Genomic DNA, 144179 nt, shown 5'->3' with positions numbered 1-144179 from the left:
GCATACGCTATCCCTAAAGTGTTGTCGTACCCTAACCCGGACCCTCAACAGTCCCCGTGCCCTCGCCCTCGCCCTCGCCCTCGCCCACACACTTACCCGAAGCCTTACCCTAAGCCGTCCATTTATCCGAACACGTACGCTAACGACACTGACCCGTACTGGTTTTCTCAGGGTCTTGATACTACTTGCCAAATGGCAAAGCCACCATTTCTCACCAACTATTCTAATATCCATTTAGGCAGGTAGTAGAAGAAGTAGAGTTTGTTTGGGTGCGTGTGTTTGAATGCATGAAAAGTAGACCGAGAAGTCCCTTCGTGGGGTTCAGCTGGACTCCATTGAAGTCTGGTGTCCTGCTCTGGCGGCATGCATTGTGTCCAGGAGCCAAGGTCCCATGGTACCAAACGGCTGCTTCAGTGTGCGCGTTCAGGCCTGTGGTTCTTAGCAAAGGGATAGTGGGCAGAGAGTCCCTCAGGTGGCTCGAATAGGCTTGAATTCTCCTGTAAGTAAGTTACTAGTGTGGAGCAATGTATCAAGTCAATGCTTCATTCCTACAGAGAATTCTGTAGTTCTCTTCCTCGACGACCAGAAAAGCAAACAACCCTTTCTGTTTCCAAGCAGATTGTGTGTGCAAAGTGCTCTGGGATCCAGCCTAGGACCTACCTGTACATAGAGATTCACCTCTGCACTGCTGCACAGGTAAGGGAAATTGCCTCCTGTTTTCAGGTGAGCCCTCCGGGCATTAGGATACAGTTTGTACATGTCTTCTTGAGCTTCCGTTGAAAGTGCACTCTGGTCCAACAGCTGTAAGAGAACACGAGGCCCAAAGTGTTATTTCCATGTGTTCTTTGCATGTTCAGCAAGGGGCCGCCCCCCCCGCCCAAACCTTACGCTAACCCCTACTCTCATCCTAACCCGTACCCTAACTATAACCCTTCCCCTTCCCCGAACCATACCCTACTCCTAAGCCGTACCCTAAGAAGTACCCTCATCTGTACCTGAAACCGGACCCATTCCCTGACCGGAACCCTTACCTTAACCCTAACCCACACACTAACACTGAGCCGTAGCCTAAATCGTACCCTAATCCTAACCCATTGTCGTACCCTACACCGTGCCCGTTCCCTAACCCTCATCCTAACCCTTACCCTGACATGTGACATGCTCCTAACCCGTACCCTAAGACTAATTCGTACACCAACAGTAACCCGTAGTCTAACAGTACCCTAACCCACATCCTAACCCGTCCCCTACCCGTAATCCGTTTTCGTACCCTAAACCGTACTCGTTCCCTAATCTTATACCTAATCCTAACTCTAACCCGTCCCCTAATCCTGATCCGTCCACTGACACGTAAGTGAACACGCACCCTAACCTGTACAATACCACTAACCCATACCCTAATATCTACCCTAACCCTTACTCGTACCCGAAATCGAACCCATACCCTAACACTAACACTAACCTGGACCTAACACATACCCCAACACGAACCCGGTGTCGAACCCTCCACTGGACCATAAACCATACCCGTTCCCTAACCTGTACCCTAACCCATACCCTAATCCTAACCAATATACGAATACTACCCCATCCCCTAACAGCTACCCTAGCCCAAATCCCTTGTTGTACCCTAATCCTAAGCAGAACCCTACGCCTTACGCTAACCCATAGACTGACACTAATCTGTACCCTGACACGCACCCATTCCCGAACCCGAACTCTAACCCTTACCCTAAGTGGTCCCCGAATCCTTACACTCACACTAACCCGTCCCCTAACAAGTACTCGAAGCCTAACTCGTCGTCGTCCCCTAACCTGTACCCGAAACCGTACCTGTTCCTTAACCCTAAACCGAACCAAAAACCCTTACCCAAACCATACCCTAATCCTAATCTGTCCCCTAACCTGTACCCTGATCCATAGCCGTTCCCTAACTGTAACCCTTACCCTGATCCCTAAACTCATCCTAACCTGTACACTAACCCTCACCCGTACCCTTACCTGTACTCTAAAGCATACCCGTTCCCTAACTCTAACCCTAAACTTATCCTAACCCGTACACGAACACTAACCTGTACCCTAATCCATTGTCATACCCTAACCTGTACCGTAAACCCTACCCGTTCCCTAACCCTTAGCCTAACCCGTACACGAATACTAATCCGTACCCTGACTCTAAACCGTTGTCATACTCTCAACTGTACCCTAAACGGTACCCGCTCCCTGACCCGTTGTCATACACTAACTGGTATCCTAAACCGTACCCATACCCTAATTATAACCCTTACCCTAAATGTCCCCTAATCCTAACCCGTTGCTGTACTCGAAACTGTGATCTAAACCGTACCCGTGCCCTAATCTTAACCCATACGCTAACACTAACTCATACCCTGACACGTAGCCTAATCCATACCCTTTCCCTAACACGAAACCTAACCGTGCCCCTAACCCTAAGCCTTCCACTAACTCTTATCCTAACGTATACCCTAACCCTAAGCCATACACTAACCCGTACATTAACACCAAGCCTAACCCGTACCCTAAACCGTCCCCGTTCCCTAAGCCTAACCCGAACACTATCCCTAACCCGAAGCCTTACCCTAAGATGTCCCCTAATCCTAACCCGTCCACTAACACTCACCCGTACCGTAGCACCTACGCTAAAGCTAAACTCTTGTCGTACCCTAACCTGTACCCTAAACCATCCCCATTCCCTACCCCTCACCTGAAGCCTTACCCTAAACCGTTCCCTAAACCTAACCCGTCCACTAACACTCACCCGTACCCTAACACTAAACGGTTGAAGTACGCACGCTAAACTGTACCTACACCAGCCCAGATCCTTAACCCTAAACTTAACCCTTACCCGAAGCCTGACCGTAACAAGTCCCCTAATCTTAACCCGTACACTAACCCCTACCCTAACCCGTACGCTCACCCCAAACCATCCCCATTTCCGTACCCTAACCAGTTCCCTACTCCTAACCCGTACACTAACCCGGACCCTAACGCATACGCTATCCCTAAAGTGTTGTCGTACCCTAACCCGGACCCTCAACAGTCCCCGTGCCCTCGCCCTCGCCCTCGCCCTCGCCCACACACTTACCCGAAGCCTTACCCTAAGCCGTCCATTTATCCGAACACGTACGCTAACGACACTGACCCGTACTGGTTTTCTCAGGGTCTTGATACTACTTGCCAAATGGCAAAGCCACCATTTCTCACCAACTATTCTAATATCCATTTAGGCAGGTAGTAGAAGAAGTAGAGTTTGTTTGGGTGCGTGTGTTTGAATGCATGAAAAGTAGACCGAGAAGTCCCTTCGTGGGGTTCAGCTGGACTCCATTGAAGTCTGGTGTCCTGCTCTGGCGGCATGCATTGTGTCCAGGAGCCAAGGTCCCATGGTACCAAACGGCTGCTTCAGTGTGCGCGTTCAGGCCTGTGGTTCTTAGCAAAGGGATAGTGGGCAGAGAGTCCCTCAGGTGGCTCGAATAGGCTTGAATTCTCCTGTAAGTAAGTTACTAGTGTGGAGCAATGTATCAAGTCAATGCTTCATTCCTACAGAGAATTCTGTAGTTCTCTTCCTCGACGACCAGAAAAGCAAACAACCCTTTCTGTTTCCAAGCAGATTGTGTGTGCAAAGTGCTCTGGGATCCAGCCTAGGACCTACCTGTACATAGAGATTCACCTCTGCACTGCTGCACAGGTAAGGGAAATTGCCTCCTGTTTTCAGGTGAGCCCTCCGGGCATTAGGATACAGTTTGTACATGTCTTCTTGAGCTTCCGTTGAAAGTGCACTCTGGTCCAACAGCTGTAAGAGAACACGAGGCCCAAAGTGTTATTTCCATGTGTTCTTTGCATGTTCAGCAAGGGGCCGCCCCCCCCGCCCAAACCTTACGCTAACCCCTACTCTCATCCTAACCCGTACCCTAACTATAACCCTTCCCCTTCCCCGAACCATACCCTACTCCTAAGCCGTACCCTAAGAAGTACCCTCATCTGTACCTGAAACCGGACCCATTCCCTGACCGGAACCCTTACCTTAACCCTAACCCACACACTAACACTGAGCCGTAGCCTAAATCGTACCCTAATCCTAACCCATTGTCGTACCCTACACCGTGCCCGTTCCCTAACCCTCATCCTAACCCTTACCCTGACATGTGACATGCTCCTAACCCGTACCCTAAGACTAATTCGTACACCAACAGTAACCCGTAGTCTAACAGTACCCTAACCCACATCCTAACCCGTCCCCTACCCGTAATCCGTTTTCGTACCCTAAACCGTACTCGTTCCCTAATCTTATACCTAATCCTAACTCTAACCCGTCCCCTAATCCTGATCCGTCCACTGACACGTAAGTGAACACGCACCCTAACCTGTACAATACCACTAACCCATACCCTAATATCTACCCTAACCCTTACTCGTACCCGAAATCGAACCCATACCCTAACACTAACACTAACCTGGACCTAACACATACCCCAACACGAACCCGGTGTCGAACCCTCCACTGGACCATAAACCATACCCGTTCCCTAACCTGTACCCTAACCCATACCCTAATCCTAACCAATATACGAATACTACCCCATCCCCTAACAGCTACCCTAGCCCAAATCCCTTGTTGTACCCTAATCCTAAGCAGAACCCTACGCCTTACGCTAACCCATAGACTGACACTAATCTGTACCCTGACACGCACCCATTCCCGAACCCGAACTCTAACCCTTACCCTAAGTGGTCCCCGAATCCTTACACTCACACTAACCCGTCCCCTAACAAGTACTCGAAGCCTAACTCGTCGTCGTCCCCTAACCTGTACCCGAAACCGTACCTGTTCCTTAACCTTAAACCGAACCAAAAACCCTTACCCAAACCATACCCTAATCCTAATCTGTCCCCTAACCTGTACCCTGATCCATAGCCGTTCCCTAACTGTAACCCTTACCCTGATCCCTAAACTCATCCTAACCTGTACACTAACCCTCACCCGTACCCTTACCTGTACTCTAAAGCATACCCGTTCCCTAACTCTAACCCTAAACTTATCCTAACCCGTACACGAACACTAACCTGTACCCTAATCCATTGTCATACCCTAACCTGTACCGTAAACCCTACCCGTTCCCTAACCCTTAGCCTAACCCGTACACGAATACTAATCCGTACCCTGACTCTAAACCGTTGTCATACTCTCAACTGTACCCTAAACGGTACCCGCTCCCTGACCCGTTGTCATACACTAACTGGTATCCTAAACCGTACCCATACCCTAATTATAACCCTTACCCTAAATGTCCCCTAATCCTAACCCGTTGCTGTACTCGAAACTGTGATCTAAACCGTACCCGTGCCCTAATCTTAACCCATACGCTAACACTAACTCATACCCTGACACGTAGCCTAATCCATACCCTTTCCCTAACACGAAACCTAACCGTGCCCCTAACCCTAAGCCTTACACTAACTCTTATCCTAACGTATACCCTAACCCTAAGCCATACACTAACCCGTACATTAACACCAAGCCTAACCCGTACCCTAAACCGTCCCCGTTCCCTAAGCCTAACCCGAACACTATCCCTAACCCGAAGCCTTACCCTAAGATGTCCCCTAATCCTAACCCGTCCACTAACACTCACCCGTACCGTAGCACCTACGCTAAAGCTAAACTCTTGTCGTACCCTAACCTGTACCCTAAACCATCCCCATTCCCTACCCCTCACCTGAAGCCTTACCCTAAACCGTTCCCTAAACCTAACCCGTCCACTAACACTCACCCGTACCCTAACACTAAACGGTTGAAGTACGCACGCTAAACTGTACCTACACCAGCCCAGATCCTTAACCCTAAACTTAACCCTTACCCGAAGCCTGACCGTAACAAGTCCCCTAATCTTAACCCGTACACTAACCCCTACCCTAACCCGTACGCTCACCCCAAACCATCCCCATTTCCGTACCCTAACCAGTTCCCTACTCCTAACCCGTACACTAACCCGGACCCTAACGCATACGCTATCCCTAAAGTGTTGTCGTACCCTAACCCGGACCCTCAACAGTCCCCGTGCCCTCGCCCTCGCCCTCGCCCTCGCCCACACACTTACCCGAAGCCTTACCCTAAGCCGTCCATTTATCCGAACACGTACGCTAACGACACTGACCCGTACTGGTTTTCTCAGGGTCTTGATACTACTTGCCAAATGGCAAAGCCACCATTTCTCACCAACTATTCTAATATCCATTTAGGCAGGTAGTAGAAGAAGTAGAGTTTGTTTGGGTGCGTGTGTTTGAATGCATGAAAAGTAGACCGAGAAGTCCCTTCGTGGGGTTCAGCTGGACTCCATTGAAGTCTGGTGTCCTGCTCTGGCGGCATGCATTGTGTCCAGGAGCCAAGGTCCCATGGTACCAAACGGCTGCTTCAGTGTGCGCGTTCAGGCCTGTGGTTCTTAGCAAAGGGATAGTGGGCAGAGAGTCCCTCAGGTGGCTCGAATAGGCTTGAATTCTCCTGTAAGTAAGTTACTAGTGTGGAGCAATGTATCAAGTCAATGCTTCATTCCTACAGAGAATTCTGTAGTTCTCTTCCTCGACGACCAGAAAAGCAAACAACCCTTTCTGTTTCCAAGCAGATTGTGTGTGCAAAGTGCTCTGGGATCCAGCCTAGGACCTACCTGTACATAGAGATTCACCTCTGCACTGCTGCACAGGTAAGGGAAATTGCCTCCTGTTTTCAGGTGAGCCCTCCGGGCATTAGGATACAGTTTGTACATGTCTTCTTGAGCTTCCGTTGAAAGTGCACTCTGGTCCAACAGCTGTAAGAGAACACGAGGCCCAAAGTGTTATTTCCATGTGTTCTTTGCATGTTCAGCAAGGGGCCGCCCCCCCCGCCCAAACCTTACGCTAACCCCTACTCTCATCCTAACCCGTACCCTAACTATAACCCTTCCCCTTCCCCGAACCATACCCTACTCCTAAGCCGTACCCTAAGAAGTACCCTCATCTGTACCTGAAACCGGACCCATTCCCTGACCGGAACCCTTACCTTAACCCTAACCCACACACTAACACTGAGCCGTAGCCTAAATCGTACCCTAATCCTAACCCATTGTCGTACCCTACACCGTGCCCGTTCCCTAACCCTCATCCTAACCCTTACCCTGACATGTGACATGCTCCTAACCCGTACCCTAAGACTAATTCGTACACCAACAGTAACCCGTAGTCTAACAGTACCCTAACCCACATCCTAACCCGTCCCCTACCCGTAATCCGTTTTCGTACCCTAAACCGTACTCGTTCCCTAATCTTATACCTAATCCTAACTCTAACCCGTCCCCTAATCCTGATCCGTCCACTGACACGTAAGTGAACACGCACCCTAACCTGTACAATACCACTAACCCATACCCTAATATCTACCCTAACCCTTACTCGTACCCGAAATCGAACCCATACCCTAACACTAACACTAACCTGGACCTAACACATACCCCAACACGAACCCGGTGTCGAACCCTCCACTGGACCATAAACCATACCCGTTCCCTAACCTGTACCCTAACCCATACCCTAATCCTAACCAATATACGAATACTACCCCATCCCCTAACAGCTACCCTAGCCCAAATCCCTTGTTGTACCCTAATCCTAAGCAGAACCCTACGCCTTACGCTAACCCATAGACTGACACTAATCTGTACCCTGACACGCACCCATTCCCGAACCCGAACTCTAACCCTTACCCTAAGTGGTCCCCGAATCCTTACACTCACACTAACCCGTCCCCTAACAAGTACTCGAAGCCTAACTCGTCGTCGTCCCCTAACCTGTACCCGAAACCGTACCTGTTCCTTAACCCTAAACCGAACCAAAAACCCTTACCCAAACCATACCCTAATCCTAATCTGTCCCCTAACCTGTACCCTGATCCATAGCCGTTCCCTAACTGTAACCCTTACCCTGATCCCTAAACTCATCCTAACCTGTACACTAACCCTCACCCGTACCCTTACCTGTACTCTAAAGCATACCCGTTCCCTAACTCTAACCCTAAACTTATCCTAACCCGTACACGAACACTAACCTGTACCCTAATCCATTGTCATACCCTAACCTGTACCGTAAACCCTACCCGTTCCCTAACCCTTAGCCTAACCCGTACACGAATACTAATCCGTACCCTGACTCTAAACCGTTGTCATACTCTCAACTGTACCCTAAACGGTACCCGCTCCCTGACCCGTTGTCATACACTAACTGGTATCCTAAACCGTACCCATACCCTAATTATAACCCTTACCCTAAATGTCCCCTAATCCTAACCCGTTGCTGTACTCGAAACTGTGATCTAAACCGTACCCGTGCCCTAATCTTAACCCATACGCTAACACTAACTCATACCCTGACACGTAGCCTAATCCATACCCTTTCCCTAACACGAAACCTAACCGTGCCCCTAACCCTAAGCCTTCCACTAACTCTTATCCTAACGTATACCCTAACCCTAAGCCATACACTAACCCGTACATTAACACCAAGCCTAACCCGTACCCTAAACCGTCCCCGTTCCCTAAGCCTAACCCGAACACTATCCCTAACCCGAAGCCTTACCCTAAGATGTCCCCTAATCCTAACCCGTCCACTAACACTCACCCGTACCGTAGCACCTACGCTAAAGCTAAACTCTTGTCGTACCCTAACCTGTACCCTAAACCATCCCCATTCCCTACCCCTCACCTGAAGCCTTACCCTAAACCGTTCCCTAAACCTAACCCGTCCACTAACACTCACCCGTACCCTAACACTAAACGGTTGAAGTACGCACGCTAAACTGTACCTACACCAGCCCAGATCCTTAACCCTAAACTTAACCCTTACCCGAAGCCTGACCGTAACAAGTCCCCTAATCTTAACCCGTACACTAACCCCTACCCTAACCCGTACGCTCACCCCAAACCATCCCCATTTCCGTACCCTAACCAGTTCCCTACTCCTAACCCGTACACTAACCCGGACCCTAACGCATACGCTATCCCTAAAGTGTTGTCGTACCCTAACCCGGACCCTCAACAGTCCCCGTGCCCTCGCCCTCGCCCTCGCCCTCGCCCACACACTTACCCGAAGCCTTACCCTAAGCCGTCCATTTATCCGAACACGTACGCTAACGACACTGACCCGTACTGGTTTTCTCAGGGTCTTGATACTACTTGCCAAATGGCAAAGCCACCATTTCTCACCAACTATTCTAATATCCATTTAGGCAGGTAGTAGAAGAAGTAGAGTTTGTTTGGGTGCGTGTGTTTGAATGCATGAAAAGTAGACCGAGAAGTCCCTTCGTGGGGTTCAGCTGGACTCCATTGAAGTCTGGTGTCCTGCTCTGGCGGCATGCATTGTGTCCAGGAGCCAAGGTCCCATGGTACCAAACGGCTGCTTCAGTGTGCGCGTTCAGGCCTGTGGTTCTTAGCAAAGGGATAGTGGGCAGAGAGTCCCTCAGGTGGCTCGAATAGGCTTGAATTCTCCTGTAAGTAAGTTACTAGTGTGGAGCAATGTATCAAGTCAATGCTTCATTCCTACAGAGAATTCTGTAGTTCTCTTCCTCGACGACCAGAAAAGCAAACAACCCTTTCTGTTTCCAAGCAGATTGTGTGTGCAAAGTGCTCTGGGATCCAGCCTAGGACCTACCTGTACATAGAGATTCACCTCTGCACTGCTGCACAGGTAAGGGAAATTGCCTCCTGTTTTCAGGTGAGCCCTCCGGGCATTAGGATACAGTTTGTACATGTCTTCTTGAGCTTCCGTTGAAAGTGCACTCTGGTCCAACAGCTGTAAGAGAACACGAGGCCCAAAGTGTTATTTCCATGTGTTCTTTGCATGTTCAGCAAGGGGCCGCCCCCCCCGCCCAAACCTTACGCTAACCCCTACTCTCATCCTAACCCGTACCCTAACTATAACCCTTCCCCTTCCCCGAACCATACCCTACTCCTAAGCCGTACCCTAAGAAGTACCCTCATCTGTACCTGAAACCGGACCCATTCCCTGACCGGAACCCTTACCTTAACCCTAACCCACACACTAACACTGAGCCGTAGCCTAAATCGTACCCTAATCCTAACCCATTGTCGTACCCTACACCGTGCCCGTTCCCTAACCCTCATCCTAACCCTTACCCTGACATGTGACATGCTCCTAACCCGTACCCTAAGACTAATTCGTACACCAACAGTAACCCGTAGTCTAACAGTACCCTAACCCACATCCTAACCCGTCCCCTACCCGTAATCCGTTTTCGTACCCTAAACCGTACTCGTTCCCTAATCTTATACCTAATCCTAACTCTAACCCGTCCCCTAATCCTGATCCGTCCACTGACACGTAAGTGAACACGCACCCTAACCTGTACAATACCACTAACCCATACCCTAATATCTACCCTAACCCTTACTCGTACCCGAAATCGAACCCATACCCTAACACTAACACTAACCTGGACCTAACACATACCCCAACACGAACCCGGTGTCGAACCCTCCACTGGACCATAAACCATACCCGTTCCCTAACCTGTACCCTAACCCATACCCTAATCCTAACCAATATACGAATACTACCCCATCCCCTAACAGCTACCCTAGCCCAAATCCCTTGTTGTACCCTAATCCTAAGCAGAACCCTACGCCTTACGCTAACCCATAGACTGACACTAATCTGTACCCTGACACGCACCCATTCCCGAACCCGAACTCTAACCCTTACCCTAAGTGGTCCCCGAATCCTTACACTCACACTAACCCGTCCCCTAACAAGTACTCGAAGCCTAACTCGTCGTCGTCCCCTAACCTGTACCCGAAACCGTACCTGTTCCTTAACCCTAAACCGAACCAAAAACCCTTACCCAAACCATACCCTAATCCTAATCTGTCCCCTAACCTGTACCCTGATCCATAGCCGTTCCCTAACTGTAACCCTTACCCTGATCCCTAAACTCATCCTAACCTGTACACTAACCCTCACCCGTACCCTTACCTGTACTCTAAAGCATACCCGTTCCCTAACTCTAACCCTAAACTTATCCTAACCCGTACACGAACACTAACCTGTACCCTAATCCATTGTCATACCCTAACCTGTACCGTAAACCCTACCCGTTCCCTAACCCTTAGCCTAACCCGTACACGAATACTAATCCGTACCCTGACTCTAAACCGTTGTCATACTCTCAACTGTACCCTAAACGGTACCCGCTCCCTGACCCGTTGTCATACACTAACTGGTATCCTAAACCGTACCCATACCCTAATTATAACCCTTACCCTAAATGTCCCCTAATCCTAACCCGTTGCTGTACTCGAAACTGTGATCTAAACCGTACCCGTGCCCTAATCTTAACCCATACGCTAACACTAACTCATACCCTGACACGTAGCCTAATCCATACCCTTTCCCTAACACGAAACCTAACCGTGCCCCTAACCCTAAGCCTTACACTAACTCTTATCCTAACGTATACCCTAACCCTAAGCCATACACTAACCCGTACATTAACACCAAGCCTAACCCGTACCCTAAACCGTCCCCGTTCCCTAAGCCTAACCCGAACACTATCCCTAACCCGAAGCCTTACCCTAAGATGTCCCCTAATCCTAACCCGTCCACTAACACTCACCCGTACCGTAGCACCTACGCTAAAGCTAAACTCTTGTCGTACCCTAACCTGTACCCTAAACCATCCCCATTCCCTACCCCTCACCTGAAGCCTTACCCTAAACCGTTCCCTAAACCTAACCCTAAACCTTACCCTAAACCATACCTTAATCCTAACCCGTACACTAACACTAAACTTTACCCTAACACGTACCCTAACACTAACCCTTTGTTGTTCCCTATCCTCTACCCTAAACTGTACCCGTTCCTTAACACTAAACCTAACCCTAACCCGTACCCTAACCCATACCTAACACTAACCCATACACTAAACCTAACCATAACCCTGAACGTAAACCGTACCCTAATCCTAAGCTGTACCCTAAAACTAACCCATACCCTAACCCGTACCCTAACACTAAACCATAGCCATACCCTAAACTGTACCCTAACACTAACCCATACCATAACCCTAACCCTAAACCATACTCTAAGTCGTACAATAATCCTAACCCGTATCCTAACCCTAAACCTTACCCTAAACCCTAATTCTTACCCCTAGATTTTGTTTTTCTGTATTTAAAAAAATATTTTCTTGGGTTAAAACAAACTAGCAGAACAACAAAATAGGGGGCTTCCCTGGTGGTGTAGTGGTCGAGAATCTGCCTGCTAATGCAGGGGACACAGGTTCGAGCCCTGGTCTGGGAGGATCCCACATGCCGTGGAGCAACTAGGCCCATAAGCCACAACCAGTGAGCCCTCGCATCTGGAGCCTGTGCTCTGCAACAAGAGAGGCCGCGATAGTGAGAGGCCCACGCACCGAGATGAAGAGTGGCCCCCCACTCGCCACAACTAGAGAAAGCCCTCACATGGAAACTCAGACCCAACACAACAAAAATAAATAATAAACTCCTACCACCCCCCAAAAAAGGAACAACAAAATAAAACAGAAAGTAACCTGAGTGTCCCTCGAAAAGCTAAGTCTGAAATAGTTGGTACTTTTGTTCTATGGACTGTTACGTAGCCTATAAAAAGTGTGAGAGCTAAATCTGTTTTTCTACAGTGAGAAGCATGATGTTCCAGATGTATAGAACACCTGGATAAAATGAGAAATCTACACATTATGCTGGTCGTTTCAGTAAATGGGAAAGGATGGCAAGTGGTAAAATATTAGCTTTTCCTTTAAATTTTAAATTTCACTTGTTACAAAGAACTTCAATTATAATTGTAATTTAAAAAAGTAACAATGGAAATTTAAAAGAAAAAGTATGTATTGTGTGTTCAGTTACATTTCATAGAATTATGAAATGCTCCACCCTCTGGCCATTACCTGCAAAAGCAGCTTTAAAACCTATGCTAATTGTCACTTCATATGAACAAGTCCTGTAGGGCTGTAAAGGAAACCTGCCCTCATCATGTCTTGAGGGAGGTAAAGGCCAAAGTATTTCAAAATGTGGCACATATTTCAAGAGAACCATTTGAAGAACTAAGCTGTAATAACCGTTTGAAAAATAAAAGGACATGCCTGAAAGCTCAATTTCAAAGGATTATGAGACACATGCAAATCCAACCACACAGAGGTATCAGCTCACACCATTCAGAATAACCATCAGGAAAGAAACTACAAACGATCAATGCTGAAGAGGTTGTGGAGAAATGCATACCCTTAATTTGAAGTGGGACGTAACCTGGTAAGAGCCACTAATGGGAACAGAGTGGAGGTGCCTTTAAAAGGTAAACATTGAGCTACTATATGATCCAGCAGGCCCACTCCTGGGCCTATAACATAAGAAGACATAATTGGAAAGGCACAGGCAGGCAAATCTGTACTGCAGCAGTATTACAATAGCCAAGACATGGAAGCAACCGAAAGTCCATCAACAGATGGGTGGACAAAGAAGAACTGGTACATGTAGAGATGGAATATTAGCTCGGGAAAAAAATGAAACAATGCCATCTGCAGCACCATAGATGAGTCTAGAGGTAATCATGCAACTTGTAGTAAGTGAGAAAGTGAAAGACACCTAACGTATATCACCTATAGGTGTTACCTACAAATTGATACCAATGAAGATATTTCTAGAGAGAAAGGCAATCACAGATTCATTGAACAAACTTATGGTTCCCCAAATCGAAAGGTGTGAGGATTGGATACATTACGATATTGGGGTTAACAGAGATATACAAACACATGTGAACTATATAATCACCAAAGACCTACGGAATACCAAGAGAAGACTACTCAACATTGTGTCATAACCTACCTGGGACAAGGTTCCAAAGAAGAATAGATATATGTATATGTGTGAAAGAACCACATCTTGCACACCTAGAACAAAAAAAACATTGTAATCAAATTTGCTGCGATAAAAAATAAAAATTAAATTAAAAATATGAACAAGAAATAATGAGACATAAACTTAAAGGAATTTTTCCTGGCACATTCCATTCTAACTTTCAACCTAGAACAGGACTTCCATTAAGCCTCTGTTGCCCTGCTAACCAGATTTGGTAAAGGAGAAATGCTGCCGCCTTGTGGCTGTTTCACACAACAGCAGCTTTAAACCAAGAGGTAATGGTCACTTAATATTCAAAATATGTGCAGCACTGTAAAGGACACCGGGCCTCAAAAAATTCCTGGGGTCGTAAATCGACCAGAAAATTCAAAAGACGTCAACATTTCAAAAAGACAATGTCAAGAGGCATATTTTGCACACACTTTCCCTTTTCTTTTTCTTTTTGTTTAAAAAAGTGCATGGAATAATGCTCAATATCAGGAACTAATAAAGCCATGCAAATGCAATCTACAAAAACGTTCACCTTACCACCGTCAGAATGATAATCAGCAAAATAGTCTACAAAACATGAATGTTGAAAGGGTTTTAGAGAACTCTGTACCCTCTAGCTGCTGCTGGGATGTAAACTGGTAACAGCCAGTAGTGAGAACAGAATGGCAGTGCGTTTAAAGTTAAAAATTGAGCTCATCACTCCGTAATAACTTACACGGGAAAGGAACCAAAGATGAATAGATAGATACATAGATACAATGAACCAGATTCTGTACACCTAGAACAAACACAACATTTTTATCAAATTTGCTCTGATAATAAATAAAAATTAAATTTAAAAAACAAACAAGAGGTAAGGAGATATAAGCTCTTGGGGGTGTGCCCTGGCACATTCCACTCTAATTTGCAGCCTACTAACACGATTTCCAGGAAGGCTCTGTTGCCCAAAAACCCAGAGTTGGAAATGTAGAAATGCTGCCGCCTTGTGGCCGTTTCCCGCAAGAGCGGCTTTAAACCCACAGCTAATGGCCACTTAACATTCACAAGGACTCAGGGCTGTAAAGGACACCTGCCCTCAAAAAATGTACTGAAGTGAGGGATGGCCAAAAAAATTCAAAAAAGGCAAAATTTTCAAAAAGGTAGTATGAAGCGGTAAGTTTGACTTACTTACTCTCTTGTTAAAAAAAGGAAAATGGATAGAAGCTCAACCTCAGGAATTACTAGACTCATGCAAATGTAACCTACAAAAAGGTTTCAACTCACACCAGTTGACTGACCATCAGCAAAAAGTCTACAAAGAATAAATGCTGATGTGGTTTGAGAGAACTGTGTACCCTCTAGTTGCTGGGGGGATGTAAACTGGTACCAGTCAGTAGTGAGAAAATAATGGAGGTACGTTTAAAGGTAAAAATTAAGCTACCATGTGATGTGGTAGGTCCTTTGATGCACCTATCACCTGAGCAGACCCGAATGTAAAAGACACAGGCTGTCAAAACTGCACTACAGGAACATTTAACATAGCCAAGACCTGGAAGAAACCAAAATGTCCATGAACAGAAAAATGCACAAAGAGGAAGTGGTCCATGTACACAATGGAATATTAGCCATGGAAAACAATGAAACAGTGCCGTTGGCACCACCATATAAAGACCTAGAGATAATCACCCAACTTGAAATAAGAAAGAAACTGAAAGACAGATATCCTATGACATCACTTCTAGGTGTTACCTAAAAATTGATACCCATGAACTTATTTCCAAGAGAAGGAAGTGCATGGACTAAGAAAATAAAATTACGTTTAACCAATTGGAAAGGTGTAAGGAATGAATGAATTACTATATGGGGGTTAACAGACATGTACTAAGACATATGAAATATATAATCACTAAATACGTATGGAATACCAAGAGAGGTCTACTCAACACTCTGGAATAACCTACACAGGAAAGGACCCAAAGATGAATAGACAGATACATTGATATGATGAACCAGATTCTGTACACCTAGGAGAAACAACATTTTTATCAAATTTGCTCTGACACCTAATAAAAATTAAATTAAAGAAACAAACAACAAGTAAGGAGATATAAACTCTTGGGGGTTTGCGCTGGCACATTCCACTCTAATTTGCAGCCTATTAACACCATTTCCAGGAAGGCTCTGTTGCCCAAAAACCCAGAGTTGGAAATGAAGAAATGCTGCCGCCTTGTGGCCGTTTCCCGCAAGAGTGGCTTTAAACCCACAGCTAATGGTCACTTAACATTCACAAGGACTCAGGCTGGTAAAGGACACCTGCCCTCAAAAACTGTCCTGAGGTAAGGAATGGCCAACAAAATTCAAAACAGGCAAAATTTTCAAGAAGATAGTATGAAGACGTAAGTTTTACTCACTGCCTTCTAAAAAAGAGGAAAATGGATAAAAGGTCAACCACAGGAATTATTACACTCATGCAAATGTAATCTGCAAAAAGGTTTCAACTCACACAGGTCGACTGACCATCAACAAAAAGTCTACAAATAGTAAATGCTGAAGTGTTTTTTGAGAACTCTGTACCCTCTAGCTGCTGGTGAGATGTAAAGTGATAAGAGCCAATAATGAGAACAGAAAAGAGCTGTGTTTAAACGTAAAAGGTGAGATACCATTCGATGCAGCAGGCCCACCGCTGGGCCTCTCACCTGAGAAGACCAGAATCCGGAAGACAGAGGCTGCAAAAGCTGCACTGCAGCCTTATTCACAATAGCCAAGACATGGAAGCAACCTAAATGTCCATCAACAGATGAAAGGATAAAGAAGTGGTCCATGTACACAATGGAATATTAGCCATGGAAAACAATGAAACACTGCTCTTTGAGGTACCATAGATGAGCCTAGAGATAATCCCAGAACATGAGGTATGTTGGAAAGCAAAAGACATATATCCTATGATATCACTTATAGGTGTTACCTAACAACTGACAAAAATGGACATATTTCCACAGAGAAACACACACACAGACTTAGCAAACAAACTACGCTTATCTGAAAGCAAAGGTGGTGGCAATGGATAAATTAAGATTAGGTTCACCATACCTATACAAATACAGATTAAGTACATATATCAAAAAGCCCGAGCACATAGCAAGGGAGGTGTACAGAACACTCTGTAATCCTTTACATGGGAAAAGGATCTGTACATGAATAGATATACATGATGTACGAATGAACCAGATTGTGTACACCTAGGACAAACTGTATTCTAATCATTACCCGGATTAAAACAATTAAAACAACGAACAAGAAGTAATGAGACATAAACTTCAGGGGCTTTTTCCTGGCACATTCCATTCTAATTTACAGCCTAGCAACAGGACTTCCAGAAAGGCTGTGCCGCCCTAGTAAACAGATTTGGGAATGGAGAAACACTGCCGCCTTGTGGCCGTTTCCCACAACACCAGCTTTAAACCCAGTGCTAATGGTCACTAAATATTCACAATCATTGCAGGCCTATAAATGACACCTGCTGTCCAAAAAAATACTGGGGTCGAAAATCGACCACAAAATTCAAAAGAGGGCAACCTTCCAAGAAGACAATTTCAAGAGGTATATTGTACTCACGCTTTTATTTCTAAATAAAAGAGAAAGGTGTGGGAAAATGCTGAATATGAGGAATTATTAAAGACATGCAAATCCAAATTACACAAACCTATCAGCTCACACCAGTCAGAATGGCCATGAGCAAACATTCTAAAAACAATAAATGCTGAATGCGTTGTGGAAAAATGCGTACCCTCGGGGTTAATTGGGACGTGGCAAGATCTACTAACGAAAACACAATGCAGGTACTTTGAAAAGGTAAACACTGAGCTACCAGTCAATGAATCATACCCACAGTTGGGTCTATCACCTGAGAAAATGAGAATCAAAAGTCACAGGCTGGCAATACTGCACTCCAGCAATATTTACCATAGTCAACACTTGGAAGCAACGAAAATGTCCATCAACAGAGGAATGCACAAAGAAGAAGTGGTCCATGTACAGAATGGAATATTACTCCACTAAAAAATATAAATTAAATTTCAAAAACAAACAAAATAAGGAGACATCAGCTTTGGTGGGTTTATCCGGACATATTCCACTCTAATTTATAACTGAGGAACACCACCGGCAGGAGGGTCTGTTTCCCTCGGTACCAGAGTGGGGAACGCAGAAATGCTGCCATCCTCTGGCCGATACCTGCAACAGCAGCTTTGAAATCTGTACAAAGGGGCACTTCATATGCACAAGTACTGCAGGGATGCAAATGAAACCGGCCCTTAAAATGTCTTGAGGCAGGTAAAGGCCAAAAATTTTTCAAAATGTGGCACATACTTCAAGAAAACCATTTGAAGAAGTCACCTGTAATAACAGTTTGAAAAATAAAAGGACATGTCTGAAAGCTCCATTTCAAGGGAGTATGAGACACATGCAAATCCAACCACAAAGAGGTATCAGCTCACACCACTCAGAATAACCATCAGCAAAAAAATTACAAACGCTCAATGCTGAAGAGGTTTTGGAGAAATGCATACCCTCAATTTGAAGTGGGACGTAACCTGGTAAGAGCCACTAATGGGAACAGAATGGAAGGGCCTTTAAAAGGTAAACCTTGAGCTACTATATGATCCACGAGGCCCACTTCTCGGGGGTGGGCCTGGTGGATCAATCCTAAGAAGACAGAATTGGAAAGACACAGGCAGGCAAATCTGCACTGTAGAAGTATCACAATAGCCAAGACATGGAAGCAACCAAAACGTCCATCAAGAGATGAGTGGACAAAGAAGAAGTGGTACATGTACAGATGGAATATTAACCAAGGAAAAACACGAAACGATGCCATTTGCAGGACCATAGAGGAATCTAGGGGTAACCATGCAACTGGTAGTAAGTGAGAAAGTGAAAGACACATATCCTGTCATATCACTTATGGGTGTTACCTAAAAATTGATACCAATGAAGATATTTCCAGAGAGAAAGGCAATCGCAGATTCATTAAACCAACTTATGTTTCACCAAATGGAAAGGTGTGAGGATTGGATACATTATGATATTGGGGTTAACAGAGCTATACAAACACATGTGAAATATATAATCACCAAAGACCTACGGAATACCAAGAGAAGACTACTCAACATTGTGTCATAACCTACATGGGAAAAAGATCTGAAGAAGAATAGATATACGTATATGTGTAAAAGAACCACATCTTGCACACCTAGAACAAACAAAACTTTGTAATCTAATTTGCTGTGATAAAGAATAAAAATTAAATTAAAGAAACGAACAAGAAGTAATGAGACGTAATCTTAAGGGGCTTTTCCTGGCACATTGCGTTCTCATTAACAACCTACAACACAACTTCCCTTATGGCTCTGTTGCCCTAGTAAACAGATTTGGTAAGGAGAAGTGCTGCCGCCTTCTGGTCGTTTCACGCAACAGCGGTAATGGTCACTTAATATTCAAAATAATTGCAGGCCTGTAAATGACACCTGCTATCAAAAAATGTCCTGGGGTCGTAAATCGACCAGAAAATTCAAAAGACGTCAACATTTCAAGAAGACAATTTCAAGAGGCATATTTTACGCACATTTTGTCTTTTCTTTTTTTTCTCTTTAAAATAAAAGGGAATTGAAAAATGCGCAACATCAGCAATGAATAAAGCCATGCAAATCCAATTACAGAAATGTTCACCTCACATCCGTCAGAATGTTCTTCAGCAAAAAGTCTACAAAGAATAAATGCTGAAGGGGTTTCAGAGAACTGTGTACCTTCTAGCTGCTGGGGGGATGTAAACTGGTAACAGCCAGTAGTGAGAACATAATGGAGGTGCGTTTAAGGGTAAAAACTGAGCTACCATGTGATCTGGTAGGTCCTTTGATGCGCCTATCACCTGAGCAGAGCAGAATGGAAGAGACACAGGCTGGCAATCCTGCACTGCAGGAACATTTAACATAGCCAAGACTTGGAAGAAACCGAAAGGTCCATGAACAGAAAAATGCACAAAGAGGAAGTGGTCCATGTACACAATGGAATATTAGCCATGGAAAACAATGAAACAGTGCCGTTGGCACCACCATATAAAGACCTAGAGATAATCACCCAACTTGAAGTAAGAAAGAAACTGAAAGACAGATATCCTATGACATCACTTCTAGGTGTTACCTAAAAGTTGATGCTCATGAACTTATTTCCAAGAGAAGGAAAAGCATGGATTAAGAAAAAAAATTATGTTTAACCAAATGGAAAAGTGTAAGGAATGTGTGAGGTAGGATATGGGGGTTAACAGACATGTACTAAGACATATGAAATATATAATCACAAAATACCTATGGAATACCAAGAGAGGTCTATGCAACACTCTGTAATAACCTACACAGGAAAGGACCCAAAGATGAATAGACAGATACATTGATATGATGAACCAGATTCTGTACACCTAGGAGAAACAAAATATTTTTATCAAGTTTGATCTGATAATTAATAAAATTTATAAAACAAACAAGAAGTAAGGAGATATAAGCTCTTGGGGATGTGCCCTGGCACATTCCACTCTAACTTGCAGCCTACTAACACGATTTCCAGGAAGGCTCTGCTGCCCAAAATCCCAGAGTTGGAAATGTAGAAATTGTGCTGCCTTGTGGCCGTTTCCCACAAGAGCGGCTGTAAGCCCACAGCTAATGGTCTCTTAACATTCACAAGGACTCAGGGTTGCAAAGGACACCTGCCCTAAACTGTGCTGAGGTAGGGAATGGACAATAAAATTCAAAACTGGCAAATTTTTCAAGACGATAGTATGAAGAGGTAAGTTTGACTCACTCTCTTTTTTAAAAAAAGGAAAATGGGTGAAAGCTCAACCTCAGGAATTATTAGACTCATGCAAATCTAATCAACAAAAAGGTTTCAACTCACACCAGTCAACTGACCATCAGCAAAAGGTCTACAAACAATAAATTCTGAAGGGGTTTTAGAGAACTGTGTACCCTCTAGCTGCTGGTGAGATGTAAAGTGTTAACAGCCAATAACGAGAACAGAAAGGAGCTACGATTAAAAGTAAACATTGAGGTACCATTCAATCCAGCAGTCACACCACTGGGCCTCTCACCTGAGAAGACCAGAGTCGAGAAGACCTGGGCTGCAAAAGCTGCACTGCAGCCTTATTCACAATAGCCAAGACAGTGAAGCAACCAAAATGTCCATCAACAGATGTATGGATGAAGAAGAAGTGGTCCACGTTCACAATAGAATATTAGCCATGGAAAACAATGAAACACTGCTATCTGAGGCGCCATAGATGAGCTTGGAGATAATCACAGAATATGAGGTAAGTCAGAAAGCAAAAGACCTATATCCTATGATATCACTTATAGGCGTTATCTAATAACTAACACAAATGAACATATTTCCACAGAGAAAGACACTCACAGACTTAGAAATTAAGTATGCTTATCTAAAAGGAAAGGTGGGCAGAATGGATAAATTAAGATTAGCGTTACCATACGTATACAAACACATATTATAAACATATATCAAAAAGACGGACCATATAGCAAGGGAGGTCTACGGAACACTCTGTAACATTTTATGTGGGAAGAGGATCTGAACATGAATAGACACATATATTGTACAAATGAACTAGATTGTGTACATCTGGACAAACAATATCTAATCATTACCCCGATTAAATAAATTTTAAAAACCAAGAAGAAGTAATGAGTCATAAACTTATGGGCATTCCTCCTGGCACATTCCATTCTAACTTACAACCGAGGACCACGACTTCCAGAAAGGCTCTGCTGCCCTAGTACCCAGATTTGGGAAAGGACAAATGCTGCATCCTTGTGGCCGTTTCCCACAACAGCAGCTTTAAACCCACTGCTAATGGTCACTAAATATTCACCGAACTTGCAGTTCTGTAATGACATCTGCCCTCCAAAAAAATCCTGGGGTCGAATATCGACCAAAAATTCAAAAGAGGGCAACCTTCCAAGAAGACAGCTTCAAGAGATATATTGTACTCACACTTTATTTTTAACAGAAAGGAAAAAGGCATGGAAAATGATGAATTTTAGGAATTTTTAAAGGCATGCAAACCCAAATTACAAAAACCTATCAGGTCACAGCAGTCTGAATGGACATTAGCAAAAATGCTGCAAACTATAGATGCTGAAGGGATTGTGGAGAAGTTCGTACCCTCGGTTCTAAGGGAGACACGGTAAGAGCCACTAATGAAAACACAATGGAGGTGCTTTGAAAAGGTAAACATTGAGCTACTAGTCAATCAGTCACACCCACTGCTGGGCCTATCACCTGAGAAAATGAGAATCGAAATGTCACAGGCTGGCAATCTTGCACTCCAGCAATATTTAATATAGCCAACACTTGGAAGCATCGAAAATGTCCATCAACAGAGGAATGCACCAAGAAGTGGTCCATATACACAATGGAATATTACTCTAATAAAAACATAAATTAAACTAAAAAAACAAACAAAAGTAAGGAGACATCAGCTTTTGGGGGTTTATCCGGGCACATTCCACTCTAATTTACAACCGAGGAAGACCACTGGCCGGAAGGTCTGTTTCCCTAGTACCAGCATGGGGAACAAAGAAAGGCTGCCGCAATCTGGCCGTTACCTGCAAAAGCAGCTTTAAAGCCTGTGCTAATGGTCACTTCATGTGAACAAGTACTGCAGGGCTGTAAATGAAACCTGCCCTCAAAATGTTTTGAGGGAGGTAATGGCCAATAAATTTCAAAATGTAACACATACTTTAAGAAAACACTTTGAAGAGCTAAGCTGTAATCACAGTTTGAAAAATAAAAAGGACATGTCTTAAAGCTCAATTTCAAAGGATTATGAGTCATATGCAATTTCAACCACAAAGAGGTATCAGCTCACACCAGTCAGAATATCCATCAGCAAGAAAACTACAAACAAGAAATGCTGAAGCCATAAAAAGGAACGAAATTGAGCTGTTTGTAATGAGGTGGATTGACCTAGAGTCTGTCATACAGAGAGAAGTAAGTCAGAAAGAGAGCGACAAATACCGTATGCTAACACATATACATGGAATTTAAGAAAAAGAAAATGTCATGAAGAACGTAGGGGTAAAACAGGAATAAAGACACAGACCTACTAGAGAATGGACTTGAGGATATGGGGAGGGGGAAGGGTAAGCTGTGACAAAGGGAGAGAGAGGCATGGACATATATACACTACCAAACATAAGGTAGATAGCTATTGGGAAGCAGCAGCATAGCACAGGCAGATCAGCTCGGTGATTTGTGACCGCCTGCAGGGGTGGGATAGGGAGGGTGGGAGGGAGGGAGACGCAAGAGGGAAGTGATATGGGAACATATGTATATGTATAATTGATTCCTTTTGTTGTAAAGCACAAGCTAGCACACCATTGTAAAGCAATTATACTCCAATAAAGATGTTAAAAATAAATAAATAAATGCTGAAGGTGTTGTGGAGAAATGCATACCCTCAACTTTAAGTGGGATGTAACCTGGAAAGAGCCACTAATGAGCACAGAATCGTGGTGCATTTAAACGGTAAACCCTGAGATACCATATGATACAGGAGGCCCACTCCTGGGCCTATAACATAAGAAGACAGAATTGGAAAGACACAGGCAGGCAAATGTGCAGTGCAGCAGTATTACAATAGCCAAGACATGGAGGCAACCAAAAAGTCCATCAAGAGGTGAGTGGACAAAGAAGAACTGGTACATGTACAGATGGAATATTAGCTAGGGAAGAAAATGAAACAATGCCATTTGCAGCACCGTAGATGATTCTAGAGGTAATCAGGCAAATTGTACTAAGTCAGACAGCAAAAGACACATATCCTATAATATCACTTATAGGTGTTAGCTAAAAATTGATACCAATGAAGATATTTCCACAGAGAAAGGCAATCACAGATTCATTCAACAAAGTTATGGTTCACCAAATGGAAAGGTGTGAGGACTGGATACATTAGGATATTGGGGTTAACATAGATATAGAAACACGTGTGAAATATATAATCATCAAAGACCTACGGAATACCAAGAGAAGACTACTCAACATTGTGTCATAACCTACATGAGAAAACGATCTGAAGAATTATAGATACATATATATGTGTAAAAGAACTACATCTTACACACCTAGAACAAACAAAACATTTTAATCAAATTTGCTCTGATAAAAAATAAAAATTAAAAAAGAACAAGAAGAAAAAAGAGAGGAAAAAAAAAGAACAAGAAGTAATGAGACATACACTTAAGGGGCTTTTTGTTGGCACATTGCATTCTAATTTACAACCAGAACACGACTTCCATTAAAGCTCTGTCATCACTAATATAGCAGTTTTATAAGCAATGTTGAATGTAGCTTAAAAGAAGTCTCACTAATTATTGACCGTAACAAGAAAACAAACAAAAGTAAAAATCTCACGGCAAAAAGTATACATAGAGTAAGGGTAGTAGATCAAACACTTATTAAACTTCTGTAAAGAATAAAAGACAACAGTAGTATTTTTTTTTTCAAAAAAAGAGAGGGCCCAAATAAATCAGAAATGAAAGAGATGATGTTACAAGAGCCACCACAGAAATACAAAGTATCCTAAGATACACACAGGGTAACTCAGGGCTCAGACTGGACAGAGCCCACTCTCCATTCCCCTGTACATGACTTACAGGAGCCTCAGGAACTGAGGAGGGGGTCCCTGAGGAGAGGCACAAGATAGAAGATGCTAGGCATTAACATGACTGCATTCATCTTAAACGTGCCTGAACTACATTCACACGAGATGATTTTGTCCTGTATGTACATCAGCACCTCTAGTCGGAACTGCAGATCTTTGGCTTCACCACCTCTATGACAGCATTAGCTTCACCTGCTGTGGACCATCTCCTATAGGATTTCTAGAACCACAAAGCATCGAAGCTTCACAGGACCCAGAGTCTGTGCGACTCCACTCCGAGTCTCAGAGTCTCAACTGCACTCAGAGTCTCAACAGAGACTCCACTCTTGGAGGACACACACAAAGTAGTGGGCACATCAGGACCCAGGGGAAGGAGCAGTCACCCCGTAGGTGAATGATCATACCTAGCTGCTAGTTTTAGAGGGTCTCCTGCAGAGGCGGGGTGTGGCTGCGGCTCACCATGGGGACAACGACACTGGCAGCAGAAGTTCTGGGAAATACTCCTTGGTGTGAACTCTCCCAGAGTCCACCATTAGCCCCACCAAGAGCAAGGTAGGCTCCAGTGCTGGGTCGCCTCAGGCCAAACAACCAACAGGGAGGGAACCCAGCCCCATGCATCAGCAGACAAGTGGATTAAACTTTTTATTAAACTTTTATTTAATCCACAGACAAGCAGATTAAAGCTCTGCCCACCAGAGCAACACCCAGCTCTATCCACCACCAGTCCCTCCCATAAGGAAGCTTGCACAAGCCTCTAAGATAGACTCAATCACTGGAGAGCAGACAGCAGAAGCAAGAAGAACTACAATTCTGCAGCCTGTGGAAGGAAAACCACATTCACAGAAAGATAGAGAAAATGAAAAGGCAGAGGATTTTATACCAGATCAAGGAACAAGATAAATCCTCAGAAAAACAACGAAATGAGGTGGGGATAGGCAACCTTCCAGCAAAACAATTTGGAATAATGATAGTGAAGATGATCCAAGACCTTAGAAAAAGAATGGAGGCAAAGATCGAGAAGATGCAAGAAATGCTTAACAAAGACCTAGAAGAATTAAGGAACAAACACCTAGAAGAATTAAAGAACAAACAAACAGAGATGAACAATACAATAACTGAAAATGAAAAATACACTAGAAGGAGTCAGTAGCAGAATGAATGTGGCAGAAGAACGGATAAGTGACCTGGAAGACAGAAAGGTGGAAATCACTGCCATGGAACAGAATAAAGGAAAAGAATGAAAATAAATGAAGACATTCTAAGAGACTTCTGGGACAACATTAAACGCAAGAACATTCACATTATAGGGGTCCCAGATGGAGAACAGAGAGAGAAAGGACTCGAGAAAATATTTGAAGAGATTATAGTTGAAAACTTCCCTAACATGGGAAAAGAAATAGCCACCGAAGTCCACGAAGCGCAGAGAGTCCCAGGCAGGATAAACCAAAGGAGAAAAATGCCGAGACACACAGTAATCAAATTGAAAAAATTAAAGACAAAGAAAAATTATTGAAAGCAACAAGGGAAAAGTGACAAATAACATACAACGGAACTCCCATAAGGTTAACAGCTGATTTCTCAGCAGAAAATCTACAAGCCAGAAGGCAGTGGCATGATAAATTTAAAGTGATGAAAGGGAAGAACCTACCACCAAGAGTACTCCACCCAGCAAGTATCTCATTCAGATTGGATGGAGAAATCAAAAGCTTTACAGACCAGCAAAAGCTAAGAGAATTCAGCACCACGAAACCAGCTCTACAACAAATGCTAAAGGAACTTCTCTAAGTGGGAAACACAAGAGAAGAAAAGGACCCACCAAGACAAACCCATAACAATTAAGAAAATAATAATAGGAACATACATATCGATAATTACCTTAAACGTGAATGGATTAAATGCTCCAACCAAATGACACAGGCTCCCTGAATGGATACAAAAACAAGACCCATATATATGCTGTCTACAAGAGACCCATTTCAGACCTAGGGACACATACAGCCTGAAAGTGAGGGGATGGAAAAAGATATTCCATGCAAATGAAAATCAAAAGAAAGCTGGAGTAGCAATACTCATATCAGATTAAATAGATTTTAAAATAAAGAATGTTACAAGAGACAAGGAAGGACACTACATAATGATCAAGGGATCGATCCAAGAAGATAGAACAATTATAAATATATATGTACCCAACATAGGAACACCTCAATATATAAGGCAACTGCTAACAGCTATAAAAGAGGAAATCAACAGTAACACAATAATAGCAGGGGACATTAACACCTCACTTACACCAATGGAGATCATCCAGACAGAAAATTAATAAGGAAACACAAGCTTTAAATGACACAATAGACCAGATAGATTTAATGGATATTTATAGGACATTCCATCCAAAAACAGCAGATTACACGTTCTTCTCAATGGCACATGGAACATTCTCTGGGATAGATCACATCTTGGGTCACAAATAAAGCCTCAGTAAATATAAGAAAAATGAAATCACATCAAGCAGCTGTTCCGACCACAACGCTATGAGATTAGAAATCAATTACAGGGAAAATAACGTAAAAAACACAAACACATGGAGGCTAAACAATACGTTTCTAAATAACCAAGAGATCACTGAAGAAATAAAAGAGGAAATCAAAAACTACCTAGAGACAAATGACAACAAGACCACGATGATCCAAAACCTATGGGATGCAGCAAAAACAGTTCTAAGAGGGAAGTTTATAGCAATAAAAGCCTACCTCAAGAAACCAGAAAAATATCAAATAAACAATCTAACCTTACACCTAAAGGAACTAGAGAAAGAAGAATAAAACCCAAAGTTAATAGAAGGAAAGAAAACATAAAGATCAGAGCAGAAATAAATGAAATAAAAACAATAGCAAAGATCAATAAAACTAAAAGCTGGTTCTTTGAGAAGATAAAAATGATAAACCTTTAGCCAGACTCAAGTAAAAGAGGGAGAGGACTCAAATCAATAAAATTAGAAATGAAAAAGGAGAAGTTGTAACAGACACCACAGAAATACAAAGCATCCTAAGAGACCTCTACAAGCAACTCCATGCCAATAAAATGGACAACCTGGAAGAAATGGACAAATTCTTAGAAAGGTAAAACCTTCCAAGACTGAACCGGGAAGAAATAGAAAATATGAACAGACCAATCACAAGTAACAAAATTGAAACTGTGATTTAAAATCTTCCAACAAACAAAAGTCCAGAACCAGATGGCATCAGACGTGAATTCTATCAAACATTTAGACAAGAGCTAACACCCAATCTTCTCAAACTCTTCAGAAATTTTCAGGGGAAGGAACACTCCCAAACTCATTATATGAGGCCACCATCACCCTGATACCAAAACCAGACAAAGATACTACAGAAAAAGGAAATTAGAGACGAATATCACTGATTAGTATAGATGTAAAAATCCTCAACAAAATACTAGGAAACAGAATTGAACAACACATTAAAAGGATCATGCACCATGATCAGGTGGGGTTTATCCCAGGGATGCAAGAATTCTTCAATATACACAAAGCAATCAATGTGATACACCATATTAACAAGTTGTAGAATAAAAATATGATCATCCCAATAGATGCAGGAGAAGCTTTTGACAAAATTCAACACCCATTTATGATTAAAAGTCTCCAAAAAGTGGGCATAGAGGGAACCTACCTCAACGTAATAAAGGCAGTATATGACAAACCCACAGCAAACGTCATTCTCAATAGTGAAAAACTAAAAGCATTTCCTCTAAGATCAGGAACAAGACAAGGATGTCCACTCTCACCACTATTACTCAACATAGATTTGGAAGTCCTAGACACAGCAATCAGAGAAGAAAAAGAAATAAAAGGAATACAAATTGGAAAAGAAGAAGTAAAATTGTCACTGTTTGCAAATGACACGATACTACACATAGTGAATCCTAAAGATGCCACCAGAAAACTACTAGAGCTAATCAATGAATTTGGTAAAGTTGCAGGATACAAAATTAATGCACAGAAATCTCTTGCATTCCTCTACACTAACAATGAAAGATCAGAAAGAGAAATTAAGGAAACAATCCCATTCGCCATTGCAACAAAAAGAATAAAATACGTAGGAATGAACCTACCTAAGGAGGTAAAAGACCTGTACTCAGAAAACTATAAGACACTGCTGAAAGAAATCAAAGATGATATAAACAGAGGGAGGTATAAACCATGTCCTTGGATTAGAAGAATCAATATTGTGAAAATGACTATACTACCCAAAGCAAGCTACAGATTCAGTGCAATCCCTATCAAATTACCAGTGGCTTTTTCTACAGAACTAGAACAAAAAAATCTTAAAATTTGTTTGGAGACACAAAAGACCCCGAATAGCCAAAGCAGTCTTGAGGGAAATTAAAAGAGCTGGAGGAATCAGACTTCCTGACTTCAGACTATACTACAAAGCTACAGTAATCAAGACTATATGGTACTGGCACAAAAACAGAAATATAGATCAATTGAACAGATAGAAAGCCCAGAGATAAACCTACGTACCTATGGCTAACTCATCTATGACAAAGGAGGCAAAGATATACAATGGAGAAAAGACAGCCTCTTCAGTAAGTGGTGTTGGGAAAACTGGACAACTACACGTAAAAGAATGAAATCAGAACACTCCATAACACCATACACAAAAATAAACTCAAAATGGATTAGAGATCTAAATGTTAGACCAGACACTATAAAACTCTTAGAGGAAAACATAGGCAGAACACTCTATGACATACATCACAGCAAGATCCTTTTTGACCCACCTCCTAGAGAAGTGGAAATAAAAACAAAAATAAACAAATGGGACCTAATGAAACTTCAAAGCTTTTGCACAACAAAGGAAAACATAAACAAGACGAAAAGACAACCCTCAGAATGGGAGAAACTGTTTTCAAATGAAGCAAATGACAAAGGATTAATCTCCAAAATTTACAAGCAGCTCGTGTAGCTCAATATCACAAACACAAACAACCCAACCCAAAAATGGGCAGAAGACCTAAATAGACATTTCTCCAAAGAAGATATACAGATTGCCAACAAACACATGAAAGGATGCTGAACATCACTAATCATTAGAGAAATGCAAATCAAAACTACCTTGAGGTATCACCTCCCAGCAGTCAGAATGGCAATCATCAAAAAATCTACAAACAATAAATGCTGGAGAGGCATTTACTGGAGAAAAGGGAACGCTCTTGCACTGTTGCTTGGTATAGCCACTAGGGAAAACAGTATAGAGGTTCCTTAAAAAACTAAAAATAGAAGTACCATACGACTCAGCAATCCAACTACTGGGCATTTGCCCTGAGAAAACCATAATTCAAAAAGAGTTATATACAACAATGTTCATTGCAGCTCTACTTACAATAGCCAGGACATGGAAGCAACCTAAGTGTCCATCGACAGATGAATGGATAAAGAAGATCTGGCACATTTATACAATGAAATATTACTCAGCCATAAAAAGAAACAAAACTGAGTTATTTGTAGTGAGGTGGATAGATTTAGAGTCTGTCCTCCACAGTGAAGTAAGTCAGAAAGAGAAAAATAAATACCGTATGCTAACAGAGATATATGGAATCTAAAGAAAACAAAGTTTAAGAAGAACCTAGGGGCAGGACAGGATTAAGGACACAGACGTAGAGAAAGGAATTGAGGACACGGGGAGGGGGAAGGGTAAGCTGGGACGAAGTGAGAGAATGCCATGGACATATATACATCACCAAATGTAACATCGATAGCTACTGGGAAGCAGCCACATAGCACAGGGAGATCAGCTCGGTGCTTTGTGACCACCTAAAGGGGTGGGATATGGAGGGTGGGAGGGAGATGCAAGAGGGAGGGGATATGGTGATATATGTATATGTATAATTGATTCACTTTGTTATACAGCAGAAACTAACACTCCATTGTAAAGCAATTATACTCCAATAAAGGTGTAAAAGGAAAAAAAAAAAAGAAAGCCCAGAGATAAACCTACACACCTATGGTCAACTAATCTATGACAGAGTAGGCAAGACTATACAATGGAGAAAAGACAGTGTCTTCAATCAGTGGTGCTGGGAAAAATGGACAGCTACATGTAAAAGAATGAAATTAGAACACCCCCTAACACCATACAGAAAAATAAATTCAAAATGGATTAGAGACCTTAATGTAAGACCAGACAGTATAAAACTCTTAGAGGAAAACATAGGAAGAATACTCTAACATAAATCACAGCAAGATCTTTTTTGATCCACCTCCTAGAGTAATGCCATAAAAAAGAAAACTAAACAAATGGGACCTAATGAAACGTAAAAGCTTTTGCAAAGCAATGGAAACTACAAACAAGACGAAAAGACAACCCTCAGAATGGGAGAAAATATTTGCAAACGAATCAATGGACAAAGGATTAATCTCCAATATATATAAACAGTTCATGCAGCTCAATATTAAAAAAACAACCCAATACAAAAATGGGCAGAAGATCTAAATAGACATTTCTTCCAAGAAGACATAGAGATGGCCAAGACGCACATGAAAAGCTGCTCAACATCATTAATTATTAGAGAAATGCAAATCAAAACTACAATGAGGTATCACCTCACACCTGTTAGAATGGGCATCATCAGAAAATCTACAAACAACAAATGCTGGAGAGGGTGTGGAGAAAAGGAACCCTCTTCCACTATTGGTGGGAATGTAAATTGATACAGTCACTATGGAGAACAGTATGGAGGTTCCTTAAAAAACTAAAAATAGAATTACCATATGATCCAGCAATCCCACTACTGGGCATATACCCAGAGGAAACCATAAATTCAAAAGACACATTCACCACAATGTTCATTGCAGCACTATTTACAATAGCCAGGTCATGGAAGCAACCTAAATGCCCACAGACGGACAAATGGATAAAGATGTGGTACATATATAAAATGGAATATTACTCAGCCATAAAAAGGAATGAAATTGGGTCATTTGTAGAGGCGTCGATGGATCTAGAGACTGGCATACAGAGTGAAGTAAGTCAGAAAGAGAAAAACAAATATTGTATATTAATGCATATATGTGGAACCTAGAAAAATGGTACAGATGAACCGGTTTGCAGGGCAGAAATAGAGACACAGATGTAGAGAACAAATGTATGGACACCAAGAGGGAAAAGCCGTGGGGGGGGTGGCGGTGGGAGGAATTGGGAGATTGGGATTGACATGTATACATTTATATGTATAAAATAGATAACCAGTAAGAACGTGCTGTATAGAAAATAAATAAAATTAAGTTAAAAAATTAAAAAATAAATAAGATTTTTTAAAAAACGGAAAAAAGTTATTCCCTTCACATACATGTATTTATATGAATGAATTATTTCCATGCTTATATCTATAAGTACAAAAGAGGAATAAAATCTACCTTGAACCAAAAAAGAACAAAAACACAGAACCCACCAGTTATACAGAGGAAAACCCTATCAGGGCACTTGCTCCACTGGTAAACAATTCTGAAGTTGGTCAGAGGTGGGGAATCGTCTCGCATGCAGCCAGCAGCCCCCCACCCCGCAAGGAGCGTCCTCATTGCAAAGCTGGGGGACCGTGCCGAGGCGTCTGTGAGTAAACGCGAGCTGAGCCCCAGGCCAGCTACTGCTAAACTGTTCCCACCCTTCTCAGGTAAAACACCTGAATATGTACAAGGACTTGAAAGCCTAGAGGAAGGGCCGTGGAGCCACACCAGCGACAGCACACCATCCGACTTGGTGCCTGCAGGCCAGCAAGGATTGTCCTGGCCCCGGGCGCTCTTCTGGAAACTTTCCATTTCCCTGCCTGAGATACCCCTCCTGTCCAGGCCCCCACTGCTTTTTTCCTTCCTCACCTCTTCCCAGGGAGAAATTCCAGCATAAGGTATGGGTGACACATCCTCTTCTTTAGCAGGTGGCAGCACAGCAACTCCTGCAGAAAGTCCAGCAGAGCCCACTCACACCGGGCCACCCACAAAGCCGTGGCCCCTCACTCCCACCCACCAGCCCAGCCCCGAGACTGCTGACGGGGCAGAGAATATGGCGTCAGGAAGAGCTGCAGGGGCTCTTGCTGCCTGGAGCCGTGTTTATATTGACCTCAACCCAGGCACACCTGGGGAGGGCTGGCCCGCAAGGTCAGGCTGCCCAGGTCAACCAATCATCACCCCTCAGGGGCTCACAGTTGCAGAAAATGGAACTTGCTGAACCGGCCAGGTCCAAGGAACAGGTGTGGGCTCTTGAGAGTCAGGATAGACAAGGGGCTGCAGCTCTGGCTTGTTTTCTAATCATTTTATCTGGCCCATGAGTGGGAGACAACTTCAAGAAAACCCTCTCCTAATAAGAGGAACCCAGGAGTCAGGGAGAGGAGGGGTGGTGGGTGGAGACAGAGGCCTTGTGCCCCAGCCGCAGTGGAAGTCACTGGAAGACCAGGTGGAGGGAAGCCCCACAGAGTGACGCCCAGTGTCACAGACCCATCGGAGCTGCTGTTTGTTAGCTCAGGTCCTGTTCTTAGGTGATCTGTGTCAGCTCTGAGTGACAGGTGAGCTGGGGGTGCTCTGCACTGAAGGCTATGTGCACAGTTCCTGTGTGCCCAGCCCTGCCAGGGTACCTGCCAAGGGGAGCTCTGTATCCTGGGAGGGGTCTGACCACGAGACTCCCGTGGGCTGCTGGGTAGCTGCACAGGTGAGCTCCATATCCTCGGAGGGGCCTGACCACGAGAGCCCCGTGGGCTGCTGGGGACCTGGGAAAGGATGTCAGGACAGTCAGTGAAGCCACTGAGGATATACATCCAGTAGTTCCTAATCCCTACACCCTGCTGGTCATTCTACCATCCACCAGGACATGGTATTCTGTATTAGACTTCAATTATGCCTCATTCTGTATTCCATTAGTCCCAGAGTCACAAGAAATTTTGACTTCTGAGTGGCAGGACTCAACATACAACAAAAACAGTACTGCTGGGCCGTCCTGCCCCAAGGGTTCAAAAATTCCCACACCATCTTTGGGGAAACGTTAGCTAAACACCTAAAAGTTCTACCTCTGGAAAAGGGAACCCTCCTTCAATATGCAGGTGACATTCTGATCACCAGCCCTACTAAGGAGGCCTCTGAACTACCTAGCCAATAAAGGATTGAAGGTGTCCAAGAAAAAGGCCCAAATATCACAGACTAAGGTGGCCTGCCTGGGCTCCATTACACAGAAGGTCGGAGAAGCCCATCCCAGGAAAGGGAAGAAGCCATTTGCAGCCTTACCCCCTTCTAAAACTAGAAGACAGCTTAGGGTTTCCTGGGGAGGCCGGGGATTATTTCATCTGGATCCCTAAGTACAGTCTAATAGCTGGGCCTCTATATGAAACACTGAAAGGAAAAGATGATGATCCTTTCAAATAGAATCCAGAAGCGGCCTTTCAAGAATGCAAAGAGCAGTCAATTCAGACCCTTGCCCTGAAACTCCCTAATTTAGCTAAACCCTTTGAACTTTACATCCCAATAGAATGTGAATCACCCTTGGAGTATTAGTGCAAAAACTGAGACCACTTGAAATGGAACAACGCAAGAATGCCCTCCAGGTAGGATAAACTACGGTCACCAATGGCTTGGCCCACCGCCCCATCCGGCCAGGGTACTGGGGGTATGTAAGAACATGGAAATCAGCAACCCGCAAGGCCAGCTCCCTCCTAAGGGAAAAGGACCCCACGTGGTGATCCTAACCACCCACCATGCCCTGCAGTTGCAGGGGTCGCTCCGTGGGCACACTGACCTCGAGTGAGGAGGCCCTCCAACTCCAACCTCCAGACAGACAACCGGGGACAACGGGTCCCCATGACGACTCGTGTGACCATCACTTGACCTGGAGTTTCTCTCAGAAAACAAGAGTGTGCCCCAAAAGAGCAGACTACTGCTTGCAGGACTTACTGCACCCAGAGGGGAGCTAATAAGCTTGGCGGGGGAACCGTATATCATGCTGTCACCATAGAAAAACCTACAGACACCGCGGTGATGGCGGCTAATAAGACCGGCTGGCCTCCTAGCTATTTCAAAAGGCCGTTGACTCAGTGGCCGTCATGGTCCTGGATCACCACCGACCCTGGACTGTCTGGGAGTTGAGCGGGCAGGGCTCTGACACTTGTTGCTCTTTGTACATTAACTTGGGGGCCTAATTGAAGAAAGCGCAGACTACTGGTCAGAGCATCTAGGCCGGCAGAAACCGTCAGCCTAAGGTGGCCAAACAAATGTGGGGCGGGGTAAAACCAGCCCCCCCAGCATCTCTGCGCATCTCTTTCCTGGACCCTTAAAGGTTATTAGAATCTATAACACTTCCAATGCTGGCACTCAGGCAGACGAGCAGTGAGGCAGGAGACCTGGGGACAATCAACCTCACCTGGAGGCTGCTGGGGAGAAGTTCTGCCCCTCCCCACAAGTGCGAGGACTCCCAACTCAGCACGAAGCAGTGAAAGAAGAGGGGTCTGCACCTACAGCGCCCCAAGAATGAGGAATAGGACAAAAGGCAGAGGAGTGGTTTGTCACCGGCAAAGCCCATGAAAAATTCCTGGGAGATAAAAATAGAATCTGGGCAATAAAATAAAGTCTAACCTTTTTCTCCTCTGTGCTTTGTCTAATTTCATGTGCTCCTAGGGTTCCGCATGCAGAAGTCCCACACCCAGCACTTCAGACCCGATTTCCTAATGCAGAATGGCTGGGTTGACATTTCAGCTCCCGGGGCCCCATGCAGACTCCACGACATAGAGCCTGAGCTGCAGCCAACCCACCCCTCAAGAGCTCCGCCCTTCCCTCCCACTGATGCTGCTGGGATCCCTACACAGCAGGTAAGCCCACAGCCCGCGGGGTAGTGCATGCTCTCATCTCTCCATTCTCTGAAGAAAATATAAAATTTCCCTTGCTTCTGAACCAAACTAAATCTCGATCTGTTGGCTCCAATGACACTGGGCAAGGGGAGCCTTGTTGGGGCCCACTCTGGTGGATCAGTCACAGAAATTGACAACATTGTAACATCAATGAACAGATGTGTGAGCAAAACTGTAATTAACATATAGCAGTGTATAAGCTTCGGGTAAAATAGGATGTTTCTAACACTTCCATTGGATATTTCCATCACTTTATATGGAGCACAGGGGCACTGCAATTCACCCGTTCCGTAACCCTAACCCTAACTCTAACCCTAATCCTAAACTGAACTCTTTATCTAACCCTTACACTACACGGTACCCTAATCTTAATCCATACACTAACAATAACGCATAACCTAACACATACCCTAACCCTAACCCTGAAATGTACCCGATCCCTAACGCTAACCCTAACCCTGACCTTAAACCTAACCCTAACCCTAAACCTAATCCTAACCCGTACACTAACACTAACGCGTACATAACACTAATGCGTACCCTAACACTAACGTGTACCCTAACACGTATGCTAACCCTAAAACGTTGTCGTACTCTAAACTGTACCAGTTCCCTAACCCTAACACTAACCCTTACCCGAAGCCTTACTCAAACCCGTACCCTAATCCTAACCCATACACTAACACTAAAGCATACCCTAACATGTACGCTAACCCTAAACCGTTATCGTACCAAAATCTGTACCCTAAACCGTACCCGTTCCCTAAACCTAACACTAACCCTAACCCTTAACCGAAGCCTTACCTTAACCCGTCCCCTAATCCCAACCCGTACACTAACACTAACCCATACCCTAACATGTAGGCTAACTCTAAACCATTATCATACCCTAACCTGTACTCTAAACCATCCTCATTCCCTAACCATAACCCTAACACTAACACTTACCCAAAGCCTTACCCTAACCCGACCCCTAATCTTAACCCATACACTAACAGTAAACCGTAGCCTAACACGTACGCTAAACCTAAACCGTTGTCGTACACTAACCTGTAACCTAAACAGTTCCTGTTCCCATTCCCTAACACTAACCCTGACCCTAAACCGAAACCTTACCTGAAGCCTTACCCTAAACCGTGCCCTAATCCTAACCCGTACGCTAACACTAACCCATACCCTAACACGTACGATAAACCTAAACCGTTGTTGAACCCTAACCTGTACCCTAAACAGTCCCCATTCCCTAACCCTAACCCTAACTGTAACCTGTACCCAAAGACTTACCCTATCCTGTCTCCTAATCCTAACCTGTACACTAACACTTAACTGTACCCTAACATGTATACTAACACTAAATCATAGTCGTACACTAACCTGTACCCTAAACAGTCCCCGTTCCCTAACCCTAACCTTAACCCTAGTCCTAACACTTACCCGAAGCCGTACCCTAACCCATCCCCTAATCCTAACCCGTACACTAACACTAACCATACCCCAAAAAGTACGCTAACACTAAACCGTTGTACTACCCTAAAATGTACCCTAAAGCATCCCCTTTCCCTAACCCTAACCCTAACGCTTACCCGAAGCCTTATCTTAACCCGTCCCCTTATCCTAACTCGTACACTAACACTAACCCATACCTTAACACGTATGCTCACCCGAAAACGCTGTCGTATGCTAACCTGTACCCTAAACTATCCCCGTTGCCTAACCCTAAACCTAACCATAAGCCTAACCCTAACCCTTACCTAACCTGTACCCTAAACCTAACCCATAAACTAACACTAAACCATACCCTAACATGTACGCTAACCCTAAACTGTTATCGTACCTGAATCTCTACCCTAAACCGTACCTGTTCCCTAACCCTAACCCTAATACTAACACCCGAAGCCTTACCCTAACCCGTCACCTAATCCTAACCCGTACACGAACACTAACCAGTACCCTAACATGGACACTAACACTAAACACTTGTTGTACCCTAACCTGTACACTAAACTGTCCCTGTTCCCTAACCCTAACCCTAACCCTTGCCCGAAGCCTTACCTTGATCTGTCCCCTAATCTTAAATCGTACACTAACACTAACCCATACCCTAACACGTACGCTAACCCTAAACTGTTGTAACCTAACCTGCACCCTAAACCGTCCCTGATCCTAACCCTATCCCTAACCCGAACCCTTACCCGAAGCCTTACCCTAAACTGTCCCCTAATCCTAACCCATACACTACCACAAACCAGTATCCTAACACGTTCGCTACCCCTAAAACTTTGTCGTAACCTAAACTGTATGCTAAACCGTCCCTGTTCCCTAACCATAACCATAACATTAACCCTAACCCTTACCCGAAGCCTTACCCTAACCCGTCCCATAATCCCAACCCGTACACTAACACTAGCCCATACCCTAACACGTACACTAACCCTAAACCGTCCCCATTCCCTAACCCTAACCCTAAACCTAACCCTTACCCGAAGCCTTACCCTAACCCGTACCATAATCCCAACCTGTACACTAACACTAACACATACCCTAACACGAACGCTAACCCTAAGCCGTTGTCGTACCATAACCTGTACACTAAACCGTACCTGTTCCCTCACCCTAAGCCTAACCCTAACCCTAAACTGAACCCTTACCCTATGCCTTACCCTAACCCGTCCTCTAATCCTAACCCATACACTAACACTAACCCGTAACCTAACACGTATGCTAACACTAAACGGTTGATGTATGCTAAACTGTACCCTAAACCATCCCAGTTCCCTAACCCTAACCCTAACCCTAAACTTAACCCTTACCCGAAGCCTTACCGTAACACGTCCCCTAATCCTAACCCGTACACTAACACTAACACCTACCCTAACACGTACGCTAACCCTAAACAGTTGTCGCACACTAACCTGTACCCTAAACCGTCCCCGTTCACTAACCCTAACCCTTCCCCTAACCCTTATCCGAAGCCTAATGCAAACCCGTCCCCTAATGCTAACCCGTACACTAACACTAACCCGTACCCTAACACTTATGCTAACACTAAAACGTTGTAACCCTAACCTGTACCCTAAACTGTCCCCATTCCCTAATCCTAACTCTAACCCTAACCCTAAAACTTACCCGAAGCCTTACCCTAACCCGTCCCCTAATCCTAACCCATACACTAACACTAACCCATACCCTAACACCTACACTGACCCTACACTGTTGTGTACCCTAAACCATCCCCATTTCCTAACCCTAACCCTAACACTAACCCTTACCCAAAGCCTTACCCTAACCCATTCCCTAATCCTAACCCGTACACTAACACTAACCTGTACCCTGACACATACCCTAACCCGTTGTTGTACTCTAAACTGTGATCTAAACCATCCACGTTCCCCAAACCTAACCCTTACACTAACACGTGCCCTAACACATACGCTCACCCTAATCTGTTGTCGTACCCTAACCTGTATCCTAAACCAGACCTGTTCCCTAACCCTAACCCTTACCTGAAGCGTTACCCTAAACCGTACCCTACTTGTAACCCGTACACTGACACTAACCCATACCCTAACATGTACGCTAACCCTAAACCTTTGTCATACCCGAACATGTATCCTAAACCATCCCCATTCCCTAAGCCTAACCCTAACACTATCCCTAACCCAAAGCCTTACCCTAAGCCATCCCCTAATCCTAACCCGTACACTAACACTAACCTGTACCCTAAAATACACTAACCATAAACCTTTGTCGTACCCGAACATGTACCCTAAACGGTTCCCGTTCCCTAAGCCTAACCCTAACATATCCCTAACCCGAAGCCTTACCCTAAGCCATCCCCTAATTCTAACCCGTACACTAACACTAACCTGTACCCTAAAAAGTACACTAACCCTAAACCGTTGTCATAACCTAACCTGTACTCTAAACCGTCCCCATTCCCTAACCCTAAACCTTACCCGAAGCCTTACCCTAACCCTTCCCCTAATCCTAACCCATACACTAATACTAACACCTACCCTAACACGTACGCTAACCCTAAACTGTTGTCGTACCTTAACCTGTACCCTAAACCGTCCCCATTCCCTAACCCTAAACCTAACCCTAACCCTTACCCGAAGCCTTATCCTAACCCGTCCCCAAATCCTAACCCATACACTAACACTAACCCGTAACCAAAGCCTTACTCTAACCCGTCCCCGAATCCTAACCCATACGCTAACACTAACTCGTACCCTAACACATACGCTAAACCTAAACCATTGTCATATCCTAACCTGTATCCTAAACCGTCCCTGTTCCCTAACCCTAAACCAAAACCTTACCCGAAGCCTTACTCTAACCCATCCCCTAATCCCAACCTGTACACTAACACTAACCCATACCCTAACACGTACGCTAACCCTACACCGTTGTTGTATGCTAACCTGTACCCTAAACCATCCCCATTCCCTAACACTAATCCTAAACCTAAACCTAACCCTTCCCCGAAGCCTTACCCTAACCTGTCCACTAATCCTAACCCATACACTAACACTAACCTGTACCCTAAACCGTCCGTTCCCTATCCCTAACCCTAACACTAACCCTTACCTGAAGCCTTACCCTAACCCGTCCAATAATCCTAACCCATACACTAACACTAACCCATGCCCGAACACGTACGCTAACCCTAAACCGTTATCATACCCTAACATGTACCCTAAACCGTCCCTGTTCCCTAACCCTAATGCTAACCCTAACCCTAATCCTATCACTTACCCAAAGCCTAACCCTAAGCCGTACCATAATCCTAACCTGAACACTACCACGAACTCGTACCCTAACACGTACACTAAATGAAAACCGTTGTCGTACCCTAACCTGTAACCTAAACCGTCCCTGTTCCCTAACCCTAACTGTAAACCTAACCCATACCCGAATACTTAACCTAAATCGTCCCCTAATCCTTACCCGTACACTAACACTAACCCATACCCTAACACGTATGCTAACGCTAAACCATTGTCATACCTAATCTGTACCCTAAACCATCACCGTTCCTTAACCCTAACCCTAACCCTTACCCGAAGCCTTACCCTAACCGGTCCCCTAATCCTAAGCTGTACACTAACACTAATCCATACGCTAACACTTACGCTCACTCTAAAACATTGTCGTACACTAACCTTTATCCTAAACTGTCCCCGTTCCCTAACCCTAACCATAAAACTTACCCGAAGCCTTACCCTAACCCGTCCCCTAATCCTAAACCGTACACTAACACTATTCCATACCCTAACACTTACACTAACCATAAAGTGTTGTCGTACACTAACTTGTACCCTAAACTGTCCCCATTCCCTAAACCTAACACTAACCCTAACTCTTACCCTAAGCCTTACCCTAAGCTGTCCCCTAATCCTAACCCATAAACTACCACTAACCTGTACCCTAACACATACGCTAACACTAAACAGTTGTCATACTCTAAACTGTACACTAAACCATCCCCGTTCCCTAACCCTAACCCTAAACCTAACACTTACCCGAAGCCTTACACTAAACCGTTCCCTAATCCTAACCCATACACTAACACTAACCTGTACCCTATCACGTACGCTAACTGTAAACCATTGTCGTACACTAACCAGTACCCTAAACCGTCCCCATTCCCTAAGCCTAACCCTTACCAGAAGCCTTACATTAACCTGTCCCCTAATCCTAACCCATACACTAACACTGACCCATACCCTAACATGTACGCTATCCCTAAACCGTTGTTGTACCCTAACCTGTATCCTAAACTGTCCCCATTCCCTAACTCTATCCCTAACCCTAACCCTAACCCAACCCTAACCCTTACCGGAAGCCTTTCACTAACCTGTTCCCTAATCCTAACCCGTACACTCACACTAATCCATACCCTAACACGTACGCTAACCCTAAAACGTTATCTTACCCTATCATGTACCCTAAACAGTCCCTGTGCCCTAACCCTAACACTAAACCTATCGCTTACCGGAAGCCTTACACTAACCCATCCACTAATCCTAACCCGTACACTAACACTAACCTGTACCCTAAAATATACACTAACCTTAAACGGTTGTCATACCCTAACCTGTACCCTAAACGATATGAGTTCCCTAACATTAACCCTAACCCTTACCTGAAGCCTTACCCAAACCCGTCCCTTAATCCTAACCCATAAACTAACACTAACCCATGCCCTAACACGTACGTTAACCCTAAACTGTTGTGGTACCCTAACCTGTACCCTAAGCCATCCCCATTCCTAACTCTAACCCTAACCTAACCGTAACAGTAAACCTTACCTGAAGCCTTACCCTAACCTGTCCCCTAATCCTAACCAGTAAACTAAAAGTAAACCGTACCCTAAACTTTTGCTATCCCTAAACCTTTGCTATCCCTAAACCGTTGTCATACCCTAACCTGTACACTAAACCGTCCCCGTTCCCTAACCCTAACTCTAACCCTAACCCTTCACCGAAGCCTTAACCCGTCCAATAATCCTAACACATACACTAACCCATACTCTAACACGTATGCTAACACTAAACTGTTGTCGTACCATAAAATGTACCCTAAACCGTCCCCTAACCCTAACACTAAACCTCACCCTAACCATAACCATAACCCTTACCCAAAGCCTTACCTTCACCCGTCCCATAATCCTAACCCTTACACTAACACTAAAACATACCCTAACACGTATGCTAACACTAAACTGTTGTCATACCGTAAAATGTACCCTAAACCGTCCCCTAACCCTAACACTAAACCTCACCCTAACCATAACCATAACCCTTACCCAAAGCCTTACCTTCACCCGTCCCGTAATCCTAACCCTTACACTAACACTAACACATACCCTAACACGTACGCTTCCCCTAAACCGTTGTCATACCCTAACCTGTACCCTAAACCCTCCCTGTTCCCTAACCCTAACCCTAACCCTTACCCGAACCCTTACCCTAACCCATCCCCTAATCCTAACCCGTAAACAAACACTAACCCATAACCTAACATGGACGTTATCCCTAAAGTGTTGTCGTACAGTAACCGGTACCCTAAACTGTCCCCGTTCCATAACCCTAAACCAAACCCTAATCCTAACCCTAACCCTAACCCTAACTTTCCCCATTCCATTACCCTAAACCTAATCCTAATGCTAAGCCTTACCCGAAGCCTTACCCTAACCCGTCCCCTAATCCTAACCCGTACACTAACACTATCACTTACCCTAACACGTATGCTAACCCTAAACCTTTGTCATACTGTAATGTGTACAGTAAACCTTCCCCGTACCCTAACCCTAACCCTAACCCTTACCCTAACCCGTCCAATAATCGTAAACTGTACGCTAACACTAACCTGTACCCTAACATGTACGTGAACCCTAAACTGTTGTCGTACAATAGCATGTGCCCTAAACAGTCCCCTAAGCCTAACACTAAACCTAACCCTAACCCTAACCCTAAACCTTACCCAAAGCCTTACCCTAACCCATCCCCGAATCCTAACCCGTACCTTAACACGTATGCTAACCCTAAACCCTTATCGTACCCTAACATGTACCCTAAACCATCCCCGTCCCCTAACCCTAACCCTAACCCATTGTTGTACGCTAACCTGTACCCTATACCATCCCTGTTCCCTAACCGTAACCCTAACCCTAAACCTAACCATTATCTGAAGCCTTATCCTAAGCCGTCCCCTAATCCTAACCCATACCCTAACACGTACACAAACCCTAAACCATTGTGGTACCCTAACATGTACCCTAAGCCATCCCCGTTCCTAACCCTAACCCTAACTTAACCCTAGCACTAAATCTTACCCGAAGCCTTACCCTAACTCATTCCCTAATCCTAACCCATACACTAACGCTAACCCGTACCCTAACATGTACGCTAACACTAAACCGTTGTCGTACCCTAAACTGTACCCTAAACCCTCAACATTCGGTAACCCTAACCCAAACCCTAACCCTAACTCTAACCCTAACCCCAACCCGAAGCCTTACCCTAACCCGTCCCCTAATCCTAACCCATACGCTAACACTAACCCGTACCCTAACATGTACAAACACCATAAACTGTTGTCGTACCCTAAATTGTACCCTAAACTGTCCCTGTCCCCTAACCCTAACCCTTACCTGAAGCCTTACCCTAACCCGTCTCCTAATCCTAGCCCGTACGCTAACACTAACCATACCCTAACACGTACGCTTACCCTAAACCATTGTCATATGCTGCCATGCACCCTAAACCGTCCCAGTCCCAAACACTAACCCTATCCCTAACCCTTACCCGAAGCCTTACTCTAACCCATCCCCTAATCCTAACCCGTACACTAACACTATCCCATACCCTAACATGTACGCTAACCATAAATCTTTGTCGTACCATAACCTGTACCCTAAACCATCCCCATTCACTCACCCTAACCCTAACCCTTACCCGAAGCCTTACCATAACCTGTCCCGTAATCCTAACCCGTACACTAACACTCACCCTTAGACTAACACATACACTAACCCTAAACCTTTGTTGTACCCTAACCTGTACCCTAAACCATCTCTGTTCCTTAAGTCTAACCCTAACCCTTCCCAAAACCTTACCCTAACCCGTCCACGAATCCTAATCGGTCACTAACACTAACCCATACCCTAACACGTATGCTAACCCTAAACCGTTGTTGTACACTAACCTGGATGCTAAACAGTCCCCGTTCCCTAACCCTAACCCTTACCCGAATCCTTACCCTAACCCGTCCCCTATTCCTAAACCATACTCTAACACTAACCCGTACCCTAAGATGTACGCTAACGCTAAACCGTTGTCATACCCTAACCTGTACCCTAAAACATCCCCGTTCCCTAACCCTAACCCTTACCCGAATCCTTACCCTAACCCGCCCCGATTCCTAACCCATACCCTAACATTAACCCATACCCTAACACATACACTAACCTTAAACAGTTGTCGTACCCTAACCTCTACCCTAAATGGTCCCCAATCCCTAACCCTAACTCTAACCCTTACCCGAAGCCTTACCCTAACCCGTCCCCTAATGCTAACCCGTACACTAACACTAACCCATACCCTAACACATATGCTAACCCTAAACCATTGTCATACCCTAACCTGTACCCTAAACCATCCCCGTTCCCTAACCCTAACCCTTACCCGAATCCTTACCATAACCCGTCCCCTATTCCTAACCCGTACTCTAACAGTAACCCGTACCCTAACATGTAGGCTAATGCTAAACCATTGTCGTACCCTAAGCTGTAGCCTAAAACGTCCCCAAACCTTAACCCTAACAACTTACACAGATGATTGTATTTTCACAGAGAAAAATACTCACAGAGTTAGAAAACAAACTATTCTTATGTAAAAGGAAAGGTGGGGGGAATGGAATATTAAGATAAGGTTTACCATACGTGTACAAATACCTGTTAAATACATATATCAAAAAGACTGACCATATAGCAAGGGAGGTCAACAGAACACTCTGCAATAATTTACATGGGAAGAGTTTCTGTACATGAATATATTACATATATATATTTATATATATAAGTATATATATATTTATGTATATATAATTATGTGTATATATATATATAAATATGTATATGTAATGTACAAATGAACCAGATTGTATACACCTAGGACAAACAATATTCTAATCATTACCCCGGTTTAAAAATAATTAAACAAAACGAACAGGAAATAATGGGATATAAACTTACGGGTTTTTTTCCTGGCACATTCCATTCTAATTTACAACCTGGGAGCACGACTTCCAGATAGGCTGTGCTGCCCTAGTAACCAGATTTGGGAATGGAGAAATGCTGCCTCCTTTTGGCCATTTCCTACAACAGCAGCTTTAAACCCAGTGCTAATGGCCACTAAATATGCACCACAGCTGCAGTTCTGTAATGAGACCTGACCTCCAAAAAATTCCTGGGGTCAAATATTGACCAAAAATTCAAAAGAGGGCAACCTTCCAAGAAGACAATTTCAAGGGATATATTGTACTCACATTTTATTTTTAACAGAAAAGAAAAAGGCGTGTAAAATGATGAATTTTTGGTATTTTTAAAGACATACAAACCCAATTACAAAAACCTATCAGCTCACACTAGTCAGAATGGCCACCAGCAAGACTTCTGCAAAGCAAAAATGCTGAAGGGGTTGTGGAGAAATGTGTACCCTCGCTTCAAAGTGGGACATGGTAAGAGCCAGTAATGAAAACACAAATGAGGTGCCTTGGAAAGGTAGATATTGAGCTACCATTCAATCAAGCATACCCACTGCTCTGCCTATCACCTGAGAGGTTATGAATCAAAAAGACACATGCTAGCAATCCTGCACTCCAGGAATATTTACCGCAGCCAACACTTGGAAGCAATAAAAATGTCCGCCAACAGAGGAATGTACAAAGAAGTAGTGGTCCGTGTACACAATGGAATATTACTCCAATAAAAAGAATATAAATTCAATTTAGAAACCAAACATAAGTAAGGAAAAATCAACTTTTGCGGAGTTATCTGGGCACATTCCACTCTAATGTATAACCGAGGAACACCACTGGCAGAAAGGTCTGTTTCCCTTGTTACCAGAGTGGGGAGAAGAGAAATGCTGCCACCCAATGGCCGTTACCTGCCACAGCAGCTTTAAAACCTGTGCTTATGATCACTTCCTATGCACAAGTACTGGAGGGCTGTAAATGAAACCTGCCCTCAAAATGTCTTCAGGGAGGTAATGGCCAAAATATTTCAAAATGAGGCAAATACTTCAAGAAAACCATTTGAAGAGGTAAGCTGTACTCACAGTTTGAAGAAAAACAGGACATGCCTGAAAGCTCAATTTCAAGGGATTATGAGACGCATGCAAATCCAACCACAAAGAGGTATCAGCTCACACCAGTCAGAATAAACATAAGCAGAAAAACTACAAACAATAAATGCTGAATGGGTTGTGGAAAAGTGCATATCCTCATCTTTAAGTGGGACGTAACCTGGTAAAAGCCACTAATGAGAACAGAATGGAGGTGCCTTTACAAGGTAAACGTCTGTCTGCCATATGATCCAGCAGGCCCATTCCTGCACGTATAACCGAAGAAGACAGAATTGGAAAGACACAGGCAGGCAAATGTGCATTGCAGCAGTACTACAATAGCCAAGACATGGAAGCAACCAAAAAGTCCACCAACAGATGAGTGGACAAAGAAGAACTGGTACACGTACAGATGGAATATTAGCCAAGGAGGAAAATGACACAATGCCATTTGCAGCACAGTAGATGAGTCCAGAAGTAATCACGCAACTTGTAGTAAGTCAGAAAGCGAAAGACACGTATCCTACGATACCACTTATAGGTGTTACCTAAAAATTGATACCAGTGAAGATATTTCCACAGAGAAAGGCAATCATAGATTCATTAAACAAACTTATGGTTCACCAATGGAAAGGTGTGAGGATTGGATACATTAGGATGCTGGGTTAAACAGAGATATACAAACACAGGTGAAGTATAAAATCACCATAGGGGCTTCCCTGGTGGCGCAGCGGTTGAGAGTCCGCCTGCCGATGCAGGGGACACGGGTTCGTGCCCCGGTCTGGGAAGATCCCACATGCGGTGGAGCGGCTGGGCCTGTGAGCCATGGCCGCTGGGCCTGTGTGTCCAGAGCCTGTGCTCCGCAACGGGAGAGGCCGCAACAGTGCGAGGCCCACGTACAGAAAAAAAAAAAAATCACCATAGACCTACGGAATACCACGAGAAGACTACTCAACATTCTGTCATAACCTACAATGGGAAAAGGATCCAAAGAACAATAGATATATGTATATATGTAAAACAACAACGTCTTGCACACCTAGAACAAGCAAAAAATTGTAATCACCCTTGCTGTGATAAAAAATGAAAATTAAATTTAAAAAACGAACAAGAAGTAGTCAGATATAAACTTAAGGGTTTTTTTCCTGGCACATTCCATTCTAATTTAGAACCTAGAACATGAATTCCACTGAGGCACTGTTGCTCTAGTAACCAGAATAGGTAAAGCAGAACTGCTGCCGCCTTGTGGCCGTTTCGCACAACAGCAGCTCTAAACCCAGCACTAATGGTTACTTGATAGTCAAAATAATTGCAGGCCTGTAAATGACACCTGCCCTCAAACCAAATCCTTGGGTCGTAAATCGAGCAAAAATCTCAAAGATGTGCATATATCAAAACGATAATTTCAAGAGCCATATTTTACGCACATTTTGTATTCTCTTTTTCTTTATGTATTTACTTTTGTTATACAAAAAAGGGCATGGAGGAATGCTCAACATCAGGAATTAATAAAGCCATGCCAATCCAGTCTACAAAAACGTTCACCTCACAGCCGTCAGAATGATCATCAGCAAAATAAGTCTACAAAATATAAATGCTGAAGGGGTTTTAGAGAACTGTGTACCCTCTAGCAGCTGGTGGGGTGTAACATGGTAACAGCCAGTACTGAGAACAGAATGGAGGTGTGTTTAAAGGTAAAAATTGAGCTACTATGTGATCTGGTAGGCCCACTGATGGGCCTGTCACCTGAGTAGACCTGAATCAAACAGACACAGGCTGGCGATCCTGCACTGCAGCAACATGTACCAGAGCCAAGAGCTGGAAGAAACCAAAATGTCCGTCAACAGAAATAGGCACCAAGAAGAAGTCGTCCATATACACAATGGAATATTAGCCATGGAAAAGCATGGAACATTGCCATTGGCACCACCATAGAAGGATCTAGAGATAATCACCCAACTTGAAGTAAGAAAGATACCAAAAGACAGATATCTTGTTACATCACTTATAGGTGTTACATAAAAATTGATACCCATGAAATAATTTCCAAGAGAAGGACACTCATAGATTCAGAAAACCAAATTACGTTTAACCAAATGGAAAAGTGTAAGGAATGTATAAACTAGGATATGGTGGTTTACAGACACGTACTAATATATATGAAATATATAATCAAAAAATACCTATGGAATACCAAGAGAGGTCTACTCAACACTCTGTAATAACCTACACGGGAAAGGATCCAAAGATGGATAGATCGATACATAGGTATAATGAACCAGATTCTGTACACCTAGAACACACACATTTTTCTCAAATATTCTCTGATAAATAATAAAAATTAACTTTAAAAAACAAACAAGAAGTAAGGAGATATTAGCTCTTGGGGGTTTGCCCTGGCATATTCCACTCTAATTTGCAGCCTACAAACACGATTTCCAGGAAAGCTCTGTTGCCCAAAAACCCAGAGTTGGAAATGTAGAAAGGCTGCCGCCTTGTGGCCGTTTCCCACAAGAACGGCTTTCAAACCACAGCAAACGGTCACTTAACATTCACAAGGACTCAGGACAGTAAAGGACAACTGTCCTCAAAAATTGTGCAGAGGTATGGAACGGCCAAAATAATTCAAAACTGGCAAATTTTTCAAGCAGATAGTATGAAGAGGTAAGTTTTACTCACTATTTTTTTTTAAAAAAGGAAAATGGATAAAAGCTCAACATCAGGAATTATTAGACTCATGCAAATCTAGCCTACAAAAAGGTTTCAACTCACGCAAGTCAACTACCATCAATCAAAAGTCTACAAACAATAAATGCTGAAGGGGTTTTAGGGAACCGTGTACCCTCCAGCTGCTGGTGAGATGTAAAGTGGTAAGAGCCAATAATGAGAACAGAAAGGAGCTGCGTTTAAAAGTAAAAATTGAGCCAGCATTCCATTCAGCAGGCCCACTGCTGAGCCTCTTACCTGAGAAGACCAGAGTCGAGAAGGCACAGGCTGCAACAGCTTCACCGCAGGAGTTTTCACAATACCCAAGACACGAAAGCAACTAAAATGTCCATCAATGGATGAATGGATTAAGAATTGGTCCATGTATACAATGGAATATTAGCAATGGAAAACAGTGAAACATTGCTCTTTTAGGTACCATAGATGAGTCTAGAGATAATCACAGAACATGAGGTAAGTCGGAAAGCAACAGACATATAGTATGATATCACTTATAGGCGTTATCTAACAACTGACACAAATGAGAGTATTTTCACAGGAAAGAAACTCACAGACTTAGAAAACAAACTATTCTTATCTAAATGGAAAGGTGGGCGGTATGGAAAATTAAGATTAAGGTTAACATACGTGTACAAATACCTATTAAATACATATATCAAAAACACCCACCATATAGCAAGGGAGGTCAACGGATAACTCTGCAATAAGTTACATAGGAAGAGTATCTGTATATATATATATATATATATATATGTATATATGTATACACATATATACATATATATATATATATATAATGTACAAATGAACCAGATTGTATACACCTAGGACAAACAATATTCTAATCATTACCCCGATTTAAAAAATTTTAAAAAACGAACAAGAAATAATGGGATATAAACTTATGGGGTTTTTCCCTGGCACATTCCATTCTAATTTATCACCTGGGAACACGACTTCCAGAAAGGATGTGCTGCCCTAATAACCAGATTTGGGAATGGAGAAATGCTGCTACCTTGTGGCCGTTTCCCAGAACAGCACCTTTAAAGCCAGTAGTAATAGTCACTAAATATTCACACAAGTTGCAAGCCTGTAAATGATACCTGCTCTCAAAAAAAATCCTGGGGTTAAAAATCGACCAAAAAATTCAAAGAGGACAGAAGAAGACGACTTCAAGAGATTTATTGTACTCACAGTTTTTTTCTGTTTTTGTTTAACAGAAATAAAACAAGGCATGGGAAAATGCTGAACATTAGCAATTAGTAAAGACATGCAAATCCAAATTAAAAAAAACCTATCAGCTCACACCAGTCAGAATGGCCATCAGCAAAAATTCTGCAAACAATAAATGCTGAAGGGGTTGTGGAGAAATGCGCACCCTCGTTTCAAAGTGGGAACATGGTAAGAACCAGTAATGAAAAGACAAAGGAGGTGCCTTGATAAGGTAAATATTGAGCTACCATTCAATCAAGCATACCCACTGCTGGGCCTATCGCCTGAGAGGATGAGAATCAAAAAGACACAGGCTGGCAATCCTGCACTCCTGCAATATTTACCACAGCCAACACTTGGAAGCAACAAAAATGTCCATCAACAGAGGAAGGCACAAAGAAGAAGTTGTCCATGTACACAATGGAATATTACTCCAATAAAAAATATATATAATTTCAATTTAGAAACCAAACATAAGTAAGGAGACATCAGCTTTTGGGGGTTTATCCAGGCGCATTCCTCTCTAATATATAACCGAGGAACACCACTGGCAGGAAGGACTCTTTCCCTAATTCCCAGAATGGGGAAAGGAGAAATACTGCCGCCCAATGGCCGTTACCTGCCACAGCAGCTTTAAAACCTGTGCTAATGGTCACTTCATATGCACAAGTACTGGAGGGCTGTAAATGAAAGCTGCCCTCAAAATATCTTCAGAGAGGTAATGGACAAAATATTTCAAAATGTGGCACATACTTCAAGAAAACCATTTGAAGAGGTAAGCGCTACTCACAGCTTGAAAAAAAAAAAGGACATGCCTGAAAGTTCAATTTCAAGGGATTATGAGGTGCATGCAAATCCAACCTCAAAGAGGTGTCAGCTCACACCTGTTAGAATAAACATCAGCAGAAAAACTACAAACAGTAAATGCTGAAGGGGTTGTGTACAAGGGCATACCCTCAAATTTAAGTGGAACGTAACCTGGTAATAGCCACTAATGAGAACAGAATGGAGACGCCTTTACAAGGTAAACATTTTGCTACCATATGATCCAACAGGCCCTCTCCTGGGCCTATAACCAAAGAAGACATAATTGAAAGACACAGGCAGGCAAATGTGCATTTCAGCAGTGTTACAATAGCCAAGACATGGAAGCAACCAAAAAGTCCACCAACAGGTGAGTGGACAAAGAAAAACTGGTCCATGTACAGATGGAATATTAGCCAAGAAAAAAATGACAGAATGCCATTTGCATCACCATAGATGGGTCTAGAAGTAATCACACAACTTGTAGTAAGTCAGAAAGCGAAAGACACATATCCTATGATATCACTTATAGGTGTTACCTAAAAATTGATACCAGTGAAGATATTTCCACAGAGAAAGGCAATCACAGATTCATTAAACAAACTTATGGTTCACCAATGGAAAGGTGTGAGGATTGGATACATTACGATGTCAGAGTTAACAGAGTATACAAACACAGGTGAAGTATATAATCACCAAAGACCTACGGAATACCAAGAGAAGACTACTCAACTTTGTGTCATAACCTAAAATGGAAAAAGGATCCAAAGAAGAAAAGAGATATGTATATGTGGAAAACAACCACATCTTGCACACCTAGAACAAGCAAAACATTGTAATCACACTTGCTGTGATAAAAAATGAAAATTAAATTTAAGAAACGAACAATATTTAGTGGGATATAAACTTAAGGGGCTTTTTCCTGGCCCATTCCATTCTAATCTACAACCTAGAACAGGACTTCCATTGAGGCTCTGTTGCCCTAGTAACCAGATTTGGTTAATGAGAACTGCTGTCGCCTTGTGGCCGTTTTACACAACAGCAGCTCTAAACGCAGCGCTAATGGTTACTTGATAGTCAAAATAATTGCAGGCCTGTAAATGACACCTGCCCTCAAAACAATCCTTGGGTCGTAAATCGAGCAAAAATCTCAAAAGACGTCCATATTTCAAAACGACAATTTCAAGAGGCATATTTTATGCACATTTTATATTCTGTTTCTTTTTTTATTATAGAAAAAGGCCTGGAGAAATGCTCAACGTCAGGAATTAATAAAGCCATGCAAATCCAGTCTAGAAACACGTTCACCTCACAGCCGTCAGAAGGATCATCAGCAAAAAAGTCTACATAGTATAAATGCTGAAAGGGTTTTAGAGAACTGTGTACCCTCTAGCTGCTGATGGGATGTAACCTGGTGACAGCCAGTACTGAGAACAGAATGGAGGTGTGTTTAAAGGTAAAAATTGAGCTACTATGTGATCTGGTAGGCCCACTGATGGGCCTATCAGCTGAGTAGACCTGAATCAAAAAGACACAGGCTGGCAATCCTTCACTGCAGCAACATGTACCAGAGCCAAGAGCTGGAAGAAGCCAAAATGTCCATCAACAGAAATAGGCACCAAGAAGAAGTCGTCCATGTACACAATGGAATATTAGCCATGGAAAAGCATGGAACAGTGCCGTTGACACCACCATAGAAGGACCTAGAGATAATCACCCAACTTGAAGTAAGAAAGATACCAAAAGACAGATATCCTGTTACATCACTTATAGGTGTTACATAAAAATTGATACCCATGAAATAATTTCCAAGAGAAGGACACTCATAGATTCAGAAAACCAAATTATGTTTAACCAAAGGGAAAGGTATAAGGAATGTATGAATTAGGATATGGGGGTTAACAGACATGTACTAATATATATGAAATATATAATCACAAAATAGCTATGGAATACCAAGAGAGGTCTACTCAACACTCTGTAATATCCTACACGGGAAAGGATCCAAAGATGAATAGATCTATACATAGATATAATGAGGCAGATTCTGTACACTGAGAACACACACAACAATTTTTTCAAATTTGCTCTTATAATTAATAAAAATTAAATTTAAAAAAACAAACAAGAATTATGGAGATATAAGCTCTTGGGCGTTTGCCCTGACACATTCCACTCTAATTTGCAGCCTACAAACACGATTTCCAGGAAAGATCTGTTGCCCAGAAACCCAGAATTGGAAACGTAGGAATGCTGTCGCCTTGTGCCATTTCCCACAAGAGTGGCTTTAAAACCACAGGTAACCGTCACTTAACATTCACAAGGACTCTGGGCTGTAAAGCACACCTGCCATCAAAACTTGTGCTTAGGTATGGAATGGCCAAAAAAATTCAAATCTGACAAATTTTTCAAGGAGATAGTATGAAGAGGTAAGTTTTACTCACTATTTTTCAAAAAAAAAGAAAATGGATAAAAGCTCAACATCAGGAATTATTAGACTCATGCAAATCTAGCCTACAAAAAGGTTTCAACTCACGCAAGTCAACTACCATCAGCCAAAAGTCTACAAACAATAAACGCTGAAGGTGTTTTAGAGAACTGTGTATCCTCTAGCTGCTTGTGAGATGTAAAGTGGTAAGATCCGGTAATGAGAACAGAATGGAGCTGCATTTAAAAGTAAAAATTGAGATGTCATTCAATCCAACACGCCCACCACTGGGCCTATCACCTAAGCACCGAATCGAGAAGACACACACTGACAAACCTGTACTGAAGTAATACTGAAAACAGCCAGGACATGGAAGCATCAAAAATGTCAGTTAACAGATGAATGGACAAAGAAGAAGTGGTACATGTACCTAATGGAAGATTAGCTTTCAAAAAAAATGAACAATGTCCTTTTCATGACTACAGGTGAGTCTAGAAATAATCATATTATGTGAAGTCAAAAGTGTATGATATATATCCTATGATATAATTTATAGATGTTATCTTAAGATTCCTACCAATGAACATATTTCCAAAGGAAAAGACACTCAGAGACGTATAAAACAAACTAATGGTTAACTAAAATGAAAGGTGGGAGGATGGGTAAATTAGGATTATGGAGTTAACATACATACACTAATATATGTTATAAGTATATAAACTTATAATATATAAAATATACAAATTATATAATCATTAATGTATATAAATTATACAAACACCTACCAAATACCAAGGGAGCTCTACTCAACACTCTGTAATAACCTACATGGTAACAGGATCCAATGATGAACAGATATATGTATGAAAAATTGATCCTAATTGGTACATCCAGAGAATCACAACACTCTAATAAAATTTACTCCAATAGGGGCTTCCCTAGTGGCACAGTGGTTGAGAATCTGCCTGCCAATGCAGGGGACATGGGTTCGAGCCCTGCTCTGGGAGGATCCCACATGCCGCGGAGCAACTAGGCCCATGAGCCACAACTACTGAGCCTGCACGTATGCAGCCTGTGCTCCACAACAAGAGAGGCCGCAATAGTGAGAGGCCCATGCACCTCGATGAAGAGTGGTCCCCGCTTGCCGCAACTAGAGAAAGCCCTCGCACAGAAATGAAGACTCAACACAGCCAAAAATAAATAAATAAATATTAAAGGCAAAGAAGAAAGGGGAAATTGTAGATCGAGGAAGGATCTAGTTTAAAAAAAATTTACTCCAATAAGAAATATAAAATAAATTTAGAAAACAAACATAAGTAGGAGACATAAGCTTTTGGGAGTTTGTCCTGGGACATTCCACTACAATTTGCAACCTAGGAACACAACTTCCAGGAAGGCTCTCCTGTCCTTGTAACCAAAGTTGCGAATGTAGAAATCTGCTGCCTTGTGGTCAATTCCCGCAACAGCAGCTTTAATCCCAGTGCTATTGGTCACTTAATATTCACAAGGACTTCAGGGCTTTAAATGACACCTGCCCTCAAAAAATATCTTATGGTCAGGAATGGACATTAATATGCAGAACAGTAGAAAATCTGGAGAAGACAATTTCAAGAGGTAAATTTCCTCACAGTGTTTTTTTTAGGGACATGAAAAAATGTTCAACATCAAGAATTATTAGGGACATGCAAATTTAAACTACAAAAAGGTATCAGCTCACAATAGCTCACATCAGAGAAAAATGTCTGCAAACAATAAATGCTGAATGGGTTTCTGAGAATGGATACACTCATATGCTGTTGCTGGGATGTAAACTGGTAACAGCCACTAATCAGAACAGAATGAAGGTGGCTTTAAAAGGTATCAATTGAGCTACTATGTGATCCTGCCAAAACACTAATGGGCCTGTAACCCAAGAACACCAGAATTCAGAAATACCCAGGTACCCAAAAATGCTCTTCAGTGATACTTACAATAGCCAGACATGGATGCAAGCAAAATGTTCAAAAACAGATGAATGGGCAAAGAATTGGTACAGGTACACAATCGAATATTAGCCATGGAAATGATGAAACAATGTCTTTTGCATCACCACTGATGAACCTAGGGGTAATCATACTATGTAAAGTAAGTCACAAAAAGAAAGACAAATATCCGATGACATCATTTACTAGTGTTATCTAAAAATTGATACCCATGAACATATTTCCACTGCAAAAGACCCATACAGACTTTGAAAAAGGTGAAAGGAATGGAAAAATTAGGATGTTGGGGTTAACATGCATTTAATAATTCATATAAAATATATAATCAAGAAGGACCTACTGGATGCCAAGGGAGGTCTACTCAACTTTCTCTAATGACCAACATGGGAAAGAATCTAAACCTGATTAGATATATGTATACATATGAATGAACCAGCTTCTTTACACCTAGAACAAACACAACCTTGTAATCAAATTTACTCTGATAAGAAATAAAAATTAAATTAAACAAGAAGTAATGTGACACAAGATTTTGGGTATTTGTCCTGGCACTTTACACTCCAATTTACAATCTAGGAAGAGGAATTCCACTAAGCCAATGTTTTACCTAGCAATCAAGTTGAGTATGAATAAATTCCACTGCCTTTTTGCCCTTGCCTGCAACTGCAACTTTAAAAACAATGCTTATGGGTAATTAATATTCAGAAGAACTGTTGGGCTGTAAATGACACCCACAATCAGGAAATGTCCACGGGTAGGTAAGCAAAATAAATTCCAAAGGAACAGACTTTCAAGATCCTATTTCAATAGGTAAATTTTACACTGTTTAAAAGAAAAGCACTTGAAAAGATGTTCTAATTCCTATATTATTAGCGTCATGGAAATCAAAACTACAATGAGGGATCACTTCACATGAGTAAGAATAGTCACGACTGAAACGTCTACAAACAGTAAATGCTTGAGAGGTTGTAGAAAAAAGGGAACCCTCCTATGCTGCTGTTGGGATCTAACATGGTAACAGCCACTATAAATAAGAGTATGGAGGTGCCTTTACAAGGTAAATTTAGAGGTACCTTATGATCCAGCTGTCCCACTCCCAGGCGTATAACAGGAGAAAACCAGAATTGGAAAACACACATGCACCCATATGTGTACCGCAGCACAATTTACAATGTCTAAGACGTGGAAGCAACCAAAATATCCATCAGCAGATGGAAGGATAAAGAAGCAGTACATGTTCACAGTGAAATATTACTCAGAAATGAAAAGAATGAAGGAATGCCATTTGCAGCATCATACATAGAATTAGAGATAATCATACTAAGTGAAGTAAGTCAGAAAGAGAAAGTCAAATATCATACGATACTACTTATAGCTGAAATTTAAAAATTGATACCAATGAACTAATTTACAAGAGAGAAACAGGGACTTTCCAGGTGGTCCAATGGTTAAGAATCTGAGCTTCCAATTCAGGGGGCATGGGTTCGATCCCTGGTGTTGGGAGAACTAATATCACACATGCCTTGCAGTACAGCCAAAAAAAATAAAATAAAAGAGAGAGAAACAGACTCACAGACTTAGAAAACAAACTTATGGTTACCCAATGAGAAAGGTGGGTGGAAGGAATAAATCAGGAGGCTGGGGAAAATATTTACACACTAATACATATAAAATAGATTATCAACAAGGACCTACTGCATAACAAAGGGAAGTCTACTCAACACTCTCTAATAACCTATATGGGAAAAGAATCTGAGGATGAATAGACATATGAATATACAGAACTGAACAAGATTCTGTACGCCTACCACAAACAGAATATTTTAAATCAACTTTACTCCGATAAAAAAGAAAAATTAAATTAAAACAAAAACAAGAAGTAACAAAACAGAAGATTTGGGGTGTTTGTTCTGCCACAGCCCACACTAATTTACAATCCAGGAGCCCGTCTTCCACAGTGGGTCTGGTTACCCAAGTAACCAGAGAGGGGCATGAAGGAAATCCTACCATCTGTGCCCATTTCCACAACAGCAACTTTAAAACATGTGCTTATGGGCACTTCATATTCACAAGGACTGCCAGGGTGTAAATGACACCTGCCCTTAAAAAATGTCCTGTGGTAGTTATCAAGCAAAAGTTCAAAATAGTCAGACTTTCAAAAAGCCAATGTCAACTGTAACTTTTGCTCACAGTGTTTAAAAAAAACACCTGCAAAGATGCTCAAAATCTCGAATTATTAGACACATGCAAATCAAAACTACAACAAGGTATCACCTCACAGTCAGAATGGCCATCATCAAAAAGTTTACAAACCATAAATGCTGGAGAGGACATGGAGAAAAGGGAACCCTCCTATGCTGTTGGTGAGATGTAAGCTGGTAACAGCCACTATAAAGTACAGTATGGAGATGCCTTTTAAAAGTAAAAATAGAGCTACCATATCATCCAGCAGTCTTACTTCTGGGTGTACATCTGCAGAAAGCCAGAAATGAAAATGACAAATGCACCCAAACCCAAACATGCACTGCAGCACTGTTTACAATAGCCAAGACATGGAGGCAACCAAAATGTCCATCAACAGATGAATGGATAATGAAGAAGTGGTACATGTACACAATCAAACATTACTCAGAGATGAAAAAGCATGATCATCTCTAGGTCCACTCCTGTTGCTGCAAATGGCATTATTTCATTCTAAGCGAAGTAAGTCAGATAGAAAAAGACAAATATCATATGATATCACTTATAGTCGAGTCTAAAAAATGATAGAAATTAACAAATTTATAAAACAGAAACAAACCAACAGACTTCAGATATCCTTCAGGGAGAAAAAATTTTAAATGTTTCCAATCACTAAATGTCAACCTGAAAAATGTAAGCAATAAATAACATTGTAAAGGTATTAATTCTCCCCAAATTAACCTATACCAGGCATTAGCAAACTAAACCTGGAGATCACATCCAGCCTATCACCTTCTTTTGTAAATTAAATTTAATGAATGACCCACAAGAAAACCCATAATGAAACGTCAGGTCACACCTCTCAACGTGGCTATTATTCCAAAGTCTACAAATATGAAATGTTGTTCATGACATGGAGAAGGGAATCCTAGTACACTGTTGGTGGGATTGTAAGTTGGTACACCCACTATGAAAAGAATATGGAGGTCCTGATAAAAGCTAAAAGTAGAACTATCATATTAGCCAGCGATTCCACTGCTTGGTATATGTCCAAAGAAAATGAAGACATCAATTTGACAAGATACATGCATCCCAATGTTCATAGCAGCATTATTTACAACTGCCAACATATGGAAGCAAACTAAATGTCCATCAACAGATGAGTGGATAAAGAAGATGTGGTATGTATACACAATAGACTATTACTCAGCCATTAAAAAGGATCATATTCTGTCATTTGCAACAACGTGGATAGGCCTAGAATATTTATACCTACTTAAGTTAGAGAAGGACAAATACACTATGTTCTCACTTCTCTGTAGAATCTAAAAATGCAAGAAAGGTATGTATATAACAAAACAGAAATAGACTCACAGAGAACAAATTAGTGGTTACTGGTGGGGTGAGTAAAAGGGGGAGGGAAAAACAGTAGTTTGTTTCGCTAAATCCAGTACCCCTATGTATGAAATAAACAAACAAGGATATATAGTACAACACAGGGAAATATAGCCATTATTGTGTAATCACTTTAGTGGAGCCTGATCTATAAAAATATTCAATCCATATGTTGTACCCCTGAGACTAATGTAATATTATAAATCAACTATACTTCAATTTAAATAATCCATAGGTTGGCTGAATGGATTAAAGAAAGTTCAATTATACTGTGTACAAGATATTCATGTTAAGTTCTAATCCATATATAGCATAAAATTGAAAGATTGGGAAAAAATACTCCATGAAAATGATACTTGACTGACTAGTCTATTATGAGGTAAAAAAGACTTGAAGTCCAACCTCTCAAAGGAAAGAAGGTTATCATATAATGATAAATGGATTAATTCATCAAGAAATCATGACAATTATAAATATGTATGTATCCAGCTTTGGAGCCTCTCAACATATAAAGAATATATTAACCCACATGAAGGGGAAAATGTGCAGAAATAAAATAATGCTAAGAAACATCGATACCCAACTTTCAACACTGTATAGATCGTCCGGACATAATATCAATCAGGAAATGCTGAACCTGAACACACACTTGATATCAAATGAACCTAACATATATCTACAGTATATCCCACTCAACAGCAGCAAACTTTCCATTGTTCTTAAGTACACATAGAACATTGCCTAGGGTAGATCCTAAGTTAAGCCACAAAACAAGTCTTCAAAAATCCAAGAATATTGAAATCATATCAAGGATCATTTCCAACCACAATGGTATGAAACTGAAATTCAATATTAAAAGGAATAATTGAAAATTAAAGAACACTTAGAAATTGAACAATAAGCTCCTGAATAGCCAATGCATACAGGAATAAATCAAAACAGAAATTTAAAAGAAATCTTAAAGCAAACAAAATTGGAAACACAAAGTACCTAAATTTATGGAATACAGGAACAAGACTGCAATTCAAAGAGTTATGTTTACAGTAATAAACGCATATATTTTCAAAGAATTCTTGAGAGGGGATCAAGATGATAGAGTAGGAAGATACTGAGCTCCCCTCCTGCCAAAGACACACCCAAATTACAACAACTTACACGGAAATTATCTCTGAAGACTAGCAGGGAACGTTTTCCACAACTAAAGATATAAGGAAGGAGAAACCACAAGGCAGGTAGGAGGACTGGAAACACAGTCTAATTGGAACCCACACATGGAGCACAGTGACCCACAGCTGGAAGATATCACAATTGCATAGGTCCTCCACATGGAGGGAAGGGTATGAGCCTGGCATTAGGCTGCTCAGCCCAGGGTTCCTGCACTGGAAGAAAAGAACACAGCAGGTCTGGCTTTGAAAACTTGCAGGGCTTATTTTCAGGAAATCTGGAGGTTAAAGGAAACTGAGACTGCTCTCATAGGGCACACACAAATCTCACATGTTCTCAGTCCCTGTGCAGAGCCAATAGAGTGAAAGACACGTGTGTCAGACCCACTTGCTAATCTCGGAGAGCTTCTTGGAAAGGCAAGAGGCAACTGGGACTCCCACTAGGAACTGAGACATTGGCAAGAAACATTTTAGAGTCTTCCCTGGAACTGATTAGAATCAGGGGCCTGCCCCATTTACCACCATGCCCATAGCACTCCTGCACCAGAAGCCCTCACAATCAGACACACTGGGGGCCTACGCTGTCTGCCTGTGCACCTGGAGCACCACACAGCCACCCATAATGGAGGGCTGCCTTGGATATGAGCACACCCATGGCAATCACATACTGCAGGGGCTCACAGCCATTTAGGCCAGGGTCCAACACTACCTACCAGCTTGTCTACAGCAGTTGGCCCTGCCGTAAGAGAAAGGTGTGTGCAGCCCACACAGGGGAAACCCCTGGAGCATGTGGCTCTGCTGGCCAGAGGACAATGTGCTGCTGGGCCCTATCAGTCATCTCCTATATAAGGCCACTTCTCTGAGACCCAGGAATGTAACAACCTGAACCTAATGAATAAAGATGCACAGAGAATTAGGAAACATAAGGAAACAGAGGAATATGTTACGAATGAAGTAACAAGACACGACATCAGAAAAAGAACTGAATAAAACAGGGATAAGCATTCTACCCAACAAAAAACGTGTTCACAGTAATGATTATAAAGACGCTCACCCAAGTCAGGAGAAGACTAGATAGACATAGTGAGAATTTCAACAAAGAGTAATAACATGTCAAAAAGAACAAAACAGTGAACAATACAATAAAAGAGATTAAAACACACACACACCACATACACACAAACACACACACACGTACATGAGAGAAGCCACATTATACTGTATGATACAGAAGAACAGATCAGTGAAATGGAAAACAGAGTAGTGAAAATCACCCAAACTGAATAGCACAAAGTAAAAGCAATTGAGACTATACGTAAAGGGACCTCTGAGACAACATCAAGAATATTAACATGAGCATTACAGGGGCCCCAGAATGAGGAGAAGAGAGAAACGGGCAGATAACTTATTGGAGGATAGAGTAACTGATAACTTTCCTAACCTGGGGAAGGAAACACACATCCAGGTCCAGGAAAAACAGAGTCCCAAACAAGATGAAGACAAACAGGTCCACACCAAGACATATTATAAAGCTCCAAAAAATTAAAAATTTAAAGAGTGATCACAGAGGCAGTGAAATAAAAGGGTCTAGTTATGTTCAAGGTATTCCCATTAGACTGTCAGATGACTTCTCAGCACAATTTTCAGACTAGGAAGGAATGATACGATATAATCAATGGGCTAAAAAGAAAAAGTCTACAACAGGAATACTCTACCAGCAAGATTATGATTCAGAATTGCAGGAGAGGGCTTCCCTGATGTCACAGTGGTTGAGAATCTGCCTGCCAATGCAGGGGACACGGGTTCGAGCCCTGATCCAGGAAGATCCCGCATGCCACAGAGTAACTAAGCCTGTGTGACACAACTACTGAGCCTGTGCTCTAGAGCCCATGAAACACAACTACTGAGCCTGCTAGCCACAAGTACTGAAGCCTGAACACCTAAAGCCCATGTTGCACAACAAGAAGAGCCACTGCAATGAGAAGCCCATGCACCACAACGGCCCATGCACCACAACAAAGAGTAGACTCCACTTGCCACAACTAGAGAAAAGCCCACACGCTGCAATGAAGACCTAATACAGCCAAAAATAAATAAATAAATTTATGGAGGAAAGAAAGAATTGAAGGAGAGATCAAGAGTTTCCCAGACTAGCAAAAGCTAAAAGAGTTCATCACTAATAAACCAGCCTTATATGCAATGTTGAAGGAATTTACTTAAGCTTAAAAGAAGTCTCACTAATTATTGATAGTAACAAGAAAACAAACAAAAGTAAAAATCTCACTGAAAAACCTATACATAGAGTAAGGGTAATAGATCAAACATTTTTTAAGCTTCTGTAAAGAATAAAAGACAATAGTAGTAAGTTTTTTTAAAAAAGATAGGGCCCAAATAAATCAGAAATGAAAGCGATGATGTTACAAGAGCCACCACGGAAATACAAAGTATCCTAAGATACACACAGGGTAACTCAGGGCTCAGACTGGACAGAGCCCAGTCTCCTTTCCACTGTACATGAGCTACAGGAGCCTCAGGAACTGAGGAGGGGGTCCCTGAGGGGAGGCACAAGATAGAAGATGTTAGGCATTAACCTGACTGTATTTATGTTAAACCTGCCTGAACTACATTCACATGAGATTGTTTTGTCCTGAATGTACATTGGCACCTTTAGTCTGAACTGCAGATCTTTGGCTTCACCACCTCCACTGACAGCATTAGCTTCACCTGCTGTGGACCATCTCCTATAGGATTTCTAGAACCACAAAGCATTGAAGTTTCACAGGACACAGAGTCTGTGAGACTCCACTCAGAGTCTCAGAGTCTCAACCCCACTCAGAGACGTAGAGTCACAACAGAGACTCCACTCTTGGAGGACACACACAGTAGTGTGCACATCAGGACCCAAAGGAAGGAGCAGTAACCCCATAGGAGACTGAGCAGACCTACCTGCTAATTTTAGAGGGTCTCCTGCAGAGGCGGGGGGTGACTGTGGCTCACTGTGCGGACAAGGACACTGGCAGCAGAAGTTCTGGGAAGTCCTCCTTAGCATGAGCCCTCCCAGAGTCTACAGGTAGCCCCACCAAAGAGCCAGGTAGGCCACAGTTCTGGGTCGCCTCAGGCCAAACAACGAACAGAGAGGGAACTCTGCCCCATGCAACAGCAGACAAGCAGATTAAAGTTTTATTGAGCTCTGCCCACCAGAGCAACACCCAGCTCCACCCACCACCAGTCCCTCACATCAGGAATGCTGCACAAGCCTCTAAGATAGACTCATCCAGCAGAGGGCAGATAGCAGAAGCAAGAAGAACTACAATTCTGCAGCCTGTGGATGGAAAACCACATTCACAAAAAGATAGACAAAATGAAAAGGGAGAGGAATTTGTACCAGATTAAGGAACAAGATAAAACCGCAGAAAAACAACTAAATGAGGTGGAGATAGGCAACCTTCCAGAAAAAGAATTCAGAATAATGATAGTGAAGATGATCCAAGACCTTAGAAAAAGAATGGAGGCAAAGATCGAGAAGATGCAAGAAATAGTTAAAAAAGACCTAGAAGAATTAAAGAACAAACAAACAGAGATGAACAATACAATAGCTGAAATGAAAAATACACTAGAAGGGGGCTTCCCTGGTGGCGCAGTGGTTGAGAGTCCACCTGCCGATGCAGGGGACGCGGGTTCGTGCTCTGGTCTGGGAAGATCCCACATGCCGCAGAGCGGCTGGCCCATGAGCCATGGCCACTGAACCTGCACGTCCAGAGCCTGTGCTCCACAATGGGAGAGGCAACAAAAGTGAGAGGCCCGCGTACCGCAAAAAAAAAAAAAAATACACTAGAAGGAATCAATAGTGGAATAACTGAGGCAGAAGAACAGATAAGTGGCCTGGAGACAGAAAGGTGAAATTCACTGCTGCAGAAAAGAATAAAGAAAAAAGAATGAAAAGAAATGAAGACAGCTTAAGAGACCTCTGGGATAACATTAAATGCAATAAAATTTTCATTATACGGGCCCAGAAGGTGAAGAGAGAGAGAAAGGACCCGAGAAATTATTTGAAGAGATTATAGTCGAAAACTTCCCTAGCATGGGAAAGGAAATAGTAGCCACCCAAGTCCTGAAAGCACAGAGAGTCCCAGGCAGGATAAACTCAAGGAAAAAATTCCAAGACACATAATAATCAAACTGACAAAAATTAAAGACAAAGAAAAATTATTGAAAGCACAAGGGGAAAATGACAACATACCAGGGAACTCCCATAAGGTTAACAGCTGATTTCTCAGCAGAAACTCTACAAACCAGAAGGGAGTGGGCTGATATATTTAAAGTGATGAAAGGGAAGAACCCACAACAAAAAGAACTCTACCCAGCAAGATCTCCTTCAGATTCGATGGAGAAATCAAAAGCTTTACAGACAAGCAAAAGCTAAGAGAACTCAGCACCACCAAACCAGCTCTACAACAAATGCTAAAGGAACCTATCTAAGTGGGAAACACAAGAGAAGTAAAGAATCTACAAAAACAAACACATAACAATTAAGAAAATAGTAATAGGAATATACATATCAATATTTACCTTAAATGTGAATGGATTAAATGCTCCAAACAAAAGACACAGTCTTGCTGAATGGATACAAAAACAAGATCCATATATATGCTGTCTATAAGAGACCCATTTCAGACCTAGGGAAACATACAGACTGAAACTGAGGGGAAGGAAAAGGATATTCCATGCAAATGAAAATCAAAAGAAAGCTGGAGTAGCAATACTCATATCAGATACAATAGACTTTAAAATAAAGAATGTTACAAGAGACAAGGAAGGACACTACATAATGATCAAGGGATCAATCCAAAAAGAAGACATAACAATTATAAATATATATGTACCCAACATAGGAGCACCTCAATACATAAGGCAACTGCTAACAGCTGTAAAAGAGAAAATCCACAGTAACACAATAATAACAGGGGACTTTAACACTTTACTTACACCAATGGAGATCATCCAGACAGAAAATTAATAAGGAAACACAAACTTTAAATGACACAATAGACCAAATAGATTTAATTGATATTTATAGGACATTCCATCAAAAACAGCAGATTACATGTTCTTCTCAACTTCACACAGAACATTCTCCAAGATAGATCATATCTTGGGTCACAAATAAAGCCTCAGGAAATTTAAGAAAACTGAAATCATATCAAGCATCTGTTCCAACCACAAGGTTATGAGATTAGAAATCAATCACAGGGAAAAAATATGTAAAAAACACAAACACATGGAGGCTTAACAATACATCACTAAATAACCAAGAAGAAAGAAAAGAGGAAATTTCACTGAAGAAAGAAAAGAGGAAATCAAAAACAACCTGGAGACAAATGACAACAAAAACATGATGATCCAAAACCTACGGGATGCAGCAAAAGCAGTCCTAACAGGGAAGTTTACAGCAATACAAGCCTACCTCAAGAAACCAGAAAAATCTCAAGTAAACAATCTAATCTTACACCTAAAGGAATTAGAGAAAGAAGAAAGAAACCCAAAGTTAGTAGAAGGAAAGAAATCATAAAGATCAGAGCAGAAATAAATGAAATAGAAACAAAGAAAACAATAGCAAAGATCAATAAAACTAAAAGCTGGTTCTCTGAGAAGATAAACAAAAATGATAAACCGTTAGCCAGACTCAAGGAAAAGAGGGAGAGGACTCAAATCAATAAAATTAGAAGTGAAAAAGGAGAAGTTGCAACAGACACCACAGAAATACAAAGCATCCTAAGAGACTCCTACAAGCAACTCTATGCCAATAAAATGGACAACCTGGATGAAATGGACAAATTCTTAGAAAGGTAAAAGCTTCCAAGACTGAAAGAGGAATAAATAGAAAATATGAACAGATAAATCACAAGTAATGAAATTGAAACTGTGATTAAAAATCTTCCAACAAACAAAAGTCCAGAACCAGATGGCATCAGACGTGAATTCTATCAAATATTTAGACAAGAGCTAACACCCAACCTTCTCAAACTCTTCAGAAATTTTCAGGGGAAGAAACACTCCCAAACTCATTCTATGAGGCCACCATCACCCTGATACCAAAAGCAGACAAAGATACTACAAAAAAGGAAAATTAGAGATCAATATCACTGATGAATATAGATGTAAAAATCCTCAACAAAATACTAGGAAACAGGATTGAACAACACATTAAAAGGATCATACACCATGATCAGGTGGCGTCTATCCCAGGGATGCAAGGATTCTTCAATATACACAAATCAATCAATGTGATACACCATATTAACAAATTGTAGAATGAAAATATCATCTCAATAGATGCAGGAAAAGCGTTTGACAAAATTCAACAACATTTATGATTAAAAAGTCTCCAGAAAGTGAACATAGAGGGAATCTACCTCAACATAATAGAGGCCATATATGACAAACCCACAGCAAACATCATTCTCAATGGTGAAAAACTACAAGAATTTCCTCTAAGATCAGGAACGAGACAAGGATGTCCCCTCTCACCAGTATTATTCAACATAGTTTTGGAAGTCCTAGACACAGCAATCAGAGAAGAAAAAGAAATAAAAGGAATACAAATTGGAAAAGAAGTAAAATTTTCACTGTTTGCAAATGACACGATACTACACATAGTGAATCCTAAAGATGACACTAGAAAACTACTAGAGCTAATCAATGAATTTGGTAAAGTTGCAGGATACAAAATTAATGCACAGAAATCTCTTGCATTCCTCTACACTAACAATGAAAGATCAGAAAGAGAAATTAAGGAAACAATCCCATTCACCATTGCAACAAAAAGAATAAAATACGTAGGAATGAGCCTACCTAAGGAGGTCAAAGTCCTATACTCTGAAAACTATAAGACACTGCTGAAAGAAATCAAAGATGATATAAACAGATGGGAGTATTAACCATATGCTTGGATTAGAAGAATCAATATTGTGAAAATGACTATACTACCCAAAGCAGTCTACAGATTCAATGCAATCCCTATCAAATTATCAGTGGCATTTTCTACAGAACTAGAACAAAAAAATCTTAAAATTTGTATGGAGACACAAAACACCCTGAATAGCCAAATCAGTCTTGAGGGAAATTAAAAGAGCTGGAGGAATCAGACTTCCTGACTTCAGACTATACTACAAAGCTACAGTAATCAAGACTATATGGTACTGGCACAAAAACAGAAATATAGATCAATGGAACAGGATAGAAAGCCCAGAGATAAACCTACATACCTATGGCTAACTCATCTATGACAAAGGAGGCAAGGATAAACAATGGAGAAAAGACAGTCTCTTCAGTAAGTGGTGCTGGGAAAACTGGACAGTTACACATAGAAGAATGAAATTAGAACATCCATAACACCATACACAAAAATAAACTCAAAATAGATTAGAGATCTAAATGTTAAGACCAGACGCTATTAAACTCTTAGAAGAAAACATAGACAGAACACTCTATGACATAAATCACAGCAAGATCCTATTTGACCCACCTCCTAGAGAAATGGAAATAAAAACAAAAATAAACAAATGGGACCTAATGAAACTTAAAAGCTTTTGCACAGCAAAGGAACACATAAAGAAGACAAAAAGACAACCCTCAGAATGGGAGAAAATATTTTCAAATGAAGCAAATGACAAAGGATTAATCTCCAAAATTTACAAGCAGCTCATGTAGCTCAATATCACAAAAACAAACAACCCAATCCAGGAATGGGCAGAAGACCTAAATAGACATTTCTCCAAGACGATATACAGGTTGCCAACAAACACATGAAAGGATGCTGAACATCACTAATTGTTACAGAAATGTAAATCAAAACTACAGTGAGGTATCACTTACAGCAGTCAGAATGGCAATCATCAAAATATCTACAAAAAATAAATGCTGGAGAGGCATTTATTGGAGAAAAGGGAACACTCTTGCACTGTTGGTGGGAATGTAAATTGATATAGCCACTAGGGAGAACAGTATGGAGGTTCCTTACAAAACTAAAAATAGAAGTACCATACGACCCAGCATTCCAACTACTGGGCATTTGCCCTGAGAAAATCATAATTCAAAAAGAGTTATGTTCAACAATGTTCATTGCAGCTCTATTTACAATAGCCAGGACATGGAAGCAACCTAAGTGTCCATCGACAGATGAATGGATAAAGAAGATCTGGCACATATATACAATGGAATATTACTCAGCCATAAAAAGAAACAAAACTGAGTTATTTGTAGTGAGATGGATGGACGTAGAGACTGTCCTACACAGTAAAATAAGTCAGAAAGAGAAAAAAAATACCGTGTGCTAACACAGATATATGGAGTCTAAAGAAAAAAAAAGTTTATGAAGAACCTAGGGGCAGGACAGGATTAAGGACACAGACGTACAGAAAGGACTTGAGCACACGGGGAGGGGGAAGGGTAAGCTGGGACCAAGTGAGAGAGTGGCATTGACATATATACATTACCAAATGTAACACTGATAGCTACTGGGCAGAAGACATAGCACAGGGAGATCAGCTCAGTGCTTTGTGAACACCTAAAGTGGTGGGATAGAGACAGTGGGAGACAAAACACCAGGACTGCAAAAGACAGAGAAATTCTTACAAAATTCGTTCAGGGGTTGTGATGCAACCTGGATTGACCACATCTACACCCACCGCCAGGTGAGACATAAGGCTGGACACTTGGGACTGAGAGGACTGGTGCGGCTGGGTGAGTGAATGCAGACCCTTTAAAGTAATACTGCGTGCTACCCATTCCATGGGTCTCAACTCTCCAGGTTTAAGAGAATCTTCCTACAGCTAAAACATACATGGGAAAGCCAGAGGATGGTCCATTGTGTGATCAGGAAAGGTTTCTAAAATGCACGTCATTTTTCCTCTCCTGGTGCTCGTGTTCACCATTCCAACCTCTTTACTAACAACCTCGCCACTTGGAGAGTCAGCACCTTTAACTTTCTATTTCTCACAGTGTGCAAGTTGTGCAGAGGTTGAAAGGAAACAGGGGGAGCAAATGAGAGATTCGGTGTAGGTGTTTGGTCGGGCACATTTCACTCTAATTTCCCATCAGGAAGAAGAATTAACCAAAGGCTTAGCCTGCCACCCCAGAACTAGAATAGGGCCTGAAGCAATCCTGCAGTTTTGTGGCCAGCTCACAGAAAAGGGAGTTGAAAGATGGAGCTCAGGGGCACTGCAGTTCACAAACCTGCAGAGTCATAAATGACAACTGTCGGTTAAAAATATATTGAGTTAAGGCAAAGAGGATTAGAAAGCAAGGCAGAATTGCAGGAAACTGATTTCGAGAGGTCGATTGGAGTCGCCTTTAAATCACATGAAAAGCAGCAGAACTTCGACAATGATGCAGTTGGCCAAAAAGTGCGTATGCGTTTTTTCCTGAATATATTCAGGATAAAACACATACGCACTTTTTGGCCAACCAGGCAAGCGGGAAATTCAAATCTGCACTACAAAGAAGTTTCATCCTAACACGTACCCTAACCCTATCCCGCTACCATACCCTAACCTGTACCTGAGACCGTACCCGTTCCCTAACCCTAAACCTAACCCTTACCCTAAGCTGTACACGAACACTAACCCATACGCTAACATGTACCCTAACAGTAACACATAGCCATACACTAAACTTTATCCTAACCCTACCCCATATCTTAACCCTTTCCCGAAACCGTACCATAACCCATACCCTAATCCTAACCCATCCCCTAACACTAACCCATAACCTAACCCATACCCTAATCCTAACCCATACACTAACACGTACCCTAACCCTAAGCCGTTGTCATACTCTAACCTGTATCCTAATCCATACCCATTCCCTAACCCTAACCCTAACCCTAACCCTTACACTATCCCGTACCATAATCCTAACCTGTACACTAACACTAAACCGTACCCTAACACTTACCCTACTCCTAACCCGTGGTCATACCCTAAACTGTACCCCAAACCATACCCATTCCCTAACCCTAACCCTAAACCTTACCCTAAACCATACCTTAATCCTAACCCGTACACTAACACTAAACTTTACCCTAACACGTACCCTAACACTAACCCTTTGTTGTTCCCTATCCTCTACCCTAAACTGTACCCGTTCCTTAACACTAAACCTAACCCTAACCCATACCCTAACCCGTACCTAAAACTAACCCATACACTAAACCTAACCATAACCCTGAACATAAACCGTACCCTAATCCTAACCCGTACCCTAAAACTAACCCATACCCTAACCCGTACCCTAACACTAAATCATAGCCATACCATAAACTGTACCCTAAACTAACCCATACCATAACCCTAACCCTAAACCATACTCTAAGCCGTACAATAATCCTAACCCATATCTTAACCCTAAACCTTACCCTAAACCCTAATCCTTACCTCTAGCTTAATTTTGCTTTTCTGTATTTAAAAAAATATTTTCTTGGGTTAAAACAAACTAGCAGAACAACAAAATAGGGGGCTTCCCTGGTGGTGCAGTGGTCGAGAATCTGCCTGCTAATGCAGGGGACACAGGTTCGAGCCCTGGTCTGGGAGGATCCCACATGCCGTGGAGCAACTAGGCCCATAAGCCACAACCAGTGAGCCCTCGCATCTGGAGCCTGTGCTCCGCAACAAGAGAGGCCGCGATAGTGAGAGGCCCACGCACCGAGATGAAGAGTGGCCCCCCACTTGCCACAACTAGAGAAAGCCCTCACACGGAAACTCAGACCCAACACAACAAAAATAAATAAATAAATAAATAATAAACTCCTACCACCCCCCAAAAAAGGAACAACAAAATAAAACAGAAAGTAACCTGAGTGTCCCTCAAAAAGCTAAGTCTGAAATAGTTGGTACTTTTGTTCTATGGACTGTTATGTAGCCTATAAAAAGTGTGAGAGCTAAATCTGTTTTTCTACAGTGAGAAGCATGATGTTCCAGATGTATAGAACACCTGGATAAAATGAGAAATCTACACATTATGCTGGTCGTTTCAGTAAATGGGAAAGGATGGCAAGTGGTAAAATATTAGCTTTTCCTTTAAATTTTTAAATTTCACTTCTTACAAAGAACTTCAATTATAATTGTAATTTAAAAAAGTAACAATGGAAATTTAAAAGAAAAAGTATGTATTGTGTGTTCAGTTACATTTCATAGAATTATGAAATGCTCCACCCTCTGGCCATTACCTGCAAAAGCAGCTTTAAAACCTATGCTAATTGTCACTTCATATGAACAAGTCCTGTAGGGCTGTAAAGGAAACCTGCCCTCATCATGTCTTGAGGGAGGTAAAGGCCAAAGTATTTCAAAATGTGGCACATATTTCAAGAGAACCATTTGAAGAACTAAGCTGTAATAACCGTTTGAAAAATAAAAGGACATGCCTGAAAGCTCAATTTCAAAGGATTATGAGACACATGCAAATCCAACCACACAGAGGTATCAGCTCACACCATTCAGAATAACCATCAGGAAAGAAACTACAAACGATCAATGCTGAAGAGGTTGTGGAGAAATGCATACCCTTAATTTGAAGTGGGACGTAACCTGGTAAGAGCCACTAATGGGAACAGAGTGGAGGTGCCTTTAAAAGGTAAACATTGAGCTACTATATGATCCAGCAGGCCCACTCCTGGGCCTATAACATAAGAAGACATAATTGGAAAGGCACAGGCAGGCAAATCTGTACTGCAGCAGTATTACAATAGCCAAGACATGGAAGCAACCGAAAGTCCATCAACAGATGGGTGGACAAAGAAGAACTGGTACATGTAGAGATGGAATATTAGCTCGGGAAAAAAATGAAACAATGCCATCTGCAGCACCATAGATGAGTCTTTAGGTAATCATGCAACTTGTAGTAAGTGAGAAAGTGAAAGACACCTAACGTATATCACCTATAGGTGTTACCTACAAATTGATACCAATGAAGATATTTCCAGAGAGAAAGGCAATCACAGATTCATTGAACAAACTTATGGTTCCCCAAATCGAAAGGTGTGAGGATTGGATACATTACGATATTGGGGTTAACAGAGATATACAAACACATGTGAACTATATAATCACCAAAGACCTACGGAATACCAAGAGAAGACTACTCAACATTGTGTCATAACCTACCTGGGAAAAGGTTCCAAAGAAGAATAGATATATGTATATGTGTTAAAGAACCACATCTTGCACACCTAGAACAAAAAAAACATTGTAATCAAATTTGCTGCGATAAAAAATAAAAATTAAATTAAAAATATGAACAAGAAATAATGAGACATAAACTTAAAGGAATTTTTCCTGGCACATTCCATTCTAACTTTCAACCTAGAACAGGACTTCCATTAAGCCTCTGTTGCCCTGCTAACCAGATTTGGTAAAGGAGAAATGCTGCCGCCTTGTGGCTGTTTCACACAACAGCAGCTTTAAACCAAGAGGTAATGGTCACTTAATATTCAAAATATGTGCAGCACTGTAAAGGACACCGGGCCTCAAAAAATTCCTGGGGTCGTAAATCGACCAGAAAATTCAAAAGACGTCAACATTTCAAAAAGACAATGTCAAGAGGCATATTTTGCACACACTTACCCTTTTCTTTTTCTTTTTGTTTAAAAAAGTGCATGGAATAATGCTCAATATCAGGAACTAATAAAGCCATGCAAATGCAATCTACAAAAACGTTCACCTTACCACCGTCAGAATGATAATCAGCAAAATAGTCTACAAAACATGAATGTTGAAAGGGTTTTAGAGAACTCTGTACCCTCTAGCTGCTGCTGGGATGTAAACTGGTAACAGCCAGTAGTGAGAACAGAATGGCAGTGAGTTTAAAGTTAAAAATTGAGCTCATCACTCTGTAATAACTTACACGGGAAAGGAACCAAAGATGAATAGATAGATACATAGATACAATGAACCAGATTCTGTACACCTAGAACAAACACAACATTTTTATCAAATTTGCTCTGATAATAAATAAAAATTAAATTTAAAAAACAAACAAGAGGTAAGGAGATATAAGCTCTTGGGGGTGTGCCCTGGCACATTCCACTCTAATTTGCAGCCTACTAACACGATTTCCAGGAAGGCTCTGTTGCCCAAAAACCCAGAGTTGGAAATGTAGAAATGCTGCCGCCTTGTGGCCGTTTCCCGCAAGAGCGGCTTTAAACCCACAGCTAATGGCCACTTAACATTCACAAGGACTCAGGGCTGTAAAGGACACCTGCCCTCAAAAAATGTACTGAAGTGAGGGATGGCCAAAAAAATTCAAAAAAGGCAAAATTTTCAAAAAGGTAGTATGAAGCGGTAAGTTTGACTTACTCTCTTGTTAAAAAAAGGAAAATGGATAGAAGCTCAACCTCAGGAATTACTAGACTCATGCAAATGTAACCTACAAAAAGGTTTCAACTCACACCAGTTGACTGACCATCAGCAAAAAGTCTACAAAGAATAAATGCTGATGTGGTTTGAGAGAACTGTGTACCCTCTAGCTGCTGGGGGGATGTAAACTGATACCAGTCAGTAGTGAGAAAATAATGGAGGTACGTTTAAAGGTAAAAATTAAGCTACCATGTGATGTGGTAGGTCCTTTGATGCACCTATCACCTGAGCAGACCCGAATGTAAAAGACACAGGCTGTCAAAACTGCACTACAGGAACATTTAACATAGCCAAGACCTGGAAGAAACCAAAATGTCCACGAACAGAAAAATGCACAAAGAGGAAGTGGTCCATGTACACAATGGAATATTAGCCATGGAAAACAATGAAACAGTGCCTTTGGCACCACCATATAGGCTGATAAAGGACACCTGCCCTCAAAAACTGTCCTGAGGTAAGGAATGGCCAACAAAATTCAAAACAGGCAAAATTTTCAAGAAGATAGTATGAAGACGTAAGTTTTACTCACTGCCTTCTAAAAAAGAGGAAAATGGATAAAAGGTCAACCACAGGAATTATTACACTCATGCAGATGTAATCTGCAAAAAGGTTTCAACTCACACAGGTCGACTGACCATCAACAAAAAGTCTACAAATAATAAATGCTGAAGTGTTTTATGAGAACTGTGTACCCTCTAGCTGCAGGTGAGATGTAAAGTGATAAGAGCCAATAATGAGAACAGAAAAGAGCTGCGTTTAAACGTAAAAGGTGAGCTACCATTCGATGCAGCAGGCCCACCGCTGGGCCTCTCACCTGAGAAGACCAGAATCCGGAAGACAGAGGCTGCAAAAGCTGCACTGCAGCCTTATTCACAATAGCCAAGACATGGAAGCAACCTAAATGTCCATCAACAGATGAAAGGATAAAGAAGCGGTCCATGTACACAATGGAATATTAGCCATGGAAAACAATGAAACACTGCTCTTTGAGGTACCATAGATGAGCCTAGAGATAATCCCAGAACATGAGGTATGTTGGAAAGCAAAAGACATATATCCTATGATATCACTTATAGGTGTTACCTAACAACTGACAAAAATGGACATATTTCCACAGAGAAACACACACACAGACTTAGCAAACAAACTATGCCTATCTGAAAGCAAAGGTGGTGGCAATGGATAAATTAAGATTAGGTTCACCATACCTATACAAATACAGATTAAGTACATATATCAAAAAGCCCGAGCACATAGCAAGGGAGGTGTACAGAACACTCTGTAATCCTTTACATGGGAAAAGGATCTGTACATGAATAGATATACATGATGTACGAATGAACCAGATTGTGTACACCTAGGACAAACTGTATTCTAATCATTACCCCGATTAAAACAATTAAAACAACGAACAAGAAGTAATGAGACATAAACTTCAGGGGCTTTTTCCTGGCACATTCCATCCTAATTTACAGCCTAGTAACAGGACTTCCAGAAAGGCTGTGCCGCCCTAGTAAACAGATTTGGGAATGGAGAAATGCTGCCGCCTTGTGGCCGTTTCCCACAACACCAGCTTTAAACCCAGTGCTAATGGTCACTAAATAGTCACAATCATTGCAGGCCTATAAATGACACCTGCTGTCCAAAAAAATACTGGGGTCGAAAATCGACCACAAAATTCAAAAGAGGGCAACCTTCCAAGAAGATAATTTCAAGAGGTATATTGTACTCACGCTTTTTTTTCTAAATAAAAGAGAAAGGTGTGGGAAAATGCTGAATATGAGGAATTATTAAAGACATGCAAATCCAAATTACACAAACCTATCAGCTCACACCAGTCAGAGTGGCCATGAGCAAACATTCTAAAAACAATAAATGCTGAATGCGTTGTGGAAAAATGCGTACCCTTGGGGTTAATTGGGACGTGGCAAGATCCACTAATGAAAACACAATGCAGGTACTTTGAAAAGGTTAACCCTGAACTACCAGTCAATTAATCATACCCACAGTTGGGCCTATCACCTGAGAAAATGAGAATCAAAAGTCACAGGCTGGCAATACTGCACTCCAGCAATATTTACCATAGTCAACACTTGGAAGCAACGAAAATGTCCATCGACAGAGGAATGCACAAAGAAGAAGTGGTCCATGTACAGAATGGAATATTACTCCACTAAAAAATATAAATTAAATTTCAAAAACAAACAAAATAAGGAGACATCAGCTTTGGTGGGTTTATCCGGGCATATTCCACTCTAATTTATAACTGAGGAACACCACCGGCAGGAGGGTCTGTTTCCCTCGGAACCAGAGTGGGTAGAAATGCAGAAATGCTGCCATCCTCTGGCCGATACCTGCAACAGCAGCTTTGAAATCTGTACAAAGAGGCACTTCATATGCACAAGTACTGCAGGGATGCAAATGAAACCTGCCCTTAAAATGTCTTGAGGCAGGTAAAGGCCAAAATTTTTCAAAATGTGGCACATACTTCAAGAAAACAATTTGAAGAAGTCACCTGCAATAACAGTTTGAAAAATAAAAGGACATGTCTGAAAGCTCCATTTCAAGGGAGTATGAGACACATGCAAATCCAACCACAAAGAGGTATCAGCTCACACCACTCAGAATAACCATCAGCAAAAAAATTACAAACGCTCAATGCTGAAAAGGTTTTGGAGAAATGCATACCCTCAATTTGAAATGGGACGTAACCTGGTAAGAGCCACTAATGGGAACAGAATGGAGGGGCCTTTAAAAGGTAAACCTTGAGCTACTATATGATCCACGAGGCCCACTTCTCGGGGGTGGGCCTGGTGGATCAATCCTAAGAAGACAGAATTGGAAAGACACAGGCAGGCAAATCTGCACTGTAGAAGTATTGCAATAGCCAAGACATGGAAGCAACCAAAACGTCCATCAAGAGATGAGTGGACAAAGAAGAAGTGGTACATGTACAGATGGAATATTAACCAAGGAAAAAAACGAAACGATGCCATTTGCAGGACCATAGAGGAATCTAGGGGTAATCATGCAACTGGTAGTAAGTGAGAAAGTGAAAGACACATATCCTGTCATATCACTTATGGGTGTTACCTAAAAATTGATACCAATGAAGATATTTCCAGAGAGAAAGGCAATCGCAGATTCATTAAACCAACTTATGTTTCACCAAATGGAAAGGTGTGAGGATTGGATACATTACGATATTGGGGTTAACAGAGCTATACAAACACATGTGAAATATATAATCACCAAAGACCTACGGAATACCAAGAGAAGACTACTCAACATTGTGTCATAACCTACATGGGAAAAAGATCTGAAGAAGAATAGATATACGTATATGTGTAAAAGAACCACATCTTGCACACCTAGAACAAACAAAACTTTGTAATCTAATTTGCTGTGATAAAGAATAAAAATTAAATTAAAGAAACGAACAAGAAGTAATGAGACATAATCTTAAGGGGCTTTTCCTGGCACATTGCGTTCTCATTAACAACCTACAACACAACTTCCCTTATGGCTCTGTTGCCCTAGTAAACAGATTTGGTAAGGAGAAGTGCTGCCGCCTTCTGGTCGTTTCACGCAACAGCAGTAATGGTCACTTAATATTCAAAATAATTGCAGGCCTGTAAATGACACCTGCTATCAAAAAATGTCCTGGGGTCGTAAATTGACCAGAAAATTCAAAAGACGTCAACATTTCAAGAAGACAATTTCAAGAGGCATATTTTACGCACATTTTGTCTTTTCTTTTTTTTTCTCTTTAAAATAAAAGGGAATTGAAAAATGCGCAACATCAGCAATGAATAAAGCCATGCAAATCCAATTACAGAAATGTTCACCTCACAGCCGTCAGAATGTTCTTCAGCAAAAAGTCTACAAAGAATAAATGCGGAAGGGGTTTCAGAGAACTGTGTACCCTCTAGCTGCTGGGGGGATGTAAACTGGTAACAGCCAGTAGTGAGAACATAATGGAGGTGCGTTTAAGGGTAAAAACTGAGCTACCATGTGATCTGGTAGGTCCTTTGATGCGCCTATCACCTGAGCAGAGCAGAATGGAAGAGACACAGGCTGGCAATCCTGCACTGCAGGAACATTTAACATAGCCAAGACTTGGAAGAAACCAAAAGGTCCATGAACAGAAAAATGCACAAAGAGGAAGTGGTCCATGTACACAATGGAATATTAGCCATGGAAAACAATGAAACAGTGCCGTTGGCACCACCATATAAAGACCTAGAGATAATCACCCAACTTGAAGTAAGAAAGAAACTGAAAGACAGATATCCTATGACATCACTTCTAGGTGTTACCTAAAAGTTGATGCTCATGAACTTATTTCCAAGAGAAGGAAAAGCATGGATTAAGAAAAAAAATTATGTTTAACCAAATGGAAAAGTGTAAGGAATGTGTGAAGTAGGATATGGGGGTTAACAGACATGTACTAAGACATATGAAATATATAATCACAAAATACCTATGGAATACCAAGAGAGGTCTATGCAACACTCTGTAATAACCTACACAGGAAAGGACCCAAAGATGAATAGACAGATACATTGATATGATGAACCAGATTCTGTACACCTAGGAGAAACAAAATATTTTTATCAAGTTTGCTCTGATAATTAATAAAAATTAAATTTATAAAACAAACAAGAAGTAAGGAGATATAAGCTCTTGGGGATGTGCCCTGGCACATTCCACTCTAACTTGCAGCCTACTAACACGATTTCCAGGAAGGCTCTGCTGCCCAAAAACCCAGAGTTGGAAATGTAGAAATTGTGCTGCCTTGTGGCCGTTTCCCGCAAGAGCGGCTTTAAGCCCACAGCTAATGGTCTCTTAACATTCACAAGGACTCAGGGTTGCAAAGGACACCTGCCCTAAACAACTGTGCTGAGGTAGGGAATGGACAATAAAATTCAAAACTGGCAAATTTTTCAAGACGATAGTATGAAGAGGTAAGTTTGACTCACTCTCTTTTTTAAAAAAAGGAAAATGGGTGAAAGCTCAACCTCAGGAATTATTAGACCCATGCAAATCTAATCAACAAAAAGGTTTCAACTCACACCAGTCAACTGACCATCAGCAAAAGGTCTACAAACAATAAATTCTGAAGGGGTTTTAGAGAACTGTGTACCCTCTAGCTGCTGGTGAGATGTAAAGTGTTAACAGCCAATAACGAGAACAGAAAGGAGCTACGATTAAAAGTAAACATTGAGGTACCATTCAATCCAGCAGTCACACCACTGGGCCTCTCACCTGAGAAGACCAGAGTCGAGAAGACCTGGGCTGCAAAAGCTGCACTGCAGCCTTATTCACAATAGCCAAGACAGTGAAGCAATCAAAATGTCCATCAACAGATGTATGGATGAAGAAGAAGTGGTCCACTTTCACAATAGAATATTAGCCATGGAAAACAATGAAACACTTCTATCTGCGGTGCCATAGATGAGCTTGGAGATAATCACAGAATATGAGGTAAGTCAGAAAGCAAAAGACCTATGTCCTATGATATCACTTATAGGCGTTATCTAATAACTAACACAAATGAACATATTTCCACAGAGAAAGACACTCACAGACTTAGAAATTAAGTATGCTTATCTAAAAGGAAAGGTGGGCAGAATGGATAAATTAAGATTAGCGTTACCATACGTATACAAACACATATTATAAACATATATCAAAAAGACGGACCATATAGCAAGGGAGGTCTACGGAACACTCTGTAACATTTTACATGGGAAGAGGATCTGAACATGAATAGACACATATATTGTACAAATGAACTAGATTGTGTACATCTGGACAAACAATATCTAATCATTACCCCGATTGAATAAATTTTAAAAACCAAGAAGAAGTAATGAGACATAAACTTATGGGCATTCCTCCTGGCACATTCCATTCTAACTTACAACCGAGGACCACGACTTCCAGAAAGGCTCTGCTGCCCTAGTACCCAGATTTGGGAAAGGACAAATGCTGCCTCCTTGTGGCCGTTTCCCACAACAGCAGCTTTAAACCCAGTGCTAATGGTCACTAAATATTCACCGAACTTGCAGTTCTGTAATGACATCTGCCCTCCAAAAAAATCCTGGGGTCGAATATCGACCAAAAATTCAAAAAGGGCAACCTTCCAAGAAGACAGCTTCAAGAGATATATTGTACTCACACTTTATTTATAACAGAAAGGAAAAAGGCATGGAAAATGATGAATTTTAGGAATTTTTAAAGGCATGCAAACCCAAATTACAAAAACCTATCAGGTCACACCAGTCTGAATGGACATTAGCAAAAATGCTGCAAACTATAAATGCTGAAGGGATTGTGGAGAAGTTCGTACCCTCGGTTCTAAGGGAGACACGGTAAGAGCCACTAATGAAAACACAATGGAGGTTCTTTGAAAAGGTAAACATTGAGCTACTAGTCAATCAGTCACACCCACTGCCTGGCTTATCACCTGAGAAAATGAGAATCGAAATGTCACAGGCTGGCAATCTTGCACTCCAGCAATATTTAATATAGCCAACACTTGGAAGCATCGAAAATGTCCATCAACAGAGGAATGCACCAAGAAGTGGTCCATATACACAATGGAATATTACTCTAATAAAAACATAAATTAAATTAAAAAAACAAACAAAAGTAAGGAGACATCAGCTTTTGGGGGTTTATCCGGGCACATTCCACTCTAATTTACAACTGAGGAAGACCACTGGCCGGAAGGTCTGTTTCCCTAGTACCAGCATGGGGAACAAAGAAAGGCTGCCGCAATCTGGCCGTTACCTGCAAAAGCAGCTATAAAGCCTGTGCTAATGGTCACTTCATGTGAACAAGTACTGCAGGGCTGTAAATGAAACCTGCCCTCAAAATGTTTTGAGGGAGGTAATGGCCAATAAATTTCAAAATGTAACACATACTTTAAGAAAACACTTTGAAGAGCTAAGCTGTAATCACAGTTTGAAAAATAAAAAGGACATGCCTTAAAGCTCAATTTCAAAGGATTATGAGTCATATGCAATTTCAACCACAAAGAGGTATCAGCTCACACCAGTCAGAATATCCATCAGCACGAAAACTACAAACAAGAAATGCTGAAGCCATAAAAAGAAACGAAATTGAGCTGTTTGTAATGAGGTGGATAGACCTAGAGTCTGTCATACAGAGAGAAGTAAGTCAGAAAGAGAGAGACAAATACCGTATGCTAACACATATACATGGAATTTAAGAAAAAGAAAATGTCATGAAGAACGTAGGGGTAAAACAGGAATAAAGACACAGACCTACTAGAGAATGGACTTGAGGATATGGGGAGGGGGAAGGGTAAGCTGTGACAAAGGGAGAGAGAGGCATGGACATATATACACTACCAAACGTAAGGTAGATAGCTATTGGAAAGCAGCAGCATAGCACAGGCAGATCAGCTCGGTGCTTTGTGACCGCCTGGAGGGGTGGGATAGGGAGGGTGGGAGGGAGGGAGACGCAAGAGGGAAGTGATATGGTAACATATGTGTATGTATAATTGATTCCTTTTGTTGTAAAGCACAAGCTAGCACAGCATTGTAAAGCAATTATACTCCAATAAAGATGTTAAAAATAAATAAATAAATGCTGAAGGTGTTGTGGAGAAATGCATACCCTCAACTTTAAGTGGGATGTAACCTGGAAAGAGCCACTAATGAGCACAGAATCGTAGTGCGTTTAAACGGTAAACCCTGAGATACCATATGATACAGGAGGCCCACTCCTGGGCCTATAACATAAGAAGACAGAATTGGAAAGACACAGGCAGGCAAATGTGCAGTGCAGCAGTATTACAATAGCCAAGACATGGAGGCAACCAAGAAGTCCATCAAGAGGTGAGTGGACAAAGAAGAACTGGTACATGTACAGATGGAATATTAGCTAGGGAAGAAAATGAAACAATGCCATTTGCAGCACCGTAGATGATTCTAGAGGTAATCAGGCAAATTGTACTAAGTCAGACAGCAAAAGACACATATCCTATAATATCACTTATAGGTGTTAGCTAAAAATTGATACCAATGAAGATATTTCCACAGAGAAAGGCAATCACAGATTCATTCAACAAAGTTATGGTTCACCAAATGGAAAGGTGTGAGGACTGGATACATTCGGATATTGGTGTTAACATAGACATAGAAACACGTGTGAAATATATAATCATCAAAGACCTATGGAATACCAAGAGAAGACTACTCAACATTGTGTCATAACCTACATGAGAAAATGATCTGAAGAAGTATAGATACATGTATATGTGTAAAAGAACTACATCTTACACAACTAGAACAAACAAAACATTTTAATCAAATTTGCTCTGATAAAAAATAAAAATTAAAAAAGAACAAGAAGAAAAAAGAGTGGGAAAAAAAGAACAAGAAGTAATGAGACATACACTTAAGGGGCTTTTTGTTGGCACATTGCATTCTAATTTACAACCAGAACACGACTTCCATTAAAGCTCTGTCATCACTAATATAGCAGTTTTATAAGCAATGTTGAATGTAGCTTAAAAGAAGTCTCACTAATTATTGACAGTAAAAGGAAAACAAACAAAAGTAAAAATCTCACGGCAAAAAGTATACAGAGAGTAAGGGTAGTAGATCAAACACTTATTAAACTTCTGTAAAGAATAAAAGACAACAGTAGTATTTTTTTTTTCAAAAAAAGAGAGGGCCCAAATAAATCAGAAATGAAAGAGATGATGTTACAAGAGCCACCACAGAAATACAAAGTATCCTAAGATACACACAGGGTAACTCAGGGCTCAGACTGGACAGAGCCCACTCTCCATTCCCCTGTACATGACTTACAGGAGCCTCAGGAACTGAGGAGGGGGTCCCTGAGGAGAGGCACAAGATAGAAGATGCTAGGCATTAACATGACTGCATTCATCTTAAACGTGCCTGAACTACATTCACACGAGATGATTTTGTCCTGTATGTACATCAGCACCTCTAGTCGGAACTGCAGATCTTTGGCTTCACCACCTCTATGACAGCATTAGCTTCACCTGCTGTGGACCGTCTCCTATAGGATTTCTAGAACCACAAAGCATCGAAGCTTCACAGGACCCAGAGTCTGTGCGACTCCACTTCGAGTCTCAGAGTCTCAACTGCACTCAGAGACTCAGAGTCTCAACAGAGACTCCACTCTTGGAGGACACACACAAAGTAGTGGGCACATCAGGACCCAGGGGAAGGAGCAGTCACCCCGTAGGTGAATGATCATACCTAGCTGCTAGTTTTAGAGGGTCTCCTGCAGAGGCGGGGTGTGGCTGCGGCTCACCATGGGGACAACGACACTGGCAGCAGAAGTTCTGGGAAATACTCCTTGGTGTGAACTCTCCCAGAGTCCACCATTAGCCCCACCAAGAGCAAGGTAGGCTCCAGTGCTGGGTCGCCTCAGGCCAAACAACCAACAGGGAGGGAACCCAGCCCCATGCATCAGCAGACAAGTGGATTAAACTTTTTATTAAACTTTTATTTAATCCACAGACAAGCAGATTAAAGCTCTGCCCACCAGAGCAACACCCAGCTCTACCCACCACCAGTCCCTCCCATAAGGAAGCTTGCACAAGCCTCTAAGATAGACTCAATCACTGGAGAGCAGACAGCAGAAGCAAGAAGAACTACAATTCTGCAGCCTGTGGAAGGAAAACCACATTCACAGAAAGATAGAGAAAATGAAAAGGCAGAGGATTTTATACCAGATCAAGGAACAAGATAAATCCTCAGAAAAACAACGAAATGAGGTGGGGATAGGCAACCTTCCAGCAAAAGAATTCGGAATAATGATAGTGAAGATGATCCAAGACCTTAGAAAAAGAATGGAGGCAAAGATCGAGAAGATGCAAGAAATGCTTAACAAAGACCTAGAAGAATTAAGGAACAAACACCTAGAAGAATTAAAGAACAAACAAACAGAGATGAACAATACAATAACTGAAAATGAAAAATACACTAGAAGGAGTCAGTAGCAGAATAAATGTGGCAGAAGAACGGATAAGTGACCTGGAAGACAGAAAGGTGGAAATCACTGCCGTGGAACAGAATAAAGGAAAAGAATGAAAATAAATGAAGACACTCTAAGAGACTTCTGGGACAACATTAAACGCAAGAACATTCGCATTATAGGGGTCCCAGATGGAGAACAGAGAGAGAAAGGACTCGAGAAAATATTTGAAGAGATTATAGTTGAAAACTTCCCTAGCATGGGAAAAGAAATAGCCACCGAAGTCCACGAAGCGCAGAGAGTCCCAGGCAGGATAAACCAAAGGAGAAAAATGCCGAGACACACAGTAATCAAATTGAAAAAATTAAAGACAAAGAAAAATTATTGAAAGCAACAAGGGAAAAGTGACAAATAACATACAACGGAACTCCCATAAGGTTAACAGCTGATTTCTCAGCAGAAAATCTACAAGCCAGAAGGCAGTGGCATGATAAATTTAAAGTGATGAAAGGGAAGAACCTACCACCAAGAGTACTCCACCCAGCAAGTGTCTCATTCAGATTTGATGGAGAAATCAAAAGCTTTACAGACAAGCAAAAGCTAAGAGAATTCAGCACCACGAAACCAGCTCTACAACAAATGTTAAAGGAACTTCTCTAAGTGGGAAACACAAGAGAAGAAAAGGACCCACCAAGACAAACCCATAACAATTAAGAAAATAATAATAGGAACATACATATCGATAATTACCTTAAACGTGAATGGATTAAATGCTCCAACCAAATGACACAGGCTCCCTGAATGGATACAAAAACAAGACCCATATATATGCTGTCTACAAGAGACCCATTTCAGACCTAGGGACACATACAGCCTGAAAGTGAGGGGATGGAAAAAGATATTCCATGCAAATGAAAATCAAAAGAAAGCTGGAGTAGCAATACTCATATCAGATTAAATAGATTTTAAAATAAAGAATGTTACAAGAGACAAGGAAGGACACTACATAATGATCAAGGGATCGATCCAAGAAGATAGAACAATTATAAATATATATGTACCCAACATAGGAACACCTCAATATATAAGGCAACTGCTAACAGCTATAAAAGAGGAAATCAACAATAACACAATAATAGCAGGGGACATTAACACCTCACTTACACCAATGGAGATCATCCAGACAGAAAATTAATAAGGAAACACAAGCTTTAAATGACACAATAGACCAGATAGATTTAATGGATATTTATAGGACATTCCATCCAAAAACAGCAGATTACACGTTCTTCTCAATGGCACATGGAACATTCTCTGGGATAGATCACATCTTGGGTCACAAATAAAGCCTCAGTAAATATAAGAAAAATGAAATCACATCAAGCAGCTGTTCCGACCACAATGCTATGAGATTAGAAATCAATTACAGGGAAAATAACGTAAAAAACACAAACACATAGAGGCTAAACAATACGTTTCTAAATAACCAAGAGATCACTGAAGAAATAAAAGAGGAAATCAAAAACTACCTAGAGACAAATGACAACAAGACCACAATGATCCAAAACCTATGGGATGCAGCAAAAACAATTCTAAGAGGGAAGTTTATAGCAATAAAAGCCTACCTCAAGAAACCAGAAAAATATCAAATAAACAATCTAACCTTACACCTAAAGGAACTAGAGAAAGAAGAATAAAACCCAAAGTTAATAGAAGGAAAGAAATCATAAAGATCAGAGCAGAAATAAATGAAATAAAAACAATAGCAAAGATCAATAAAACTAAAAGCTGGTTCTTTGAGAAGATAAACAAAAATGATAAACCTTTAGCCAGACTCAAGTAAAAGAGGGAGAGGACTCAAATCAATAAAATTAGAAATGGAAAAGGAGAAGTTGTAACAGACACCACAGAAATACAAAGCATCCTAAGAGACCTCTACAAGCAACTCCATGCCAATAAAATGGACAACCTGGAAGAAATGGACAAATTCTTAGAAAGGTAAAACCTTCCAAGACTGAACCAGGAAGAAATAGAAAATATGAACAGACCAATCACAAGTAACGAAATTGAAACTGTGATTTAAAATCTTCCAACAAACAAAAGTCCAGAACCAGATGGCATCAGACATGAATTCTATCAAGCATTTAGACAACAGCTAACACCCAATCTTCTCAAACTCTTCAGAAATTTCCAGGGGAAGGAACACTCCCAAACTCATTATATGAGGCCACCATCACCCTGATACCAAAACCAGACAAAGATACTACAGAAAAAGGAAATTAGAGACGAATATCACTGATTAGTATAGATGTAAAAATCCTCAACAAAATACTAGGAAACAGAATTGAACAACACATTAAAAGGATCATGCACCATGATCAGGTGGGGTTTATCCCAGGGATGCAAGAATTCTTCAATATACACAAAGCAATCAATGTGATACACCATATTAACAAGTTGTAGAATAAAAATATGATCGTCCCAATAGATGCAGGAGACGCTTTCGACAAAATTCAACACCCATTTATGATTAAAAGTCTCCAAAATGTGGGCATAGAGGGAATCTACCTCAACGTAATAAAGGCAGTATATGACAAACCCACAGCAAACGTCATTCTCAATAGTGAAAAACTAAAAGCATTTCCTCTAAGATCAGGAACAAGACAAGGATGTCCACTCTCACCACTATTACTCAACATAGTTTTGGAAGTCCTAGACACAGCAATCAGAGAAGAAAAAGAAATAAAAGGAATACAAATTGGAAAAGAAGAAGTAAAATTGTCACTGTTTGCAAATGACACGATACTACACATAGTGAATCCTAAAGATGCCACCAGAAAACTACTAGAGCTAATCAATGAATTTGGTAAAGTTGCAGGATACAAAATTAATGCACAGAAATCTCTTGCATTCCTCTACACTAACAATGAAAGATCAGAAAGAGAAATTAAGGAAACAATCCCATTCGCCATTGCAACAAAAAGAATAAAATACGTAGGAATGAACCTACCTAAGGAGGCAAAAGACCTGTACTCAGAAAACTATAAGACACTGCTGAAAGAAATCAAAGATGATATAAACAGAGGGAGGTATAAACCATGTCCTTGGATTAGAAGAATCAATATTGTGAAAATGACTATACTACCCAAAGCAAGCTACAGATTCAGTGCAATCCCTATCAAATTACCAGTGGCTTTTTCTACAGAACTAGAACAAAAAAATCTTAAAATTTGTTTGGAGACACAAAAGACCCCGAATAGCCAAAGCAGTCTTGAGGGAAATTAAAAGAGCTGGAGGAATCAGACTTCCTGACTTCAGACTATACTACAAAGCTACAGTAATCAAGACTATATGGTACTGGCACAAAAACAGAAATATAGATCAATTGAACAAGATAGAAAGCCCAGAGATAAACCTACGTACCTATGGCTAACTCATCTATGACAAAGGAGGCAAAGATATACAATGGAGAAAAGACAGCCTCTTCAGTAAGTGATGCTGGGAAAACTGGACAACTACACGTAAAAGAATGAAATCAGAACACTCCATAACACCATACACAAAAATAAACTCAAAATGGATTAGAGATCTAAATGTTAGACCAGACACTATAAAACTCTTAGAGGAAAACATAGGCAGAACACTCTATGACATACATCACAGCAAGATCCTTTTTGACCCACCTCCTAGAGAAGTGGAAATAAAAACAAAAATAAACAAATGGGACCTAATGAAACTTCAAAGCTTTTGCACAGCAGAGGAAAACATAAACAAGACGAAAAGACAACCCTCAGAATGGGAGAAACTGTTTTCAAATGAAGCAAATGACAAAGGATTAATCTCCAAAATTTACAAGCAGCTCGTGTAGCTCAATATCACAAACACAAACAACCCAACCCAAAAATGGGCAGAAGACCTAAATAGACATTTCTCCAAAGAAGATATACAGATTGCCAACAAACACATGAAAGGATGCTGAACATCACTAATCATTAGAGAAATGCAAATCAAAACTACCTTGAGGTATCACCTCCCAGCAGTCAGAATGGCAATCATCAAAAAATCTACAAACAATAAATGCTGGAGAGGCATTTACTGGAGAAAAGGGAACGCTCTTGCACTGTTGCTTGGTATAGCCACTAGGGAAAACAGTATAGAGGTTCCTTAAAAAACTAAAAATAGAAGTACCATACGACACAGCAATCCAACTACTGGGCATTTGCCCTGAGAAAACCATAATTCAAAAAGAGTTATATACAACAATGTTCATTGCAGCTCTACTTACAATAGCCAGGACATGGAAGCAACCCAAGTGTCCATCGACAGATGACTGGATAAAGAAGATCTGGCATATATATACAATGGAATATTACTCAGCCATAAAAAGAAACAAAACTGAGTTATTTGTAGTGAGGTGGAAAGACTTAGAGTCTGTCCTCCACAGTGAAGTAAGTCAGAAAGAGAAAAATAAATACCGTATGCTAACAGAGATATATGGAATCTAAAGAAAACAAAGGTTAAGAAGAACCTAGGGGCAGGACAGGATTAAGGACACAGACGTAGAGAAAGGAATTGAGGACACGGGGAGGGGGAAGGGTAAGCTGGGACGAAGTGAGAGAGTGCCATGGACATATATACATTACCAAATGTAACATCGATAGCTACTGGGAAGCAGCCACATAGCACAGGGAGATCACCTCGGTGCTTTGTGACCACCTAAAGGGGTGGGATATGGAGGGTGGGAGGGAGATGCAAGAGGGAGGGGATACGGTGATATATGTATATGTATAATTGATTCACTTTGTTATACATCAGAAACTAACACTCCATTGTAAAGCAATTATACTCCAATAAAGGTGTAAAAGGAAAAAAAAAAAGAAAGCCCAGACATAAACCTACACACCTATGGTCAACTAATCTATGACAGAGTAGGCAAGACTATACAATGGAGAAAAGACAGTGCCTTCAATCAGTGGTGCTGGGAAAAATGGACAGCTACATGTAAAAGAATGAAATTAGAACACCCCCTAACACCATACAGAAAAATAAATTCAAAATGGATTAGAGACCTTAATGTAAGACCAGACAGTATAAAACTCTTAGAGGAAAACATAGGAAGAATACTCTAACATAAATCACAGCAAGATCTTTTTTGATCCACCTCCTAGAGTAATGCCATAAAAAAGAAAACTAAACAAATGGGACCTAATGAAACGTAAAAGCTTTTGCAAAGCAATGGAAACTACAAACAAGATGAAAAGACAACCCTCAGAATGGGAGAAAATATTTGCAAACGAATCAATGGACAAAGGATTAATCTCCAATATATATAAACAGCTCATGCAGCTCAATATTAAAAAAACAAACAACCCAATACAAAAATGGGCAGAAGATCTAAATAAACATTTCTTCCAAGAAGACATAGAGATGGCCAAGACGCACATGAAAAGCTGCTCAACATCATTAATTATTAGAGAAATGCAAATCAAAACTACAATGAGGTATCACCTCACACCTGTTAGAATGGGCATCATCAGAAAATCTACAAACAACAAATGCTGGAGAGGGTGTGGAGAAAAGGAACCCTCTTCCACTATTGGTGGGAATGTAAATTGATACAGTCACTATGGAGAACAGTATGGAGGTTCCTTAAAAAACTAAAAATAGAATTACCATATGATCCAGCAATCCCACTACTGGGCATATACCCAGAGGAAACCATAAATTCAAAAGACATATTCACCACAATGTTCATTGCAGCTCTATTTACAATAGCCAGGTCATGGAAGCAACCTAAATGCCCACAGACAGACGAATGGATAAAGATGTGGTACATATATAAAATGGAATATTACTCAGCCATAAAAAGGAATGAAATTGGGTCATTTGTAGAGACGTCGATGGATCTAGAGACTGGCATACAGAGTGAAGTAAGTCAGAAAGAGAAAAACAAATATTGTATATTAATGCATATATGTGGAACCTAGAAAAATGGTACAGATGAACCGGTTTGCAGGGCAGAAATAGAGACACAGATGTAGAGAACAAATGTATGGACACCAAGAGGGAAAAGCTGTGGGGGGGGGTGGCGGTGGGAGGAGTTGGGAGATTGGGATTGACATGTATACATTTATATGTATAAAATAGATAACCAGTAAGAACGTGCTGTATAGAAAATAAATAAAATTAAGTTAAAAAATTAAAAAATAAATAAGATTTTTTAAAAAACGGAAAAAAGTTATTCCCTTCACATACATGTATTTATATGAATGAATTATTTCCATGCTTATATCTATAAGTACAAAAGAGGAATAAAATCTACCTTGAACCAAAAAAGAACAAAAACACAGAACCCACCAGTTATACAGAGGAAAACCCTATCAGGGCACTTGCTCCACTGGTAAACAATTCTGAAGTTGGTCAGAGGTGGGGAATCGTCTCGCATGCAGCCAGCAGCCCCCACCCCACAAGGAGCGTCCTCATTGCAAAGCTGGGGAACCGTGCCGAGGCGTCTGTGAGTAAACGCGAGCTGAGCCCCAGGCCAGCTACTGCTAAACTGTTCCCACCCTTCTCAGGTAAAACACCTGAATATGTACAAGGACTTGAAAGCCTAGAGGAAGGGCCGTGGAGCCACACCAGCGACAGCACACCATCCGACTTGGTGCCTGCAGGCCAGCAAGGATTGTCCTGGCCCCGGGTGCTCTTCTGGAAGCTTTCCATTTCCCTGCCTGAGATACCCCTCCTGTCCAGGCCCCCACTGCTTTTTTCCTTCCTCACCTCTTCCCAGGGAGAAATTCCAGCGTAAGGTATGGGTGACACATCCTCTTCTTTAGCAGGTGGCAACACAGCAACTCCTGCAGAAAGTCCAGCAGAGCCCACTCACACCGGGCCACCCACAAAGCCGTGGCCCCTCACTCCCACCCACCAGCCCAGCCCCGAGACTGCTGACGGGGCAGAGAATATGGTGTCAGGAAGAGCTGCAGGGGCTCTTGCTGCCTGGAGCCGTGTTTATATTGACCTCAACCCAGGCACACCTGGGGAGGGCTGGCCCGCACGGTCAGGCTGCCCAGGTCAACCAATCATCACCCCTCAGGGGCTCACAGTTGCAGAAAATGGAACTTGCTGAACCGGCCAGGTCCAAGGAACAGGTGTGGGCTCTTGAGAGTCAGGATAGACAAGGGGCTGCAGCTCTGGCTTGTTTTCTAATCATTTTATCTGGCCCATGAGTGGGAGACAACTTCAAGAAAACCCTCTCCTAATGAGAGGAACCCAGGAGGCAGGGAGAGGAGGGGTGGTGGGTGGAGACAGAGGCCTTGTGCCCCAGCCGCAGTGGAAGTCACTGGAAGACCAGGTGGAGGGAAGCCCCACAGAGTGACGCCCAGTGTCACAGACCCATCGGAGCTGCTGTTTGTTAGCTCAGGTCCTGTTCTTAGGTGTTCTGTGTCAGCTCTGACTGACAGGTGAGCTGGGGGTGCTCTGCACTGAGGGCTATGTGCACAGTTCCTGTGTGCCCAGCCCTGCCAGGGTACCTGCCAAGGGGAGCTCTGTATCCTGGGAGGGGTCTGACCACGAGACTCCCGTGGGCTGCTGGGTAGCTGCACAGGTGAGCTCCATATCCTCGGAGGGACCTGACCACGAGAGCCCCGTGGGCTGCTGGGGACCTGGGAAAGGATGTCACGACAGTCAGTGAAGCCACTGAGGATATACATCCAGTAGTTCCTAATCCCTACACCCTGCTGGTCATTCTACCATCCACCAGGACATGGTATTCTGTATTAGACTTCAATTATGCCTCATTCTGTATTCCATTAGTCCCAGAGTCACAAGAAATTTTGACTTCTGAGTGGCAGGACTCAACATACTACAAAAACAATACTGCTGGGCCGTCCTGCCCCAAGGGTTCAAAAATTCCCACACCATCTTTGGGGAAACGTTAGCTAAACACCTAAAAGTTCTACCTCTGGAAAAGGGAACCCTCCTTCAATATGCAGATGACATTCTGATCACCAGCCCTACTAAGGAGGCCTCTGAACTACCTAGCCAATAAAGGATTGAAGGTGTCCAAGAAAAAGGCCCAAATATCACAGACTAAGGTGGCCTGCCTGGGCTCCATTACACAGAAGGTCGGAGAAGCCCATCCCAGGAAAGGGAAGAAGCCATTTGCAGCCTTACCCCCTTCTAAAACTAGAAGACAGCTTAGGGTTTCCTGGGGAGGCCGGGGATTATTGCATCTGGATCCCTAACTACAGTCTAATAGCTGGGCCTCTATATGAAACACTGAAAGGAAAAGATGATGATCCTTTCAAATAGAATCCAGAAGCGGCCTTTCAAGAATGCAAAGAGCAGTCAATTCAGACCCTTGCCCTGAAACTCCCTAATTTAGCTAAACCCTTTGAACTTTACATCCCCATAGAATGGGAATCGCCCTTGGAGTATTAGTGCAAAAACTGGGACCACTTGAAATGGAACAACGCAAGAATGCCCTCCAGGTAGGATAAACTACGGTCACCAATGGCTTGGCCCACCGCCCCATCCGGCCAGGGTACTGGGGGTATGTAAGAACATGGAAATCAGCAACCCGCAAGGCCAGCTCCCTCCTAAGGGAAAAGGACCCCACGTGGTGATCCTAACCACCCACCATGCCCCGCAGTTGCAGGGGTCACTCCGTGGGCACACTGACCTCGAGTGAGGAGGGCCTCCAACTTCAACGTCCAGACAGACAACCGGGGGGAACGGGTCCCCATGACGACCCGTGTGACCATCACTTGACCTGGAGTTTCTCTCAGAAAACAAGAGTGTGCCCCAAAAGAGCAGACTACTGCTTGCAGGACTTACTGCACCCAGAGGGGAGCTAATAAGCTTGGCGGGGGAACCATATATCATGCTGTCACCATAGAAAAACCTACAGACACCGTGGTGACGGCGGCCAATAAGACCGGCTGGCCTCCTAGCTACTTCAAAAGGCCGTTGACTCAGTGGCCGTCATGGTCCTGGATCACCACCGACCCTGGACTGTCTGGGAGTTGAGCGGGCAGGGCTCTGACACTTGGTGCTGTTTGTACGTTAACTCGGGGGCCTAATTGAAGAAAGCACAGACTACTGGTCAGAGTATCTAGGCCGGCAGAAACCGTCAGCCTAAGATGGCCGAACAAATGTATGGAGGGGTAAAACCAGCATCCCCAGCCTCTCTGCGCATCTCTTTCCTGGACCCTTAAAGGTCATTAGAATCTATAACACTTCCAATGCTGGTGCTCAGGCGGACGAGCAGTGAGGCAGGAGACCTGGGGACAATCAACCTCACCTGGAGGCTGCTGGGGAGAAGTTCTGCCCCTCCCCACAAGTGCGAGGACTCCCAACTCAGCACGAAGCAGTGAAAGAAGAGGGGTCTGCACCCACAGTGCCCCAAGAATGAGGAATAGGACAAAAGGCAGAGGAGTGGTTTGTCACTGGCAAAGCCCATGAAAAATTCCTGGGAGACAAAAATAGAATCTGGGCAATAAAATAAAGTCTAACCTTTTTTTCATCTGTGCTTTGTCTAATTTCACATGCTCCTAGGGTTCCGCATGCAGAGGTCCCACACCCGGCACTTCAGACCCGATTTCCTAATGCAGAATGGCTGGGTTGACATTTCAGCTCCCGGGGCCCCATGCAGACTCCACGACATAGAGCCTGAGCTGCAGCCAACCCGCCCCTCGAGAGCTCCGCCTCTCCCTCCCACTGATGCTGCTGGGGTCCCTACACAGCAGGTAAGCCCACAGCCCGTGGGGTAGTGCACGCTCTCATCTCTCCGTTCTCTGAAGAAAATATAAAATTTCCCTTGCTTCTGAACCAAACTCAGTCTCGATCTGTTGGCTCCAATGACACTGGGCAAGGGGAGCCTTGTTGGGGCCCACTCTGGTGGATCAGTCACAGAAATTGACAACATTGTAACATCAATGAACAGATGTGTGAGCAAAACTGTAATTAACATATAGCAGTGTATAAGCTTCGGGTAAAATAGGATGTTTCTAACACTTCCATTGGATATTTCCATCACTTTATATGGAGCACAGGGGCACTGCAATTCACCCGTTCCATAACCCTAACCCTAACTCTAACCCTAATCCTAAACTGAACTCTTTACCTAACCCTTACACTACACGGTACCCTAATCCTAATCCGTACACTAACAATAACGCATAACCTAACACGTACCCTAACCCTAACCCTGAAATGTACCCGATCCCTAACGCTATCCCTAACCCTGACCTTAAACCTAACCCTAACCGTAAACCTAATCCTAACCCGTACACTCACACTAACACGTACAATAACACTAATGCGTACCCTAACACTAACGCATACCCTAACACACACGCTGACCCTAAACCGTTATCGTACCCTAACCTGTACCCTAATCCCTCCCCATTCCCTAAGCCTAACCCTAACACTATCCCTAACCTGAAGCCTTACCCTAAGCCATCCCCTAATCTTAACCCATACACTAACACTAACATGTACCCTAACAAGTACACTAAGCCTAAACCATTGTCGTACCCTAACCTGTACCCTAAACCATCCCCATTCCCTAAGCCTAACCCTAACACTATCCCTAACCCGAAACCTTGCCCTAAGCCGTCCACTAAACCTAACCCGTACACTAACACTAACCTGTACCCTAACAAGTACACTAACCCTAAACCATTGTCATACCCTAAACTGTACCCTAAACCATCCCTGTTCCCTATCCCTAAACCTAACCCTAACACTAACCCTTACCCAAAGCCGTACCCTAAACCGTCCCGTAATCCTAACCTGTGCACTAACACTAACCCATACCCTAACACATACGCTAAACCTAAACAGTTGTCGTACCATAACCTGTACCCTAAACTGGCCCCATTCCCTAACCCTAACCCTAACGCTAACCCTAATCCTTACACGAAGCCTTACCCTAACACGTCCCCTAATCCTAAACCGTACACTAACACTAACCCATACCCGAACACGTACACTAACCATAAAGTGTTGTCATACACGAACCTGTACCCTAACCTAAACTGTCCCCGTTCCCTAACCCTAAATCTTACCCTAAGCCTTACCCTAACCCGTCCCCTAATCCTAACCCATACGCTAACAGTAACCCATACCCTAACACGTACACTCACCCTAAACCATTGTCGTACCCTAACCTGTACCCTAAACCCTCCCCATTCCCTAAGCCTAACCCTAACACTATCCCTAACCCAAAGCCTTACCCTAAGCCATCCCCTAATTCTAACCCATACACTAACACTAACCTGTACCCTAACAAGTACCCTAACCCTAAACCGTTGTCATAATCTAATCTGTACCCTAAACTGGGCTTCCCTGGTGGTGTAGTGGTTGAGAGTCTGCCTGCCGGCGCAGGGGACACGGGTTCGAGCCCTGGTCTGGGAAGATCCCACATGCCGCGGAGCGGCTGGGCCCGTGAGCCACATCTGCTGGGCCTGCGCGTCTGGAGCCTGTGTTCCACAAAAAGGGAGGCCGCGATAGTGAGAGGCCCGCGTACCGCGATGAAGAATGGCCCCTGCTTGCTGCAACTAGGGAAAGCCCTCACACAGAAATGAAGACCCAACACAGCCAAAAAATAAAAATAAATTAATTACCCTAAACTGTGTCCGTTCCCTAACCCTTACCCGAAGCCTTACCCTAACCCTTCCCCTAATCCTAATCCATACACTAACACTAACACCTACCCTAACACGTACGCTCACCCTAAACCGTTGCCGTACCCTAACCTGTACCCTAAACCGTCCCCGTCCCCTAACCCTAAACCTTACCCGAAGCCTTACCCTAACCTGTACCATAATCCTAACCTGAACCCTACCATGAACTCATACGCTAACATGTATGCTAAACGAAAACCGTTGTTGTACCCTAACCTGTACCCTAAACCGTCCCCATCCCCTAACACTAACCCTTACCCAAAGCCTTACCCTAACCCGTCCCCTAATCCTAAACCGTACACTAACCCGTACCCTAACACATACGCTATCCCTAAACTGTCCCCATTCCCTAACTCTATCCCTAACCTAACCCTAACACTTACCGGAAGCCTTACACTAACCCATTCCCTATTCCTAACACGTACGCTAATCCTAAACTGTTATCGTACACTAACATGTACCTTAAACAATTCACGTTCCCTAACCCTAAACTGTTGTGGTACCCTAACCTGTACCCTAAACCGTCCCAGTTCCCTAATCGTAACCCTAACCCTAAGCCTAACACTAACCCTTACCCAAAGCCTTACACTAACTCATCCCCTAATCCTAACCCGTACACTAAAACTATCCCATACCCTAACCTTAAACTGTTGTCGTACCCTAACCTGTACCCTAAACCGTCCCCTTCCCCTAACCCTAACCCTATCCCTAAACCCACTTATAGGCCTATAGCTCAGGAAAATTACAATAACAAGACACAACCACCCCAAAGTTTAGGGCTGCTGTGTTTACAAGGGCCTCGACTACGGTACAACTTAAATATCCTAGAAAGAGAAAAAATGGATAAAGAAATTTTCGTACTTACGTACAATGGAATATCACTCAGCAATGAAGTCAATGTCATCAGGCCCGTAGAAGCATAATGAATGGATTTAGGTACGATGATTCTAAGGAAATAAGTCACACAGAAAAAGAAACTTATGATAAGATATCACTTATAGAGGGAATGAAAACTTGGCTACACATGAACAGAATTACAAAACAGAACAGAGTCTCACATTTAGAAAACCAACTTATGCTTTCTTAAGGGGAAAGGTGAGTTGGGGTGCTGTGTAAAACCAGAGATTGAAATTAGCACAGATACCATTCCATAAGCCAAATATGTAACAGACAAGACCTACACCTTGCTCAATGAATTAGATTCAAAACGGCCTATTCACCGCAGAAGAATATATCGGACAATAAGAATATTAAAACGTATGTATTTATATGTCTCCGTAAGAGAATGTAGTGTGTGTAGAGCAGCATACACAGCCAGTAAAATCAGCTAAACCCCATTATAAAAATAAATTTCAAAACCAAAACACAAAGCCAGTGAAGGAGAGAAAACTCTTAAATAATCGTTCACGGCTTGTGATGAAACTTGGATTTACCACTTCTACACCCACAGCTGGGTGAGACATAAGGCAGGACATTTGGGGCTGAGAGGATTGGTGAGGTTCGGTGAGCAAATGCAGCCCCTTTGAAGTAATACTGCATGCTACCCATTCCATGGGTCCCAACTCTCCAGGTTGAAGGGATTCTTCCTACAGCTAAAACATGCATGGGAAACCCAGAGGATGCTCCACTGTGTGATCGGGCAACGTTTCTAAAACGCATCTCATTCTTTGTACCTTGGTGCACGGATTCGCCATTCCAGATGCTTTACTAAAAATCTCCCCACATGGAGAGTCACTGCCTTTAAACTCCTGTTTGGCACAGTTTGCAATTTCTGCGGAGGATGAAAGGGAATAGGGAGAACCAATGAGAGACTAGCTGTAGGTGTTTGGACGGTCACATTTTACTCTAATTTCCCACCAGGAAGAAGAATTAACAAAAGGCTCAGCGTGCCGTGACAAAATGAGAAGAGGGCCTGACGCAATCCTGCGGTTTTGCACCCAGCTCACAAAAAAGCGAGTTGAAAAAAGGAGCTCCGGGTCACTGCAATTCACAAACCTGCAGAGTTATACGGGACAGCTATCGTCCAAAAATATATTGAGGTAAGGCTACGAAGAGGACTTGAAAGCACGGCAAAATTGCAGGAAATAGATTTCAGGAGGTAGATTGAAACACCATTTAAAGTATATGAAAAGCAGCAGAACTTCGACAATGATGCACTTGGCCAAAAAGTATGTATGCTTTTTTTGCTGAATACATGCAGGAAAAAAGCATACGCACTTTTTGTCAAAATAAGCAAGCCTGCAACGGAGATCTGCACTACAATGAAGTCTCACTTCCCATCGGTCAAAAGGGCCATCTAAAAAAAGTGTAAAAACCAGAAAGGCAGGACAGGCCATGGAGAACAGGGGGCCTTGTTATGCTGATGGGCGGGATGTAAATTGCAAACAGCCACTCTGGAGAACTGTATGGTGTTTCCTGAAACATCTAAAAAACAAAGCTACAGAGCCTAGGGCACTTCCACTTATGGCCCTATAGCTTAGGAAATTTAAAATCAACAAGACACAGCCACCCCAAAGTTTAGGGCTGCTGTGTTTACAAGAACATTGACTACGGTACAACTTAAATATCCCAGAAAGCGAAAAATGGATAAAGAAGTTGTGGTACTTACGTACAATGCAATATCACTCAGCAATGAAATCTATGTCATCAGGCCCGTAGCAGCATAATGAGTGGATTCAGGTACGATGATTCTAAGGAAATAAGTCACACAGAAAAAGAAACTTATCATAAGATATCACTTATAGAGGGAATGGAAACTTGGCTAAACATGAACTGAATTACAAAACAGAACAGAGTCTCACATTTAGAAAACAAACTTATGCTTGCTTAAGGGGAAAGGTGAGTTGGGATGCTGCATAAATCCAGAGATTGAAATTAGCACAGATACCGTTCCATAAACCAAATATGTAATAGAAAAGACCTACTGCTTGCTCAACGAAGTGGACTCAACACCCCCTATTCACCACAGAGGAATATATCTGACTAGTAAGAATCTTAAAACCTATGTATCTCCATAAGAGAATCAAGTGTCTGTAGAGAGGCATAAACACAGCAGTGAAAATCAGCTGAACCCCATTACAAAAATAAATTTCAAAAACGAAACACAATGACAGTGAAATAGAGAGCAATTCTTAAATAATTCATTCAGGGCTTGCGATGCAACCTGGATTTACCACATCTACACCCAGAGCTGGGTGACACATAAGGCCGGACACTTGGGGTGATAGGATTGGTGAGGTTCGGTGAGCAAATGCAGACCCTTTGAAGTCATATTGCACGGTACCCATTCCATGGGTCCCAACTCTCCAGGTTGAAGGGATTCTTCCTAAAGCTAAAACATGTATGGGAAACCCAGAGAATGGTACACCATGTGATCGGGAAATGGTTCTAAAACGCATCTCATTTTTCGTCACCTTGTACTCGGGTTCACCATTCCAGACGTTTTACTAACAATCTCCCCACTTGGCACGTCAGTGCCTTTAACCTTCTGTTTGACACAGTTTGCAATTTCTGCGGAGGATGAACAGGAATAGGGAGACCCAATGAGAGACTAGCTGGAGGTGTCTGGACGGGCACATATCACTTTAATTTCCCATCAGGAAGAAGAATGAACCAAAGGCTCAGCATGCCCTGCTGGAAGCAGAATAGGGCCTGAAGCAATCCTGCAGGTTTGTGGCCAGCTCAAAAGAAAGCGAGTTTAAAAAAGGAGCTCAGGGGCACTGTAATTCACAAACCTGCACAGTTATAAATGACAGCTATCGTCCAAAACTATATTGAGGTAAGGCTACGAAGAGGACTTGAAAGCAAGGAAGAATTGCAGGAAACTGATTTCAAGAGGTAGATTGGAGTTGCCTTTAAAGCATATGAAAAGTGGCAGAACTTTGACAATGATGCACTTGGCCAAAAAGGGCGTATGACTTTTTTCCTGAATACATTCAGGAAAAAACGCATACGTGCTTTTTCTTCAACCAAGCAAGCGGGCAACGGAGATCCGCACTACACTGAAGTCTCACTTCCCACCGGTAAAATGGGCCATCTGAAAAAAGTGTAAAATCCAGAAAGGCAGGACAGGCCATGGAGAACTGGGAGCCTTGTTATGCTGATGGGGGGGATGTAAATTGCCAGCAGCCACTGTGGAGAAGTGTATGGTGTTTCCTGAAACCTCTAAAAAACAAAGCTACAGAGACTCGGGCACTTCCACCTATGGCCCTATACCTTAGGAAAATTAAAATCAACAAGACACAGCCACCCAAAAGTTTAGGGCTGCTGTGTTTACAAGAACCTCAACAACGGTACAACTTAAATATCCCAGAAAGAGAAAAATGGATAAAGATGTTGTGGTACTTACGTACAATGGAATGTCACTCAGCAATGAAATCAATGTCATCAGGCCCGTAGCAGCATAATGAGTGGATTCAGGTACGATGATTCTGAGTGAAATATGTCACACAGAAAAAGAAACTAGTCATAAGATATCACTTATAGAGGGAATGTAAACTTGGATACACATGAACTAAATTACAAAACAGTACAGTCTCACATTTAGAAAACAAACTTTTGCTTGCTTAAGGGGAAAGGTAAGTTGGGGTGCTGCATAAAACCAGAGATTGAAATTAGCACAGATACCGTTCCATAAGCCAGTAATAGACAAGATATACTCCTTCCTCAACGAAGTGGACTCAACACCACATATTCAATGCAGAGGAACATGTCTGACTAGTAAGAATCTTAAAATGTATGTATTTGTAGGTCTCCATAAGAGGATCAAGTGTGCATAGAGTGACATAAACACAGCAGTGAAAATCAGCTAAACCCCATTATAAAAATGAATTTCAAAAACAAAACACAAAGACAGTGAAAGAGAGAGAAATTCTTAAATAATTCGTTCAGGGCTTGTGATGAAACCTGGATTTACCACATCTACAACCACAGCTGGGTGAGACATAAGGCTGGACACTTGGGACTGAGAGGATTGGTGAGGTTCGGTGAGCAAATGCAGACCATTTTAAGTAGTACCGCGTGTTACCCATTCCATGGGTCCCAACTCTCCAGGTTGAAGGGATTCTTCCTACAGCTAAAACATGCGTGGGAAACCCAGAGGATGGTCCACAGTGTGATCGGGCAAGGTTTCTAAAACGCATCTCATTATTCGTCCTCTGGTACTCGGGTTCGCCATTCCAGACGCTTTACTAACAATCTCCCCACTTGGAGAGTCAGTGCCTTTAACCTCCTGTTTGGCACACTCTGCAATTTTTGCAGAGGATGAACGGCAATAGGGAGAACCAATGAGAGACTTGCTGTAGGTGTTTGGAAGGGCACATTTCACTCTAATTTCCCACCAGGATGTAGAATTAACCAAAGACTCAGCGTGCCGCGCTGGAACCAGAATAGGGCCTGAAGCAATCCTTTTGATTTGCGGCCAGCTCACAACAAGCGAGCTGAAAAAAGGAGCTCAGGGGCACTGCAATTCATAAAACCTGCAGAGTTATAAAGGACAACTATCGTCCAAAAATATATTGAGGTAAGGCTGCGAAGAGGACTTGACAGCAAGGCGCAATTGCAGGAAACAGATTTCAGGAGGTAGACTGGAATTGCATTTAAAGCATATGAAAAGTGGCTGATCTTCAGCAATGATGCACTTGGCCAAAAAGGGCGTATGCGTTTTTTCCTGAATATATTCAGGAAAAAACGCATATGCCCTTTTTGGCCAACCAAGCAAGCGTGCAATGGAAATCCGCACTACAATGAAGTCTCACTTCCCACCAGTCAAAAGGGCCATCCGAAAAAAGTGTAAAAACCAGAAAGGCAGGACAGGCCATGGAGAACAGGGAGCCATGTCATGTTGATGGGCGGGATGTAAATTGCCAACAGCCACTCTGGAGAAGTGTATGGTGTTTCCTGAAACATCTAAAAAAAAAGCTACAGAGCCTAGGGCACTTCCTCTCATGGCCCTATAGCTTGGGAAAACTAAAAATCAACAAGACACAGCCAGCCCAAAGTTTAGGGCTGGTGTGTTTACAAAAACCTCGACTACTGTACAACTTAAATATCCCTGAAAGAGAAAAATGAATAAAGAAATTGCGGTACTTACGTACAATGAAATATAACTCAGCCATGAAATCAATGTCATCATGTCCATAGCAGCATAATCAGTGGATTTTCGTACGATGATTCTAAGTGAAAGAAGTCCCACAGAAAAAGGAACTTGTTTTAACATATCACTTATAGAGGGAATGTAAACGTGGCTACACATGATCTGAATTACAAGACAGAACAGAGTCTCACATTTAGAAAACAACTTATGCCTGCTTAAGGGGACAGGTGAGTTGGGGTGATGCATAAAACCAGAGTTTGAAATTAGCTCAGATACGGTTCCTTAAACCAAATATGTAATAGACAAGACCTACTCCTTGCTCAACGAACTGGATTCAACACCCCCTGTTCACCACAGAAGAATATATCTGACTAGTAAGAATCTTAAACCTATGTATTCATATGTCTTCGTAAGGGAATCAAGGGTGTGTAGAACGGCATAAACACAGCAGTGGAAATCAGCTAAACCCCATTACAAAAATAAATTTCAAAAACAAAACACAGGGACTTCCCTGGTGGCACAGTGGTTGAGAGTCCGCCTGCCAATGCGGGGGACGCGCGTTCGTGCCCCAGTCCGGGAAGATCCCACATGCCGCAGAACGGCTGGGCCCGTGAGCCATGGCCGCTGGGCCTGCGCGTCCGGAGCCTGCGCCCCGCAATGGGAGAGGCTGCAACAGTGAGAGGCCTGCGTTCCGCAAGAAAAAAAAAAAGACAAAACACCAGGACTGCAAAAGACAGAGAAATTCTTACAAAATTCGTTCATGGGTTGTGATGCAACCTGGATTGACCACATCTACACCCACCACCAGGTGACACATAAGGCTGGACACTTGGGACTGAGAGGACTGGTGCGGCTGGGTGAGTGAATGCAGACCCTTTAAAGTAATACTGCGTGCTACCCATTCCATGGGTCTCAACTCTCCAGGTTTAAGGGAATCTTCCTACAGCTAAAACATACATAGGAAAGCCAGAGGATGGTCCATTGTGGATCAGGAAAGGTTTCTAAAATGCACGTCATTTTTCCTCTCCTGGTGCTCGTGTTCGCCATTCCAACCTTTTTACTAACAACCTCGCCACTTAGAGAGTCAGCGCCTTTAACTTTCTATTTCTCACAGTGTGCAAGTTGTGCAGAGGATGAAAGGAAACAGGGGGAGCAAATGAGAGATTCGGTGTAGGTGTTTGGTCGGGCACATTTCACTCTAATTTCCCATCAGGAAGAAGAATTAACCAAAGGCTTAGCCTGACACCCCAGAACTAGAATAGGGCCTGAAGCAATCCTGCAGTTTTGTGGCCAGCTCACAGAAAAGGGAGTTGAAAGATGGAGCTCAGGGGCACTGCAGTTCACAAACCTGCAGAGTCATAAACGACAACTATCGGTTAAAAATATATTGAGTTAAGGCAAAGAGGATTCGAAAACAAGGCAGAATTGCAGGAAACTGATTTCTAGAGGTCAATTGGAGTCACCTTTAAATCACATGAAAAGCAGCAGAACTTCGACAATGATGCAGTTGGCCAAAAAGTGCGTATGCATTTGTTCCTGAATATATTCAGGATAAAACACATACGCACTTTTTGGCCAACCAGGCAAGCGGGAAATTCAAATCTGCACTACAAAGAAGTCTCATCCTAACACGTACCCTAACCCTATCCCGCTACCATACCCTAACCTGTACCTGAGACTGTACCCGTTCCCTAACCCTAAACCTAACCCTTACCCTAAGCTGTACACGAACACTAACCCATACGTTAACATGTACCCTAACAGTAACACATAGCCATACACTAAACTTTATCCTAACCCTACCCCATATCTTAACCCTTTCCCGAAACCGTACCATAACCCATACCCTAATCCTAACCCATCCCCTAACACTAATCCATAACCTAACCCATACCCTAATCCTAACCCATACACTAACACGTACCCTAACCCTAAGCCATTGTCATACCCTAACCTGTATCCTAATCCATACCCATTCCCTAACCCTAACCCTTACACTATCCCGTACCATAATCCTAACCTGTACACTAACACTAAACCGTACCCTAACACTTACCCTACTCCTAACCCGTGGTCATACCCTAAACTGTACCCCAAACCATACCCATTCCCTAACCCTAACCCTAAACCTTACCCTAAACCATACCTTAATCCTAACCCGTACACTAACACTAAACTTTACCCTAACACGTACCCTAACACTAACCCTTTGTTGTTCCCTATCCTCTACCCTAAACTGTACCCGTTCCTTAACACTAAACCTAACCCTAACCCGTACCCTAACCCATACCTAACACTAACCCATACACTAAACCTAACCATAACCCTGAACGTAAACCGTACCCTAATCCTAAGCTGTACCCTAAAACTAACCCATACCCTAACCCGTACCCTAACACTAAACCATAGCCATACCCTAAACTGTACCCTAACACTAACCCATACCATAACCCTAACCCTAAACCATACTCTAAGTCGTACAATAATCCTAACCCGTATCCTAACCCTAAACCTTACCCTAAACCCTAATTCTTACCCCTAGATTTTGTTTTTCTGTATTTAAAAAAATATTTTCTTGGGTTAAAACAAACTAGCAGAACAACAAAATAGGGGGCTTCCCTGGTGGTGTAGTGGTCGAGAATCTGCCTGCTAATGCAGGGGACACAGGTTCGAGCCCTGGTCTGGGAGGATCCCACATGCCGTGGAGCAACTAGGCCCATAAGCCACAACCAGTGAGCCCTCGCATCTGGAGCCTGTGCTCTGCAACAAGAGAGGCCGCGATAGTGAGAGGCCCACGCACCGAGATGAAGAGTGGCCCCCCACTCGCCACAACTAGAGAAAGCCCTCACATGGAAACTCAGACCCAACACAACAAAAATAAATAATAAACTCCTACCACCCCCCAAAAAAGGAACAACAAAATAAAACAGAAAGTAACCTGAGTGTCCCTCGAAAAGCTAAGTCTGAAATAGTTGGTACTTTTGTTCTATGGACTGTTACGTAGCCTATAAAAAGTGTGAGAGCTAAATCTGTTTTTCTACAGTGAGAAGCATGATGTTCCAGATGTATAGAACACCTGGATAAAATGAGAAATCTACACATTATGCTGGTCGTTTCAGTAAATGGGAAAGGATGGCAAGTGGTAAAATATTAGCTTTTCCTTTAAATTTTTAAATTTCACTTGTTACAAAGAACTTCAATTATAATTGTAATTTAAAAAAGTAACAATGGAAATTTAAAAGAAAAAGTATGTATTGTGTGTTCAGTTACATTTCATAGAATTATGAAATGCTCCACCCTCTGGCCATTACCTGCAAAAGCAGCTTTAAAACCTATGCTAATTGTCACTTCATATGAACAAGTCCTGTAGGGCTGTAAAGGAAACCTGCCCTCATCATGTCTTGAGGGAGGTAAAGGCCAAAGTATTTCAAAATGTGGCACATATTTCAAGAGAACCATTTGAAGAACTAAGCTGTAATAACCGTTTGAAAAATAAAAGGACATGCCTGAAAGCTCAATTTCAAAGGATTATGAGACACATGCAAATCCAACCACACAGAGGTATCAGCTCACACCATTCAGAATAACCATCAGGAAAGAAACTACAAACGATCAATGCTGAAGAGGTTGTGGAGAAATGCATACCCTTAATTTGAAGTGGGACGTAACCTGGTAAGAGCCACTAATGGGAACAGAGTGGAGGTGCCTTTAAAAGGTAAACATTGAGCTACTATATGATCCAGCAGGCCCACTCCTGGGCCTATAACATAAGAAGACATAATTGGAAAGGCACAGGCAGGCAAATCTGTACTGCAGCAGTATTACAATAGCCAAGACATGGAAGCAACCGAAAGTCCATCAACAGATGGGTGGACAAAGAAGAACTGGTACATGTAGAGATGGAATATTAGCTCGGGAAAAAAATGAAACAATGCCATCTGCAGCACCATAGATGAGTCTAGAGGTAATCATGCAACTTGTAGTAAGTGAGAAAGTGAAAGACACCTAACGTATATCACCTATAGGTGTTACCTACAAATTGATACCAATGAAGATATTTCTAGAGAGAAAGGCAATCACAGATTCATTGAACAAACTTATGGTTCCCCAAATCGAAAGGTGTGAGGATTGGATACATTACGATATTGGGGTTAACAGAGATATACAAACACATGTGAACTATATAATCACCAAAGACCTACGGAATACCAAGAGAAGACTACTCAACATTGTGTCATAACCTACCTGGGAAAAGGTTCCAAAGAAGAATAGATATATGTATATGTGTGAAAGAACCACATCTTGCACACCTAGAACAAAAAAAACATTGTAATCAAATTTGCTGCGATAAAAAATAAAAATTAAATTAAAAATATGAACAAGAAATAATGAGACATAAACTTAAAGGAATTTTTCCTGGCACATTCCATTCTAACTTTCAACCTAGAACAGGACTTCCATTAAGGCTCTGTTGCCCTGCTCACCAGATTTGGTAAAGGAGAAATGCTGCCGCCTTGTGGCTGTTTCACACAACAGCAGCTTTAAACCAAGAGGTAATGGTCACTTAATATTCAAAGTATGTGCAGCACTGTAAAGGATACCGGGCCTCAAAAAATTCCTGGGGTCGTAAATTGACCAGAAAATTCAAAAGACGTCAACATTTCAAAACGACAATGTCAAGAGGCATATTTTGCACACATTTTCCCTTTTCTTTTTCTTTTTGTTTAAAAAAATGCATGGAATAATGCTCAATATCAGGAACTAATAAAGCCATGCAAATGCAATCTACAAAAACGTTCACCTTACCACCGTCGGAATGACAATCAGCAAAATAGTCTACAAAACATGAATGTTGAAAGGGTTTTAGAGAACTCTGTACCCTCTAGCTGCTGCTGGGATGTAAACTGGTAACAGCCAGTAGTGAGAACAGAATGGCAGTGCGTTTAAAGTTAAAAATTGAGCTCATCACTCTGTAATAACTTACACGGGAAAGGAACCAAAGATGAATAGATAGATACATAGATACAATGAACCAGATTCTGTACACCTAGAACAAACACAACATTTTATCAAATTTTCTCTGATAATAAATAAAAATTAAATTTAAAAAACAAACAAGAGGTAAGGAGATATAAGCTCTTGGGGGTGTGCCCTGGCACATTCCACTCTAATTTGCAGCCTACTAACACGATTTCCAGGAAGGCTCTGCTGCCCAAAAACCCAGAGTTGGAAATGTAGAAATGCTGCCGCCTTGTGGCCGTTTCCCACAAGAGTGGCTTTAAACCCACAGCTAATGGCCACTTAACATTCACAAGGACTCAGGGCTGTAAAGGACACCTGCCCACAAAAAATGTACTGAAGTGAGGGATGGCCAAAAAAATTCAAAAAAGGCAAAATTTTCAAGAAGGTAGTATGAAGCGGTAAGTTTGACTTACTCTCTTGTTAAAAAAAGGAAAATGGATAGAAGCTCAACCTCAGGAATTACTAGACTCATGCAAATGTAACCTACAAAAAGGTTTCAACTCACACCAGTTGACTGACCATCAGCAAAAAGTCTACAAAGAATAAATGCTGATGTGGTTTGAGAGAACTGTGTACCCTCTAGTTGCTGGGGGGATGTAAACTGGTAACAGTCAGTACGGAGAAAATAATGGAGGTACGTTTAAAGGTAAAAATTAAGCTACCATGTGATGTGGTAGGTCCTTTGATGTGCCTATCACCTGAGCAGACCCGAATGTAAAAGACACAGGCTGTCAAAACTGCACTACAGGAACATTTAACATAGCCAAGACCTGGAAGAAACCAAAATGTCCACGAACAGAAAAATGCACAAAGAGGAAGTGGTCCATGTACACAATGGAATATTAGCCATGGAAAACAATGAAACAGTGCCGTTGGCACCACCATATAAAGACCTAGAGATAATCACCCAACTTGAAATAAGAAAGAAACTGAAAGACAGATATCCTATGACATCACTTCTAGGTGTTACCTAAAAATTGATACCCATGAACTTATTTCCAAGAGAAGGAAGTGCATGGACTAAGAAAATAAAATTACGTTTAACCAATTGGAAAGGTGTAAGGAATGAATGAATTACGATATGGGGGTTAACAGACATGTACTAAGACATATGAAATATATAATCACTAAATACGTATGGAATACCAAGAGAGGTCTACTCAACACTCTGTAATAACCTACACAGGAAAGGACCCAAAGATGAATAGACAGATACATTGATATGATGAACCAGATTCTGTACACCTAGGAGAAACAACATTTTTATCAAATTTGCTCTGACACCTAATAAAAATTAAATTAAAGAAACAAACAACAAGTAAGGAGATATAAACTCTTGGGGGTTTGCGCTGGCACATTCCACTCTAATTTGCAGCCTATTAACACCATTTCCAGGAAGGCTCTGTTGCCCAAAAACCCAGAGTTGGAAATGAAGAAATGCTGCCGCCTTGTGGCCGTTTCCCGCAAGAGTGGCTTTAAACCCACAGCTAATGGTCACTTAACATTCACAAGGACTCAGGCTGGTAAAGGACACCTGCCCTCAAAAACTGTCCTGAGGTAAGGAATGGCCAACAAAATTCAAAACAGGCAAAATTTTCAAGAAGATAGTATGAAGACGTAAGTTTTACTCACTGCCTTCTAAAAAAGAGGAAAATGGATAAAAGGTCAACCACAGGAATTATTACACTCATGCAAATGTAATCTGCAAAAAGGTTTCAACTCACACAGGTCGACTGACCATCAACAAAAAGTCTACAAATAATAAATGCTGAAGTGATTTTTGAGAACTGTGTACCCTCTAGCTGCTGGTGAGATGTAAAGTGATAAGAGCCAATAATGAGAACAGAAAAGAGCTGTGTTTAAATGTAAAAGGTGAGATACCATTCGATGCAGCAGGCCCACCGCTGGGCCTCTCACCTGAGAAGATCAGAATCCGGAAGACAGAGGCTGCAAAAGCTGCACTGCAGCCTTATTCACAATAGCCAAGACATGGAAGCAACCTAAATGTCCATCAACAGATGAAAGGATAAAGAAGTGGTCCATGTACACAATGGAATATTAGCCATGGAAAACAATGAAACACTGCTCTTTGAGGTACCATAGATGAGCCTAGAGATAATCCCAGAACATGAGGTATGTTGGAAAGCAAAAGACATATATCCTATGATATCACTTATAGGTGTTACCTAACAACTGACAAAAATGGACATATTTCCACAGAGAAACACACACACAGACTTAGCAAACAAACTACGCTTATCTGAAAGCAAAGGTGGTGGCAATGGATAAATTAAGATTAGGTTCACCATACCTATACAAATACAGATTAAGTACATATATCAAAAAGCCTGAGCACATAGCAAGGGAGGTGTACAGAACACTCTGTAATCCTTTACATGGGAAAAGGATCTGTACATGAATAGATATACATGATGTACGAATGAACCAGATTGTGTACACCTAGGACAAACTGTATTCTAATCATTACCCCGATTAAAACAATTAAAACAACGAACAAGAAGTAATGAGACATAAACTTCAGGGGCTTTTTCCTGGCACATTCCATTCTAATTTACAGCCTAGCAACAGGACTTCCAGAAAGGCTGTGCCGCCCTAGTAAACAGATTTGGGAATGGAGAAACACTGCCGCCTTGTGGCCGTTTCCCACAACACCAGCTTTAAACCCAGTGCTAATGGTCACTAAATACTCACAATCATTGCAGGCCTATAAATGACACCTGCTGTCCAAAAAAATACTGGGGTCGAAAATCGACCACAAAATTCAAAAGAGGGCAACCTTCCAAGAAGACAATTTCAAGAGGTATATTGTACTCACGATTTTATTTCTAAATAAAAGAGAAAGGTGTGGGAAAATGCTGAATATGAGGAATTATTAAAGACATGCAAATCCAAATTACACAAACCTATCAGCTCACACCAGTCAGAATGGCCATGAGCAAACATTCTAAAAACAATAAATGCTGAATGCGTTGTGGAAAAATGCGTACCCTCGGGGTTAATTGGGACGTGGCAAGATCCACTAACGAAAACACAATGCAGGTACTTTGAAAAGGTGAACACTGAGCTACCAGTCAATGAATCATACCCACAGTTGGGTCTATCACCTGAGAAAATGAGAATCAAAAGTCACAGGCTGGCAATACTGCACTCCAGCAATATTTACCATAGTCAACACTTGGAAGCAACGAAAATGTCCATCAACAGAGGAATGCACAAAGAAGAAGTGGTCCATGTACAGAATGGAATATTACTCCACTAAAAAATATAAATTAAATTTCAAAAACAAACAAAATAAGGAGACATCAGCTTTGGTGGGTTTATCCGGGCATATTCCACTCTAATTTATAACTGAGGAACACCACCGGCAGGAGGGTCTGTTTCCCTTGGAACCAGAGTGGGTAGAAATGCAGAAATGCTGCCATCCTCTGGCCGATACCTGCAACAGCAGCTTTGAAATCTGTACAAAGGGGCACTTCATATGCACAAGTACTGCAGGGATGCAAATGAAACCTGCCCTTAAAATGTCTTGAGGCAGGTAAAGGCCAAAATTTTTCAAAATGTGGCACATACTTCAAGAAAACCATTTGAAGAAGTCACCTGTAATAACAGTTTGAAAAATAAAAGGACATGTCTGAAAGCTCCATTTCAAGGGAGTATGAGACACATGCAAATCCAACCACAAAGAGGTATCAGCTCACACCACTCAGAATAACCATCAGCAAAAAAATTACAAACGCTCAATGCTGAAAAGGTTTTGGAGAAATGCATACCCTCAATTTGAAGTGGGACGTAACCTGGTAAGAGCCACTAATGGGAACAGAATGGAGGGGCCTTTAAAAGGTAAACCTTGAGCTACTATATGATCCACGAGGCCCACTTCTCGGGGGTGGGCCTGGTGGATCAATCCTAAGAAGACAGAATTGGAAAGACACAGGCAGGCAAATCTGCACTGTAGAAGTATTGCAATAGCCAAGACATGGAAGCAACCAAAACGTCCATCAAGAGATGAGTGGACAAAGAAGAAGTGGTACATGTACAGATGGAATATTAACCAAGGAAAAAAACGAAACGATGCCATTTGCAGGACCATAGAGGAATCTAGGGGTAATCATGCAACTGGTAGTAAGTGAGAAAGTGAAAGACACATATCCTGTCATATCACTTATGGGTGTTACCTAAAAATTGATACCAATGAAGATATTTCCAGAGAGAAAGGCAATCGCAGATTCATTAAACCAACTTATGTTTCACCAAATGGAAAGGTGTGAGGATTGGATACATTACGATATTGGGGTTAACAGAGCTATACAAACACATGTGAAATATATAATCACCAAAGACCTACGGAATACCAAGAGAAGACTACTCAACATTGTGTCATAACCTACATGGGAAAAAGATCTGAAGAAGAATAGATATACGTATATGTGTAAAAGAACCACATCTTGCACACCTAGAACAAACAAAACTTTGTAATCTAATTTGCTGTGATAAAGAATAAAAATTAAATTAAAGAAACGAACAAGAAGTAATGAGACGTAATCTTAAGGGGCTTTTCCTGGCACATTGCGTTCTCATTAACAACCTACAACACAACTTCCCTTATGGCTCTGTTGCCCTAGTAAACAGATTTGGTAAGGAGAAGTGCTGCCGCCTTCTGGTCGTTTCACGCAACAGCGGTAATGGTCACTTAATATTCAAAATAATTGCAGGCCTGTAAATGACACCTGCTATCAAAAAATATCCTGGGGTCGTAAATCGACCAGAAAATTCAAAAGACGTCAACATTTCAAGAAGACAATTTCAAGAGGCATATTTTACGCACATTTTGTCTTTTCTTTTTTTTTCTCTTTAAAATAAAAGGGAATTGAAAAATGCGCAACATCAGCAATGAATAAAGCCATGCAAATCCAATTACAGAAATGTTCACCTCACAGCCGTCAGAATGTTCTTCAGCAAAAAGTCTACAAAGAATAAATGCTGAAGGGGTTTCAGAGAACTGTGTACCCTCTAGCTGCTGGGGGGATGTAAACTGGTAACAGCCAGTAGTGAGAACATAATGGAGGTGCGTTTAAGGGTAAAAACTGAGCTACCATGTGATCTGGTAGGTCCTTTGATGCGCCTATCACCTGAGCAGAGCAGAATGGAAGAGACACAGGCTGGCAATCCTGCACTGCAGGAACATTTAACATAGCCAAGACTTGGAAGAAACCAAAAGGTCCATGAACAGAAAAATGCACAAAGAGGAAGTGGTCCATGTACACAATGGAATATTAGCCATGGAAAACAATGAAACAGTGCCGTTGGCACCACCATATAAAGACCTAGAGATAATCACCCAACTTGAAGTAAGAAAGAAACTGAAAGACAGATATCCTATGACATCACTTCTAGGTGTTACCTAAAAGTTGATGCTCATGAACTTATTTCCAAGAGAAGGAAAAGCATGGATTAAGAAAAAAAATTATGTTTAACCAAATGGAAAAGTGTAAGGAATGTGTGAAGTAGGATATGGGGGTTAACAGACATGTACTAAGACATATGAAATATATAATCACAAAATACCTATGGAATACCAAGAGAGGTCTATGCAACACTCTGTAATAACCTACACAGGAAAGGACCCAAAGATGAATAGACAGATACATTGATATGATGAACCAGATTCTGTACACCTAGGAGAAACAAAATATTTTTATCAAGTTTGATCTGATAATTAATAAAAATTAAATTTATAAAACAAACAAGAAGTAAGGAGATATAAGCTCTTGGGGATGTGCCCTGGCACATTCCACTCTAACTTGCAGCCTACTAACACGATTTCCAGGAAGGCTCTGCTGCCCAAAAACCCAGAGTTGGAAATGTAGAAATTGTGCTGCCTTGTGGCCGTTTCCCGCAAGAGCGGCTTTAAGCCCACAGCTAATGGTCTCTTAACATTCACAAGGACTCAGGGCTGCAAAGGACACCTGCCCTAAACTGTGCTGAGGTAGGGAATGGACAATAAAATTCAAAACTGGCAAATTTTTCAAGACGATAGTATGAAGAGGTAAGTTTGACTCACTCTCTTTTTTAAAAAAAGGAAAATGGGTGAAAGCTCAACCTCAGGAATTATTAGACCCATGCAAATCTAATCAACAAAAAGGTTTCAACTCACACCAGTCAACTGACCATCAGCAAAAGGTCTACAAACAATAAATTCTGAAGGGGTTTTAGAGAACTGTGTACCCTCTAGCTGCTGGTGAGATGTAAAGTGTTAACAGCCAATAACGAGAACAGAAAGGAGCTACGATTAAAAGTAAACATTGAGGTACCATTCAATCCAGCAGTCACACCACTGGGCCTCTCACCTGAGAAGACCAGAGTCGAGAAGACCTGGGCTGCAAAAGCTGCACTGCAGCCTTATTCACAATAGCCAAGACAGTGAAGCAATCAAAATGTCCATCAACAGATGTATGGATGAAGAAGAAGTGGTCCACTTTCACAATAGAATATTAGCCATGGAAAACAATGAAACACTGCTATCTGAGGCGCCATAGATGAGCTTGGAGATAATCACAGAATATGAGGTAAGTCAGAAAGCAAAAGACCTATATCCTATGATATCACTTATAGGCGTTATCTAATAACTAACACAAATGAACATATTTCCACAGAGAAAGACACTCACAGACTTAGAAATTAAGTATGCTTATCTAAAAGGAAAGGTGGGCAGAATGGATAAATTAAGATTAGCGTTACCATACGTATACAAACACATATTATAAACATATATCAAAAAGACGGACCATATAGCAAGGGAGGTCTATGGAACACTCTGTAACATTTTATGTGGGAAGAGGATCTGAACATGAATAGACACATATATTGTACAAATGAACTAGATTGTGTACATCTGGACAAACAATATCTAATCATTACCCCGATTGAATAAATTTTAAAAACCAAGAAGAAGTAATGAGACATAAACTTATGGGCATTCCTCCTGGCACATTCCATTCTAACTTACAACCGAGGACCACGACTTCCAGAAAGGCTCTGCTGCCCTAGTACCCAGATTTGGGAAAGGACAAATGCTGCATCCTTGTGGCCATTTCCCACAACAGCAGCTTTAAACCCACTGCTAATGGTCACTAAATATTCACCGAACTTGCAGTTCTGTAATGACATCTGCCCTCCAAAAAAATCCTGGGGTCGAATATCGACCAAAAATTCAAAAGAGGGCAACCTTCCAAGAAGACAGCTTCAAGAGATATATTGTACTCACACTTTATTTTTAACAGAAAGGAAAAACGCGTGGAAAATGATGAATTTTAGGAATTTTTAAAGGCATGCAAACCCAAATTACAAAAACCTATCAGGTCACAGCAGTCTGAATGGACATTAGCAAAAATGCTGCAAACTATAGATGCTGAAGGGATTGTGGAGAAGTTCGTACCCTCGGTTCTAAGGGAGACACGGTAAGAGCCACTAATGAAAACACAATGGAGGTGCTTTGAAAAGGTAAACATTGAGCTACTAGTCAATCAGTCACACCCACTGCTGGGCCTATCACCTGAGAAAATGAGAATTGAAATGTCACAGGCTGGCAATCTTGCACTCCAGCAATATTTAATATAGCCAACACTTGGAAGCATCGAAAATGTCCATCAACAGAGGAATGCACCAAGAAGTGGTCCATATACACAATGGAATATTACTCTAATAAAAACATAAATTAAACTAAAAAAACAAACAAAAGTAAGGAGACATCAGCTTTTGGGGGTTTATCCGGGCACATTCCACTCTAATTTACAACCGAGGAAGACCACTGGCCGGAAGGTCTGTTTCCCTAGTACCAGCATGGGGAACAAAGAAAGGCTGCCGCAATCTGGCCATTACCTGCAAAAGCAGCTTTAAAGCCTGTGCTAATGGTCACTTCATGTGAACAAGTACTGCAGGGCTGTAAATGAAACCTGCCCTCAAAATGTTTTGAGGGAGGTAATGGCCAATAAATTTCAAAATGTAACACATACTTTAAGAAAACACTTTGAAGAGCTAAGCTGTAATCACAGTTTGAAAAATAAAAAGGACATGCCTTAAAGCTCAATTTCAAAGGATTATGAGTCATATGCAATTTCAACCACAAAGAGGTATCAGCTCACACCAGTCAGAATATCCATCAGCAAGAAAACTACAAACAAGAAATGCTGAAGCCATAAAAAGAAACGAAATTGAGCTGTTTGTAATGAGGTGGATTGACCTAGAGTCTGTCATACAGAGAGAAGTAAGTCAGAAAGAGAGCGACAAATACCGTATGCTAACACATATACATGGAATTTAAGAAAAAGAAAATGTCATGAAGAACGTAGGGGTAAAACAGGAATAAAGACACAGACCTACTAGAGAATGGACTTGAGGATATGGGGAGGGGGAAGGGTAAGCTGTGACAAAGGGAGAGAGAGGCATGGACATATATACACTACCAAACGTAAGGTAGATAGCTATTGGGAAGCAGCAGCATAGCACAGGCAGATCAGCTCGGTGCTTTGTGACCGCCTGGAGGGGTGGGATAGGGAGGGTGGGAGGGAGGGAGACGCAAGAGGGAAGTGATATGGGAACATATGTATATGTATAATTGATTCCTTTTGTTGTAAAGCACAAGCTAGCACACCATTGTAAAGCAATTATACTCCAATAAAGATGTTAAAAATAAATAAATAAATGCTGAAGGTGTTGTGGAGAAATGCATACCCTCAACTTTAAGTGGGATGTAACCTGGAAAGAGCCACTAATGAGCACAGAATCGTGGTGCATTTAAACGGTAAACCCTGAGATACCATATGATACAGGAGGCCCACTCCTGGGCCTATAACATAAGAAGACAGAATTGGAAAGACACAGGCAGGCAAATGTGCAGTGCAGCAGTATTACAATAGCCAAGACATGGAGGCAACCAAGAAGTCCATCAAGAGGTGAGTGGACAAAGAAGAACTGGTACATGTACAGATGGAATATTAGCTAGGGAAGAAAATGAAACAATGCCATTTGCAGCACCGTAGATGATTCTAGAGGTAATCAGGCAAATTGTACTAAGTCAGACAGCAAAAGACACATATCCTATAATATCACTTATAGGTGTTAGCTAAAAATTGATACCAATGAAGATATTTCCACAGAGAAAGGCAATCACAGATTCATTCAACAAAGTTATGGTTCACCAAATGGAAAGGTGTGAGGACTGGATACATTAGGATATTGGGGTTAACATAGATATAGAAACACGTGTGAAATATATAATCATCAAAGACCTACGGAATACCAAGAGAAGACTACTCAACATTGTGTCATAACCTACATGAGAAAACGATCTGAAGAAGTATAGATACATATATATGTGTAAAAGAACTACATCTTACACACCTAGAACAAACAAAACATTTTAATCAAATTTGCTCTGATAAAAAATAAAAATTAAAAAAGAACAAGAAGAAAAAAGAGAGGAAAAAAAAAGAACAAGAAGTAATGAGACATACACTTAAGGGGCTTTTTGTTGGCACATTGCATTCTAATTTACAACCAGAACACGACTTCCATTAAAGCTCTGTCATCACTAATATAGCAGTTTTATAAGCAATGTTGAATGTAGCTTAAAAGAAGTCTCACTAATTATTGACCGTAACAAGAAAACAAACAAAAGTAAAAATCTCACGGCAAAAAGTATACATAGAGTAAGGGTAGTAGATCAAACACTTATTAAACTTCTGTAAAGAATAAAAGACAACAGTAGTATTTTTTTTTCAAAAAAAGAGAGGGCCCAAATAAATCAGAAATGAAAGAGATGATGTTACAAGAGCCACCACAGAAATACAAAGTATCCTAAGATACACACAGGGTAACTCAGGGCTCAGACTGGACAGAGCCCACTCTCCATTCCCCTGTACATGACTTACAGGAGCCTCAGGAACTGAGGAGGGGGTCCCTGAGGAGAGGCACAAGATAGAAGATGCTAGGCATTAACATGACTGCATTCATCTTAAACGTGCCTGAACTACATTCACACGAGATGATTTTGTCCTGTATGTACATCAGCACCTCTAGTCGGAACTGCAGATCTTTGGCTTCACCACCTCTATGACAGCATTAGCTTCACCTGCTGTGGACCATCTCCTATAGGATTTCTAGAACCACAAAGCATCGAAGCTTCACAGGACCCAGAGTCTGTGCGACTCCACTCCGAGTCTCAGAGTCTCAACTGCACTCAGAGTCTCAACAGAGACTCCACTCTTGGAGGACACACACAAAGTAGTGGGCACATCAGGACCCAGGGGAAGGAGCAGTCACCCCGTAGGTGAATGATCATACCTAGCTGCTAGTTTTAGAGGGTCTCCTGCAGAGGCGGGGTGTGGCTGCGGCTCACCATGGGGACAACGACACTGGCAGCAGAAGTTCTGGGAAATACTCCTTGGTGTGAACTCTCCCAGAGTCCACCATTAGCCCCACCAAGAGCAAGGTAGGCTCCAGTGCTGGGTCGCCACAGGCCAAACAACCAACAGGGAGGGAACCCAGCCCCATGCATCAGCAGACAAGCGGATTAAACTTTTTATTAAACTTTTATTTAATCCACAGACAAGCAGATTAAAGCTCTGCCCACCAGAGCAACACCCAGCTCTATCCACCACCAGTCCCTCCCATAAGGAAGCTTGCACAAGCCTCTAAGATAGACTTAATCACTGGAGAGCAGACAGCAGAAGCAAGAAGAACTACAATTCTGCAGCCTGTGGAAGGAAAACCACATTCACAGAAAGATAGAGAAAATGAAAAGGCAGAGGATTTTATACCAGATCAAGGAACAAGATAAATCCTCAGAAAAACAACGAAATGAGGTGGGGATAGGCAACCTTCCAGCAAAAGAATTCGGAATAATGATAGTGAAGATGATCCAAGACCTTAGAAAAAGAATGGAGGCAAAGATCGAGAAGATGCAAGAAATGCTTAACAAAGACCTAGAAGAATTAAGGAACAAACACCTAGAAGAATTAAAGAACAAACAAACAGAGATGAACAATACAATAACTGAAAATGAAAAATACACTAGAAGGAGTCAGTAGCAGAATGAATGTGGCAGAAGAACGGATAAGTGACCTGGAAGACAGAAAGGTGGAAATCACTGCCATGGAACAGAATAAAGGAAAAGAATGAAAATAAATGAAGACATTCTAAGAGACTTCTGGGACAACATTAAACGCAAGAACATTCACATTATAGGGGTCCCAGATGGAGAACAGAGAGAGAAAGGACTCGAGAAAATATTTGAAGAGATTATAGTTGAAAACTTCCCTAACATGGGAAAAGAAATAGCCACCGAAGTCCACGAAGCGCAGAGAGTCCCAGGCAGGATAAACCAAAGGAGAAAAATGCCGAGACACACAGTAATCAAATTGAAAAAATTAAAGACAAAGAAAAATTATTGAAAGCAACAAGGGAAAAGTGACAAATAACATACAACGGAACTCCCATAAGGTTAACAGCTGATTTCTCAGCAGAAAATCTACAAGCCAGAAGGCAGTGGCATGATAAATTTAAAGTGATGAAAGGGAAGAACCTACCACCAAGAGTACTCCACCCAGCAAGTATCTCATTCAGATTTGATGGAGAAATCAAAAGCTTTACAGACAAGCAAAAGCTAAGAGAATTCAGCACCACGAAACCAGCTCTACAACAAATGCTAAAGGAACTTCTCTAAGTGGGAAACACAAGAGAAGAAAAGGACCCACCAAGACAAACCCATAACAATTAAGAAAATAATAATAGGAACATACATATCGATAATTACCTTAAACGTGAATGGATTAAATGCTCCAACCAAATGACACAGGCTCCCTGAATGGATACAAAAACAAGACCCATATATATGCTGTCTACAAGAGACCCATTTCAGACCTAGGGACACATACAGACTGAAAGTGAGGGGATGGAAAAAGATATTCCATGCAAATGAAAATCAAAAGAAAGCTGGAGTAGCAATACTCATATCAGATTAAATAGATTTTAAAATAAAGAATGTTACAAGAGACAAGGAAGGACACTACATAATGATCAAGGGATCGATCCAAGAAGATAGAACAATTATAAATATATATGTACCCAACATAGGAACACCTCAATATATAAGGCAACTGCTAACAGCTATAAAAGAGGAAATCAACAGTAACACAATAATAGCAGGGGACATTAACACCTCACTTACACCAATGGAGATCATCCAGACAGAAAATTAATAAGGAAACACAAGCTTTAAATGACACAATAGACCAGATAGATTTAATGGATATTTATAGGACATTCCATCCAAAAACAGCAGATTACACGTTCTTCTCAATGGCACATGGAACATTCTCTGGGATAGATCACATCTTGGGTCACAAATAAAGCCTCAGTAAATATAAGAAAAATGAAATCACATCAAGCAGCTGTTCCGACCACAACGCTATGAGATTAGAAATCAATTACAGGGAAAATAACGTAAAAAACACAAACACATGGAGGCTAAACAATACGTTTCTAAATAACCAAGAGATCACTGAAGAAATAAAAGAGGAAATCAAAAACTACCTAGAGACAAATGACAACAAGACCACGATGATCCAAAACCTATGGGATGCAGCAAAAACAGTTCTAAGATGGAAGTTTATAGCAATAAAAGCCTACCTCAAGAAACCAGAAAAATATCAAATAAACAATCTAACCTTACACCTAAAGGAACTAGAGAAAGAAGAATAAAACCCAAAGTTAATAGAAGGAAAGAAATCATAAAGATCAGAGCAGAAATAAATGAAATAAAAACAATAGCAAAGATCAATAAAACTAAAAGCTGGTTCTTTGAGAAGATAAAAATGATAAACCTTTAGCCAGACTCAAGTAAAAGAGGGAGAGGACTCAAATCAATAAAATTAGAAATGAAAAAGGAGAAGTTGTAACAGACACCACAGAAATACAAAGCATCCTAAGAGACCTCTACAAGCAACTCCATGCCAATAAAATGGACAACCTGGAAGAAATGGACAAATTCTTAGAAAGGTAAAACCTTCCAAGACTGAACCGGGAAGAAATAGAAAATATGAACAGACCAATCACAAGTAACGAAATTGAAACTGTGATTTAAAATCTTCCAACAAACAAAAGTCCAGAACCAGATGGCATCAGACGTGAATTCTATCAAACATTTAGACAAGAGCTAACACCCAATCTTCTCAAACTCTTCAGAAATTTTCAGGGGAAGGAACACTCCCAAACTCATTATATGAGGCCACCATCACCCTGATACCAAAACCAGACAAAGATACTACAGAAAAAGGAAATTAGAGACGAATATCACTGATTAGTATAGATGTAAAAATCCTCAACAAAATACTAGGAAACAGAATTGAACAACACATTAAAAGGATCATGCACCATGATCAGGTGGGGTTTATCCCAGGGATGCAAGAATTCTTCAATATACACAAAGCAATCAATGTGATACACCATATTAACAAGTTGTAGAATAAAAATATGATCATCCCAATAGATGCAGGAGAAGCTTTTGACAAAATTCAACACCCATTTATGATTAAAAGTCTCCAAAAAGTGGGCATAGAGGGAATCTACCTCAACGTAATAAAGGCAGTATATGACAAACCCACAGCAAACGTCATTCTCAATAGTGAAAAACTAAAAGCATTTCCTCTAAGATCAGGAACAAGACAAGGATGTCCACTCTCACCACTATTACTCAACATAGATTTGGAAGTCCTAGACACAGCAATCAGAGAAGAAAAAGAAATAAAAGGAATACAAATTGGAAAAGAAGAAGTAAAATTGTCACTGTTTGCAAATGACACGATACTACACATAGTGAATCCTAAAGATGCCACCAGAAAACTACTAGAGCTAATCAATGAATTTGGTAAAGTTGCAGGATACAAAATTAATGCACAGAAATCTCTTGCATTCCTCTACACTAACAATGAAAGATCAGAAAGAGAAATTAAGTAAACAATCCCATTCGCCATTGCAACAAAAAGAATAAAATACGTAGGAATGAACCTACCTAAGGAGGTAAAAGACCTGTACTCAGAAAACTATAAGACACTGCTGAAAGAAATCAAAGATGATATAAACAGAGGGAGGTATAAACCATGTCCTTGGATTAGAAGAATCAATATTGTGAAAATGACTATACTACCCAAAGCAAGCTACAGATTCAGTGCAATCCCTATCAAATTACCAGTGGCTTTTTCTACAGAACTAGAACAAAAAAATCTTAAAATTTGTTTGGAGACACAAAAGACCCCGAATAGCCAAAGCAGTCTTGAGGGAAATTAAAAGAGCTGGAGGAATCAGACTTCCTGACTTCAGACTATACTACAAAGCTACAGTAATCAAGACTATATGGTACTGGCACAAAAACAGAAATATAGATCAATTGAACAGATAGAAAGCCCAGAGATAAACCTACGTACCTATGGCTAACTCATCTATGACAAAGGAGGCAAAGATATACAATGGAGAAAAGACAGCCTCTTCAGTAAGTGGTGCTGGGAAAACTGGACAACTACACGTAAAAGAATGAAATCAGAACACTCCATAACACCATACACAAAAATAAACTCAAAATGGATTAGAGATCTAAATGTTAGACCAGACACTATAAAACTCTTAGAGGAAAACATAGGCAGAACACTCTATGACATAAATCACAGCAAGATCCTTTTTGACCCACCTCCTAGAGAAGTGGAAATAAAAACAAAAATAAACAAATGGGACCTAATGAAACTTCAAAGCTTTTGCACAACAAAGGAAAACATAAACAAGACGAAAAGACAACCCTCAGAATGGGAGAAACTGTTTTCAAATGAAGCAAATGACAAAGGATTAATCTCCAAAATTTACAAGCAGCTCGTGTAGCTCAATATCACAAACACAAACAACCCAACCCAAAAATGGGCAGAAGACCTAAATAGACATTTCTCCAAAGAAGATATACAGATTGCCAACAAACACATGAAAGGATGCTGAACATCACTAATCATTAGAGAAATGCAAATCAAAACTACCTTGAGGTATCACCTCCCAGCAGTCAGAATGGCAATCATCAAAAAATCTACAAACAATAAATGCTGGAGAGGCATTTACTGGAGAAAAGGGAACGCTCTTGCACTGTTGCTTGGTATAGCCACTAGGGAAAACAGTATAGAGGTTCCTTAAAAAACTAAAAATAGAAGTACCATACGACTCAGCAATCCAACTACTGGGCATTTGCCCTGAGAAAACCATAATTCAAAAAGAGTTATATACAACAATGTTCATTGCAGCTCTACTTACAATAGCCAGGACATGGAAGCAACCTAAGTGTCCATCGACAGATGAATGGATAAAGAAGATCTGGCACATTTATACAATGAAATATTACTCAGCCATAAAAAGAAACAAAACTGAGTTATTTGTAGTGAGGTGGATAGATTTAGAGTCTGTCCTCCACAGTGAAGTAAGTCAGAAAGAGAAAAATAAATACCGTATGCTAACAGAGATATATGGAATCTAAAGAAAACAAAGTTTAAGAAGAACCTAGGGGCAGGACAGGATTAAGGACACAGACGTAGAGAAAGGAATTGAGGACACGGGGAGGGGGAAGGGTAAGCTGGGACGAAGTGAGAGAATGCCATGGACATATATACATTACCAAATGTAACATCGATAGCTACTGGGAAGCAGCCACATAGCACAGGGAGATCAGCTCGGTGCTTTGTGACCACCTAAAGGGGTGGGATATGGAGGGTGGGAGGGAGATGCAAGAGGGAGGGGATATGGTGATATATGTATATGTATAATTGATTCACTTTGTTATACAGCAGAAACTAACACTCCATTGTAAAGCAATTATACTCCAATAAAGGTGTAAAAGGAAAAAAAAAAAGAAAGCCCAGAGATAAACCTACACACCTATGGTCAACTAATCTATGACAGAGTAGGCAAGACTATACAATGGAGAAAAGACAGTGTCTTCAATCAGTGGTGCTGGGAAAAATGGACAGCTACATGTAAAAGAATGAAATTAGAACACCCCCTAACACCATACAGAAAAATAAATTCAAAATGGATTAGAGACCTTAATGTAAGACCAGACAGTATAAAACTCTTAGAGGAAAACATAGGAAGAATACTCTAACATAAATCACAGCAAGATCTTTTTTGATCCACCTCCTAGGGTAATGCCATAAAAAAGAAAACTAAACAAATGGGACCTAATGAAACGTAAAAGCTTTTGCAAAGCAATGGAAACTACAAACAAGACGAAAAGACAACCCTCAGAATGGGAGAAAATATTTGCAAACGAATCAATGGACAAAGGATTAATCTCCAATATATATAAACAGTTCATGCAGCTCAATATTAAAAAAAACAACCCAATACAAAAATGGGCAGAAGATCTAAATAGACATTTCTTCCAAGAAGACATAGAGATGGCCAAGACGCACATGAAAAGCTGCTCAACATCATTAATTATTAGAGAAATGCAAATCAAAACTACAATGAGGTATCACCTCACACCTGTTAGAATGGGCATCATCAGAAAATCTACAAACAACAAATGCTGGAGAGGGTGTGGAGAAAAGGAACCCTCTTCCACTATTGGTGGGAATGTAAATTGATACAGTCACTATGGAGAACAGTATGGAGGTTCCTTAAAAAACTAAAAATAGAATTACCATATGATCCAGCAATCCCACTACTGGGCATATACCCAGAGGAAACCATAAATTCAAAAGACACATTCACCACAATGTTCATTGCAGCACTATTTACAATAGCCAGGTCATGGAAGCAACCTAAATGCCCACAGACGGACAAATGGATAAAGATGTGGTACATATATAAAATGGAATATTACTCAGCCATAAAAAGGAATGAAATTGGGTCATTTGTAGAGGCGTCGATGGATCTAGAGACTGGCATACAGAGTGAAGTAAGTCAGAAAGAGAAAAACAAATATTGTATATTAATGCATATATGTGGAACCTAGAAAAATGGTACAGATGAACCGGTTTGCAGGGCAGAAATAGAGACACAGATGTAGAGAACAAATGTATGGACACCAAGAGGGAAAAGCCGTGGGGGGGGTGGCGGTGGGAGGAGTTGGGAGATTGGGATTGACATGTATACATTTATATGTATAAAATAGATAACCAGTAAGAACGTGCTGTATAGAAAATAAATAAAATTAAGTTAAAAAATTAAAAAATAAATAAGATTTTTTAAAAAACGGAAAAAAGTTATTCCCTTCACATACATGTATTTATATGAATGAATTATTTCCATGCTTATATCTATAAGTACAAAAGAGGAATAAAATCTACCTTGAACCAAAAAAGAACAAAAACACAGAACCCACCAGTTATACAGAGGAAAACCCTATCAGGGCACTTGCTCCACTGGTAAACAATTCTGAAGTTGGTCAGAGGTGGGGAATCGTCTCGCATGCAGCCAGCAGCCCCCCACCCCGCAAGGAGCGTCCTCATTGCAAAGCTGGGGGACCGTGCCGAGGCGTCTGTGAGTAAACGCGAGCTGAGCCCCAGGCCAGCTACTGCTAAACTGTTCCCACCCTTCTCAGGTAAAACACCTGAATATGTACAAGGACTTGAAAGCCTAGAGGAAGGGCCGTGGAGCCACACCAGCGACAGCACACCATCCGACTTGGTGCCTGCAGGCCAGCAAGGATTGTCCTGGCCCCGGGCGCTCTTCTGGAAACTTTCCATTTCCCTGCCTGAGATACCCCTCCTGTCCAGGCCCCCACTGCTTTTTTCCTTCCTCACCTCTTCCCAGGGAGAAATTCCAGCATAAGGTATGGGTGACACATCCTCTTCTTTAGCAGGTGGCAGCACAGCAACTCCTGCAGAAAGTCCAGCAGAGCCCACTCACACCGGGCCACCCACAAAGCCGTGGCCCCTCACTCCCACCCACCAGCCCAGCCCCGAGACTGCTGACGGGGCAGAGAATATGGCGTCAGGAAGAGCTGCAGGGGCTCTTGCTGCCTGGAGCCGTGTTTATATTGACCTCAACCCAGGCACACCTGGGGAGGGCTGGCCCGCACGGTCAGGCTGCCCAGGTCAACCAATCATCACCCCTCAGGGGCTCACAGTTGCAGAAAATGGAACTTGCTGAACCGGCCAGGTCCAAGGAACAGGTGTGGGCTCTTGAGAGTCAGGATAGACAAGGGGCTGCAGCTCTGGCTTGTTTTCTAATCATTTTATCTGGCCCATGAGTGGGAGACAACTTCAAGAAAACCCTCTCCTAATGAGAGGAACCCAGGAGGCAGGGAGAGGAGGGGTGGTGGGTGGAGACAGAGGCCTGGTGCCCCAGCCGCAGTGGAAGTCTCTGGAAGACCAGGTGGAGGGAAGCCCCACAGAGTGACGCCCAGTGTCACAGACCCATCGGAGCTGCTGTTTGTTAGCTCAGGTCCTGTTCTTAGGTGATCTGTGTCAGCTCTGAGTGACAGGTGAGCTGGGGGTGCTCTGCACTGAGGGCTATGTGCACAGTTCCTGTGTGCCCAGCCCTGCCAGGGTACCTGCCAAGGGGAGCTCTGTATCCTGGGAGGGGTCTGACCACGAGACTCCCGTGGGCTGCTGGGTAGCTGCACAGGTGAGCTCCATATCCTCGGAGGGGCCTGACCACGAGAGCCCCGTGGGCTGCTGGGGACCTGGGAAAGGATGTCACGACAGTCAGTGAAGCCACTGAGGATATACATCCAGTAGTTCCTAATCCCTACACCCTGCTGGTCATTCTACCATCCACCAGGACATGGTATTCTGTATTAGACTTCAATTATGCCTCATTCTGTATTCCATTAGTCCCAGAGTCACAAGAAATTTTGACTTCTGAGTGGCAGGACTCAACATACAACAAAAACAGTACTGCTGGGCCGTCCTGCCCCAAGGGTTCAAAAATTCCCACACCATCTTTGGGGAAACGTTAGCTAAACACCTAAAAGTTCTACCTCTGGAAAAGGGAACCCTCCTTCAATATGCAGATGACATTCTGATCACCAGCCCTACTAAGGAGGCCTCTGAACTACCTAGCCAATAAAGGATTGAAGGTGTCCAAGAAAAAGGCCCAAATATCACAGACTAAGGTGGCCTGCCTGGGCTCCATTACACAGAAGGTCGGAGAAGCCCATCCCAGGAAAGGGAAGAAGCCATTTGCAGCCTTACCCCCTTCTAAAACTAGAAGACAGCTTAGGGTTTCCTGGGGAGGCCGGGGATTATTTCATCTGGATCCCTAAGTACAGTCTAATAGCTGGGCCTCTATATGAAACACTGAAAGGAAAAGATGATGATCCTTTCAAATAGAATCCAGAAGCGGCCTTTCAAGAATGCAAAGAGCAGTCAATTCAGACCCTTGCCCTGAAACTCCCTAATTTAGCTAAACCCTTTGAACTTTACATCCCCATAGAATGTGAATCACCCTTGGAGTATTAGTGCAAAAACTGAGACCACTTGAAATGGAACAACGCAAGAATGCCCTCCAGGTAGGATAAACTACGGTCACCAATGGCTTGGCCCACCGCCCCATCCGGCCAGGGTACTGGGGGTATGTAAGAACATGGAAATCAGCAACCCGCAAGGCCAGCTCCCTCCTAAGGGAAAAGGACCCCACGTGGTGATCCTAACCACCCACCATGCCCTGCAGTTGCAGGGGTCACTCCGTGGGCACACTGACCTCGAGTGAGGAGGCCCTCCAACTCCAACCTCCAGACAGACAACCGGGGACAACGGGTCCCCATGACGACTCGTGTGACCATCACTTGACCTGGAGTTTCTCTCAGAAAACAAGAGTGTGCCCCAAAAGAGCAGACTACTGCTTGCAGGACTTACTGCACCCAGAGGGGAGCTAATAAGCTTGGCGGGGGAACCGTATATCATGCTGTCACCATAGAAAAACCTACAGACACCGCGGTGATGGCGGCTAATAAGACCGGCTGGCCTCCTAGCTATTTCAAAAGGCCGTTGACTCAGTGGCCGTCATGGTCCTGGATCACCACCGACCCTGGACTGTCTGGGAGTTGAGCGGGCAGGGCTCTGACACTTGTTGCTCTTTGTACATTAACTTGGGGGCCTAATTGAAGAAAGCGCAGACTACTGGTCAGAGCATCTAGGCCGGCAGAAACCGTCAGCCTAAGGTGGCCAAACAAATGTGGGGCGGGGTAAAACCAGCCCCCCCAGCATCTCTGCGCATCTCTTTCCTGGACCCTTAAAGGTTATTAGAATCTATAACACTTCCAATGCTGGCACTCAGGCAGACGAGCAGTGAGGCAGGAGACCTGGGGACAATCAACCTCACCTGGAGGCTGCTGGGGAGAAGTTCTGCCCCTCCCCACAAGTGCGAGGACTCCCAACTCAGCACGAAGCAGTGAAAGAAGAGGGGTCTGCACCCACAGCGCCCCAAGAATGAGGAATAGGACAAAAGGCAGAGGAGTGGTTTGTCACCGGCAAAGCCCATGAAAAATTCCTGGGAGATAAAAATAGAATCTGGGCAATAAAATAAAGTCTAACCTTTTTCTCCTCTGTGCTTTGTCTAATTTCATGTGCTCCTAGGGTTCCGCATGCAGAGGTCCCACACCCAGCACTTCAGACCCGATTTCCTAATGCAGAATGGCTGGGTTGACATTTCAGCTCCCGGGGCCCCATGCAGACTCCACGACATAGAGCCTGAGCTGCAGCCAACCCACCCCTCAAGAGCTCCGCCCTTCCCTCCCACTGATGCTGCTGGGATCCCTACACAGCAGGTAAGCCCACAGCCCGCGGGGTAGTGCATGCTCTCATCTCTCCATTCTCTGAAGAAAATATAAAATTTCCCTTGCTTCTGAACCAAACTAAATCTCGATCTGTTGGCTCCAATGACACTGGGCAAGGGGAGCCTTGTTGGGGCCCACTCTGGTGGATCAGTCACAGAAATTGACAACATTGTAACATCAATGAACAGATGTGTGAGCAAAACTGTAATTAACATATAGCAGTGTATAAGCTTCGGGTAAAATAGGATGTTTCTAACACTTCCATTGGATATTTCCATCACTTTATATGGAGCACAGGGGCACTGCAATTCACCCGTTCCGTAACCCTAACCCTAACTCTAACCCTAATCCTAAACTGAACTCTTTATCTAACCCTTACACTACACGGTACGCTAATCTTAATCCATACACTAACAATAACGCATAACCTAACACATACCCTAACCCTAACCCTGAAATGTACCCGATCCCTAACGCTAACCCTAACCCTGACCTTAAACCTAACCCTAACCCTAAACCTAATCCTAACCCGTACACTAACACTAACGCGTACATAACACTAATGCGTACCCTAACACTAACGTGTACCCTAACACGTATGCTAACCCTAAAACGTTGTCGTACCCTAAACTGTACCAGTTCCCTAACCCTAACACTAACCCTTACCCGAAGCCTTACTCAAACCCGTACCCTAATCCTAACCCATACACTAACACTAAAGCATACCCTAACATGTACGCTAACCCTAAACCGTTATCGTACCAAAATCTGTACCCTAAACCGTACCCGTTCCCTAAACCTAACACTAACCCTAACCCTTAACCGAAGCCTTACCTTAACCCGTCCCCTAATCCCAACCCGTACACTAACACTAACCCATACCCTAACATGTAGGCTAACTCTAAACCATTATCATACCCTAACCTGTACTCTAAACCATCCTCATTCCCTAACCATAACCCTAACACTAACACTTACCCAAAGCCTTACCCTAACCCGACCCCTAATCTTAACCCATACACTAACAGTAAACCGTAGCCTAACACGTACGCTAAACCTAAACCGTTGTCGTACACTAACCTGTAACCTAAACAGTTCCTGTTCCCATTCCCTAACACTAACCCTGACCCTAAACCGAAACCTTACCTGAAGCCTTACCCTAAACCGTGCCCTAATCCTAACCCGTACACTAACACTAACCCATACCCTAACACGTACGATAAACCTAAACCGTTGTTGAACCCTAACCTGTACCCTAAACAGTCCCCATTCCCTAACCCTAACCCTAACTGTAACCTGTACCCAAAGACTTACCCTATCCTGTCTCCTAATCCTAACCTGTACACTAACACTTAACTGTACCCTAACATGTATACTAACACTAAATCATAGTCGTACACTAACCTGTACCCTAAACAGTCCCCGTTCCCTAACCCTAACCTTAACCCTAGTCCTAACACTTACCCGAAGCCGTACCCTAACCCATCCCCTAATCCTAACCCGTACACTAACACTAACCATACCCCAAAAAGTACGCTAACACTAAACCGTTGTACTACCCTAAAATGTACCCTAAAGCATCCCCTTTCCCTAACCCTAACCCTAACGCTTACCCGAAGCCTTATCTTAACCCGTCCCCTTATCCTAACTCGTACACTAACACTAACCCATACCTTAACACGTATGCTCACCCGAAAACGCTGTCGTATGCTAACCTGTACCCTAAACTATCCCCGTTGCCTAACCCTAAACCTAACCATAAGCCTAACCCTAACCCTTACCTAACCTGTACCCTAAACCTAACCCATAAACTAACACTAAACCATACCCTAACATGTACGCTAACCCTAAACTGTTATCGTACCTGAATCTCTACCCTAAACCGTACCTGTTCCCTAACCCTAACCCTAATACTAACACCCGAAGCCTTACCCTAACCCGTCACCTAATCCTAACCCGTACACGAACACTAACCAGTACCCTAACATGGACACTAACACTAAACACTTGTTGTACCCTAACCTGTACACTAAACTGTCCCTGTTCCCTAACCCTAACCCTAACCCTTGCCCGAAGCCTTACCTTGATCTGTCCCCTAATCTTAAATCGTACACTAACACTAACCCATACCCTAACACGTACGCTAACCCTAAACTGTTGTAACCTAACCTGCACCCTAAACCGTCCCTGATCCTAACCCTATCCCTAACCCGAACCCTTACCCGAAGCCTTACCCTAAACTGTCCCCTAATCCTAACCCATACACTACCACAAACCAGTATCCTAACACGTTCGCTACCCCTAAAACTTTGTCGTAACCTAAACTGTATGCTAAACCGTCCCTGTTCCCTAACCATAACCATAACATTAACCCTAACCCTTACCCGAAGCCTTACCCTAACCCGTCCCATAATCCCAACCCGTACACTAACACTAGCCCATACCCTAACACGTACACTAACCCTAAACCGTCCCCATTCCCTAACCCTAACCCTAAACCTAACCCTTACCCGAAGCCTTACCCTAACCCGTACCATAATCCCAACCTGTACACTAACACTAACACGTACCCTAACACGAACGCTAACCCTAAGCCGTTGTCGTACCATAACCTGTACACTAAACCGTACCTGTTCCCTCACCCTAAGCCTAACCCTAACCCTAAACTGAACCCTTACCCTATGCCTTACCCTAACCCGTCCTCTAACCCTAACCCATACACTAACACTAACCCGTAACCTAACACGTACGCTAACACTAAACGGTTGATGTATGCTAAACTGTACCCTAAACCATCCCAGTTCCCTAACCCTAACCCTAACCCTAAACTTAACCCTTACCCGAAGCCTTACCGTAACACGTCCCCTAATCCTAACCCGTACACTAACACTAACACCTACCCTAACACGTACGCTAACCCTAAACAGTTGTCGCACACTAACCTGTACCCTAAACCGTCCCCGTTCACTAACCCTAACCCTTCCCCTAACCCTTATCCGAAGCCTAATGCAAACCCGTCCCCTAATGCTAACCCGTACACTAACACTAACCCGTACCCTAACACTTATGCTAACACTAAAACGTTGTAACCCTAACCTGTACCCTAAACTGTCCCCATTCCCTAATCCTAACTCTAACCCTAACCCTAAAACTTACCCGAAGCCTTACCCTAACCCGTTCCCTAATCCTAACCCATACACTAACACTAACCCATACCCTAACACCTACACTGACCCTACACTGTTGTGTACCCTAAACCATCCCCATTTCCTAACCCTAACCCTAACACTAACCCTTACCCAAAGCCTTACCCTAACCCATTCCCTAATCCTAACCCGTACACTAACACTAACCTGTACCCTGACACATACCCTAACCCGTTGTTGTACTCTAAACTGTGATCTAAACCATCCACGTTCCCCAAACCTAACCCTTACACTAACACGTGCCCTAACACATACGCTCACCCTAATCTGTTGTCGTACCCTAACCTGTATCCTAAACCAGACCTGTTCCCTAACCCTAACCCTTACCTGAAGCGTTACCCTAAACCGTACCCTACTTGTAACCCGTACACTGACACTAACCCATACCCTAACATGTACGCTAACCCTAAACCTTTGTCATACCCGAACATGTATCCTAAACCATCCCCATTCCCTAAGCCTAACCCTAACACTATCCCTAACCCAAAGCCTTACCCTAAGCCATCCCCTAATCCTAACCCGTACACTAACACTAACCTGTACCCTAAAATACACTAACCATAAACCTTTGTCGTACCCGAACATGTACCCTAAACGGTTCCCGTTCCCTAAGCCTAACCCTAACATATCCCTAACCCGAAGCCTTACCCTAAGCCATCCCCTAATTCTAACCCGTACACTAACACTAACCTGTACCCTAAAAAGTACACTAACCCTAAACCGTTGTCATAACCTAACCTGTACTCTAAACCGTCCCCATTCCCTAACCCTAAACCTTACCCGAAGCCTTACCCTAACCCTTCCCCTAATCCTAACCCATACACTAATACTAACACCTACCCTAACACGTACGCTAACCCTAAACTGTTGTCGTACCCTAACCTGTACCCTAAACCGTCCCCATTCCCTAACCCTAAACCTAACCCTAACCCTTACCCGAAGCCTTATCCTAACCCGTCCCCAAATCCTAACCCATACACTAACACTAACCCGTAACCAAAGCCTTACTCTAACCCATCCCCGAATCCTAACCCATACGCTAACACTAACTCGTACCCTAACACATACGCTAAACCTAAACCATTGTCATATCCTAACCTGTATCCTAAACCGTCCCTGTTCCCTAACCCTAAACCAAAACCTTACCCGAAGCCTTACTCTAACCCATCCCCTAATCCCAACCTGTACACTAACACTAACCCATACCCTAACACGTACGCTAACCCTACACCGTTGTTGTATGCTAACCTGTACCCTAAACCATCCCCATTCCCTAACACTAATCCTAAACCTAAACCTAACCCTTCCCCGAAGCCTTACCCTAACCTGTCCACTAATCCTAACCCATACACTAACACTAACCTGTACCCTAAACCGTCCGTTCCCTATCCCTAACCCTAACACTAACCCTTACCTGAAGCCTTACCCTAACCCGTCCAATAATCCTAACCCATACACTAACACTAACCCATGCCCGAACACGTACGCTAACCCTAAACCGTTATCATACCCTAACATGTACCCTAAACCGTCCCTGTTCCCTAACCCTAATGCTAACCCTAACCCTAATCCTATCACTTACCCAAAGCCTAACCCTAAGCCGTACCATAATCCTAACCTGAACACTACCACGAACTCGTACCCTAACACGTACACTAAATGAAAACCATTGTCGTACCCTAACCTGTAACCTAAACCGTCCCTGTTCCCTAACCCTAACTGTAAACCTAACCCATACCCGAATACTTAACCTAAATCGTCCCCTAATCCTTACCCGTACACTAACACTAACCCATACCCTAACACGTATGCTAACGCTAAACCATTGTCATACCTAATCTGTACCCTAAACCATCACCGTTCCTTAACCCTAACCCTAACCCTTACCCGAAGCCTTACCCTAACCAGTCCCCTAATCCTAAGCTGTACACTAACACTAATCCATACGCTAACACTTACGCTCACTCTAAAACATTGTCGTACACTAACCTTTATCCTAAACTGTCCCCGTTCCCTAACCCTAACCATAAAACTTACCCGAAGCCTTACCCTAACCCGTCCCCTAATCCTAAACCGTACACTAACACTATTCCATACCCTAACACTTACACTAACCATAAAGTGTTGTCGTACACTAACTTGTACCCTAAACTGTCCCCATTCCCTAAACCTAACACTAACCCTAACTCTTACCCTAAGCCTTACCCTAAGCTGTCCCCTAATCCTAACCCATAAACTACCACTAACCTGTACCCTAACACATACGCTAACACTAAACAGTTGTCATACTCTAAACTGTACACTAAACCATCCCCGTTCCCTAACCCTAACCCTAAACCTAACACTTACCCGAAGCCTTACACTAAACCGTTCCCTAATCCTAACCCATACACTAACACTAACCTGTACCCTATCACGTACGCTAACTGTAAACCATTGTCGTACACTAACCAGTACCCTAAACCGTCCCCATTCCCTAAGCCTAACCCTTACCAGAAGCCTTACATTAACCTGTCCCCTAATCCTAACCCATACACTAACACTGACCCATACCCTAACATGTACGCTATCCCTAAACCATTGTTGTACCCTAACCTGTATCCTAAACTGTCCCCATTCCCTAACTCTATCCCTAACCCTAACCCTAACCCAACCCTAACCCTTACCGGAAGCCTTTCACTAACCTGTTCCCTAATCCTAACCCGTACACTCACACTAATCCATACCCTAACACGTACGCTAACCCTAAAACGTTATCTTACCCTATCATGTACCCTAAACAGTCCCTGTGCCCTAACCCTAACACTAAACCTATCGCTTACCGGAAGCCTTACACTAACCCATCCACTAATCCTAACCCGTACACTAACACTAACCTGTACCCTAAAATATACACTAACCTTAAACGGTTGTCATACCCTAACCTGTACCCTAAACGATATGAGTTCCCTAACATTAACCCTAACCCTTACCTGAAGCCTTACCCAAACCCGTCCCTTAATCCTAACCCATAAACTAACACTAACCCATGCCCTAACACGTACGTTAACCCTAAACTGTTGTGGTACCCTAACCTGTACCCTAAGCCATCCCCATTCCTAACTCTAACCCTAACCTAACCGTAACAGTAAACCTTACCTGAAGCCTTACCCTAACCTGTCCCCTAATCCTAACCAGTAAACTAAAAGTAAACCGTACCCTAAACTTTTGCTATCCCTAAACCTTTGCTATCCCTAAACCGTTGTCATACCCTAACCTGTACACTAAACCGTCCCCGTTCCCTAACCCTAACTCTAACCCTAACCCTTCACCGAAGCCTTAACCCGTCCAATAATCCTAACACATACACTAACCCGTACTCTAACACGTATGCTAACACTAAACTGTTGTCATACCATAAAATGTACCCTAAACCGTCCCCTAACCCTAACACTAAACCTCACCCTAACCATAACCATAACCCTTACCCAAAGCCTTACCTTCACCCGTCCCATAATCCTAACCCTTACACTAACACTAAAACATACCCTAACACGTATGCTAACACTAAACTGTTGTCATACCGTAAAATGTACCCTAAACCGTCCCCTAACCCTAACACTAAACCTCACCCTAACCATAACCATAACCCTTACCCAAAGCCTTACCTTCACCCGTCCCGTAATCCTAACCCTTACACTAACACTAACACATACCCTAACACGTACGCTTCCCCTAAACCGTTGTCATACCCTAACCTGTACCCTAAACCCTCCCTGTTCCCTAACCCTAACCCTAACCCTTACCCGAACCCTTACCCTAACCCATCCCCTAATCCTAGCCCGTAAACAAACACTAACCCATAACCTAACATGGACGTTATCCCTAAAGTGTTGTCGTACAGTAACCGGTACCCTAAACTGTCCCCGTTCCATAACCCTAAACCAAACCCTAATCCTAACCCTAACCCTAACCCTAACTTTCCCCATTCCATTACCCTAAACCTAATCCTAATGCTAAGCCTTACCCGAAGCCTTACCCTAACCCGTCCCCTAATCCTAACCCGTACACTAACACTATCACTTACCCTAACACGTATGCTAACCCTAAACCTTTGTCATACTGTAATGTGTACAGTAAACCTTCCCCGTACCCTAACCCTAACCCTAACCCTTACCCTAACCCGTCCAATAATCGTAAACTGTACGCTAACACTAACCTGTACCCTAACATGTACGTGAACCCTAAACTGTTGTCGTACAATAGCATGTGCCCTAAACAGTCCCCTAAGCCTAACACTAAACCTAACCCTAACCCTAACCCTAAACCTTACCCAAAGCCTTACCCTAACCCATCCCCGAATCCTAACCCGTACCTTAACACGTATGCTAACCCTAAACCCTTATCGTACCCTAACATGTACCCTAAACCATCCCCGTCCCCTAACCCTAACCCTAACCCATTGTTGTACGCTAACCTGTACCCTATACCATCCCTGTTCCCTAACCGTAACCCTAACCCTAAACCTAACCATTATCTGAAGCCTTATCCTAAGCCGTCCCCTAATCCTAACCCATACCCTAACACGTACACAAACCCTAAACCATTGTGGTACCCTAACATGTACCCTAAGCCATCCCCGTTCCTAACCCTAACCCTAACTTAACCCTAGCACTAAATCTTACCCGAAGCCTTACCCTAACTCATTCCCTAATCCTAACCCATACACTAACGCTAACCCGTACCCTAACATGTACGCTAACACTAAACCGTTGTCGTACCCTAAACTGTACCCTAAACCCTCAACATTCGGTAACCCTAACCCAAACCCTAACCCTAACTCTAACCCTAACCCCAACCCGAAGCCTTACCCTAACCCGTCCCCTAATCCTAACCCATACGCTAACACTAACCCGTACCCTAACATGTACAAACACCATAAACTGTTGTCGTACCCTAAATTGTACCCTAAACTGTCCCTGTCCCCTAACCCTAACCCTTACCTGAAGCCTTACCCTAACCCGTCTCCTAATCCTAGCCCGTACGCTAACACTAACCATACCCTAACACGTACGCTTACCCTAAACCATTGTCATATGCTGCCATGCACCCTAAACCGTCCCAGTCCCAAACACTAACCCTATCCCTAACCCTTACCCGAAGCCTTACTCTAACCCATCCCCTAATCCTAACCCGTACACTAACACTATCCCATACCCTAACATGTACGCTAACCATAAATCTTTGTCGTACCATAACCTGTACCCTAAACCATCCCCATTCCCTCACCCTAACCCTAACCCTTACCCGAAGCCTTACCATAACCTGTCCCGTAATCCTAACCCGTACACTAACACTCACCCTTAGACTAACACATACACTAACCCTAAACCTTTGTTGTACCCTAACCTGTACCCTAAACCATCTCTGTTCCTTAAGTCTAACCCTAACCCTTACCCAAAACCTTACCCTAACCCGTCCACGAATCCTAATCGGTACACTAACACTAACCCATACCCTAACACGTATGCTAACCCTAAACCGTTGTTGTACACTAACCTGGATGCTAAACAGTCCCCGTTCCCTAACCCTAACCCTTACCCGAATCCTTACCCTAACCCGTCCCCTATTCCTAAACCATACTCTAACACTAACCCGTACCCTAAGATGTACGCTAACGCTAAACCGTTGTCATACCCTAACCTGTACCCTAAAACATCCCCGTTCCCAAACCCTAACCCTTACCCGAATCCTTACCCTAACCCGCCCCGATTCCTAACCCATACCCTAACATTAAGCCATACCCTAACACATACACTAACCTTAAACAGTTGTCGTACCCTAACCTCTACCCTAAATGGTCCCCAATCCCTAACCCTAACTCTAACCCTTACCCGAAGCCTTACCCTAACCCGTCCCCTAATGCTAACCCGTACACTAACACTAACCCATACCCTAACACATATGCTAACCCTAAACCATTGTCATACCCTAACCTGTACCCTAAACCATCCCCGTTCCCTAACCCTAACCCTTACCCGAATCCTTACCATAACCCGTCCCCTATTCCTAACCCGTACTCTAACAGTAACCCGTACCCTAACATGTAGGCTAACGCTAAACCATTGTCGTACCCTAAGCTGTAGCCTAAAACGTCCCCTAACCTTAACCCTAACAACTTACACAGATGATTGTATTTTCACAGAGAAAAATACTCACAGAGTTAGAAAACAAACTATTCTTATGTAAAAGGAAAGGTGGGGGGAATGGAATATTAAGATAAGGTTTACCATACGTGTACAAATACCTGTTAAATACATATATCAAAAAGACTGACCATATAGCAAGGGAGGTCAACAGAACACTCTGCAATAATTTACATGGGAAGAGTTTCTGTACATGAATATATTACATATATATATTTATATATATAAGTATATATATATTTATGTATATATAATTATGTGTATATATATATATAAATATGTATATGTAATGTACAAATGAACCAGATTGTATACACCTAGGACAAACAATATTCTAATCATTACCCCGGTTTAAAAATAATTAAACAAAACGAACAGGAAATAATGGGATATAAACTTACGGGTTTTTTTCCTGGCACATTCCATTCTAATTTACAACCTGGGAGCACGACTTCCAGATAGGCTGTGCTGCCCTAGTAACCAGATTTGGGAATGGAGAAATGCTGCCTCCTTTTGGCCATTTCCTACAACAGCAGCTTTAAACCCAGTGCTAATGGCCACTAAATATGCACCACAGCTGCAGTTCTGTAATGAGACCTGACCTCCAAAAAATTCCTGGGGTCAAATATTGACCAAAAATTCAAAAGAGGGCAACCTTCCAAGAAGACAATTTCAAGGGATATATTGTACTCACATTTTATTTTTAACAGAAAAGAAAAAGGCGTGTAAAATGATGAATTTTTGGTATTTTTAAAGACATACAAACCCAATTACAAAAACCTATCAGCTCACACTAGTCAGAATGGCCACCAGCAAGACTTCTGCAAAGCAAAAATGCTGAAGGGGTTGTGGAGAAATGTGTACCCTCGCTTCAAAGTGGGACATGGTAAGAGCCAGTAATGAAAACACAAATGAGGTGCCTTGGAAAGGTAGATATTGAGCTACCATTCAATCAAGCATACCCACTGCTCTGCCTATCACCTGAGAGGTTATGAATCAAAAAGACACATGCTAGCAATCCTGCACTCCAGGAATATTTACCGCAGCCAACACTTGGAAGCAATAAAAATGTCCGCCAACAGAGGAATGTACAAAGAAGTAGTGGTCCGTGTACACAATGGAATATTACTCCAATAAAAAGAATATAAATTCAATTTAGAAACCAAATATAAGTAAGGAAAAATCAACTTTTGCGGAGTTATCTGGGCACATTCCACTCTAATGTATAACCGAGGAACACCACTGGCAGAAAGGTCTGTTTCCCTTGTTACCAGAGTGGGGAGAAGAGAAATGCTGCCACCCAATGGCCGTTACCTGCCACAGCAGCTTTAAAACCTGTGCTTATGATCACTTCCTATGCACAAGTACTGGAGGGCTGTAAATGAAACCTGCCCTCAAAATGTCTTCAGGGAGGTAATGGCCAAAATATTTCAAAATGAGGCAAATACTTCAAGAAAACCATTTGAAGAGGTAAGCTGTACTCACAGTTTGAAGAAAAACAGGACATGCCTGAAAGCTCAATTTCAAGGGATTATGAGACGCATGCAAATCCAACCACAAAGAGGTATCAGCTCACACCAGTCAGAATAAACATAAGCAGAAAAACTACAAACAATAAATGCTGAATGGGTTGTGGAAAAGTGCATATCCTCATCTTTAAGTGGGACGTAACCTGGTAAAAGCCACTAATGAGAACAGAATGGAGGTGCCTTTACAAGGTAAACGTCTGTCTGCCATATGATCCAGCAGGCCCATTCCTGCACGTATAACCGAAGAAGACAGAATTGGAAAGACACAGGCAGGCAAATGTGCATTGCAGCAGTACTACAATAGCCAAGACATGGAAGCAACCAAAAAGTCCACCAACAGATGAGTGGACAAAGAAGAACTGGTACACGTACAGATGGAATATTAGCCAAGGAGGAAAATGACACAATGCCATTTGCAGCACAGTAGATGAGTCCAGAAGTAATCACGCAACTTGTAGTAAGTCAGAAAGCGAAAGACACGTATCCTACGATACCACTTATAGGTGTTACCTAAAAATTGATACCAGTGAAGATATTTCCACAGAGAAAGGCAATCATAGATTCATTAAACAAACTTATGGTTCACCAATGGAAAGGTGTGAGGATTGGATACATTAGGATGCTGGGTTAAACAGAGATATACAAACACAGGTGAAGTATAAAATCACCATAGGGGCTTCCCTGGTGGCGCAGCGGTTGAGAGTCCGCCTGCCGATGCAGGGGACACGGGTTCGTGCCCCGGTCTGGGAAGATCCCACATGCGGTGGAGCGGCTGGGCCCGTGAGCCATGGCCGCTGGGCCTGTGTGTCCAGAGCCTGTGCTCCGCAACGGGAGAGGCCGCAACAGTGCGAGGCCCACGTACAGAAAAAAAAAAAAATCACCATAGACCTACGGAATACCACGAGAAGACTACTCAACATTCTGTCATAACCTACAATGGGAAAAGGATCCAAAGAACAATAGATATATGTATATATGTAAAACAACAACGTCTTGCACACCTAGAACAAGCAAAAAATTGTAATCACCCTTGCTGTGATAAAAAATGAAAATTAAATTTAAAAAACGAACAAGAAGTAGTCAGATATAAACTTAAGGGTTTTTTTCCTGGCACATTCCATTCTAATTTAGAACCTAGAACATGAATTCCACTGAGGCACTGTTGCTCTAGTAACCAGAATAGGTAAAGCAGAACTGCTGCCGCCTTGTGGCCGTTTCGCACAACAGCAGCTCTAAACCCAGCACTAATGGTTACTTGATAGTCAAAATAATTGCAGGCCTGTAAATGACACCTGCCCTCAAACCAAATCCTTGGGTCGTAAATCGAGCAAAAATCTCAAAGATGTGCATATATCAAAACGAAAATTTCAAGAGCCATATTTTACGCACATTTTGTATTCTCTTTTTCTTTATGTATTTACTTTTGTTATACAAAAAAGGGCATGGAGGAATGCTCAACATCAGGAATTAATAAAGCCATGCCAATCCAGTCTACAAAAACGTTCACCTCACAGCCGTCAGAATGATCATCAGCAAAATAAGTCTACAAAATATAAATGCTGAAGGGGTTTTAGAGAACTGTGTACCCTCTAGCAGCTGGTGGGGTGTAACATGGTAACAGCCAGTACTGAGAACAGAATGGAGGTGTGTTTAAAGGTAAAAATTGAGCTACTATGTGATCTGGTAGGCCCACTGATGGGCCTGTCACCTGAGTAGACCTGAATCAAACAGACACAGGCTGGCGATCCTGCACTGCAGCAACATGTACCAGAGCCAAGAGCTGGAAGAAACCAAAATGTCCGTCAACAGAAATAGGCACCAAGAAGAAGTCGTCCATATACACAATGGAATATTAGCCATGGAAAAGCATGGAACATTGCCATTGGCACCACCATAGAAGGATCTAGAGATAATCACCCAACTTGAAGTAAGAAAGATACCAAAAGACAGATATCTTGTTACATCACTTATAGGTGTTACATAAAAATTGATACCCATGAAATAATTTCCAAGAGAAGGACACTCATAGATTCAGAAAACCAAATTACGTTTAACCAAATGGAAAAGTGTAAGGAATGTATAAACTAGGATATGGTGGTTTACAGACACGTACTAATATATATGAAATATATAATCAAAAAATACCTATGGAATACCAAGAGAGGTCTACTCAACACTCTGTAATAACCTACACGGGAAAGGATCCAAAGATGGATAGATCGATACATAGGTATAATGAACCAGATTCTGTACACCTAGAACACACACATTTTTCTCAAATATTCTCTGATAAATAATAAAAATTAACTTTAAAAAACAAACAAGAAGTAAGGAGATATTAGCTCTTGGGGGTTTGCCCTGGCATATTCCACTCTAATTTGCAGCCTACAAACACGATTTCCAGGAAAGCTCTGTTGCCCAAAAACCCAGAGTTGGAAATGTAGAAAGGCTGCCGCCTTGTGGCCGTTTCCCACAAGAACGGCTTTCAAACCACAGCAAACGGTCACTTAACATTCACAAGGACTCAGGACAGTAAAGGACAACTGTCCTCAAAAATTGTGCAGAGGTATGGAACGGCCAAAATAATTCAAAACTGGCAAATTTTTCAAGCAGATAGTATGAAGAGGTAAGTTTTACTCACTATTTTTTTTTAAAAAAGGAAAATGGATAAAAGCTCAACATCAGGAATTATTAGACTCATGCAAATCTAGCCTACAAAAAGGTTTCAACTCACGCAAGTCAACTACCATCAATCAAAAGTCTACAAACAATAAATGCTGAAGGGGTTTTAGGGAACCGTGTACCCTCCAGCTGCTGGTGAGATGTAAAGTGGTAAGAGCCAATAATGAGAACAGAAAGGAGCTGCGTTTAAAAGTAAAAATTGAGCCAGCATTCCATTCAGCAGGCCCACTGCTGAGCCTCTTACCTGAGAAGACCAGAGTCGAGAAGGCACAGGCTGCAACAGCTTCACCGCAGGAGTTTTCACAATACCCAAGACACGAAAGCAACTAAAATGTCCATCAATGGATGAATGGATTAAGAATTGGTCCATGTATACAATGGAATATTAGCAATGGAAAACAGTGAAACATTGCTCTTTTAGGTACCATAGATGAGTCTAGAGATAATCACAGAACATGAGGTAAGTCGGAAAGCAACAGACATATAGTATGATATCACTTATAGGCGTTATCTAACAACTGACACAAATGAGAGTATTTTCACAGGAAAGAAACTCACAGACTTAGAAAACAAACTATTCTTATCTAAATGGAAAGGTGGGCGGTATGGAAAATTAAGATTAAGGTTAACATACGTGTACAAATACCTATTAAATACATATATCAAAAACACCCACCATATAGCAAGGGAGGTCAACGGATAACTCTGCAATAAGTTACATAGGAAGAGTATCTGTATATATATATATATATATATATATGTATATATGTATACACATATATACATATATATATATATATATATATAATGTACAAATGAACCAGATTGTATACACCTAGGACAAACAATATTCTAATCATTACCCCGATTTAAAAAATTTTAAAAAACGAACAAGAAATAATGGGATATAAACTTATGGGGTTTTTCCCTGGCACATTCCATTCTAATTTATCACCTGGGAACACGACTTCCAGAAAGGATGTGCTGCCCTAATAACCAGATTTGGGAATGGAGAAATGCTGCTACCTTGTGGCCGTTTCCCAGAACAGCACCTTTAAAGCCAGTAGTAATAGTCACTAAATATTCACACAAGTTGCAAGCCTGTAAATGATACCTGCTCTCAAAAAAAATCCTGGGGTTAAAAATCGACCAAAAAATTCAAAGAGGACAGAAGAAGACGACTTCAAGAGATTTATTGTACTCACAGTTTTTTTCTGTTTTTGTTTAACAGAAATAAAACAAGGCATGGGAAAATGCTGAACATTAGCAATTAGTAAAGACATGCAAATCCAAATTAAAAAAAACCTATCAGCTCACACCAGTCAGAATGGCCATCAGCAAAAATTCTGCAAACAATAAATGCTGAAGGGGTTGTGGAGAAATGCGCACCCTCGTTTCAAAGTGGGACATGGTAAGAACCAGTAATGAAAAGACAAAGGAGGTGCCTTGATAAGGTAAATATTGAGCTACCATTCAATCAAGCATACCCACTGCTGGGCCTATCGCCTGAGAGGATGAGAATCAAAAAGACACAGGCTGGCAATCCTGCACTCCTGCAATATTTACCACAGCCAACACTTGGAAGCAACAAAAATGTCCATCAACAGAGGAAGGCACAAAGAAGAAGTTGTCCATGTACACAATGGAATATTACTCCAATAAAAAATATATATAATTTCAATTTAGAAACCAAACATAAGTAAGGAGACATCAGCTTTTGGGGGTTTATCCAGGCGCATTCCTCTCTAATATATAACCGAGGAACACCACTGGCAGGAAGGACTCTTTCCCTAATTCCCAGAATGGGGAAAGGAGAAATACTGCCGCCCAATGGCCGTTACCTGCCACAGCAGCTTTAAAACCTGTGCTAATGGTCACTTCATATGCACAAGTACTGGAGGGCTGTAAATGAAAGCTGCCCTCAAAATATCTTCAGAGAGGTAATGGACAAAATATTTCAAAATGTGGCACATACTTCAAGAAAACCATTTGAAGAGGTAAGCGCTACTCACAGCTTGAAAAAAAAAAAGGACATGCCTGAAAGTTCAATTTCAAGGGATTATGAGGTGCATGCAAATCCAACCTCAAAGAGGTGTCAGCTCACACCTGTTAGAATAAACATCAGCAGAAAAACTACAAACAGTAAATGCTGAAGGGGTTGTGTACAAGGGCATACCCTCAAATTTAAGTGGAACGTAACCTGGTAATAGCCACTAATGAGAACAGAATGGAGACGCCTTTACAAGGTAAACATTTTGCTACCATATGATCCAACAGGCCCTCTCCTGGGCCTATAACCAAAGAAGACATAATTGAAAGACACAGGCAGGCAAATGTGCATTTCAGCAGTGTTACAATAGCCAAGACATGGAAGCAACCAAAAAGTCCACCAACAGGTGAGTGGACAAAGAAAAACTGGTCCATGTACAGATGGAATATTAGCCAAGAAAAAAATGACAGAATGCCATTTGCATCACCATAGATGGGTCTAGAAGTAATCACACAACTTGTAGTAAGTCAGAAAGCGAAAGACACATATCCTATGATATCACTTATAGGTGTTACCTAAAAATTGATACCAGTGAAGATATTTCCACAGAGAAAGGCAATCACAGATTCATTAAACAAACTTATGGTTCACCAATGGAAAGGTGTGAGGATTGGATACATTACGATGTCAGAGTTAACAGAGTATACAAACACAGGTGAAGTATATAATCACCGAAGACCTACGGAATACCAAGAGAAGACTACTCAACTTTGTGTCATAACCTAAAATGGAAAAAGGATCCAAAGAAGAAAAGAGATATGTATATGTGGAAAACAACCACATCTTGCACACCTAGAACAAGCAAAACATTGCAATCACACTTGCTGTGATAAAAAATGAAAATTAAATTTAAGAAACGAACAATATTTAGTGGGATATAAACTTAAGGGGCTTTTTCCTGGCCCATTCCATTCTAATTTACAACCTAGAACAGGACTTCCATTGAGGCTCTGTTGCCCTAGTAACCAGATTTGGTTAATGAGAACTGCTGTCGCCTTGTGGCCGTTTTACACAACAGCAGCTCTAAACGCAGCGCTAATGGTTACTTGATAGTCAAAATAATTGCAGGCCTGTAAATGACACCTGCCCTCAAAACAAATCCTTGGGTCGTAAATCGAGCAAAAATCTCAAATGACGTCCATATTTCAAAATGACAATTTCAAGAGGCATATTTTATGCACATTTTATATTCTGTTTCTTTTTTTA

At 42.1% G+C, this 144179-nt stretch overlaps 1 long non-coding RNA gene across 1 annotated transcript; it reads right to left on the bottom strand.

Moving 5' to 3' along the window:
• Window positions 1-39796: 39796 nt before the first annotated feature.
• LOC125963538 (uncharacterized) lies at window positions 39797-103396 on the bottom strand. The gene is made up of 3 exons (XR_007475612.1): window positions 103353-103396; window positions 70064-70076; window positions 39797-39839 (listed from the first exon to the last, which is right to left on the bottom strand). It is a non-coding gene; the product is annotated as an uncharacterized LOC125963538 (long non-coding RNA).
• Window positions 103397-144179: the final 40783 nt, after the last annotated feature.

The sequence above is a fragment of the Orcinus orca genome, chromosome 2 (assembly GCF_937001465.1).
Source record: "Orcinus orca chromosome 2, mOrcOrc1.1, whole genome shotgun sequence".
In the NCBI taxonomy this organism is placed as follows: Eukaryota; Metazoa; Chordata; class Mammalia; order Artiodactyla; family Delphinidae; genus Orcinus; species Orcinus orca.
This window is presented reverse-complemented; position numbering and strand designations above follow the sequence as displayed.